The 121,896-nt window shown below is 46.0% G+C and overlaps 3 protein-coding genes and 1 long non-coding RNA gene across 5 annotated transcripts; 2 read left to right on the forward strand and 2 right to left on the reverse strand.

Annotated features, from left to right (window-relative positions):
• Positions 1 to 17,976: 17,976 nt before the first annotated feature.
• On the reverse strand, positions 17,977 to 108,387 carry PSMD1 (proteasome 26S subunit, non-ATPase 1). 2 transcript variants are annotated; one of them, XR_014564315.1, is made up of 25 exons: positions 107,900 to 108,387; positions 105,010 to 105,053; positions 103,777 to 103,850; positions 103,361 to 103,530; positions 101,391 to 101,596; positions 100,443 to 100,586; positions 98,561 to 98,787; positions 97,610 to 97,673; positions 95,211 to 95,339; positions 93,366 to 93,454; positions 92,048 to 92,126; positions 90,866 to 91,039; positions 89,760 to 89,871; positions 89,404 to 89,600; positions 88,207 to 88,302; positions 87,554 to 87,618; positions 49,849 to 49,963; positions 46,294 to 46,410; positions 34,271 to 34,373; positions 28,804 to 28,973; positions 24,893 to 24,985; positions 23,911 to 24,003; positions 21,164 to 21,310; positions 19,572 to 20,036; positions 17,977 to 19,308 (listed from the first exon to the last, which is right to left on the reverse strand). XR_014564315.1 is itself a non-coding variant. In XM_083739317.1 (25 exons), exons 1-24 carry the CDS (start codon positions 107,913 to 107,915, stop codon positions 19,890 to 19,892), a joined length of 2,871 nt encoding a protein of 956 aa, XP_083595443.1. In that variant the 5' UTR covers positions 107,916 to 108,387; the 3' UTR covers positions 17,977 to 18,200; positions 19,881 to 19,889. The 2 variants fall into 2 exon arrangements, 1 of the variants encoding a protein (XP_083595443.1); XM_083739317.1 differs by having other exon boundaries at positions 17,977 to 18,200; positions 19,881 to 20,036.
• HTR2B (5-hydroxytryptamine receptor 2B) lies at positions 54,498 to 68,844 on the forward strand. Its single transcript, XM_083739739.1, has 4 exons — positions 54,498 to 55,665; positions 56,388 to 57,023; positions 63,800 to 64,000; positions 67,081 to 68,844. Exons 2-4 carry the CDS (start codon positions 56,726 to 56,728, stop codon positions 67,968 to 67,970), a joined length of 1,389 nt encoding a protein of 462 aa, XP_083595865.1. The 5' UTR covers positions 54,498 to 55,665; positions 56,388 to 56,725; the 3' UTR covers positions 67,971 to 68,844.
• Positions 108,388 to 109,888: 1,501 nt separating the features above from the next.
• On the forward strand, positions 109,889 to 114,570 carry LOC310845144. Its single transcript, XR_014564510.1, has 3 exons — positions 109,889 to 111,804; positions 112,334 to 112,757; positions 112,831 to 114,570. It is a non-coding gene; the product is annotated as an uncharacterized lncRNA (long non-coding RNA).
• On the reverse strand, positions 113,649 to 120,643 carry LOC310845042 (uncharacterized protein C2orf72). Its single transcript, XM_083739934.1, has 3 exons — positions 119,989 to 120,643; positions 116,570 to 116,686; positions 113,649 to 115,029 (listed from the first exon to the last, which is right to left on the reverse strand). Exons 1-3 carry the CDS (start codon positions 120,608 to 120,610, stop codon positions 114,938 to 114,940), a joined length of 831 nt encoding a protein of 276 aa, XP_083596060.1. The 5' UTR covers positions 120,611 to 120,643; the 3' UTR covers positions 113,649 to 114,937.
• Between the last annotated feature and the right edge of the window lie 1,253 nt (positions 120,644 to 121,896).

Here is a 121,896-nt window from a genome sequence, read left to right on the forward strand (position 1 = left end):
GAGACCCTATCCGCCTGCGGACTGTCTCGCCAGAGTGGTGCATGCTCTGGTTATCTCCCGCTTGGACTACTGCAATGCACTCTACGTGGGGCTACCTTTGAAGGTGACTCGGAAACTACAACTAATCCAGAATGCGGCAGCTAGACTGGTGACTGGGAGCGGCCGCCGAGACCATATAACACAGGTCTTGGAAGACCTACATTGGCTCCCAGTATGTTTCCGAGCACAATTCAAAGTGTTGGTGTTGACCTTTAAAGCCCTAAACGGCCTCAGTCCAGTATACCTGAAGGAGCGTCTCCTCCCCCATCATTCTGCCCGGATGCTGAGGTCCAGCGCCGAGGGCCTTCTGGCGGTTCCCTCATTGCGAGAAGCAAAGCTACAGGGAACCAGGCAGAGGGCCTTCTCGGTAGTGGCGCCCACCCTGTGGAACGCCCTTCCAGCAGATGTCAAAGCAATAAACAACTACCTGACATTCAGAAGACATCTTAAGGCAGCCCTGTTCAGGGAAGTTTTTAACGTGTGATATTTTACTGTATTTTTGGTTTTTATGGAAGCCGCCCAGAGTGGCTGGGGAGGCCCAGCCAGATGGGCGGGGTATAAATAATAAATTATTATTATTATTATTATTATTAGACAGCATCTTAAAAAGTAGAGACATCACCTTGCCAACAAAGGTCCGTATAGTAAAAGCTATGGTTTTCCCAGTAGTGATGTAGGGAAGTGAGAGCTGGACCATAAAGAAGGCAGATCGCCGAATAATTGACGCTTTTGAATTCTGGTGCTGGAGGAGACTCTTGAGAGTCCCATGGACTGCAAGAAGATCAAACCTCTCCATTCTTAAGGAAATCAGCCCTGAGTGCTCACTGGAAGGACAGATCGTGAAGCTGAGGCTCCAGTACTTTGGCCACCTCATGAGAAGAGAAGACTCCCTGGAAAAGACCCTGATGTTGGGAAAGATGGAGGGCACAAGGAGAAGGGGACGACAGAGGACGAGATGGTGGGACAGTGTTCTCGAAGCTACCAGCATGAGTTTGACCAAATTGTGGGAGGCAGTGGAAGACAGAAGTGCCTGGCGTGCTCTGGTCCATGGGGTCACGAAGAGTCGGACACGACTAAACGACTAAACAACAACAACAACATAATCTATATCTATCTATCTATCTATCTATCTATCTATCTATCTATCTATCTATCTATCATCTATCTATCATCTATCTATCTATCATCTATCTATCTATCTATCTATCTATCTATCTAATCTAATCTAATCTATATCTATCTATATGATCTTAATTTTTTTATTTCACAGGGGTGAGCAAACTTTTTCAGCAGGGGGCCGGTCCACCATCCCTCAGACCATGTGGGGGGCTGGGCTATATTTTGGGGGGGAAATATGAACGAATTCCTATGCCCCACAAATAACCCAGAGATGCATTTTAAATAAAAACACACATTCTACTAATCTAAAAAAACACGCTGATTCCCGGACCGTCCGCAGGCCGGATTGAGAAGGCAATTGGACCAGATCCGGCCCCCGAGCCTTAGGTTGCCTACCCCTGCTCCAAGCTCACTAGGCTGTCCTTTAACCTGCGCTGGCCTTTGAATACTCTCGGGGTTATTTTCCTTTTTTCCTTCTTCATGGAGGATTAAGGGTATTGACGGCTGAAGCCACAGTGGCCGAGTCCTGCCTTCACCACTGTCACAGGCAATCATAGAATTGTAGAGTGAGTAGGGGCCCCGAGTCATCTAGTCCTTTTTTTAAAAAAAAAAATCATTTTTCATTTTCGTTCATTACATACATCTCAAATTCTTAACGTTTACTATATATTCCTCCCTCCCCTCCAAGGCTTCCCCCAACTTGCATTTCCGGTTTGTTTTTATTTTCACCCGCTTTGCTATCTCTCAGCAGAAAAAGTTATTAATAACATAACATCAAACCTTAAAAATAAAATTAAATGCATCATCTTATTTCACTGTCTTCCAAACATTTTCTGATGCTAATAATGTGGATGTTTATTTAAATCCTGCCATCAAGTCTGTTGCCTTTCTTTGTTTCTGCAAATATAATATGAATGGTTCCCAATCTTTTTCAAAGTCTCTGTTGTCTTTTTCTCTTAGTCTTTCTCTTAGTCTTAGACCGAGTCATCTAGTCCAACCCCCTGGCTATCATATCACCTCTCAGTCTCAGGCTAAGATACCCAGCTCCTTCAACCGTTCCTCATCAGGCTTGCTTCCCAGACCTTTGACCATTTTGGTTGCCCTCCTCTGCACACCTTCCAGCTTGTCAACATCCTCCTTAAATTGTGATGCCCAGAACAGGACACAGAACTCCAGGTGGGGTCTGAATAGAGCAGAATAGAGTGGCACTATTCCTTCCCTTGATCTGGACACTAGACTTCTGTTGATAAGCGGCCTCAGTCCTGTATACCTGAAAGAGCATCTCCATAATGAATAGAGCGTCTCTATAATGAATTAAAAAAGGTGTTCAGGTACACCTTTCCCAAGAAACCAGAGGCCTTCCTCCTGGGCATTGTGGACCAAAGGGTGATAAAGAAGGATAAAACATTTTTTATGTATGCATCTACAGCAGCAAGAATACTTATAGCAAAATATTGGAAGACACAAGATCTTCCCACGCTGTAAGAGTGGCAGACGCAGTTGATGGACTATATGGAACTGGCTGAAATGACTGGCAGAATCCGAGATTTGGGTGAAGAGACAACGGAAGAAGATTGGAAAAAATTTAAGGACTATTTGCAAAAACAATATAAGTTGTATGAATGTTAAGAATCTGCATGTTTTGGAATTTAGCTCCTGCAACTAGATTGGGAAAATAGGAAGACAAGTTATAATTAAGAAAAAGTCGAAATTTAAGGTTATTATATTTTTTATTTTAAGGCATAAACACTGGATAAAAGGTACTTTAAATTCAGAAGTAAAATATTTTGAAAGATATAAATAAGATACGAAACAAGGTAATAATTTGCTGATATGTTTTATTGTAAAGAACGCAGGGGGAGGGAGGTTTGGGGAAGTCCAGCTAACAATTTAAAAATGTATTTTAGAAGTTGGAGTATTATTCTTTTTTCTTCTTTTTTCTTCTGTAAACTGAAAATGCAATAAAAATGTTTTTTAAAAAAATGAAAGAGCGTCTCCACCCCCATCATTCAGCCCAGACACTGAGGTCCAGCACCGAGGGCCTTCTGGCAGTTCCCTCCCTACGAGAAGCGAGGTTACAGTGAACCAGGCAGAGGGCCTTCTCGGTGGTGGCTCCTGCCCTGTGGAATGCCCTCCCAGCAGATGTCAAGGCAATAAATAACTATTTTACTTTTAAAAGACAACTGAAGGCAGCCCTGTTTAGGGAAGTTTTTAATGTCTGATGCTTTATTGTTTTTAATATTCAGTTGGAAGCCGTTCAGAGTGGCTGGGGAAACCCAGCCAGATGGGTGGGGTATAAATAATTTATTATTATTATTATCATCATTATTACTACTATTATTATTATTATGCAATAAACCTCTGAATACCAGATGCTGTAAATCATAGGAGGTGAAAGTACTGTTGTGCTCAAATCCTGCTTTTGAGCTTTCCATAGGCACCAGGTCGCATACTATGGCAATAAGATGCTAGACTAGATATAATAATAATAATAATAATAATAATAATAATAATAATAATAATAATAATAATAATTTATTATTTATACCCCGCCCATCTGGCTGAGTTACCCAGCCACTCTGGGCAGCTCCCAATCAAGTGTTAAAAACAGTACAGCGTTAAATATTAAAAACTTCCCTGAACAGGGCTGCCTTCAGATGTCTTTTAAAGTTAGGATAGCTGCTTATTTCCTTCACATCTGAAGGGAGGGCGTTCCACAGGGCGGGTGCCACTACCGAGAAGGCCCTCTGTCTGGTTCCCTGTAACCTCACTTCTCACAATGAGGAACTGCCAGAAGGCCCTTGGAACTGGACCTCAGTGTCCAGGCTGAATGATAGGGGTGGAGACGCTCCTTCAGGTTATACAGTACTGAGGCCGTTTAGGGCTTTAAAGGTCAGCAACAACACTTTGAATTGTGCTCAGAAACGGACTGGGAGCCAATGCAGATGGGCTTCTGGTCTGATCCAGCAGCCAGGCCCTTCTTGCGCTCTCCTCTCTGCCGTACGCAGGCATCCACCCCACCCACAAGGGCATTTTTCTCAGCCCAGAATCCCTACCAAGCTGTGATCTCCCCAAGCCTCACTTTGCACAGGCACAAACTGGCTCTGCGTCAACATATTAATACCTTTTCCAGTAACTAAGGCTGCAGAGCCAGACCGTCAGTCATCGATGTCCCAGGGATAAAAGGGCAGCGTGTCTCGTCCAAAGGAATCATGCGTGTTTCTACAGCATTTTGTTTTCACCAGCTTGGCTGAAGGGGACGGAATAGGGTGGCGTAGCAGAAGAGGATGCTTCACTGCAAGGTCTCCTGGCAGGCACAAAAAATCTGCGTTCCACATGCAAAGCGGAGGACGTGGCTTTCTTCTGTCCGTTCCCCAACCGTTCCCAGTTAAATGGCACAATTGCGGGAGACTGTAAGGCTTGTGAAATAAGCTGTGGGAGCTTGACTTGCAATAGGCACGTCAATTAAACCTGCAATGATTCTGGCAAAGTCTACCTAAGAAGATCACCAACGGACCAAAAAGATGCTGGCCCAACTAATTCTTTTGAAGTCTCTGGACCAGTTTGATGGAGGTTGTGTTGCCAGGGCTTTTTTGCCTTCTGGGACTTGCCGGAACTCAGTTCCAGCACCTCTCAGGTGGGCACCCTTGCCATTCCAAGAGGACAAGGGGGGTGTTCATGGTGAGTCCCGGCACCTCTTTTTCTAGAAAAATTATTGTGGTTTAGTTGTTTAGTCGTGTCCAACTGTTCGTGAAATCATGGACCAGAGCACGCCAGGCACTCCTGTCTTCCGCTGCCTCCCGCAGTTTGGTCAAACTCATGCTGGTAGCTTCGAGAACATTGTCCCATCATCTTGTCCCCTTCTCCTTGTGCCCTCCATCTTTCCCAACATCATGGTCTTTTCCAGGGAGTCTTCTCTTCTCATGAGGAGGCCAAAGTCTTGGAGCCTCAGCTTCAGGATCTGTCCTTCCAGTGAGCACTCAGGGCTGATTTCCTTCAGAATGGAGAGGTTTGATATTCTTGCCAGGTTTTATTCTGAGTCAAGGGCAGCAGCGACATCCTCTATATTAAAAGCAGGTGAATTCTCTAAGTGTGGATTCTGGCATAGTCAAAACATAACCACCATCCAATTCAAGGGGGTGGTATCAGCAGGCTCAGGGGAGCCTCATGGGCCCTGGGGTTCATTGACGGAAGAAATTAAATAAACTCCGGGGTTTGCTAATGTTTAAAAAAACACTGAGGGGTGTGGAGAACGAAGCAGGAAAGAAACTTCCCATAAATGAAGCCCAAATGTACTCAGGATGCTGATTGAGAACCAGGGAGTGGAGTATGGTACAGTGGTACCTCGGGTCAGGAACTTAATTCGTTCCGGAGGTCCGTACTTAACCTGAAACTGTTCTTAACCTGATGCATCACTTTAGCTAATGGGGCCTCCTGCTGCCGCTGTGCTTCCGGAGCACGATTTCTGTTCTCATCCTGAAGCAAAGTTCTTAACCTGAGGTACTATTTCTGGGTTAGTGGAGTCTGTAACCTGAAGTGTATGTAACCTGAAGCGTATGTAACCTGAGGTACCACTGTATTGTATTTAATAGGGGAGTGACAGCAACGTTCTTTTTTTAATGCTATTGTGATTTTTGTGAGGTGCTTTGAGCTCCACACGTGTCGCTGGAAAAGCAGAATACAATATTAAATCAAAATCAGAGTGGCATGACTGGCTGACTAGAAATCTGTGCAAACACTACTACATGTGCCATACCTTCAAGTTTTCCATCTGATCCAATATCTACATACAAGGAACGTTAGAATCCTCAAAACAGCGACACGTGGAACACCATAAGATAAGCATACTGTACTGTGGTTATTGCCAATATGCCAATTTAGGAACTGAATGAACTTTATCTCCTGACAATCCATTGGACTTTAATTTCTCAGGATACATTCTGTTTGCATGATGTGTTGATCTACGGAATTACACATTGTGAGATATGGTGAATTGTGTTTGATATAGAAATTACACAGCCTGTTATGTTGTGTATGTTTTGACTAGAAATCCGGGCAGGAGCTATGCTGCAACCTTGTATTTCAATTGCAATAGCTTTCACCTTCATCCGGGTAACGAACGCATGCGCACTCAGGTGCCCGGTTGAGCTTCTTCATGCACGATGGCACAGTGTGCCTGGGCAGCTCTCCACAGTTGTTGCGATTGGGAGAGAGGGTGTGTGGCACCCCTCTCGGGTACCAAAATTCAGGGGACGAGCACAAACCACCATCCTCAAGCTGCAGCTGGTCTCTCTCTCTCTGCACAGCCCAGCAAATACCTGTCTTGGTAAAACCACAGAAATGTTACAGGACGGAATTCTTCCCTGCATGCCTCATCGCCGCCCAGCAGGATTCGCATCAACAAACGACTAAAGTAAACGCCGATCTCACTGTGCTCCTATTGTCTGCCCAAGCCCTCCTGGCCTCTTCGGTTTCCTTCAAGCGGCACATTATAGACCCCAGAGCTGTTCATTTTCGCCCGCTCAGTGCCAACACAAAGAGGAAATATGTAAACAGGCGTTAGCCTCGTGTGTGTACACACACACACAGAGCAGCAGCTGCAAGCGGGTGGGTAGGGAGCCAGGATGTGGAGTTCAGCTGACTGCTCTTGAAAAATAACTTGCCTCCCTTTCTTAAGGTAGATTGACATGCTCCCTTGGCAAACACGTGTTTCCAGACCGGCATTTGACAGGTAAAATCCTAGGAATATATAACTTAGGCCCTGGTTATCTGAATACTGCATCCTCCTATATGAACCTGCCTAGGTCTGAGATCTGCAGGAGAGACCCTTCTCTCAGTTCTGCCACCCTCACAAGCACCCTTGGTGGAGACGTAGGAGAGGTCCTTCTCGGTGGCTGGTCCTCCAAGATTTTGGGACCCCCTCACTTGAGACGCCAAACTGGCTCCCTCCTTGTCCTTCTGCCAGCGGGTGAAATCCTTATTCCAACAGGCCTTTTGAGATAGATAGATGATAGATAGATAGATAGATAGATAGATAGATGATAGATAGATAGATAGATAGATAGATAGATAGATAGATATAGATAGATAGATGATAGATAGATAGATGATAGATATAGATATAGATAGATAGATAGATATAGATAGATAGATAGATAGATAGATAGATAGATAGATGATAGATAGATAGATGATAGATATAGATGATAGATAGATAGATAGATAGATAGATAGATAGATAGATAGATGATAGATGATAGATATAGATGATAGATGATATAAAGAACAGAGCTTTTAACAGTGCAGTGCTATTTTTATTATCTGTATTTTAATAGAATTGTTTTTATACTGTTCTAATCCTATTGTTTAATTACTTTTAAAGTATTCTCTGTTAATCTGTTTTTAGCTTTTCTGCATTTTATCTGCGTTGTTTCAATTTGTTCTAGTTACAGGTAGGTAGCCGTGTTGGTCTGCCGTAGTTGAAACAAAACAAAACAAATCCTTCCAGTAGCAGCTTAGAGACCAACTAAGTTTGTTATTGGTATGAGTTATCTGAAGAAGTGTGCGTGCACACGAAAGCTCATATCAGTAACAAACTTAGTTGGTCTCTAAGGTGCTACTGGAAGGAATTTTTTTTATTTTGTTTCAATTTGTGTAAGCCTTGAGTCCCAGTCTGGGAAAAAGCCGGAATATAAATAACAACAACAACAACAACAACAACAACAACAACAACAACAACAACACAAATGTGATGGGGGTTGCAGGAGAGGAAGGGCGTTTTTGCATCATAGTCATTTAAGCTGCCTTTCGTTCCAACATTTCCTCGTAGGATCCAAGATCAGGAAGCACCTCCCGCCCAATACATTATCCATCAATTAACGAGACACAAAATTGCCTTTGATTTAGTTCCAGGCTGGAGAGCATCCTAGAGGAGTCCTTTCCTGGTCTGATGCTGCTTTCACTGCAGACGGAGCCCATTTCAATGCAAGCAAAATGCACACAGCCCTCGCATCCACTTAATGGAGAGGCATTCTGGGATCAGCCCAGAGCTTTCTTGGAGTAAAAACACTAGAAGAGGCTGTCTGTCTGATCAAACTAAAGGGCAGCAGACTTGTCCCCCCCCCCCATGTGTTTCCCAGGACTGTCATTCAGAGGCATGTGGCGTCTGATAGCGGAGCTTGGTTCACAGATTGCCAGTAGTCCCTGATAGCTGTGATCTGTCTACCCCCCCTTTCTATGGAGAAGCCCATAGTTTAATTATGTACTCTTGTGTAGAAAAGTTTCCTTTATTGATTCCTTTATTCCCAACTTTTCCTTCAAGGAGCCCGAGGTGGCGCTGTGATAAGAATTTTAAAGTCTTAGATATATAATAAGTGTACCAACCAAGCACCTACATAGATCAGCACAGGAAGACCGGCCTGAAACCAATTTTGATTCCCAAACTGACCAAATGTTTTCGCTGCAAGGTCAAAGGAAAATGGAAAGGCCTCCCCATTGTCTTTTCCTTCACAAATCCTGTCTTAAGGGTATGTCTGTCTGTGTTTGAATAGGGTGAGCCTGTGACCTGGCTCAGGAACTAAGTATTTATCATTACAAAAGACTAGCCAGGCTCCCCAGGGTATCCAATCAAGTAAGCATTAACAGGTAATCTGCCAGACAGGAGATAAATAACACACTCAGATTTCTGCTGTAGACCACCCTTTCTGTGATGTTTGATGTTTCTGGGGGGTGGTGGTCTTGGACTCCAGGGAGGGCAATTTAAAATGTCTATATAAGGGCGGTCACACCTTGGTTCTGGGTCCTCCTCTTTTCCTGCGTGTGAGGGAAGCACCCTGTTGCAACAGATCAATAAAGATCAGGCTTACGAGCTGCTTTGCTTCTCAATATTCTCTGGTTGGCCTCTGTTATTCTCTCCTACCGATAGGGAACCCACTTAAGGATTCTGTATGGGCTCTTGGATACCCCATAAGGAAAAAAGGGCAGATTTTATTTACAACAGCGTACGAGGCTCTGCCTCCTCTCCTCATTTAATCCCCACAAGAACCCTGTGAGGTAGGCTGGGCTGAGAGGGAGTGACTGGCTGGCTCCCAAGGTCACCCAGTGAGAACTTCATGGCAGAGTGGGGATTTGAACTCAGACCTCGCCCAAGTTCTAGTCTCTTTTTTAAAAAAAAATTTTTATTAATTTTCAATACATCACACTCATACACATTTTATCTGATTTTAACAAAATTCAAATTTTGGTCTTCCTTCGGCTTCTCTGGTAATCATCCATTTTTACCATTCAATACACATTTCTTTCATTATATTGCCATTTATCTTCCCTCATTTTTTCTATTTCCTTTAAACAATACCTCCTAGAGTTTTACACTGCTTCTTGAAACCCCACTAGCGTTGTTTGTACCTCACATATATTTTTCAGATATTCAACAAATTTTCCCCAATCTTCGATGAACTTTTGGTTTCGAGTATATCTTATTTTCCCAGTCAGTTTATCAAATTCCGAGTAGTCCGTTAATTTCATTCTCCATTCTTGGATTGTCGGTATTTCTTCTTGTTTCCATTTTTGGGCCATTAAAATTCTTGCTGCTGTAACTGCGTACTGGAAGAGTTTACAGTCTTTTCTTCTTATTTCTTTTCCTGTAATCCCTAAAAGAAAAGCTTCTGTTTTTTTAACAAAGGTGTATCTTAACATCTTTTTCAATTCATTATATATTGCCTCCCAGAAGCTCTTTACCTTTTTACACTCCCACCACATGTGGCAGAAGGAACCCTCCTTTTCTAGTTCTAGTCTCAACATGCTAAACACCAGCTCCCACCAGCTCCTGAATCTCTCACCCTTTAGCTTCGTTGAGACACACAGTCCCGGCTGTTAGTATTTTGAGAAAAAGAGAGAAACCCCATAAAGGCATTGCCATCCCCCCCTGTTCATTTTGTTCGCCCCGTTCTTCACCTCTCCCAGCTCTGCATCCTTTCTGAGGTGGGGCAACCAATTTGACCAACCATAAAGGCATCACCAATTGGGACGCAGGTGGCGCTGTGGGTTAAACCACAGAGCCTAGGACTTGCCCATCAGAAGGTCGGTGGTTTGAATCCCCACTCCCATTGTTCAGTCCCTGCTCCTACCCACCTAGCAGTTCGAAAGCACATCAAAGTGCAAGTAGATAAATAGGTACCGCTCCAGTGGGAAGGTAAACGGTGTTTCCGTGCGCTGCTCTAGTTCGCCAGAAGCGGCTTAGTCCTGCTGGCCACATGACCCGGAAGCTGTACGCCGCCTCCCTCAGCCAATAAAGTGAGATGAGCGCCACAACCCCAGAGTCGGCCACGACTGGACCTAATGGTCAGGGGTCCCTTTACCTTTACCTTAAAGGCATCACCACAGAGACTGTTTCCTTTCTCAACCCCTTCCGTCATGATCCCTGGCAGAGAATCCACCTTTTTCACAGCTGCTGGGCACTGGGTCAGCGTTTCCATTAACTGATCCACCACGACCCTAAAATCTCTTTTTCAGTCACCACCAATTCAGATCCCACCAGCATTTGTGTGAAGATCATTTTACATTCTCTCTTTTTTCCTCAGCCTCCCATTATATTTTGCTCACGGTGAACCACATTTACCATTCATCCAGTTTGGAAAGATCTTTGGCGGGGGGGGGGGTAGGTGGGGAGTTCAGAATCGCTTTTTTGTTTTTACCACAGAATTGTAGCGTTGGGACTGGGTTCTCAAGGATCAACTAGTACAAACCCCTGCAAGGCTTAAAACATCTGTCTTTAGATGACCCTTTCCCGACACACAAATATTAACGAGCTTTCATCTCTTTTACTGCCAACTGCCATTATTTTAAAATGTTTTTAATTGTTTTGCAGCAATTCTATTGATTTACTGCCATAAAACAGTACCTAAATTGTATCGAATTTCATTGATAAATATTTGGGTGTCATCCGGCCGTGTGTTTGCATACCTGGCCATGTAGCATGGAGTCTTCGAGTACCTTTGCATTTATTTACCCTGGGCTTTGGGTTCCAGCTTTCAAGTGGGGGGTTGGGTGGGCAAGCAAGCATCTTCACCCCAGGAAAACAGCCTTGGCGCTCTGCCCAGGCTTCCGAGAATCAGTGAGAAAGGAGGGAAGATCACAGCTCCTTCCTGCCATGGGATCTGCTGCTGCCATCCCTCCCTCGTTCCCACTGGCTCCTGCAGAAGACAAACATCAGGCGCACTAATTAGTCGCTGGCACACCAGCCAGAGGGGAGGTTTCTCTGCAAGCAGCCCCAGGAGACGACTCACATTTCCTCCACAATTAGCCCTAACCAGGAGGGCTGGCTTCATGTCACGACCAGCGCTATACACAGCAACCAGTCACCCAAGTCTGAGCAGGCTTTGCCAAGCAGGTGCCCTCCAGATATTCTGGACCACAACACCGATCAGCCCCCAGAAGGGACCAGTTTAGTGAGGGATGCCTTACAGTCCCTTACATTCTGCATCTCTCTCACCACCTCCCCATCCACCCATCCTTTTATTTGTACGCGGCCTTCCCAAAGTTAAAACCCAGCTCACTGCCTACCTGGGAGGCAAGGTGCCCAGAACTTCTAAATGCCACTTGCTGGAAACCGCAGGAGAGGAGAGCCGCTCCTGTGTTCGAATCCTGCTTGAGACATTTGGTCGGCCACTTGCGAGCACAGGATGCTTCATGGATCACTGGCTGGATCCAGGAGGCTCTTCTGATGTTATTAACTATACATACCACAAAGGCTGCTACCTGCTGCCTTGTGGGACATCTTTTGGGGGAAGGAAAGGCTAAGGAGTAAACCCTACACAAATCCGGAGTCAGGCTCAGTGACTATGCATTCACACCAAAAGAACTTCACTTCCTTTTGCGATTATTGGGTCAATATGCATGCACACCGAAAGAACACGAAACAAAGAGAAAGAAGCCCAAACAAAGGTTATTCGTCTTCTTTCTATGCATATTGACCCACAAACATGTTGTCCTTTTTCTTACTTCACTTCATTTTGCTAATTTTTGGGTGAATATGCATGCACACCCAAAAAACCCGAAACAAAGAGAAAGAAGCCCAATCAAAGGTTATTCATCTTCTTTCTATGCATATAGAACCAAAGACAACCTGTTTTACTTTGTTTGGGCTTCTTTCACTTCACTTTGCGTCTTTTGGGTTAATATGCATTCACACGGAAAGAACTTCACTTCCTTTTGCTAATTTTAGGGTGAATATACATGCACACCCAGAAAACCCGAAATGAAGAGAAAGAAGCCCAAGCAAAGGTTATTCGTCTTCTTTCTATGCATATTGACCCACAAACAACGCGCTGTGCTTTTTCTTACTTCACTTCGTTTTGCAAAGTGTCCCTAAGGCGGTTGGTCGCCTTGTGCGCCTCCTTCCGGCAGGCAAGGTGGTGCCAAACATCTCGCTCTGCTTTCCTTTGGACCACATCAGTGAGACTCATATTGGATTGAAGAAACCTTGACCAAGCCTTATGAGGGAATTGGACAGGCTTGGCCTGGAGCAGAGAAGATTGTGAGAGGCAACGTGATAGCCAGCTTCAGATTTCTGAAGGCCTGTCACATGGAAGAAGGAGCAACATCGTTCATATGTGGTGGGATTGTAAGGTAATTTTAAAAAAATGGGAAATGATATACAACAAATTGAAGAAAATGTTCCATTTAACATTTGTTAAAAAAACCTGAAGCATTTTTATTAGGGATTGTAGGGAAAGATCTGCCAAAAAAGCTGAAAAACATCTTCATGTATACGATAACGGCCGCAAAAGTTCTGGTAGCACAAGGATGGAAGACTGAAGAAACCCCAACTAAAGAATCATGGCAAGAAAAATTGATGGACTATGCAGAACTGGCAAAACTGACATACAAGCTACGGGACAAGGATAACTGTGACTTTAAGGATGAATGGGAACCCTTTACAAAGTATCTGAAGATGCAACAAAGCGAATTGGACTCCTTGGCAGGTTTTGAATAAACATTCACAAACTTTTTATTGATAATAATCAGCTAAATAGTTTGAGGATCTATACAACTGTGTAACATGCAGAAAACAGCATTCTTAGAGAAACCAAAGACTGGAACTGAGGGAAGTCGGGGGTGGTGTGGGGTTTTTTGGGGGGGAGGAAAAATGGGGGGGACACTAGGATGATATGTTTTTGGATAATATGTCTTGTTATAATTTTGAATTAATTAAAGAACACACACACCAAAAACAAAACAAAAACAATCTCGTTTTGTGCTACTCCAGAGGCTAGGATCCACAAATCTGCATTAAGAGCAGAATTAATGGCCAAGGAAATTGGCCAGGCTATAAATGGTTTTGAGGATTAGCCTTCTGGTTAGGGGTTCAAGTGGCCAGAGATCTGGAATCTGTAAGCACAGAAGGAGGACCAGTTTTGCAACCTTCGCTTTTTCTCAGCACTGGAGGGGGGGGAGTGCCTGCTTTTCCACCAGTATTTATGTAGGAAGATTCAGCGCTCCCTCCAAACAGGCGTTGGGTCTTGCCAAGAAGCCTGGTGCCCAAGAACAGTCAGGTTTGTTTTGCTGAAATGTAACTTCATCGACAATAAATCAAAAAGTTGGAAAAACATTTAGCAAAGGAAAACTGGGCGGCAGCAGTTTAGGGAGGCGGGAACGATTGCCAGTGCCCTAAAGCAACGAGCGGGCGGGTTGTCCGAGCAGCAAGATGGATGGCGAGGCCCTGTGCAGAATGGAAGAAAAAGTTTTTTGCTGTTCTGGCTAAAAGGTGGTCACAAAACGCCAGTGAGATGGTAAACCTGATTGGGCTGGGCCACTTCAGGTTGCAGGTGCTGTTTCACACAATTCAGTTCATCCCCATTTTTATTTTTAAAGATCCCTGCACATAGAAAAGTAGCTCAACAACATGAAGGCTAGATAGAAACCTTCTCCCTTATTTTTAATATTTTTTGAACAGAGGCCCACCTGACCTCGACCAGGTGTGTGCATTTAACGTAATTTTAATCTGCTTTAGTATTTTAACTTCTATTAGTTTTAAATTATTGCTGTAATTTTCTTGATTTACCTTTTTGTAAACTGCTGGTTTTTTTAACAAAAAAACAAGCAGTGTTTAAATTTTATGAAATGAAATAATTTATGTGAAGCTTCTTGATCCCGTCCAAGTGAGGCAGTGTTGTCTAGTGGTTAGAGGAAGGGTAGCCAACAAGGCACACTCTAAATTTGCTGTTAGCCTCCAGCTTCTAGGTTATTAAGAGCAGGACCTGGGAATCCAGAGTTCAAATTCTCCCTCAGGAGCAAAACTCACTGGATGTCCTGGGGCCAAGCCACCATTTCTCAGCCTAACCTACTTTCCTGGGGTGCTTGGAGCGAAGGGCAGGATACAAACCAAAAAGTGAGGAATTATTAAAGAGCCCCCAAGTTATTTCCCAGACCCTGGAATTAAACCAATTGTGGGTTTAAATTAACTCGTTTTTGTGCAAGAGAACCCTTTTTGGAAAGAAGAGCCTTCAAAATAAAAACTACTTAAGTATGAACCACAGACACTCCGATAACCAAACTTTTCATCCTGGTGCTGGATCAGGCACAATAATAGTGCAATTCTACATGTGTCTACACAGAAACGAGTCCCACTGAGCTCAATGGGGATTACTCTTGAGTAGGTACAGGACTGCTCCTTTCATCCGACTTTCATGTCAGTGAGTTATCTCAGACTGGCAAGCTCTCCTGTTCAGTGTTAATGGTTGCCAGAGTGAACTGTGAGCCAGGCTGAGACGAGTCCAAATCTCAACTCGGCCACAAAACATTCAAGGCAACTAAAGCTTCCTGCAAACGGGGCAGGGCAGATAATTTTGGTTTAGATTACATAGCAGTTAAGGATTATGAGAAAACCTCTTTGAGAAGTTGAGATGCTCCAATACGAACACCAGAGCGCAAAATATAGTCTGAAGCTCAACATCAAAAAAAACTAAGATCATGGCCACTGGTCCTATCACCTCCTGGCAAATAGAAGGGGAAGAAATGGAGGCAGTGAGAGATTTTACTTTCTTGGGCTCCATGATCACTGCAGATGGTGACAGCAGCCACAAAATTAAAAGACGCCTGCTTCTGGGAAGAAAAGCAATGACAAACCTAGACAGCATCTTAAAAAGCAGAGACATCACCTTGCCAACAAAGGTCCATATAGTTAAAGCTATGGTTTTCCCAGTAGTGATGTAGGGAAGTGAGAGCTGGACCATAAAGAAGGCCGATCACCGAAGAATTGACGCTTTTGAATTCTGGTGCTGGAGGAGACTCTTGAGAATCCCATGGACTGCAAGAAGATCAAACCTCTCCAATTTTAAGGAAATCAGCCCTGAGTGCTCACTGGAAGGACAGATCCTGAAGCTGAGGCTCCAAGACTTTGGCCACCTCATGAGAAGAGAAGACTCCCTGGAAAAGACCCTGATGTTGGGAAAGATGGAGGGCACAAGGAGAAGGGGACGACAAAGGATGAGATGGCTGGACAGTGTTCTCGAAGCGACCAGCATGAGTTTGACCAAACTGCGGGAGGCAGTGGAAGACAGGAGTGCCTGGCCTGCTCTGGTCCAGGGGGTCACAAAGAGTCGGACACGACTAAATGACTAAACAACAACAACAATACGAACACCAAGTATTAGTTTTCCAAGTAGAGCTCCTGCGCCTTGGAACAGCTGCACAACAGGCAAAAATCCAACAGGTGAAGCAATCTCTTGCCCCACTTCATGCAGGGAATGTGCTGGGTTTCTGTCTGTGTTTAAAGGCCCAGGGATCCCCCTGGAAATTCTCATTAATTTCCTCTCTCAGGGAGTGGCCTTCTTTACCTCCCTGCAGCATCGCTTGCAAAAGTTCACCACGGTCTCGCTGCTTCCCCAGAAAGCCTTCTCTAATCAACACCTCTCATGTCCCAATGACGCACACCCTCGAGAGAGGGGAAAGGGAGCAGGAAGGGGTTTCCCCCTTCAAATATTCATGCCATTTCCATTACACGTTGGAAGTAAGGATAATGCACTGAAAACCTCGTCCCTTTATCTGGAATCTCCTGGAAAACAAGACACGGAAAAGAAAACCCAGATCCATCTCTGCTGTCAACTTCAGACCATGACTCTGTTTTTTAGGCATCTCTAGGGTTGCTGTTGCTGGGACAACGGGACATTCCAGGAGACAACCGCCGTCTGAAGGTCGGACCCCAATTAGGAGGCAGGCGGGGAAGATGTGAAGAACTCTCTACAAAGCGGAATGACCACATCTGGGGCAAACCTATTCCAAGAAGATAAGAGGGGGAAAGAATGCAGTTTATCCTATTCTTCCACCACCCAGACACTCTACTGTTTTCACACAAGATTCTCTTAAAGTTGCCGAGATATCACTTTTATTAAAATGGCGGTTGCAAATAGCAGCTTTATAGCACTGCATGACCCAGTTGTGCCCTTCCTATGGCTTGGATTCTCCTTGTCTATTTTTTAATTAATTGCATTTATATGCGACCTTTTCCTTCAGGCAGCTCAAGGTGCTGGACAGGGTTCTTCTTGCCACTCTTCCTTTAATCCCCACAACCACCCTGTGAAGTAGGATGAGAAGCAGTGACTGGTCTCCATTGTCACCCAGAGAGCCAGTGTGGTGTAGTGGTTAAGAGCGGTGGACTCGTAATCTGGTGAACCGGGTTTGCTTCCCCGCTCCTCCACATGCAGCTGCTGGGTGACCTTGGGCCAGTCACACTTCTCTGAAGTCTCTCAGCCCCACTCACCTCACAGAGTGTTGGTTGTGGGGGAGGAAGGGAAAGGAGAATGTGAGCCGCTTTGAGACTCCTTCGGGTAGAGATAAAGCGGGATATCAAATCCAAACTCCTCTTCTTCTTCCTCCTCCTGGCTGAGTGGGGATTTCAACCACAGAGTACCAGGTCCCAGTGTGGTACTCTAACCATTATGACACACTGGCTCTTACTAGCCGGTCCGATATAAGGCCCTTTCCAATGCGAAAGGCCTCTGAGCAGCTGCCCAAGATGCAGATATTCCACCAAGGGCTTCTTGAAGACACACATATACCTGTTGGAATTCCTGCTCCATGATTGCAGTCATGGGATTTTTGTCAGTCACATGACGGTGTATGTTTTGACTCCACAGAGTGGGAAGTGACGGAGACAGGATGTTTGTGTTAATGTGTTCCGTGAAGTGAGACTATTGTCCTTTGTTCTTTCTCTTTGCTGTCTGATGCTAGAGAGGGAGCCATGTTGCAGTGCTCCGTGTGTGTTTATATGTAAATAAAGTAGATTAGCCAAAATGCTGAGTTGCTGAGGTTTGTCACGCAAGTTGCGAAGACTCTGTGGATCCCTAAGTGTGCCAGTGTCGGTTGGCATTGGTCGCTGTGATGTTTGGGCTGAAGAAAGCTTATGAAGCTCTCAAATGATTGACCAGGAGGGAGGGAACATGTCAGTCGGGCATGTGTCTCTGCCAGGGTCCTACTCGACTGTAGGCTGAACTCCTGACAATACCATGCGCTTGAGCATTTACCCCGAGACCTCAGGCTGCATGGGCTGCCTTTCCACAGCCCAGACCCAGCGGACATCGGGTATGAAAGTATGTTTGAGGGAGTGTGTCAGAACCCAACAAAGGATGTTGTAGCAGCCAAAGTTACCCAGGGCAGGACGGAGAGTCTGTATCAACACATGGACAAAATGTATTCTTCAAGGCCGAATGTTTTCCCGGTGTAAAAAACACTATGGGGGTACAAAGGCAGGTGAGGCTGTGAAACTCATCTCACATCTTCCCGAAGTTGCAGGTGGGGAATAACGAAGAACAAAGCCACCGCTTGGGTTTTTGAATTTATTTATTTTGAAAACTGGTTTCTCATGAAAGAGTACACTAAAGAGAGCATAGGTTTTTCCTTTTGTCACCCATAAAATGTGGACTGCCTGCTGCCGATCAGCACAGAAGCGACAGAGCATGCACTGAGCTGCAGGCTGCAGCAAGAGCCTCCGCCGGACCGTTTCCTCAATTTCAGACGTAATGCGCACCAAGCTTCCTTTAAGGGCCCTGGGAGGGGGAGAAAAAGAAAGGACAGCGGAGACAAAAAACAAAGGCAAGGAGTTAGTGGCAACCACAGCTCTACCACCACATGGTGCCTTCCTCCAATTCTGGGCCCGGATTCACTCAGCTGAAGAGCAAAACGGTGGTGGTCTCAGCTACCCTTCACGGCTATTCTCTGAAAAGTTTTACTGGGCGACCTATCCCAGCCTTCCCCCCAAGCTGGCACCCTCAAATGTTTTTGGACTGCAGTCCAGAACACCTGAGAGGTGCCAGAGGTTGAGGAAGGCCCAAGAAGCTGGCCACCTAAAGGAGCTTCCTGGAGCAAACATCTTCTAAGCAACCCATTCTGGTTCTTCAGATTAGCTTGCAACGCATGCAGATCATTTCAGCAGTTCAGGAAAAACAACAGCACTTCCAGAACATGGCTTGCTTTTTGGGAGGGGAAGCCGAACCGTCTGATTTCTTCAGCCACGATCTTGCCTGCAAGGTCATCCTTTGTAATTAAGGTGCTGTAACCAGCTGGAGATATGGCAAACGGGCTTCTATCTCCCCTGCTCCAAAGACTGCAGCTGATTAACAGCTGACTCTACAAGAAACCTGAAGGTGAGGCTTGGGTTTCAGCAGACCCAGTCAAAGCAGAAATCGAAGCTGACTCTCTGAGCCATCCAGCCTGGCAAGAGCCCTCAACATCAGTCCAGGACCTGCCACGCTGCAGAAGAGGCACAGCCCTGGCCAAGGCACAAGGCTGCCTGTGGGAATGAAACGGCACAGGGAACGATGGAGCCAAATGGTACAGGCAGAGCTGAGAATTCTGCACTTTGCCCAGGCCGGCCAGTTCTCAACAGCTACTGAATTATTTGCCAGTTTTGTGTGCAGTTCTCTGTGCAGAAACCAGTTCAATCTACAGTCATAGCTCGGGTTGCGAATGTGATCTGTGCAGGAGGCACGTTCGCAACCCGCAGCACCGCATCTGCGCACGCACATGGCAAAGTGCAATTTAGTGCTTCTGCGCATGCGCCAAAACCTGGACGTAACCAGTTCCGGTACTTCCGGGTTCGGTGCGGTCCATAACCCAAAAACCCACAACCCGCAGCGTTCGCAACCCGAGGTATGACTGTACAGTGGTACCTCTTGTTGCAAACGCAATCCGTTCCGGAGGCACGTTTGCAACCTGAAAAGAACGCAACCTGCATCTGCGTGTCTGCGCACACGTGGGTCGCGATTCGCCGCTTCTGTGCATGAAATCATTTTGCGCGTCAGCGCATGCACGAGCGGTGAAACCTGGAAGTAACCCGTTCTGGTACTTCTGGGTTGCCGTGGAACGCGGACGCAACCTGAAAATGCTTAACCTGAAGCAAATGTAACATGAGGTATGACTGTACTGGATTTTAGAAAGCTAGTGAATGTCGCACTGCTCCTGTTGTTTTGAGAGCAGGTTCCGGGTGGATAAGAGCAAAGCCTGACTTTCCGCAACACGGGACTAACCACGATGCTTGTTGCCACATAATGTTGAGGCCGGCCCTGTCATTGGGCGAATGACAGTAATGGAGCTTCCACATCCAAAGGCAGCATACCTCTGAATATTAGAATATGGCAAGCTCCATCGTCCCCTGCACATGTGATTTCCTCTTGGGCGCTGTCTTGGGTTAGGTTCGGCCCAGGCAGGGACGTCTCCCTCTTACATACCCCCATGTCTTAGTCATCAATGTATTCAAAAGGCTCCGGAGGCTCCGGTTCCTGCTCCTCCTCCTCAATCTTCGGCCCATGCGCAGCCACGGGCTCCACAAGCTCTTCTGTGTCCTCGCTGGTGTCTCTCAAGACAATGATGCCCCCAATGGAAAGCTGGAGAAAGAGGAGCACCAAGTGAGTTCAAGGTTCCCCGAGGCTGCTGGGCCAGCGAGTCAGGGTCATGCAGACGCTGCATCACAAGCCAGCCAATCCAGAGCAGGGGGAGGGGGCAAGAGCTGGCCCCACCCCCTTGTTTAATGACGGCTGCAGCTAAATTTAGCCACCTGACAATCACTGCCCCCGTTCTGGCACCCTGCCCAGCAAAGGGACATCTGCATGACACAGGAGGGGGCAAAGAAGTCCAGCCTCTCCAAGGTAATGCTGGCTGGAAACGGCCCACTGGCCCTCACCTAGCAGAGAGAAGAGAATCTACCAGGAAGGTCTCCTGCACAAGCCATCATGCAATGAAGAGGAGCCAGAGGTGGCCTAGGGCAGTGCTTCTCAATCTTTTTTTCCAATGCACTACACTTTCAGAATGAAACTATTTATTATCATTATCATTACCATTATCCTACCCATCTGGCTGTGTTTCCCCAGCCACTCTGGGTGGCTTACAGCATATATAAAAAAAATGTAAAACATCACACACTAAAAATTTCGATACAGGGCTGCCTTCAGGTGTCTCCTAAAAGTCAGAGAGTTGTTTCATTTCCTTGGCAGCTCATGCCACGCCATTTTTAAAAAAATTTGCCTGGCACCTAAAAGTGTATAATGAAGGCATCAGGCACACCTCCCTGGGGAGCACATTCCACAAACGAGGAGTCACTGCAGAAAAGGCCCTGTTCTCGTGTTGCCACCCTCTGGACCTCTTGTGGAGGAGTCACATGAAGAAGGGCCTCTCATGATGATCACAGGGTCTGGGGAGAGCAGGCATTGATAGCCCTCTCCTCCATGAATCTGACTATTCTTGTTTCAAAGCCTTCTAGTGAAGGGTCCTATAGTTAAATATGATTTAACCTGCTCAAAGCCAATGACATGGTGAGTGGGAGGAATCTGTCGCCTTCCCCCTCCCCCAGATGCTGCTGGACTACAAATCCCATCGTCCCCCTGCCCAGGAGCCATGCTGGGTGGGGCTGATGGGTCGTCAAGTCCAACAACACCCAGAAAGTGCCACCGGTCCCCCACCCCCCACTTTATGGTGTGAAGAGGGTCGTCAGAGGAGAGATATGCACTCGACTCACGGTCTTGAAAGGCTGGTATCGGCAGCTTTCCGGCATGGTGAGGACCTTGAGCTGGGCGGGCATCACCCGGGCTGGATTGTCAAGGAGCTGGAAGGACGGCTCAGGCTCTTTTTTCTTCTCCTTCTCATCCTTCTTCTCGGTTTCGTCCTGTTTGGGGACGGGAGGAAGGAGGCGTTAAAAACACACACAGCCAAATACATACGAGAGGACAGGACCTGGAGCCACAGCAGAACCTGCCCATCGTCCAGCCTTCGTACCAGCGCAGACGTGCCCCACGTCAATGAATAATAAAGCAAAACGAAGCCAAAATCCAGGCACGCCAGGCAGCCTTAATGGGTTGGCTGCAAATTTTAAAAAGAAGCAGAACTTTATCCTGTCCCATCCGGAGCTCAACGATGGGTGTTTTTCTGAGCCATAAAGCTGTCTCCAAAGATGGCAGCAGTGAGAAATCGGCCGGGATTGATAGCTCTCTGGAGGCTACTTCAGGTACACTTTGCTCCGCTCGTGGGCTGACGGAAGGAAGGCTTTCCTTCAGCCTTGTTAAAATGCCTCTGGGCCTGTGTCATGTTTTCCCCCCTTACAGGTACGGCCACATGTTTGGACAACACAGGAAGAGGGCTTTCAGTTCCCAGAGAGTTGGGAAGAAAAGTTGCCTGGACAATAGAAGACACCCCAGAGCCAAAAGGACAAGATGAAAGCGGCCGGAGCGGAAGACAGAGGAGAGTGGCAAGAGCCAGACAGCCTTCAGCTTCAGTTTCTTGACTCAGCTATGAACTCACCAGGTGGTCTTGGGGAAACCACTGCCCCCCTCACTCAGCAATGTGGGGGTACTAATAAAGAATGCCCTGTCCTTCAGATGGAAGGATAGCTGCGCATGAAAGCTCCTTCAAGTGGTCTATCAGGCTCCCTGGATGTTCAGGACTACAACTGGAGGGTGATGGCCGCACTTGCAGGGAATGATGGGAGTTGTAGTCCAAAACTACTAGGGAAGGCTGCAGTACATAAATGCCCAAACCAACTTCCCCAGTGCCTGCTTCCATTTTTTAGTTCTCCCCGCTGCTCCTACTGCCCCCTTGACTGCTGGGCCTTCTTCACCTCTGGACCCAGTTCAGGCCACCTCTGCCCCCAACCCCCCAAAGCTAAGGACACGCCAGGGTGGGAGGGAACACAGCTTGCTGCTCACCCCCCGCCCCTGGGCAGAAGAACAGGGAGGGGCAGCAAGGAGCAGTGGGGCCAGGGATTTCTGCTGAGGTGTGGGTCAGTCTCTCAACACTGGCCCTGCACCTACCAGAAAGAGAAATAGGGTGGGAGGAAGAAACATGGGAGCACCACCCCAAGGCAGCTTCTGAGCAAATGACTCGAGCAAGTGATCCAGGCCACATGCTACAAAGGAAGGTGGAGACCCCAAGAGGCTCCTGGGGTGGTGGCAACAGCAAGATTCTTCTCTGATCCCAAACATTAAAGGTAAAGGGACCCCTGACCATTAGGTCCAGTTGTGACAGACTCTGGGGTTGCGGCGCTCATCTCGCTTTATTGGCCGAAGGAGCTGGCGTACAGCTTCCGGGTCATGTGGCCAGCAGGACTAAGCCGCTTCAGGCAAACCAGAGCAGCGCACGGAAACGCCGTTTACCTTCCCGCCAGAGCGGTACCCATTTATCTACTTGCACTTTGACGTGCTTTCGAACTGCTAGGTGGGCAGGAGCAGGGACCGAGCAACGGGAGCTCACCCCGTCGCAGGGATTCGAACCGCCGACCTTCTGATCAGCAAGTCCTAGGCTCTGGTGGTTTAACCCACAGCACCACCCGCGTCCCCTATCCCAAACATTAGGAGCAATAAAAAGGGAGCCTCTTCTGGCAATATCTCAGCCTCTTTGGGAGAAATTAGTGCCTCAGGACAATTCAACCAGATACCCGGAGAACCCGAAAAATGGGAATATTTGATGTAGCTCAGCACTCAGTTTTGCATTTCCCCATGTCTGTTCTCCTATCCTGAAGAACTCACTCCAAGTTAGCTTGGCCAGAGTAGAAGCAAGGCTGCCCTCCTCAGAAGTAGCCTCTTCATCCACTTCCGAAACTGGTCAGCTTGGATAAGACTGCCTCTGTCCTGCTTGCTGCAATCACATCTCTGGTCCTCTTCAGCCTGCCTCCTGTTCCTTTGGGGCTTTCTCTGGGGCCCAACTGAAGGCCAGAGAGCGAGATGAGCAAATAAGGGCCAGGCAGAGGGAGCAGGGTCCCTCCCTGCCCCACGGCCCATAGCCAGGCCTCTGTCTCCCTCTCCATGCTTGACCAGCTCCAGACACCACAGTCTCTGCAAGCCAGAGAACTTCCTGAAGGTTCGGCAAAACATGGTGCTTTCTCCAAATAAACTTGTTCAGTTCAGGTACCACCGTAAGGTAACTGCAAACGCCACTTAACTACGGGATGAAACCACATTGACTGAATTCATTCAGGGTTTGCTGGATTTAGGGTATAGCTAAGATCTTACTAGTGCTTTGCAGCACAGGGATGTTAGACTACGGTCACTGCTCCTCTCTCTTCCAACTACAGTGCCAATTTAATGTTGCCTCCCTCTTGACTGACACTGAATGGAGTTGGTGGATCCTTACTGACGCCTAAGGAGCCCACAGACAGAGAAGAAGAGAGCTTGACCACTGGGAAGTGGCTCCAGAGGCCCTTGCTTCCTAGATCAATGCCCCAGAACAGCATTCCTGGACGATGATTCGGAGGATGGGAGAGTACAGACTCACCACTTCCATTTTCTCCTCTTCCTTCTTCTCCTTCTCCTTCTCTTTCTCCTTCTTCTTGGCCTTTGCCGTGATGGACAGCACAGCGGTAGAAACCTGAGCGTGAGAACAACAAAAGGCTTTCAGGAGAACAAGCCAATAATGGTGCTCTGAGGGTCAGGTGCAGATATGGCAGGGGGGCAGGAGGCCCCAAGTGGAGTGGGGGAAGTGTGTGTGTGTGTGTGTGTGTGTGTGTGTGAAGAGGGGTGGAAGAAGGGGGGTCAGCTGTATGGCCCACGAAGCCCCCAAGATTAGAGGGCCCCAAAGTTGGAGGCCCAGTTCACTCTTGCTTCTCAAAAGGTTTGTTTTCAGAGGGTGAGCAAGCAGGAGTTCCTAATCTCCTGAGGAGCCTTCCAATGCTTCTCTGAAAGAGTCCCTGGAGCAGGGAGAGCCTCATATTCTTTCTGAGCACACAGAGGCAGCATCCTTTGAGGGCTGCTTTTGGGGTTAATTCACACATTACATTTTGACAGATCCGTGTACACCCATTAATACTAATAGGGTACATCTGAAAATGGTGGGCCATTAGTGGAAGCTAGCGCAAGAGGGCTTTCCCCAAGAACACTGGGGGAGGAGAGGGAAGACCATCCCACTGGGCAAACAGAGATGCTCACACCGACTGACCAATCTCCTTAGCGCTACACTGAATTCCACCCATAATTTATGACCAATAAAAACATATGTTTGAAATGAGGGAGGGAAGCATCAGGGATTCAGGACTGCCCGCTGCTCCCTGCCAGGCCTACCGTTTCAGGGCAAACTTAGGTTTTCTACCACATTGTGTGAAATAGCGCAGGGGGGCAATTTTGGCTTTGATCTCAGGGGCAGAGAAGCCTTGAGACCCGGGAAGGGGTCCCAGCGCAGCAGCAGCAGCAGGGGCAACTGTTTGTTCTGTCTGCACACAAACCAAGCCACCCACATGGGCACAGGGAGGCCGTTCACCCACCTTTTCTTTTTCCTTCTCTTTCGGCACCTCCAGCGGGGCTGGGTAGGCAAACGTGGAGGGCTTGACGTTGGATCTGTACTGCACTTTTGGCATCTGCAGAAGGAAGAGAGAGAGAGAGCGTTTGGAGGGCAAAGTCAGACAGGCATGGCGGAAGGCCGGGGAGCAAAGCGGTAGCCTCGTGCGGTGCCCTCGTTGAGACACGCACACAAGCCAGGTGAAGCACAAATGCTGCCTCTGCCACTCGCCGGAAGCTTCTGAGCCATCGGGGACTGAAACATCATTATTGTATTACGAGGCAATTTAGTCCCGGTGAGGCAATTGTGCTCTCGCTGGCTCCCACACGGTACAGAGCACTGTTTGTGCTCTTTCTCTCCTGGCTTTTCACATTTCGGCCATGACTGGAAAAGGGATGTCGAAGGCAGGGCCGGGCAAACAGAAAGTGTGGGGTTTGGTGGCAGGTTCAGAATTCAGCATCCTGAGAATCTCGTATTCACACGTGCCCCAAGTTTCTAGCCCTTGTGAGGCTAGAGGAAGGATGCTGAGAAAGACGGAAGGAGCGTCTTGCAAAGGCTACAGTGAAATAAAAAGGTCAGGGAAGATGGGGGGAGTGGAAGGCATAGTCTTCTGAGGGATTTCAAATGCCATTTCCTTCCCTGCTGTGATGCCTGTCAAAATCCTACAAACTTCATTATGCAGATCCTGAATTAGGATCGAGCACAAGTACCTAAAGTAACACCGGCTTTGTTAAGTGTGGCCACTGGCCGCTGACTTCCAAGGCCAAATTATAATCGAGAGCAGATGAGCCTGTTTGTGGACTGTACCACATGGGGCCTTTGTGATTGGGTCCCCTCCGCCCTCAAAAGGGTCTTAACGCAACCATCTCTCACATAAGCTAGTCCCCTATCATGGAGAGTTCAATCTTGTACTTCACAGACTGAGACAAGACTGCAGAAAGCAGGTTTATCCGCTCATCTGTCTGTCTCTGAGAACCGATCTGCCGCCTGCGCCAATCGTTCAGCTCAAGGTGATCTTGCCGGATTTGCAGGGATAAAAGGGTAGCCTGAAGTATGCGAAATTCAGGCGGAGAGGTGGCATGTGCCCAGCCTGCAAAACACATTGCTGAATTCGGCTTGCTGTCGTTGCAGAATCCGAGTTACTTCTGAGACGGCATTTCCATCAGGTTTGATTTCCCCAGGACACAATTGCTCTGAATCATGGCCACGGACACAGATGCGGTTGCGCAGACCGAAGAACAAGCAGATAGAAGTCAGGAAGAGGCTTCTCGCCTTACTGGGCATTTTCACATGGCAATTCTCTCTGCACCTCCCTCTTCGGGAAAGCTTGGAAAGTGCATACCCCACAGCCTGGCCTGCCTGGGAATGTCTACAGTCCTCTACACCACAGATTCAATGGACTTAGTTGGGAGAGGGGGCCTTAGGTCTATGGTAGAGCACCTGACTTGCTTGCAGAAGATCATCAGTTCAATTCCTGGGACTACTAGTTAAAAATTCTGGGAAGCCTTCCATCAAATGCCTTGAAGGGATGCTGGCAGTCAAAAGTAGGCGATATTGGGTTTCACTCCCCAGCATCTCCAGATACAGGAAGCAAGGCTTGGGAATGGTCTCTCGTCCAGAGACTGCAGAAAGCTGCTGCCAGTCAGAGTAGACAATACTGGACTAGAAGGACCAATAGTCTAACTCAGTAAAAAATACAGCTCCATACGTTCACATGATAAAGTAATGCGATTGCTTTTCTGAGTCCTTCACCAACCTGGTGCCCTCCAGAGGTTTGGGACTAGAACTCTTATTAGCACCACCCTGCGTGGCAGAGTTTAAAACATCTGGAAGGCAAGAAGCTGGAGAAGGATGCAGAAAAGCAACCTGAAAGCCGTACTGTAAATATAATGTGTTCTCCTCCCATTGGCAGAAGCCCCCAGGTTCCAACCAGGCACTTCTTGCACATTCTGAAACTTATACGTGCAGCCTAGAAATGTCTTTTAAAAAATTACCGTATTTTCCGCTCTATAAGACGCACCAGACCACGAGACGCACCTCATTTTTGGAGGAGGAAAACAAGAACAAAAATATTCTGAATCTCAGAAGCCAGAACAGCAAGAGGGATCGCTGTGCAGTGAAAGCAGCGATCCCTCTTGCTGTTCTGGCTTCTGGGATAGCTGCGCAGCCTGCATTCGCTCCATAGGACGCACACACATTTCCCCTTACTTTTTAGGAGGGAAAAAGTGAGTCTTATAGAGCAAAAAATACGGTATTCTCAGGATGCTGAAGGGGATGGAGCTGCAAGTACAAGGACTGCCCAGAGCCCTGCTTCTGCCTGTTAAAAGGATCAAAGCAAAGGACCGCATTTTGAGGATGGCGTTAAGAGGGCTGTGCAAATCGGCGGCAGCAGAGTCCGAAATAAAATCATCTCTACTCTCCAAGCTGGCAAGTCATTTTTCCTAACCCACCCCTGAGATAAAAGTCTCCAGCAGTGTTCAGGAAGTGGCAAAGGAGGAATGAGGCAGCTTCAGTTTGCTGCATTTTCCCTGCCCCCCTTAACCAGAGGGAAGCCAACTTCAAAACCTGCCCTCCACCCTGAATCTTAAGCTACCTACCACGACCCTGGCGATTTACAACCACTTTCTTTAACGTTGCCAGGAAACGGCTCCCTTCTTCTCCTGCCTACTGGCTGATGCAGATTCTCATCATGCTTTCCATAGCTGGGGGCACAATATCCTCTCAAGAGGGGGAAGCTTGAAAGATTAACCTTTGAGAGCGCCGATGTGAAGCTGTGCTCACTGCTGGCTCCCCTTTTCGCCCACAGGAATCAAACGGCGCCCGAACTTAACGAAAGGGAATATAATTGCATCCCACAAATCTATTTGAAAGGGTGATGCTGAAGAGGAGAGAGATCGGCAGTTCGGGCTTAAGGAGAAGCCGGAAACTGAGAATCTGAAGGCGGTTCCCCTGAAACTGTTAGAGGACCAAACAATTGCCTTGGTTTGGGGGACAGACTTGCGATGAGGTCAGACCACTGATCCACCTGGCCTAGAATGGGCATCTCCAGGTAGCTGCTGCTCCCTAAAGTCCCAAGAGGGTATTTTCCAGCCCTGCCACCCAGGGTCCCTTTCACAGGAGACGCTGGGGATTGAACCAGGTACCTTCTGAAGGCAAAACATTGTCCATTATAAGGAAGCTGCTATGCAAGGAGTAGGATTATTGGTCCTTCCAGGCTGGTGTTTCCTGCTCTGATTAGCAGTTCCTCTCCAGGGTTTCAGGCAAGAGGGGGAAAGGCTTTTCAAATCACCCATTAATTAATTTCCTTTTTTATGGAGATGATAAAATATTAGATCCAAGACCTTTGGCTCTACAGGCCGGCATGTGTACTACCATGCTCAGCTTGGAAATCACAATGCTCAACAGCTGAAAGCAGAAACCCCAGGGGCAAGACAGGACCAAACCTATTTACACAACTAATAATAATAATAATAATAATAATAATAATAATAATAATAATTTATTTATATCCTGCCCATCTGGCTGGGTTTCCCCAGCCACTCTGGATCACCCCCAAGAATATTAAAAACACGATAAAACATCAAACCATTAAAAACTTCCCTAAACAGGGCTGCCTTTAGATGTCTTCTAAAAGTCAGATAGTTTTTATTTCCTTTCCACAGGGCAGGTGCCATTACTGAGAAGGCCCTCGAAGCTGGACCTCAGTGTCCAGGCAGAACAATGGGGGTGGAGATGCTCCTTCAGGAATACTGGGCCAAGGCCGTTTAGGGCTTTAAAGGTGAGCACCAAACTCTTCTTCACTGGGTTGGGCAGGTAAGAGGCAACTCTGGAGCACGCAGAATGCCACCAGGCCATTCTGACCGACGCAACGCCATTTCAGCCCCTGGAAGGACGTACCTTGAGGTCCTTGTTAAGGCCGATGACGCAGGTCGGGGTGAAGGCCAGCGACAAGAAGTGAGAGAGAGGAAACCAGAACCAGAACTGGGTGAAGACCAGAACGCCGACCACCGAAGGCATGTGTGTGTGTCCAGTCCTCGACTGCAGAGAAATAGTCACGTTGTGGCCGCCTGGGGAGGTAGCACAAAAGAAACACGGGAGGTGAGGGTTGCTTGGATTAACAAAGGGCCCAGAAGAGCCGCTGCAGTTCCATGAGGTTTGGGCTGGTCTCTTCTCCAAGAAGTGACTGTGATTAAATGGTATACCAAACATTGAAATAAAACAATGAGTAAAAGGAAATCAAACTGGGAGGAACAAGACAGTAGAAAGAGTTCACCCTCCTAAGGGAGGCTAAGGGAGCTGGGCATGTTTAGCCTGGAGAAGAGGAGGTTAAGGGGTGATATGATAGCCATGTTCCAATATATAAAAGGATGTCACATAGAGGAGGGAGAAAGGTTGTTTTCTGCTGCTCCAGAGAAGCGGACACGGAGCAATGGTTCCAAACTACAAGAAAGAAGATTCCACCTAAACATTAGGAAGAACTTCCTGACAGTAAGAGCTGTTTGACAGTGGAATTTGCTGCCAAGGAGTGTGGTGGAGTCTCCTTCTTTGGAGGTCTTTAAGCAGAGGCTTGACAACCATATGTCAGGAGTGCTCTGATGGTGTTTCCTGCTTGGCAGGGGGTTGGACTCGATGGCCCTTGGGGTCTCTTCCAACTCTATGATTCCATGATTCCTCACTTCCACCCATGTCAATTCAACTAGAGGTGGGTATAAACCAGGCTTCCCCAAACTGGTGCCCAGCAGATGTTTTGGGCTACAATTCTGTGTCCCTGCAAGGTTGCTGAAGGCTGACGCAGAGCTAACAAGCCAAGCGCTTTTTGTTCACCTACTTAGAACAATTCTTGCAAATCCTCATTCAGAGTGAGCGGTAGCCATCATTTGCCTGATGTGGCCGGTCATTCCTAGAAACACTGGGATAACTCAGGGGGCAGAGCATGGGGTGTTAATTTCCAGGTTTTAGTTTTTTTAAAAAAATAATTTTTATTAATTTTCACAACCAACAAAGAACAAAAAAAAGAAAACAACAACGCACACAAAAAGAGAAAAGAAATAGACATATACAAAACACAAAAAGCGTGACTTCCCCATACCTCCCTTACACTGCATCCTTGTTTTGCAATTTTTCAGCAACACTTTAGTCCTTTTTTCTATTTGTATCTCTCTCATATTTCTTAACATTATTATTTACAGCTGTAATTCTCTGTTTCTTACCCCCTGACATCTTAACAGTCCACAATCTTACAACAATTTTTAAGATATAATTTAAATTTTTTCCAATCCTCCTCCACTGTCTCTTTCCTCTGGTCACGGATTCTGCCGGTCATCTCTGCCAGTCCCATAAATTCAGTCACCTTCATCTGCCATTCTTCCAGAGTGGGTAGTTCTTGCGTCTTCCAATACTTTGCCAAAAGAATTCTTGCCACTGTAGTTGCATACATAAAAAATGTCCTATCCTTTTTTGGTACCAGTTGGCCAACCATACCCAGGAGAAAAGCCTCCGGCTTCTTTGAAAAGGTCCACTTAAGGACTTTCTTAAGTTCATTATAGATCATTTCCCAGTAGGCCTTAATCCTTGGGCAGGTCCACCAAAGGTGGTAAAAGGTTCCTTCAGACTCATTACATTTCCAGCATTTGTTATTGGGCAAATGATAGATCTTTGCAAGCTTGACTGGTGTCATGTACCACCTATAGATCATTTTCATTATATTCTCTTTTAAGGCACTACATGCCGTAAATTTTATACCAGTTAATTTCCAGGTTTTAGTCCCCTCAAAGGATTCCTGAATTGCAAGGGGTTGGACTAGATGACCCCCGTGGTCCCTTCCAACTCTACGATTCTATGATTCCTCTCTAGGAACCGACCACAGTGAGCACTTGGGAAGCAGCTAAGAAGGCAAAAGAAGCTCTGCAGGATCAAAGCATCTGTTGCTCTAGCTTAGTGACGGGCTTTGCAAGCAGTGGTCAGCCAGATGTTTCTTGGAACTTAAGAATAACATGTCTCCTTTATTATTTCCCCTCCAACACCAGGAATTCTGAGGTAACTCGCTCAGAATACAGAGATTTGACTCAGCTGTCATGAAGGTATGTGGCAGAATGTCTGGTATACTAGTCAGAGGTATAATCCAGCTATGTAGGCTTTGCTGATTTCATCTTTGTATTGTTGCTAATTAATTTATATACTGTACACCACTTCAGAGATTTTTTCCTAAGAGGTTTATATTTTTTTTCTAAATGAAAATAATAAATACAAATAAATGAGTATCTCTCTGCTCCATTCTCTCTCCTTCTCCCTTATTTCCACTTGCCTGGAAGCAAAATTACTTCTCCATCCTTCCCCCCCCCCCCCCGCATCCAGAAACCTCCGATCTTCCTGTGCCTAATAACTAAACTAGGAAGAAGGGGAAAGTCTGCAAGAGATTACACTCCCCCTCTCGACCAGAAGCAGCTTCAGATTCTACTTCCTTCTTCCTACGGGTTATAAATCTCAGCAGCAGAATTAATCCTGCCAGATAACCAAACCCTTTAATTTCATCCTTGCAAAGCAGAGATCAGAGAGCTCATCAGGTTGATACAACACAGAAGCTCCCAGCCAAAGCCAAACAGAAAGGTTAGGCCCACAGAGGGAGTGGGAAGGTGTTAATCAGATTTCCAGGGCTTCCAACCAGTTAGGCAGATGGGAGCTGGAGAAGGCCACCGGCATATTTATTGTTGCTGATGAGGCAGAGGGCAGTGGGCCTAATCTATTTAAGATGCAATCAAACTTCAAGCCCTTTTACATGGGGGGGGGGGGGGAGAGACTATGGAGGCCCTCCTCAGCCATCAGACCTGTAGCAGACCTGCCTGGGAGTGCAGTTCTAAGGCTGACAATGGTCCAGATTTGGCCAGAAAGTAAACACCAAAACCAGAGCAACCGGAAAGTTCTGAATTTGTTAGGTGTATTCTGCAGTACAGTTGAGTTCTACAGGATCACTCTGGATTGCTTAAGTTGGGAAGGGGCTCCCTGCTAATGAGTAGTGAGATCTCTCTCTCTCTCTCTCTCTCTCTCTCTCTCTCTCTCACACACACACACACACACACACACACACACACACACACACACAGTTGCTTCAGGCTGTGTTCACATGCCAAGCACACCCTGCTGAAACCCATCATGACTTTGGTTTAAACAACTTTGGAATTTTATTTTTCAACATTTAGCCTCTTGACTTCGCCTGCCTAAAATCTTGTCATTTCTGGAGGAGGTGACCTCAGTCCTCAAGCATTGCATTCACACTCTCACGGTTTCTGTTCTCTTTGCATGACACCCAAACTTTCTTTTGGCTCCCTGTCCGCAGGGCCTGTCCAGGAGCAGGAAAGTTATGCGATCTTGCTCTGCTGCTCTTCTCAGAAGCATCACCAGGGGTTGAAGGGACATGGGTTGAAACAGAAGCAATTTAGAAAACAGGATTGCTAGGAATTCTTCCAACTCAAGATCAATTTGTGCCGAGCTGGTAAAGAGTGATTTTTCTGTAGCCACATTCTGCCACTTTCAAAGCCAATTTTTCGGCATATTATTAAACTCGTGAAGAATGTGGGGTTGTACTACTTGTTCACATAACTCATACAGCACTCTGCTCAGAAGCAGGAAACTGGTTTATTTGCTGTCTTTCCTTTGCTCTGCACATTCATTTTCAAGTTTCAATTTTGAAAATGAAACAAAACTGCCACCCTGCACTTTCCTCCTCATGACTGGTTCATGCACTGGTAGCATCCCAACTTATCCTTTCTGGCTTGTCCACCTTTCTCACCTTCAATCAAGGCTTAACTGCCAAAATCGTGCTGGCTGGGACTGATGGGAATTGTAGTTCAAAACATTTGGAGTGCAGAAGGTTGGAGAAGGCTGAGTTGCAGCCAGAGAGATTTATAGATGCCTTTCTCCCAGAAAGATCTGGAGTTCTGGAGATCAAGTCACATGGAACTCTGTGGCCTGGGAATTCTCTATGGCAGCTGAGAAATAAGGTCCCCAAGCTCCGAGATGTTATCACTCCATCCCTCAGAGAACCACGTCTTCCCATCAGCAGGCAGCTGTAAATCTTCTGTGACAATGTAGGGACAACCTGAGATATGCATCCCTGAGAAGAAAGGTCAGCCCTGTTTGTGCAGACAACCAACAACCCGAGGCAGGTCCAATTTCAGGACGTGTCAGCCAAGTGATTCACGCAAGCAATAAAATCCAAAAGACAGAATCTCATTTGGCGCTTCGTGTTGCTGATGTGCTATTGGTGCTTTAACAACTCGGGGGACTAATGAGTTGTTTACAAATGCGATGAAGACATCCAAAGTTGGGTGGACAGCGACTGCAGATTGGGGGCAGGAGCTTAATGCAAGATAGAACCTGAGGAGCCTTAAGGACTGCTGCTGCCCCTTGCAGATGCATTTGACCGCTCAAAGCTGCCATGAATTCTGTGGGGCGGCCTCAGGCAAGCCAGTGTCTCTCAGCTTCTGCAAAATGAGGGTGAACATCATCCTGGGTGGCCACCAACCAGGGCAGATTTAAAAGGAGCTTGGACCAATCCATGCAAGGTAAGGCCATGCATGGCTACCAGCCCCAATGACTATGCCCTGGTCCCCCAGTCGGAAGGAGCATGCCTCTGAGCACCAGTTGCTGGGGAGTGCGCTGTTGAACTCAGGTCCTGCCTATGGGCTTCCCAGAGGGATCTAGTTGGTCACTGCGAGACCAGGAAGCTGCAATAGAGGCTCCTTTGGTGTGATCCAGAAGGGTATTATCTTGCTTTTCAACAGTGCCCCCCTTTGGGTCTGATCCAGCTACAGGGCTCAGCCTCTAACTTGCAGGGCTGCTGTAACAATTACTGAGCACATGAAGCACTGTGGACACTCTTCGCAAATTCTAATTATTAGGTATTAACAAATCTGCCAGCTTTTAGTCTCCATGCCAGGAGCATCCCTACGCGCATCAAAGGCCAGGATCCTTAAAAAAAACAACTGCCCTGTGAAACCTGGAAATGACACATGTCCGTAATGACCGCAGATGCTTCAAGACAACTATCCAAGGACACAATGCCTCGCTTTGCTTTGCTACAGCACACAAGATGGCCAATCTGTAAAGCCCTGCGCATACTGATAGGACTATACAAATAAACCCATTACCATAATTTCATAATCATTCAAAGTATTTAAAGGAAAACAAGGACGGCGGCAAGGTAGACATTCTGTGGGGGAAGTGGAGAGATCAGTATGGCTGGGAAAAACCTTACACTGGGCTTCGTGCAAGTCTGCATGTTCCAACTGATTTGTTCAGCAAATTGAACAATAAAATGAAAAGGAATTGACTGAACCCAACACCTCCTTGCAGCAGCAGAAATCACCTGCGTCCAATATGCCCTGAGCCAGGATTGCTCCAAACTTGGCCATCACATCGTCGTGTTTATCGTTGATGACTTTGGAATAGAGCTGCCTGAACTGGCTGACCTGCAAGAGAGAAGAGAGGAGCAAGGTTTAAAACACAAGTATAAAACAAAACAAAACAAAACTGCAGAAGGGAAACCCATCAAGGTGCGGGGGATTGCAAACACAATTCTGTGATCCTTTAAACAAATTGATTTATTCATTCACCGTTCCATTTATATCCCACCTTTTCTCCAAGTGGCATACATACTTTCCCCTCACTCCATTTCATCCTCACAACAAGCCTGCGAGGTAGGTGAGGCTCAAAGAGGCAGTGACTGGCACCCAAGGTCACCCAGTGGGCTTTCTTGGCTGAGTGGGGATCTGAACCCTGGTTTCCCAGGTCCTCATCTAGGTCTGACACTCCAAGAAGAGGAGTTTGGATTTGATATCCCGCTTTATCACTCCCCTTCAGGAGTCTCAAAGCGGCTAACATTCTCCTTTCCCTTCCTCCCCCACAACCAACACTCTGTGAGGTGAGTGGGGCTGAGAGACTTCAGAGAAGCGTGACTGGCCCAAGGTCACCCAGCAGCTGCATGTGGAGGAGCAGGGAATCGAACCCGGTCCCCCAGATTACGAGTCCACCGCACTTAACTACTACACCACTGCTGGCTCTCCAAGCACTAGATCGCACTTATCTAGGAAAACTATGTTAAAAAAAAACCCATGCCATTCTCCTTGCCCTTCAGTAGGAAACTGAATCCTGGGTTTAACCATCTGACCAAGTGCTAATTTGAATCGGATGGCATGAATCAGTAGCAGCAACAACAACAACAACAACAACAACAACAACAACAACAACAACAATAATAATAATAATAATAATAATAATAATGCTGTAATATCTTCCTGGGCAGCAGGGGCTGCCATTCCTCTCTTGCCTTCCATAAGAAGGAAAATCCCAGTGCTGGAGTCAACAAAGCCAGCCTGTACATTTCTGGACAAGGGCAGAAAGAATGTTCCAAAGACAGGATGCAATTCCTCCCCGTTACTCAATTTTCTCTAATAAATCAAACCAAATTATGGAAGCCGCTAATATGATTCCTTCCTAAGCCAATTCCTCCGCATGCTTAGAATTGCTTTAGAGTAATGAATGGAGCGTCGTTTCCGTAAAAGCCCACGACGAAAGAAAACAAGGAAACTGCTTTACGTGCATTCGGCATTTATTTCCCTGGATGGGTTTGAAGTCTCTTAACAAATTCGGGTTGGTGGGGGCAAACTGACTAAAAGACTAACGAGGATTTTAAGTGCTCCCCCTTCCCCCCATGGGCATTTACACAGGGCTTAGCTCCACAAGCTTCTCCGTCTCAGAGAACAAGGATAGGGACTAGAAAGAATTCAACCCCGAGTTTTCTGCAAAGAGGATACCCTCTTGGGCCTGTGTCACTCTGACCAATTGGGCTTTGGTGCCCTCTTAGTGATTCTGAGCTGCTGAGAGTGTTCCTGTTTTCTATTGTTTTCTGTTAAGTTTATAGTGCTTTCCAATCTCCTTTAGGAAGGAGTCGGATGCAGTCTGAAATAAATCAAGTACAAAAGAAACAGGGCACCTGTATCATGTCCCGGTGGCAGGGAGGTGGAATGGCTAGATGCAGAAACGCAGGCTAGCCATCTGCTCTCCTGGCCATTCTCTGGGGCTCAACTGCTCCCTCCCACTGTAACTTTGCCTACATAAATTGCCCATCAAGGTCCCATGACAAACATTGGTGTCTGATAGGTAGATATTGAACAACTATAGGCCTGAGGGTCCCACCCTTGGAGAAGCCTAGCACACACGCCAACGCCATTTTTAGATGGAATCTGCAACACTGATTGTCACTGGCAACAGCAGTGGTGCAGCAATAAAACTGATAGCACATTTGCCAAGCTAAGCAGGGTCCAGTATGGTTTCAAACTGGATGGGGGACGGCGTGTTGAGATTCCTGCATTGCAGGGGGTTGGACTAGATGACCCAAGGGGTCCCTTTCCAACTGTACAGTTCTATGATTCTATATGAATCACAAGTAAATTTATCTAAAGTTATCTCTCCCCATTCTGAAGGAAATCAGCCCTGAGTGCTCACTGCAAGGACAGATCCTGAAGCTGCGGCTCCAATACTTTGGCCACCTCATGAGAAGAGGAGACTCTCTGGAAAAGACCCTGATGTTGGGAAAGATGGAGGGCGCAAGGAGAAGGGGACGACAGAGGACGAGATGGTGGGACAGTGTTCTCGAAGCTCCCAGAATGAGTTTGACCAAACTGCGGGAGGCAGTGGAAGACAGGAGTGCCTGGCGTGCTCCGGTCCATGGGGTCATGAAGAGTCAGATACGACTAAACGACAACAACAACATCTCCCCCACCACCGTATCTTCTTCTTCTATCACTCGTAGCCGAGTAAGATTGTCTTCCATAAACACTGTTTTAACAATGAGTCCGTAAGTGACTGTGGACTCAAATTCTGGATCCACACGTCCTTCCTCAGTTGGGACATTGGTTTCTGGGTGAGAGTTGATCACGGTGTGGATTTGCCAAGTGTGCCTTCCTCTTAGCACGTTTCTCCCATGTTTCTTCCACCATATACCACACACACACGACAACTTTTTTGTGGTTTAAAAATTACAGAGTTCCATTCCTCCTGGGATAGCTCAGTCAGCAGAGCACAAGACTCTTGATCTCAAGAGTTGTGGGTTCGAGTTCCATATTGGGCAAAAGATTCCTGCATTGCAGGGGGTTGGACTAGATGACCGGTGGACTGGTCCCTTCCAACACTATGATTCTCTCTTCCATTCCTTCCTGGCGGCTCAGAATGGGAAAATGATTCATTTTCAAAAAGACACACATAATAAGACCATCACACCAGTGAAATTAAAGTTACCCTCCTGCACACATGCCAGCTTAATCCAGATGTTGAATGCCAGCCCAACAAGGGAAAGTTTTACAGCTCTTCCCAACAACTGATGTTCTCAGGGTGCCAAATTCTTCCCCTGGTACGAGATTCTGCTTATGAGGGAGGGAACACATAAAAGCCTAAAATATTCCAGCAGAGCAGGGGATGTTGTGCTTGAGCTTCTTTCAACACTTTTGCTTGGGGCGGGGGGTGTCAGCGGGGAGAGACAGAAACCAAAAGGCATTGCAGCACGTGGAAGACAGATTAAAACCAGGTTGCTTTTTGCCCAGGGTGCTGCCTCTTCATTCCTGTGGCTTCCAGAACATGTGGACTCATGTTGTTTATAAGACCTTGACAGTTGCTATAAACTCTGAAAATAAAAAAAAAAGATAAAGAAAAAAAGTTGCTCGCCACACGGGCCATGATCTAGAATCCACACCGTAATCAAATCTTCAGAGAAACAGATCACGGCCGGAGCTGGGAGACATTCCGCAGATCTGCTAATGTTCACACTGGCGTCTGTAGTCTGGCAGCAAAGGGCTCTGCATACGATGGGAGGGCTGGCTGGACCCCTGCGACACGGCACTTGGGTATGGAAGCTATTCAGCGCCACCAGCGATGCTCTAGGATGCAGTCCAGGGACTGGCAAGCCACATCTGACTGGGAGGTGATTGATGGCAATGCCAGAGTCGGTTCTGAGAGCTTAAGCATGCCTGTCATCTGAACACAGAAGAATCACACACCACAAAGGAACTCGTATCTCCCACCCCCCTTTTTGTTGCCCAAGTCCCCGATCTAAAGGGCCTTCCAGAACAGCCACTCACACAGAGATGCAGCAGGCAACCCCCTCTCAGGTGTTAGGCAATTCTGCTTGCTTTCCTGCACCCAACCACATTCACTGCACACATGTGTCAGATTTCTACCTCTGTACCTGCAAGGGGAGACTGACTGAAAAGTGGAATGGCTAGAGCTGTGATGAATCATACCTATACCCAGCAAGCGGCCTTTTCGGAGGCCTTGGGATTCATCATTGCAGCATTTATTCAATTTCTTGCTGCATGCAAACATCACCAAGGCACGCAACTGGGGAATTACTGACCTGAGTAAACTAGAGGCACGACTCATTTTTAACAATGAGGACCCAACTAAAAGTTTCACAGGACTACATTGATTCGTGCTTTTGCATTTCTGGGTGTATGTGCATTTTAAGTGAGAAATTCTTAGAGCATGATGTGGGCCTGATGCTGTCTAATGTCCCTGGACTACGACTTCCATCATCCCTGACCAATGGCCACACTGGCTGGGCATGATGGGAAGTGGAGTCTAACCATTATCCGGAGGCCCCCAGGTTCCCCACCACTATCCTAACCCTCTCCACAGAAAGAGGCTTTTCCTACATTAAAAATGGCCTGCCTGCTTTTGGTCTGGAAATCAAACCCAAAAAGAGGGAGGGAGGGGAATTTTTGCAAACTACCTTCGACTGCTATACATGTTGCAAGTTCTACAGAGAACTAAATACAAAAAGGTGTGTGGCAGAAACTCTGTCTCAAAGATGGTACCTTGCTGGCCTATTGACATGTAAAGCAGCCAGAGACTGCAAAAGAACCTTTGCTGTCGTCTCTGCATCCTTTGGCATATTTCAGACCCAGGCTATTGATACAATTGCTCCAGCAAACAGTTGCGCAGCACCTGAAGGAAACTCCATGTTAAACCCACAAATTTCAGGGGAGCACAAAAAGCCCACAGAATACTGGACGCAGAATGTACCTTCCCAAAAAAAACTCAGGCTTCGCATTTAACACCCCCCCCCCATCAGCATGTTTCAAGTCCTCATGGGACAGCAAAGATGTGCTTGGAAACTTATGGGGCAATGTCTGCTAAGACGCCGCACAAGCCAGAGGTGGCTTGGGCAAAACTCCTTCCCCTTTGACCAATAGAGCAAAACATATGCAAAATAGTAAAAACTGGATAAGAAATTCTGCCAAGTGAAATAATTTATATCTGTTGCAGAACTCCTGGTGCTGAATTTCAAGTGCAGAATTTCAACTCCCTGCCATGCCAAGCGCATAATGCACACGGCCCTGTTCATAAAGCCTACATTTGCTAGCTTGTGAATCCTACAGTATAACCCCGGATGGGGTGGGTGCCCAAAGAGAAAAATCTAAATGATTTAGTATCCCCTCTTCCTCTAATTAACAGCAGGGATTGCAGCCCACTGGCATGGTGACTTGCGGACTGAAGTTCTCAGCCCCCCTGAAAGGAATGGGGGGTGCACAAGAGCACTTCCCTTCACAGCAAGACTACCTCCAAATCCCTCCTTCCATATCCACGTCTATTCTAGACACCCTACCATTGTGGCTAACTGTCAGCTCTTTAGGTCTGCCAGGCCAGAAGACCAGAATCGAGAAGAATGTGCCGCATGGCAATATTTTTAGAGCAAGGTATGAAACCTGTCTGTGGGCTGCGTGCCCTCCACCCTCTCGACACAACTCCATGGCTCTCTGATGTTTTACGGCCTTAGAAAAAGGCCTGCTGGGGTACATTTGGGTGGCGTCCAGGGCACCGCTGGAACACAGGCAGCAATTCACTCCACTTCATTTGCGGCAGGCCATTCACCATCTCAGTGGCTGACGAAAGCCAGAACAGCTCAGCTCCTGCGTTTAAAAAAGGCTACCAACTGCGGCGTTAAAGCAAACCGTCAGGGCTGTCTTGTTCACAGCACTCCAGAGCAAATGCCACAATCTCTTCCTCTAGAGTTCACCGGTCAAAAGGAATTCCACTAGCCAGGCTTTACTGCTGAGGGGTCAAAATTAAACAGGCTGCTTGAGACCGCAACAGCAGCCCACCCATTGCCTTAGAGAAAGTAACCAAGCTACAGTGGTACCTCGGGTTACATTCGCTTCAGGTTACAGACTCCGCTAACCCAGAAATAGTGCTCCAGGTTAAGAACTTTGCTTCAGGATGAGAACAGAAATCGTGCTCCGGAGGCGCAGCGGCAGGAGGAGGCCCCATTAGCTAAAGTGGTGCTTCAGGTTAAGAACAGTTTCAGGTTAAGTACGGACCTCCGGAACAAATTAAGTACTTAACCTGAGGTACCACGGTAATTGCAAACTGTCCAATCCCAGACAACCCTTCAAAAATAAAAAATGTGTTCTATTCTGTGGCACCCCCTATAAGTACGCACTGACACATTAAAAGCAGGATCCTACTGAACACACATAAACCAGCGTTGCTTATGTCAAAATTCCAAGCCGGTTTTGTGCTGCAAACCCTGGTTTTATGCCACCGCAACACAGACATACTTGGGAGAGAGGGCCCAGCGAACACCTGAAGCCCAGTGTTGTCCTATCTCCGCCCAACGCCTGGTGAAGTTTTGTGCTGGCTTTGTGGTACAAACTCTGGGAGCCCTCATGTCTGAGGATATGTTCTGAAAGCACAGGAGGCTGCAAGCTTGTTGAAGCTAAGCAGGTCTAGTTCTGGTCAGTGCCTAGATGTGTGGACGGCCTGGGAACCCTTGGCTTCTGGGATGTAAGGAAGGTGAGACATAAATGCAGAAAATAAATACCCTCTAAGCACCTGGTTGACCTCTGCTGCTTTAGGTAAAGGTACCCCTGACAGTTAAGTCCAGTCGCGAACGACTCTGGGGTTGCAGCGCTCATCTCGCTCTACAGGCCAAGGGAGCCGGCATTTGTCCGCTTCCACAGACAGTTTTTCCAGGTCATGTGGCCAGCATGACTAAGCCACTTCTGGCGAAGCTAGAGCAGCGCATGGAAATGCCGTTTACCTTTCCGCCGGAACGATACCTATTTATCTACTTGCACTGCGTGCTTTTGAACTGCTAGGTTGGCAGGAGCTGGGACCGAACAACGGGAGCTCACCCTGTCGCAGGGCTTCGAACCGCCGACCTTCCGATCGCCAAGCCCAAGGCTCAGTGGTTTACACCACAGCGCCACCCGCGTCCCCCACTACTGCTTTAAGCTACTACAGTAAGCAGCTGCAAGAGAGAAACCAGGGCACTATTTCCCCCGACACCATCAGCCATTGTGGGGATTGGCTCCAGGCCAGGTTGAGATGCATGGAGGTCTTCCCAACTGCTGCCTGAAAATGTCTTTAAGAGCCCCTGCTCTTGCTGGACTGATACATGGTGGAGCGTCCATCAGCGCCACTTTTCAAAAGGAAGCTCATAAGAGGAAGCAAGAGGATGTGATCAATAGCTGCCCACTGAATTTGCCGCTCAGGTTATACTCGGCTAACTCGCAGCGGAGCCAGGGATGAAATACAGCCCCAGAAGGCTGCTCCCCAAACACGGCAGCTCAGTTTATAGCTCCAACTGTCAGGAAGGCTCATTCTCGACAGCTCATAGCGGCTCCTGGAAAAGAAGCACTTTTGCCATTCCATTGTGCAACTGACAGGCTTTATGGGCTATGTGATGTTGCTCAGAAGCAGCGGCTCCTGCATTTTCTGCATTCCGGCTGCCGAAGTCCGCGTCAATCCTCTTGGCGAGGAACGCTGTGCTACCTGCCACAGGAGCGCAGGGATTCCAGGGAATGTCTGAGGGTGCATCAGCCAGGCTTGCTTGCCTTCCGCGTTGCCCTGAGTGAACCGAGGGCAAGCCCCACAACACCAGCCAAGGCAACAGCAGCCACCAATACTGTGGCCCCTTACTGCAGGGAAGGTTAATAATCAACTTATAGCCTGCCCTTTTATTGAAAGTAATCAAAGTGGCACACAACAAAACCATGAAAGCACAGGATGGTAATCCAACTAGCATGTCCTATCAGTGTAAGGATTTCTGCTTGCACAATGGAAGTGCCCCCCCCCCCAATCCCTGCACGGCCCTTACATCTATTTAATTGAGCAAGCGACACACTCGTTGGATACCACAGAATATTGGATATATTACTGATATCATATGATCAGTAAAATGCAAAGAAATGCAACCAAAAACTTCAAAACAAAACAAAAACACAAGCCTGGCAGCTGCAAGAGTCGGTTATGTTCTACATTAAAATTAGCAAGAATATGACTTGGCTAGTTTCACTCACAAAGAACCCCCCCCCCCATTGAAGTAAAGGTGTGTTCTGTTTCTGGTAGGTGCCACATGAAGAGGGAGCTGTGTCAATTCCAACTGGGAGGGCAATGAAGGGTCATGTTCACTTGCTGCTGAGTCTCCTGAGATGGCGCTGAGAGCAAGGGCTTCTGACACTGATCTCAATTCCCAGGCAGCCCTACATAGGAGCAGGTAACTGGTCCTCTGAAGGCTAGAACCAGCACCATGGAAGGGGCTCCAAAGCAAAAATGAATCCAAAGGAATAGCAGTTGTGGGAAGCCACAGGCAGAGAGTGTGTGCTTGAGCTCAGCGTACTATAAAAGCTTTGTGTTATCTCTTACGTCTTGGGGTCTAGGTAGGTTTGCCCAGGTCCATTCACAGTGAGCTTCATGCATGTGCAGGGAGCCGGAGCCAGGTCTCCCCGATTCAGATCCAACACCCAATCCAACTTCTCAATTTACACAGCCAATTGCAAAATAATGTGACTTGTGTGGATAGATGCAGGTCTTTTAGTAATGCCATGCAGAGCGAAAGCAGCTTGGGTTTGAATCCCCCATGGCAGGCTGCATTTACTGCAGTGCCACAACCCTACCCCCCACAGCATTTAATCGGGGCCGGCCCACCCATGAGGCACAGCGTGGCAACTGCCTCAGGCGGCAGAATCCACTGGGCCAGCAGATCTTGCTGCCGATTTGCTTCCTCCCTTGTTCCCGATCATAGGTGTAGATCCTCTCTTACCCTTTCTTCCCTGGCGGGCAGGGGGGAGCCATTTTGGGGTCCGCCTCAAGTGCTGAAATGTCTTGGGCTGGCCCTGCATTTAATTCTGTTTTTCCACCACCCCAAGGGAAAATTCATCATTCCTATTTTATGGATGGGGTACTGGTGCCAAGAATGTCTGGATCTGCCAGGGCCTTGAAGTGAGTCCAGCTTCACAGGTCTTCCACGTCCAAGTCCAACATTATGCTCCACTGCACTAAGACTAACTCTCCACTCGATCTAGTTCATCTTTTGGAAATCAAAGATGCTAATTGCTCCCATGTCTTCCGAACTGTACAGATATCTGCTTCGGATCAACCAATACCCACCCTCTTTCCTTCTTCTGCAGCAAGCCGGTAAGACAATAGCATCTAGTAGGAGGGCTTATTATCCTGCAGTTGACTCTACTTGCTCTCTAGAGTAATCCATGAGCTCATCCAGATCAGGTTCCACTTTCCCCATCCATTCATAGACGATTAGGTAAAGCATTTACACCCTACTCCACGGCTGAAAAGGATCCCAAAGCGGCTTGCATAAAACCATTAGCAAACAAGGCAGGCCTTGCTCTTCTGAGCTGATCGTATTCAGTGAGCTTTCTTCACCTGATAAGAACTCTGCATTGCTTTACAAACCATGTGCCAGAAAGAGATAGTGCCTCATGAGTCTTCTCCTTTTGTTCAGAAATAGATAGGGATGATGCACACTGTATTTGGCTGTGGTGCCTGTTGGTATGGTGGACCAAGGATAATAATTTTGCCTGGTTCTTTGTACAGGTTGGCTTAAAAATTCAGATATATTTTCAACGAGGCTTCGCCCCTATTGCATCCAGTAAAACAAGCAGCAGGGCCAATCCTGTGGATAAGCTTAAGGAACAAACACCAATATTGTCTGTATGACATGTGCACTTTAAAAAAAATGCATACTGGTTTAGAGACTACACTGCACTTACAACTGCCTTGCTTTCAATCTTGACCACACGTGTTCAGTGTTTTATTGGTCAATGAAATCTGAAGATGCTTTCTATCTCTGCCTAGGATTTCAAAACAGCATTTTACTTAATCGAGAACATATGTTGCTCCAACTTCACAGGAACCAAGGAAAGCTGAAGCCTTAAAATGTTATACCTGGTTCAGCTTTCTGAGAATCTCTTGCTCCCCTCTTTTTTAAAAAATAATCAAGTTTTTAGTCCTTAAGGGTTTTGTGGCAGGCTTGACACAGTGTGGGCAATGTCCCAGGTGCCAGAAAAGATGCAGGATAAAACTGCCCATGTTCACAGTGCAGAGCTTCAGCTCCTTGCCACTCCCCCTGCCTGGGAAAAATCTGTGGTGGGTCAGAATAATGTAAAATAGGCAAAATCATGTAACTCGTCTTGATTTAAATAATTTATACAGTTTACTCATTTATTTTTAAAAAGTCTGGACTACAGACAGCCCTAGAATCATAGAATTGGAAGGGACCCGATGGATCATCTGGTCCAAGCCCCAGCAACGCAGGAATTCTGTCCACAGCTGCCCCTGGCTGGACTCAAACCACCAACCTTCTGGTTAACAGCCAGACGCACTACCCCTATGATCAAGGTAGCCTTCTTCCTCAGCCTTTCCTGAACCACAGAAGCTCTTCAGCTATTCCCCCTTATCTTAGCCCCAGTAATGATTACAAAGTACAGATCTCCAATGCCCAGCACCTTTCATGCCCATCTTCTGTAGACTGCAGGAACTCTAGACAGGCAGCTTCTCACTTCTGTGTCTTGCATATCACATAGCGCACCACCGGCACAATATGTGGGGAGCGAAGCAGCAGCAGGAAAGGGAGAGAGCTGTGCTCACGTTCAGTAGATGCCTCCCAAATTCCCAAGTCTAACATGCAAAGGAACAGGATGAGGCTTTTACATCGGATCTATTAACTAATGACATTACATGCATCAGAGAGTTGGAACAACCTAGTAGGATGCTTGCCAAGGCCTCTCGCTTAGCACTTTTGTACAAACAGGGAGGCTTTTACATGTGGATGTTCTCAGATGTCTTATGCTACAGGTGAGTTGTTTTAAACTGAATCTACCCCAACCTACACTGAGAAAGAATATTACTTTTTAAACTGCCGTTTCGAGAAGGCATTTTACTTTTTTACATTGCTGCAACAACTTAAATCCAGGACGCCTTTCCCAGAAAGCCAAACATGTCGTTTCCCAGGACAAGGTGCTATTTTTAAAGAAGAGAGTTACACTTCAAAAATTTGCACAACAATTTAGAATGGTGGCCTGTTCCAGGAAATCCAGTATGGCTAAGTTACAAAACCTTCGTACCAGACACAAGATATGCTCACACATGCTATTTATTAGTATGGACCATGGGCCCACGTACAGCCCTGCTATACAGAAGTGAAAGAAACCTCCAAATTCAGTAAAAAAATGCAGGGTAATATCCCAGAGAGCAGCGCTTCCAAGGACGTTTGAGAAAGCGACGTACTGAAAAATGAGTCACCAACACAATGCTCCGTCACAGCCTTTTCGGGCTGCGTGGTATGAACCAAAGCTTCATTTAGCCTGGGAAGGACTGTGGGCAGCCATCCCACGATCTAGACTGGGAGAGAAATGTGCTCCTGAGCCAAAATCAGAGGCCCAAGAGGCTGCCTGCTTGCCACTGGAGACTAGAAATGAACTTCAGCACATTCCTCTGCATGGACGACCCATTAAGAAGTAAACATTCCTTGGATATGCTGATTGTCCCCATCAAATCAACACATTTGCACCCAAGACCTCCAGAGCTCTGCTGTTTTCAATCCAGCTGATCATCTACCTGTGCTGGGCCTGTGGCTTTGGTCTCTGAAGAGCTTTTACTCTCCTGTTTAGCTTTTCCTTGCACTGAAGGCCAAGTCATAAACCAGGGAAAGGTGTAAAAAAAACATGCTACTGAATGCAAACCGAAAGACCAATAGTCCACTCAAACAGGTGGTAAAATGAAAACTGCTCCAAGTTTAAAACTGTGACATCAGCGGTTTGCCTGGGGGAAAAGGAGCATTTCTGTGAGGTTTCTGTCCCCTGGACAGCAAGAAAGGTAGCTCCTTGGAGATGGCACACTTTGATATAATGATACTCACGCCCAAGCATCTCTTGCAATTTTCTGAACTCAAATATCGTTACAAAAATGAAGTTTTGTTTCTTGAAGAATGCCACTCGCTAAAGCAACTGCTATTGCAGGGCTGCAGCAGCTTCTGTCTCCTTCAGCCAAGGGCTTTTCTCTCTTGCATACCTCCCTGGCTGAAGAACCATTACTCACCTTTGGGCAGAGGATCTCTGTCTGCTGGATCATGATAAGGGCAGACGCAATCAAAGCGCCTTGACGCACATAGTTCACAGGATCATTTGTCATTGGCTCGAGCAAATTAATTGCTTCCTATTCGGAGAAAAAAAGAAGAGCACACATAATATTAACTGTATTACTTTTTAAACACCAGGCTTTCATCAGGATTATCAGATTAGGATCTTCAAGAAGGCCACGGAATAGAGCTTTGCTTATTTTTATTGAGATTGATATATTTGCCCACCACACAGATAACAGGGCAAAGGGTGTGAAAACAGCGATTACTGTTTTCTAAAAAGCATTTCCTCAATTTAAGCTCAAAAACAGAAGGGAGATTTAACACTTTCCTGAAGGAAATATGTGTTTGTTAGAAGCTTAGGTGTGACAGGTAAGCAATTTATCTGATGCTATAAATGATGCCTATTTTAGGCAACGGGGAGTTTTGTTTTGTCTTGCCAGTACCAGCCTTGATGAGCTCCTTGAACATCAATGCACTTTAGTTGACTCATTGATGTGCCTCAGGGCCCACACTGAGAAAATCCTATTCCCCAATCACACTTTCACCTCTCTCAAAGGAGCAGTCTCTGAACTGGACCTCTAAAAACTTAAGAAACTGGGTTGTGGGAAAGCATGTGAGGAAAGGGAGGGAATATCTAAAATGTATGGAAATACTTTATAAGCCAAAACACATGGATGAGTTATGGGGGTATCAAAATTGTGTACCTCCATGTGACTAAAAGCTGAAATGTGGTATTATGTAATTCAAACGCATTTCAGATTGTTAGAAAAATTTGCACACTTCCCCACCCCCCACCCCCAAAACCACCTCACACCACACAGAAACTTGGAATTAGGTGCAAACCTAGTTGAAGGCCTGGAAAAGTATTTTTTCTACATCTGATGTTCAAAACCCAGAACATGATGACGTGCATCAGAGGGCAATACTCTTAGCACAGAATGGGCTGTAGGAACCTCAGCCTCTTACACACCTGAATCTGCATTATGGGGGGTTCCCAGTAGCAGCTGAGTAGGCATACATTCCATGCCAAATTTACTCGCTAACCCACTTTAGAGCTGGAAAATGGATCTGATGACCCACTTAGAATCAGAGAGGTGGAAGAGACCTCAAAGGGTGTGCAGTCCAATGCCCCCCACCCGCTAGGCTGACACAGGAAATCCAACTACTATAGCATCCTTGATAGAATCAGATTTAAAAATCACCTGAAGAAGCCATGTCTTAAATAAAAGGCAGGCTGATGAAGTACAGGTTTCGTGTACAAGGGGTTATTATTCTGAACTTTTTGTTTCTTTCACAGCACAAGCTTTCCAAAAACTTTGCTCTAATTATATGGCCTTTTACAAGGCCGAATTGTATTTTTGTGCATTTATTGGCCCAGGCCTAATCTGTAACCTTGCATGAGTTCATGCCTATTTATAGCGGATGCGTGAGGGAAGTGCCTCTTTGGCCTAACTAAAAGCTTAACTTCGTTTCCAATCTCCCTAGTTCTAAAATATTAACTTGGCCTTTAAAATAGGTTGATGCAGGCCCTGGAAGACACACTGATATAAACAGATGCTCAAGATCCTTTATTTTAGAAATAAACAATAAAAAAGTACAGAGCTGCAGCCAAGCAGGTTCTATTATCCTGCCCATACAAATTGAGAAATAAAACAGACTCAAGACTGCGAATACCAAACGGCTGACCATTTTTGTCCACTACAGGCAGATGCTCGCACTACAAAGAGGGGGTAAAACTGGGGCTTGCTCCACCCTTCCTGCAACATAGGTGCTTAGTCCACATCACTGTCTGGTGGAGAGAGCATGCCCTGGCGCAGGGAGGAGAGGAAGATCCAGATCTTTAAAAGGAAATGCCTCTTCAAGAGATGGGCCAAGGAGTCTGAACAAGGGGGCATAATGGATCTATGGGGTGGTGAAGCAAAGTGAAATACCAGGGGCACTTCCCAGTCAAGAAATGCACACGGCAGAGGGTGGGCTTGTTATTGTCAAAGAGCACTTACAGTTGCTCCTGCAGCTCTGGAGACCTATAAACACCAATCTAGCATCGAGGCAACTATTCCCAGGTCCATCAGCAACAGGGGACCATTCCATTCTCTCTCCACCAGTTTACCGTATTTTTTGCTCTATAAGACTCACTTTTTCCCTCCTAAAAAGTAAGGGGAAATGTGTGTGCGTCTTATGGAGTGAATGCAGGCTGCACAGCTATCCCAGAAGCCAGAACAGCAAGAGGGATTGCTGCTTTCGCTGCGCAGCGATCCCTCTTGCTGTTCTGGCTTCTGAAATTCGGAGTATTTTTTTTCTTGTTTTCCTCCTCCAAAAACTAGGTGCGTCTTGTGGTCTGGTGCATCTTATAGAGCAAAAAACACGGTATGTACCTTCCCCCAACGGGCTGCGTGCACATCACTTGAGACTACGCCTGCGTGAAAGGTGACTCTGCTCTTCCCTCTTCAGTTCTCTCCTGGTTCTGGGAGACAGTGGTGCAAACGAGGGTGAGGAGGCACCTGGCCCTTCACTTGCCTGGCCTGCCTCTTCCTCCGGCTCGGACGCTTCTCCTGCCTCTGATTCTTGCCTCCTGGCTGGTACAGGTCCCCACAGACCGCTGCCCCCCTCTCCCGAGTCAAGACTCCAGCCCCCCTTCGCCCGGTGCGCACATGTCAGCGTGCTGCCAGTCGTTGACAGTAAATCAATTCCAGAAAGTTAATCTGGGTATATCAGGCTTCTGTAGAGCATGTGAGAGTGTGGCAAGGCGGAGGAGATCCTCAGAAGATGAAGTAAAACAGGAATACGAAAGGGCAAAAAGCACAGAGCAGAATCCGTGAGCTGAATGTAGCCGATGCTCTGTTATACGGAAGTCAGCAAACAGGAAGGGGTAGCTTACACAGAGAAAGGAAAAGCCAGTAATTGATCATGGTGGAAAGGCACAGAGAGATGAAGAGCTGGTCTGCAGGAGGCCTAAGAGGAAAAGCAGTGGCCCATGAAGGCCCTCGGTTCAAGTCCATTTGAGATTATTGGCCTGGGAACAGCTGCCTAGACACTCAACTGGTGTCTGTCAGTATCCAGAGTTGTGGAAGTGACTGTAAATGTTACCTTTGACAATAAAGAGTTCACTATCTGCTGTGTGCATTCCTTTGGCTGGGAAATGCCCCTGACAAGTGCTTAGGAAAACTGCAGAGAACATGCACCTTTTTAGGAACCATTCCCTTTTATCTCCTAGAAAGGAATAACTGGTCAGATGGTGTCTGTATCACCTAAAAACAAAGATAGGATGTATTCTTCTTCAAAAATTGTATATTAAATTGACTTTAAATCAGATGGTAGATCCATTTTTCTATTCTGAAGTCTTATGCTGCAATCCTAACACAAGGAATCACAGTTACGTGCAGCACACTGTATGATGCACTCATTGGGCAGTGTGGAGTTTCTGGGGTTCCTTCCAACATGAATTCTTCAGGTATAGGTAGCAGCCTCGATGGAAGAGGAAGGACAGCAAGCCTGGGCTCTGTTGACCTTACCTTGTTCCCGGTGCCAGCACAGCAGATTCCTAGTGCCATGGCTGCTCCGTAGCGGACATGGGGGTTGTAGCTTTCTGACAACAAGGAAACTACACTTGGACACTGTTCAGGAGTCCTGAAGGAGAGGGGGGGGAAAGAGAAAAGCAAAGAGAGCAATTACATTTCACTGAAGTGTAAAGAGTACCACACCGTTTTTAAAAAAATATTTAACCATTTTTTCAATACAAACAACAAACGCAAAAGACACATACAAGAAAAACCATAATAACACTAATAACAATTTGACATTTCAGATTTGAATACTCTGATATACCTATCACTACACCTTTTAAACAATATTTTCCCACCTCTCTCTCCCCCCCCTACTTCCCACCACTATCCGCCTTATCGCTTAAATATTCCTTCCAGATTTCTTCGTATTTATCCATTCTTAATTTGCGTCGACATGCAATTCGTTCATATGTAGCTAATCTGTCCATATTATCAGTCCATCACACCTTTAGCCAGTGAGGTGCAGTGGTTAAGAGCGGTAGACTGGTAATCTGGGGAACCGGGTTCGCGTCTCCGCTCCTCCACATGCAGCTGCTGGGTGACCTTGGGCCAGTCACACTTCTCTGAAGTCGCTCAGCCCCACTCACCTCACAGATTGTTGTTGGGGGGGAGGAAGGGAAAGGAGAATGTTAGCCGCTTTGGGTAGTGATAAAGCGGGATATCAATTCCAAACTCTTCTTCTCTTCTTTAGAGCTGCAAAGTCTTGCAACCAAAGGGAAAGGAAGTAGCACTTACTTCTGCTAAACATAGCTTGGATTCTGCTGCTGCCTGCAAGAGGCAACTTTGACTAGTAATGTAAATAAAAAGGTGATGGGAACGGAGGTTCAGGGTGAAGGCAAGCTGTACCAGGCAATTCTTTCTAAAGCTAGAACAGGCCTGAGGACGATAAACTGCCTCGCACATAAAGCTATTTGTCACTTTGTTCTCAAACAACAGCTCAAAGCTGGCATCAAACGAGCTGCTCTGAAGATAGGGAGTGACAAGGCTTTGAATAAATGAACCTAAACATTCACAGTAAAGGTTTTTAGGGCCCTGACACAAACTACATTTGCCTTTCGATTACTTCAGCAATTATTCAACCAAGTTCAACACACATAAAGAGATCAGAATTTATTATTATAAATGTTTGCAGACCACTTGTCATTAGAAACGTATTTCCGTGGTTTACAGCGGTAAAAAGAATGTAATGTACAAAAACAAAATGCACACAGTACGGCATACACAGCAGCCCAAAAACTGAAAATTGTAGCAGCTGAAGTCATGAGCCATCAAACGCCAAAGCAAACAAGGTTTTCAGCAAGTGCCTAAACTGCAGCAGAGTCCATGCTTTATACAGTATCTGGGAGTCGGCTATTTCAGTGTATGAGCAGCAGCACCCTAGAATCAGTACAGTGGTACCTCGGGTTACATATGCTTCAGGTTACTTACGCTTCAGGTTAAAGACTCTGCTAACCCAGAAATAGTGCTTCAGGTTAAGAGCTTTGCTTCAGGGTGAGAACAGAAATTGTGCTCCGGCGGCGCGGCAGCAGCAGGAGGCCCCATTAGCTAAAGTGGTGCTTCAGGTAAAGAACAGTTTCAGGTTAAGTACGGACCTCCAGAACGAATTAAGTACTTAATCCGAGGTACCTGCTTGCATTAAAACACACACACACTTTTCAACAGCCAGGTCCTTTAATGAATGGGAGCATAGCCGTCAACTTTTCCCTTTTCTTCCGAGGAATCCTATTCGGAATAAGGGAATTTCCCTTAAGAAAAGGGGAAACATTGACAGCTATGAATGGGAGTCTTCAAGTAAAACCTCTTACAGGAGGGTGGATGGAAATGGAATGTAAAGTTTGGCATTATGAAAACAAACAAAAGGTGAACAATGAAGGCTACAGCGATGAAGAAACATTAAAATCAGGAACTCTGTAAACAGCCACCTGCTTTGCAAAGTATAACATCCCCTCAACCACACTTTCCCAGTACTGTACACTAGTCATGAAATCAGCCATGCTAAGGTGTCAAAAGGGTTCTCAAAGGTCTTCTAGTTCAAACCCATGCTGATGAAGAAGAGGTGGTGACTTGACCTCTTTCTGAGGCAGCCTGATCCCATCAATTTCATCTACAATGGTGCCTCGCAAGACGAAAAGAATCCGTTCCGCGAGTCTCTTCGTCTTGCGAAGCAAGCCCATTAGCAGCTTAGAGGATTAGCGCTATTAGCGGCTTAGCAGATCAGCTGTTAAGCGGCTTAGCAGCTTAGCGGATCAGCTGATAAGCGGCTTAGCGGCTTGGGACAAGGGGGGGGGGAGGAAAAAAACCCCGCAGGAACTCGCAAGACATTTTCGTCTTGCGAAGAAAGCCCATAGGAAGCACCTCCAAAACGGAAAACCCTTTCATCTAGCGGGTTTTCCGTCTTGCGAGGCATTCGTCTTGCGGGGCACCACTGTACACTCATTTCCTTGAAATTTGAGCCACTGGTCTGGGCCCTACCTTCCTTTTGGAGCAAATTATTGATCCATCATTTAAATCCAAACCTGAAGATTGCCATTCTATTATTTCACAGAATCATGGAATCCCAGAGCTGGCAGGGATCTTGAGGGTCATCTAGTCCGACCCCCTGTGATGCAGGAATATGCAGCTGTCCCATATGGGAACTGAACCTGCAACCATGGCATTATCAGCACCAGGCTCTAAACAACAGAAGCAGTCTCTTCTCCAAGCCAAACACTTTCCATTCTTTCCTTACAAGGATTTGAGTCTCCAGGGACCTCACCATTTTTGTCACTCTTCTTTATCAACAAGGGTGCCCATTCCTCTTAAACCATAATTGCTCAGAAGCGGGAAACAGCAATTCGAGTCCTGCCCTTTATAAATGAACGTCCTTCCCCACACTCTGAGCTAGCCAAAACCCTGCTTCATCGTGAAACCGTTTGCACATGATGCTTTGTCTTTTTCCTGAGAATTATACTTTAATTCAAAGGAACACTTGTTCTTGGAAAGTCAAGTGAGCATCCCCGTTCCAGAATGGAGTGATATTTCAAACACGTCCTGTGGGACTTCTCAAATCAAATCCTATCACTTGCTACTCAGTTCCCCAGAACCCAGAGTCTTACAGCATTCGGCTAAGGCAGCCTTTCTCAACCTGTGGGTCCCCAGATGTTGTTGAACTACAACTCCCATCACCCCTAGCTAGCAAGGCCAGAGCTCAGGGATGATGGGAGTTGTAGTCCAACAACATCTGGGGACCCACGGGTTGAGAACCGCTGAGCTAAGGCATTTTTTATGGCATAAGCTTCTATGGACTCATTTGCCTTCTGAAAATATTGAAGGCACAAAGCTTTTCCTCTGTGAAAGAGTTAACACTTCGACAGGGGGCAGCAACAACACATCCGCACGCATCACAGTGGCAAAGAGCCGACCCCAACATGTAAGAGGCAACCGCAGACTTTCAAGCACGGTGCAAACATTTAATTTTCACGCCAGCCAGAAATCTAGCCCCCTGCACACGCTAAAAATAGCTATTCTTCAGACGCACAGGACCGATAATGGAAATTTCCAAAACAAATGTACTTATTGAAAGCCACCTGCAGAATACCAAACTCCTCACAGGAGCAGGGATGAATTTCCTGTTGCCACAATTAGAAATGGAGGGATGCAAACCTATTTTGCAGTAGCCTCACGGCGTCTTAATGGCAGCTGTCTCAACAGCAGCACAACCTGGATCTTTACAAAGATGTCAGATAAAAAGGACAGCTTTAGCCCATAACACTCCAAATGTACAAAAGTAGTGCTATCTGTCAAGGACGGCATTATCGTTAAGTGTATCTGCTTCCAAGTCAGCTATTCTACATTCAGTGTAAGAGACCACCCGTTCCTCGGGGACCCTTTCTACCTTCCTTTTTGTTGTATGCTGATGAACTCCTGTGCACCTGACAATTCCTGGCTTTCAGAGAAATAACCGGCAGCAGGTGATGGGGAAGACTCTTGCTCTGCACGGGACCCTGGAGAGTCCCTGTCAGTCTGAGGAGTCGTATCTGAACTAGATGGGCAGATGGCCTGGCTGGGAACGAGGTTCCTTTAAATGCTTCTGATGAGCAACCTGTCTGTGCCCCAGAGGATTCTGGAAGTATGTTCCAGGTGTAACTCAGACAAAAGTGGTTGTCCTAAACAAGAAATCGCCACACGCTACCATTTTCTAGGCCAAGCAACAGGCCCTATGCAAAACATACCCAAACTGGTTACCTTCATAAGCTTTGTACTATAACCCCCACCAGCCCTAGACATCTGGAGGGCACCAGGCTGCAAGAAGGCTGTTCTCTGTGATTTAGAAATGTCAGTTTGCTGGTTGTTGTCCAGGATGCACTAGACTGAAGTAATGGGTAGCTCTTAGGAGACAAAATGGCACCCCAAGAATGTAATCCCATTTGGAAGGCAGCTAAGTTAATAAAGAACCACCACATTTTGTTGCAGTGAGTTCCTTAAATTAAGCATTATGTGATGGATCCTACTATTGCTTTAATCCATTACAATGTACTAGGTTTCTCCTCCCCCATGTATTTCCATATGCACCGTGCCATATACCCACCACTTGTAGAGTAGCTACCCCAAACCAAAGTTTTTGTGACTCACAAAATCACAGCAATAATTTGAGAATCTACTTGGTACTCCGTTCTCTAGAACAAAAAATGCCGCAACAATTGCACATGCACACCAAACTAAATCCTAGTTGGTTGAGCCAGACTGCTTGACATATTAGCCACAACTTTATCTTTAATACACAACATCTGTTGGGAAATAAAGTTTTACACCTTCATAAACACTGATTAGTTCACCTACTTCCAAGTAATGCTCGTAAGATTCATTTGCAAGCAATAGTACGCAGGAAAGCCATAAACTCACCCAAGATTTTAGGCACCTCCCGGCCTCAGTTCCCTATTCGTAAAATTGAAGCCCAACTGACAGGGCTGCTGGGAAGATTATTAAAGCACGGCCTGTGATCGACTTGTGCACTTGAAGCACTATGTAGATTACAGATAAACTGTCGTACAGTGTTGTTTCCCCTGTATTTATGGAAGACTTAAAAAGCTCCTACTACCAGGGAGCACCTTTTGACTGCCGTAAGAAAGGGAACAGTATATTTTTACATGCTCAAGTGAAAAGGACCGACATTGATTGGATCAGCCCATTCAGAGTTGGGGATGAGAGTTGTGCGCTTCAGGTTTGGGAAGCTGGATGGCGGGGGTGGGAGGAAAAATAACCTTGCATGGCTCTTCTCCAGATGCAAAAGAAAAGAGGGAGGGGAAGAGAATATCTGCTCATTTGTTGCTTTGCGTTTTAAGCACTTGGAGCTGGGTGCACTGGAATGAGTCAATCAACAGATGATACCAGCAGAGCATAGACGTTCAGAGGAAGCTGCACAGAAGGCGAGAGGCAGAGAGGAAGGGCTGGTCAGCGCTCAAGGGACATCTTAAGTATGTAAAAATTACCAAAAGAAAACGGCAGCATGACAGAGGAGGGAGGGAGCCATTGACTCGAGCCATTCTCCTCCTCCTCTGGGCTTGACAAGAGAAAGAAATCAACGGCGTAATCGCAAAGTGAACCCGACTGCGGTGGGAAATTCAATCGCAAGTGTGCGTGGCTGGCTTGGAAGAAAGAAATGCAATTAGAGGGAGACATTCTAAGCATCCAGTGTGCGGCAAATAAGGAACACACGTCCTCCGAAGAAACGGATCCAGCTCAAGGACTAGGGAAATTCCGCTAAAATCCAGGGAGTGGATAAATAAGGTAAGGCGTCAGTCGTTTTAAAACTGTTAAAAGGCAAGAATGGTAACGTGCCCTTTGTATATCGAGAAACGCCATTGAAAAAAACTGAATGCAAATACAGAAATCCAAGGGGGCCACTTTCATTTGCTTGTTTATTAGAGAGAAGGAATTGTTAAAGGTTCCTCTCAAAAGGGATTTAGAAGTCAAGTCTGTCTGGTCAAATAGTTCACAAACTGTAACTCTGGTAAGATTATTATTTGCTATCTTCCAATTGAACAAGTAACCCCCCTATAGTTCTAGTCTGCAATCACCTGCAATAAGTACCATTAACTCAATGCGAGTTTCCTCTGAGTAAAAATGAATAGGATTGCACTATTAGCTAAAAAAATAAATAAATCCTAAATTGATTTTATCTGCCCTTCCACCTGATGAACAAGCAGGCAAGTACATATTAAGGAAGCCTGCACCAGTTTACAAGCTGTAGTTCTCTCAAGAAATGGAATTTACGGAGAGAAAGAACTGGGAATTATTCTCATAGCTCAACTACTGAGAAGGGGAGCAAAGCTGTACCCAAACAGGATAAATAGTTATCTCCGGAGCTGTTTTACCCCCAATTGCGAGTTTTTTGCAACATCACAACCTTTAAAACTCAAAACTCGGATGGTACACCTCTAAGTTCAGTGTAACAATTCTAGCCCATCAACAAAAATTAAAACATGACATGTGTATGTTCTATTATGTAGGGCGAGCTCTTCAGCACAGGAGGAGAGGCACTGTGGAAGGACACAAGGATCTAATTCATTACCCAACTCTTCAACATTCATTTTTGAAGCTTTTCGCTTTAGGGAACAGTCTGACCATTGGGACCTATAATAAAGAGATGGATCCAAGCCAGCATACTCATTTTTAAATACTCTTTGCGTGCATCCAAGGAAGGACCACGATATAAAATTGCACAAAAGAGAGAAGACCCTCAGGTGGTAGCAGATGAGTATTTTATGATGCTGGTCTTTCATCAGGACCGCACTGGGCCGGAGAGGAAGACCAAGCTCCTAGAATTTACAGTATGTCCCAGTAACACATGCTCTCCGAACAAATCCTACCGGGTGCTGAAATGGCCTTGCCTGTGAACATGTCTGGGTCCGGCAATGGATCTGCACAGCCAATCACAGCGGAGGGGACCATGTTGCGCTGGGCAGCTCTGCTCATTCTGATGGTCATCATCCCCACCATTGGGGGGAATATTCTCGTCATACTGGCCGTATCCTTGGAGAAAAAGTTGCAATATGCCACCAACTACTTCCTCATGTCTCTGGCAGTGGCCGATTTGCTGGTTGGTTTGTTTGTGATGCCCATAGCCCTTCTTACCATCATGTTTGGTAAGTACTGGACTCTGATCCTCTGAAGTTATGTTCTCTCTCTCTATATATATGTATGTATTTTAAAGCACTAACCAAATTAAGAGATTTCTGGTGCCTTAAGCCCCTTTGCAAAATGCAGCAAACTACTCTACCTCTTTCATTCTTCCAGACCAATGCTCAGGGAAAATCAGAACTACTGAACTATCAATCTGAAATCGCTCTTTTGCCAAGTGGGCAGCTATGTTATAACACACAGCAGTGATAGTTTCATAGCTTAAATGAAAATATACACAGTTCCCATAAAATCAGAACAAGATTTTTTTTTAAAAAAATTTACGTGAACTAGAAACATTCACCATGATCGCCACCAATGGGCATCGTTCCATCCATTTCAAGAAAGCCCCTTTTCTGCCTCTGTAGACACAATGATTCATAACACAGACCATATGTGTGATATAAGATACTGACATCATTTAATCTCCAGCTTCAGTGAAATAAAAGTTCATTTGAGTGCAATCAGTTTGCCTTTTTTATTTTTAGAACTAGTTAAGACAGACTCTAAGTCAGTATTCTAGTGATTTATGTGAAATTCACTTAAACAGTTCAATGGGGATTTTTCAGTAACGTCTTCCTTACCCTCAGATTCTGCTAGATTTTCAAAAATATTTTTTTCTGCGTCTCCTAAAAACAAAACATGGATCTACAAATGAAAGTCAGGGCAATGTTCAGTGGCATGGTTCAAAGCCGGTTGAGATGAGGTTGTGAAACCATGATCATATTTTGATGGCAGTTTGTCTGAATTCTCTGATATGTCATAGCCAAGGGGTGAAGTGGAAGGCGTTCACCTCCTTGCCACGAGGTGGGATGTGGTCTGATTTCAACCCCTGGTCTTGGTGAATCAGCTCCCATGCAAGGTGTCTTCTTGTACATACTCTTGTGGTAGATAGGACTACTCAGTCACCAGCACAGCAGTTAATCTCCTTAGTCCCAGTCCTCCTTTCACCACCCATGAGATCACAAACAGAATTTGAAATTCTATTAGCAGCTTGGAATAATTGACAAGAGTCCATCTAACATAGGGAACTGGTCAGAATTATCTAATGTACAATTACAAGTGTGCATTGGTATGGTACCCCACTCGTCCAGTGGAAATGCCCCTACATTCAATAGTCCTAACTATACCCATGTACTACTGATTCGTAGCAAGAGTCAACAGGAAGACTAGAATGCAATGCTACATCAGTAAACAGTGCCAGGGGACAGGATACAGAAAGCTCAAATTGCGGAAAGCATGTATTGTCTCATTAGTTCAATTTTCTCTCCACATACGCACAAAAAGGCCCTATGACAATTTGGCCTCTATGAATTATTATGCAGCAAAGAAAAGCGATAAAATCTACTGAGTGGATACAAAACCCATGAAATTATAGTTCAAAGGAAATGAACCAAGTGACATATTATGGCCGCAGTTTTCAAGCTGGAAATAAAAAATAAAGACAAAAATATGCTTGGAAGGAAAAGCACGAATGTCCCTCCAGCTACAAGGAAGATAAAACCAAGATGGGTTAGTTGATTCTTGCCCCATGTCCTTGTCTGGGGAGATCAACTGAATTTATAAACGTAGTGTTCAAATAACACTTTATAGGGTTCAAAGCCCTTCACATATAATACCTTGTCATGATCCTTACAAATGACAAAGGCAGCCCAGTATTATTATCCCCTTATCAGTGGGGTGGGGTGGGGAGTTTCTGGGTGAAGTCGGTTAATGGCAGAAGGCAAGAATTAAATTGGGAACTTTTCTGTAACAGTCTCTTAAACTACTATACAACCCAAGGGAGTAATTGTGAGAGTGCAAATCATGAGGAGGAACCTTTGAAGAAACAACGCAAATAAATCCTACATTAAATAGGAAGCTACTGCCATATTTTCTACTGCTACCCAGCATATTTAAATTACACTGGCTAAGATCATAGCAAATACATCACTCAAACTAAATATGCACAGAGGCAAGACTAACTCAGACAAGCAAGTCTTGGCCCTGGAGTCATTATAAATCAAGGTTTCCCAGACTTGGGTCTCCAGCTGTTTTTGTACTACAATTCCCATCATCCCTCGCTATCAGGACCAGTGGTCAGGAATGATGGGAACTTCCAGCTCCATCGCCTTCAAGACTGCTTTCTTCTAATCCAGATACAAGAGTGATAACATTTTGTTTTGTAGTGGTGATCCCTGAGAAGATGTGAGCATTCTGAGAGGTCCACTATGATCAGGTCTCTTGAGTTACAGAGATCTTCAAGGCTTGCAGGATTTGCCATACTGCTGTGAAGCTGATCAACATTAAGTGTAAGCACCAAGAGTTAGAAGAAGTAAAAGAGCAGGTGATTAGCGACCAGCAAAAAACTGCAAAAGGATTACAAACTCTCTCCTCTCTCCGTGTATCTGAAGAAGTGTGCATGCACACGAAAGCTCATACCAAGAACTGACTTAGTTGGTCTTTAAGGTGCTACTGGAAGGAATTTTTTTTGTTTTCTCTCCTCTGAAGTTTGCTCAGGGCCAAACGACACAAGATGCCATTCATTTAAGCTTCCTAACAATTTTGCTTTTCTGCTCTCGTCTTCTTTTATTATTGAAATTTAATCTTCCATTAATCCTGAGTGAAAACTACTAAAACCAAAGTTTAAAAAAATGCAAGGAATCTTAATTTAGAAGCCAACAAAAAGGCAGCTCATGTTGCAGGGTGCTTAAAAGGGAGGGAAGCTAGGAATCGTAATTAAATAGGTGTGGCGACATTATTTGCAGGCACTCTGAAAACACAGCTGACCCTAAGCGGAATTCACATCCATAAGATGTCTACTTAGCCGCAAGAGTTGTGTATTTCTGCTTCCTCAGCAACTGCTAGAAGAGAAAATTCACACCAGAAGCAAAAAAAAAAAGGCCCTGGGCTGGGTGGACTGAAGCAAGAACACAGCTGAGTCTCCTAGAAGGCTAGTAATCCCTTAAAAATCCATTAGCCAGATAACTGTTTAAATAGTGTCAGCTGTGGCCAAGTCGGCCAATAAGGCCCACCCCTCCCTGCTTTTAAGACTTCTGTGCTTCCACAACTGTGCAGAATCTCAACACATCACACAAACACAATTCCTTTCATTTCTGACAGCTGATACGGAAGATCTAAGAGAGGGGATGTGTGTGCCTCTTGACTCTATTCACTCTCTAGGCCAGTGGGCTTTAAGTTGCATTCAAGGAAACTTTGGGGTTCTTTATAAACTTATCAAGAGTTCCTAAACGAGACTAGTAAATGGTAGGCAGGTGTCTTTGAAAGACAGTCTACCATCATTTCAATGAAGACTGACGGTCTTCTATCTGATTGGAAAATTTAGGCAAAGCGATTTGTAACGCACATGATCAACAAAGAGTAGGAGGATTTGCAGGCTGACATCTATAGCACCAAGGAGTTTGGCTTGCCTGGGCCAGAGAATAAGACATTCCCCTACTTAGCAGACGTCACTGGGGCCGTATAATCACTTAGCATTGATATAGTGCTTTAAAATGTTCAAAACCCATCATGTAAACTGTTGCAACCATCCCGTAAGGTAGACCAGTGTTTGCATATGACAAGGCGAGGTGCTGAAAGTAAGAGAATGCAGTTTGTCAAAGGCTGCCTACCGAATTCATGGCCAAGGTGAAATTTGCACCAGGGACTTCCCAGTTCACAGCTCAGATGCTACACCGCTACCACTGCCTCCTGTAACTCCTCCTCTTCATTATTCTCATTTTACGGAGAGGAAAGAGTTAATATTATACACGGCCAAGAAGATCACTCAACAGCCACAATGTGATCTGGGCTGAAGACAGTCCAATGCCTTATTCACTGGGCCACCCAACACTGAAACACCCACACTCAAATTGTAGCCAGCACTCTCAATATCAAAACTGAGCACAAAAGGAAGAAAAAGCAGAAGTTTAGCGGGAGAAAAATCCACATTCTCCGATGTAAGAAGGCGAGAGAGGCTATTTTGCTCCAGCGCGAAAATTCTCTCCCTGCAGGAATGAGCAGAAAGGAGGTAACGTCTAAGCAGCACTGCACAAAGGAGAGAAAACATTGAAATCATTCACTGGAAATCTAGTGAGCCAGGAGCCATCATCCTCTTCACATGTAAAGCGAACACCTGCACACAAAAAGGCCATACATTACTTGGTCTCAACAACATTAGTTCAAGGCGCAGGAAAACGCTTGCCTTGCTAGATAGAATCTCGGGATTAAAAGCACACAAATTTAATTGGTTACTTGAAGCTTTTATTTCTTCTGGCACGACTGTTCTCTGGGAACGAGAGGTTTTTTTAAAAAAGCTAATAAAAACTCAAAGGAAATCTTTAAAAAGGTTTGCTCAACATTTCACGGTCTATTCAACAAGGCATCCGCTTTCTACTTCATTTTAAATGTTATCAATTCTCTTTTTAAACAAAACAAAAAAAAAAAGCGCTCCAGGGTTTTTCCCTCTGCTATTACTATTAATACTCCACAAACCACAGAGCGGACTTATTTAAAAATAAGCCCTTGCTTTTCCGACTGCAGAGGGCTGGCTGCTGCAGGAAGAACCAGCTGCCACGTGGTTTGGGCTCCACAGCATCCCACCATATTCCAATAAAGAAACAGCCATTTAACACAGGTGCAGAGCCACTCACACAATGCACTCCACAATGCTCGGGACTGTATGGTTTCTGTGTAGGAATTGGTTGGCTTGTGTAGGGAAGCTATAGACACACCGGAAGCCTCCCTCAAGGTAAACCAGGCTACCTGGGGAAAGGAGGAGGTGGGACAGTAGTTGTTGCTTATGGCAGTGTTTCCCAACCTTGTGCCTCCAGATGTTTTTGGCCTACAACTCCCATCATCCCTAGCTAGCAAGACCAGTGGTCAGGGATGATGGGAGTTGTAGGCCAAAAACATCTGGAGGCACAAGGTTGGGAAACACTGGCTTATGGATCCAAAATGAAAAGGCAGCCGGGAAGGTGGGGAGAATTGCATTCAGATCTGGTTTTGCTGTATTCTGCTTAACAAAGCCATAGGTAGCTTAACTAGGTTTGACCCAAGTAGTTGGTTCATTATCCTCGTCAACCTTAGTATCTGAAGGAGCGTCTCCACCCCCATCGTTCTGCCCAGACACTGAGGTCCAGCTCCGAGGGCCTTCTGGCAGTTCCCTCACTGCAAGAAGCCAAGTTACAGGGAACCAGGCAGAGGGCCTTCTCGGTGGTGGTGTCTTCCCTGTGGAATGCCCTCCCACCAGATGTCAAAGAGAACAACAACTACTAAACTTTTAGAAGACATCTGAAGGCAGATCTGTTTAGGGAAGCTTTTAATGTTTGATGTATTACTGTATTTTAATATTTGTTTGGAAGCCGCCCAGAGTGGCTGGGGAAGCCCAGCTAGATGGGCAGGGTATAAATAATAAATTATTATTATTATTATTAGTAGTAGTAGTAGTAGTAGTAATGCTGAGAATCCTGGCAACTTGTGTTGGCCCCACAGATTAGGAAAAGAGGGCACACACAATCAGCAAGGTCCAAAATCTCAAGATTATGCCCAGAGTAAAAAAAAACCACTTTATTTTTACCTTTGAACAGTTATGCCCCCCAAAATGTATCCGTTTTTATTGCAATTGATCCAAGACAAGTCATTACACGATCCCCAAAAAGGCCACAGCTAATTCACAGCAAGGGCCTCTACAAAGAAATCTGGCTTAGAAACCAAACCTTGCACCGTTAAGTAAGGAACAGGAGCTGGCTACTACAGGAATAGTGATGCTGATGAATTTGAACATGACAAAATGAAAGGGGGACAATTTATTATTAGCAGGTGCACAGGGCTGAAGAATCCCTATTTAGAAATCGGGATTCTGAATAATGAAAAGGAAAACCACTCGTTGCAACAAGATGCGGTATTTTCACCTGATCGCCGCCACCACAGTGAAGAAAAAAGTACCTAATTGCAAAGCAGCATATGTACCAGAATTGTTGTGCCCCAAAACCAGAACACTACACCTCTAACGCTTAAGAGATCACCAGTTGCTGCTGCCCTTTTTTGCTTAATAAACCCACAATCCACTGATTTTTAGGCCACTTCCTCAAAGGCATTGAAGACAGGGCAATTGCCCTGTTCAAGAAGCCTTGATTAATCAATAGATTAAATGTGCTTACATTTGCAACTGAGAAAGGGTTCTACAGAATAGCTCCTACCCCACATCTACCGATGCAAACACTCATCTTAAAAGCAGCTCCTCCAGTGCAGTTTTAAAAATTACTTGTACTAAAAATAACTTTTTTAAAAACTCCTGCCTGATTAACTGGAGGGGGTTATACAGTGGTGCCTCGCTAGACGAAAAGAATTCGTTCCGCGATTCTCTTTGTCTAGCGGTTTTTTCGTCTTGCGAAGCAAGCCCATTGACAGCTTGGCGGATTAGCGCTACAGCTGTCAAGCGGCTCCCAGCGATCAGCTGTTAAGCGGCTTATCAGCGGAACAGCTGATAAGCGGCTTAAGAAAAGGGCGGAAAAAGCGGAAAAAACCCGCCGGGGGACGCAAGATTTTTTCGTCTTGTGAAGCAACCCCATAGGGAAATTCGTCTTGCAAAGCGCCTCCAAAATGGAAAACCCTTTCGTCTAGCGGGTTTTTCGTCTTGCGAGGCGTTCGTCTTGCGGGGCACCACTGTAGTGTCGCGAATTCGTTTACTAAATGTTGCACCCTCTTCCACAGGGTGCACACCCTCAAAGAACAATCCTAACCCTTTCCTACTCTTTTTCAGAGATTGCATGGCCTCTTCCGCGGGAGCTGTGCCCTGTCTGGCTGTTTCTGGACGTCCTCTTTTCCACAGCCTCCATCATGCATCTGTGCGCCATCTCACTGGACCGCTACATTGCCATAAAAAAGCCAATCCAAGCGAGTCAGTACAACTCACGGGCCACAACACTCATCAAAATCACAGTGGTCTGGCTGATCTCAATAGGTATGTGGCAAGCATCAAAGGGAGGGTGTGCTTTTCATTTGCTAACAGCTGGTGTGAATGCATGGGTTCCAGAGAAGTGGCGCTGCGTGAATGGTGAGCAGCCTCCGATTAGGACATCAGCTAGCCTTGGTTCTCTTCCTCGAATGAAATCTCTAAAACTGAAGTGCAGCTGGGATCGAAAGCAAAACAGGCATAATCATAGAGTTGGAAGAGAACCTGAGGATCATCTAATCTGACCCCCTGTGATGCAGGAATATGCAGCAATCCCTTATGGGGATTGAACCTGCAGCCATGGCATTATCAGCACCATGCTCTAACCGAAGGTGGCATTCCCAGTGCCTGGCCAGAAACTCAAACTCCTATAAGTTAGGGATCAAAATACACAATACCTTACTGTCCAACAGAGCAAAGCATGGAAATAATAATAATAATAATAATAATAATAATAATAATAATAATGTATACTGCCTTGATCTGAAGATCACAGGGCAATTCGCGACATAAAAATAAGAACACAAAGTACATACAAAAAGGACCCAAACCAATAATACCTCCCCTCCAACAAACATATTACCATTATTAGTTTGTTGGGAAATTGCTTAACACATTTCAGTTGCAAAAGTTGGATTAAAGGTAAAGGTAAAGGGACCCCTGACCATTAGGTCCAGTCGTGGCCGACTCTGGGGTTGTGGCGCTCATCTCGCATTATTGGCCGATGGAGCCGGTGTACAGCTTCCGGATCATGTGGCCAGCATGACTAAGCCGCTTCTGGCGAACCAGAGCAGCACATGGAAACGCCGTTTACCTTCCCGACGGAGCAGTACCTGTTTATCTGCTTGCACTTTGATGTGCTTTCGAACTGCTAGGTTGGCAGGAGCAGGGACCGAGCAACGGGAGCTCACCTCGTTGTGGGGATTCGAACCGCCGACCTTCTGATTGGCAAGTCCTAGGTTCTGTGGTTTAACCCACAGCGCCACCCGCGTCCCACAAAAGTTGGATTGCTACAACAGAAATCACAATGCCCCTGGCTCAGAGAAGCTTGAATTCAGTCACTACCACTAGCCCCAGTGAGGAGCAGTTCCTTGTGGGTGTGAATCCGACACCACCTCCAATTCTTTTGGATCTAAAAGAGAAGTGAACTAGCTGGGTCAAATCCCCGACAGACACACTAAACAAAAAAAGATAAGGACAGAGGAACAGGAGGGTGGGGTGCAATTGGGAACTTAACTGTTCAGAGGTAAAGGAAGAGAGGAAACTATGACTGTGTTGTCAAAAGTATGGAAAGCAGAAAATAATAAATGAGGTGCAAATGAATAGTTTATATTATGCTTCTCCGTGTATTCTGAACTCTCTGAAGGCACACTGCCCGTTGTTAATTTCTCGTTGGTTTGTACACAAAATGTCATCTCCAGATGTAAGACAAATGATGAGCAGGGGGGAAGTGAATCAATGACTCCAAACTACTGGCGAGCAATGGCTCCAAAGCACAGGAAGCAGACATCATAGATTAACCGTAAAACAAGTGATGCAAAATATGCCCAAAAGAGTGTCAAGAATAAGAATGATTTTAAAATCAGTTATGTTGCAAACAACTGAGAGGTGAAAAAAGACACCACCCACTTAATCAATGACTACACCCGTGGGGTTTTTTTTAAAAAGCACCACTTCCTACATTAGTAAATTTAAGAGCTTTCCGCAATCAAAGGAAACAATAGGCAACTTTTGAAGTAAAAAAAAAAGGAAATGGCTAACGAGGCAAAACTATTTGATCGTGGCCTTTTAATGCCAGGTTTTAGCAGCATCAATCATATGCAGCTCTTATCCCATGTCTTATTACTCATTAAATGTACTCAGACTCTGAACTGCATCTTCTCAATAATTTCAGGGGAGCTTAAAAACTGATTAGCAGATGTCTAGCTATGGGCTCTCCAAGTTCAGAGGCAATAGGCTTCGTTGGGCTTCTTCAAGGCAACCAAGATGTTGGACTGGATGGGCCCCACTGTCTATTGCTTTGGTTTGTTCTTGTTTTTATTATGTATTTTGTGTTTTCATCTTGCGTTTTTATGCTGTGAACCACCCTGAGGTCCTCAGCTGAAGGGTGGCATATAAATTAAATAAACAATCCAGCAGGACTCTTTTCATTGCAATGCCTCTGCACTGCTATGAAGCAAGAGAACAAAAGGGACTTAAGGATGTTTGTCATTTCTACAGCGCATAAGACATGAAGCGATAGCCTAAGGTACAGCAAATCCCTCAACTTTATAAAGCCGTGGCGGCAGCACTAAAAAGTGAAAGCTTCATCGCTGACCCGATTACTTGAGTGCTGCAGGGCCGAAGGCACCAAGTTTTGCTTGGTAGCTAAGTCAGCTCTTAAGAAACCACAAATATGTTCAACAGCAGCAGTTGTTAGGAGGCAGGAAGATTCGCTAGGCCAGAGAACTCAAAGCACCCTGTGCTTGCAACTTGCAGAAGGTCAGGGAAGGAGAATGGAAAAATTAAAACCAATTGCCAGCATTTCCCATCCTTCCCGCCATCTTGAGACAATTGCTCTCAGCTGCATGAAGCTCCCCAGCCATGCTCTCCTCCCTCCTGTGGAAAGGAGGCTTGTGGGAAGTGGGTCACCAATGCAAATGCAACGCGCGCTTTATGTCAAACACAAAGTAATCCAAGAAAAATTTGTTCTATTTGTTGCCCAAGAAAGGAGATGGGGCACAAAACAGTCAGTGTTGCTCCAGACATGGGCTAGAAGGAGTCAAGAGGCAGAATTAATCTCATGGGAGTCACCTCCCTCGACCTGATGCTTTCCTATTTTGACGTACTATCTAGCTACTTGATCTGTTGTGCTTTGGAGACATTTCCAGTTCAACTGCTTTGAGGGCTTCTCAATCAAGAGGCATATAAATGTTATTAAATAAAGAGGTTCTCTCTAACGGTGGGCTTGCAAAGCTCCTGTAATTTCATTTGCATGACTTGCTCCAATGTTCGGAAGCCAGTCTCAGAACATGCTCCTTATTATGTACTGTGGCGCTTTCAGTTCCATGTCCAGGTTGAAACTTACTAGGTTTCTGCTTCCCCTACAGGCATTGCGATCCCGATCCCGATCCGCGGCATAGAAGAAGGTGTCGAAAACTTCCCAAACTTCACCTGCGTGCTGACACCAGAACGTTTTGGAGACTTCATGCTCTATGGTTCGGTGGCTGCCTTCTTCGTCCCGCTGGCCATCATGGTGGTCACTTATTTCCTGACCATCAGAGTTTTACGCAAGAAAGCCTACTTGATCAACAAACTGCCCCAGCGCTTTACCTGGAGCACGGTCTCCACGGTATTCCAGCGGGATATGACGCCCGGATCATCACCGGAAAAAGTGGCCATGTTGGACAACTCCAAGAAGGACAGGCCTTTGGCTAACGGGAATGAAGAACTGCTAATGCGCAGGATGTCTACCGTCGGGAAGAAGTCGGAACAGACTATTACCAATGAACAGCGGGCCTCCAAGGTCTTGGGTATTGTATTCTTCCTCTTTTTGTTGATGTGGTGCCCGTTCTTCATAACCAACATCACTTCCGTTCTGTGCACGTCCTGCAGCAAGGAGTTTATCCAAACACTTATGGAGATATTTGTCTGGATAGGGTATGTGTCGTCAGGCGTGAACCCACTGGTCTATACCCTCTTCAACAGGACATTCAGGGAGGCATTTGGCAGATATATCACTTGCAATTACACGACCTCAACGCCTGGATCCGCCATTCGGAAGTGCTCCAGCAGGCTCTCGTTCAGAAATTCCGTGGCAGAGAACTCCAAACTTTTCATGATGCACCACGGAATGCGGAATGGGATTAATCCAGTCATGTACCAAAGCCATCGGCTTCGCACCTCGCCCATCCAGTCTCCGTCAGCCATACTGCTGGATACACTGCTACTCACAGAGAATGAAGTTGGTAAAACAGAAGAACAAGTCAGCTATGTATAGCTGAAGAGAAAAGACAGGCCATACCTTAAACTCACTGATAAATGCCCAGTATGTATATGTGGTTCCCCTGTTATTTATACAAGTCCAAATTATAGTTTTATCAACTATCAACTGCTCTCCTCTAAGAGTAGAGGCTTCTCTCACTCAAAGGGCCACCTTCATTTATTCTTATTTATCAGCAATTTATCCTGCTACAAAAAAAAAAAAAAAAAAAGGATTTGAGCACGGTGGTTTACAAAACAGAGGTGTTCAAATAAATACAATTATGGTAACTATCATGTCTCAGACATCGGATTCCCCATTCCGTCTCTTCAAAAGGTACATTATTGCTAGGAGGTCTCTATATAAGCATTATATAGGACCATCCTATAGAGCGACATTTTACCTTAAGAGGAAGAGGCCTGCACTTTCAAACTCAAGTATGTACAAGTTTGCAGAATTACCAAGGCTTCCATGAAAGGGTGATTAAGCTTGGAAAGGAAGTGCGCATCTCAAGACCATTTAGGAATCCTCCCCACCCAACTGAATACAGCTGTTTACATGTGGGCTAGTTGGAAAGGAGATGATCATAACCACCTCAGCTAGTATTGTCCCACTCCCCCACAAAAACAATCCTGTCCAATAAAGCTCAATGGTGCAATTTGAATAACATCAATGCATGGAACTGCCTTCCAGTCGAGGTCAGAGAGGAGCCCTCCCTACTGAAAACTTTTTTTTTAATCCCACCGGCATTTCCATTGGAGTTTGATTTTATAGTTTTAACCATTTTTTTGTATTGTATCTTTGCAAACTGCTTGGAGACTATTGTAGTTAACTGGTATATAAATTGTTTAAATAATAATAATTATTAATATTAATAAATTAAGAAACCACACATATTTGTTTAATTTTCATAATTCATTCTGCCTCCTTGTTCCCAATGACTCATTTCCAGCTAATAGCACTAAGAAATTTCACGCTGATCCCACGACTTCCACAATCAGTTATCGCGTGACAGTAACACCTTGATCAGTCTAAAGAAAAGGCCCAAATTGATTGTTTTGTTTCAAACAGCACCCAGTCGAAAAAGTCACATCAAAGGGCCTTACATAAAGAGTCCAGTAGAAAAGGGTTCTGCTTTGCACTTCAGGGGTTGGACCAGATAACTCTTGGGTCCCTCCCAACTCTACAATTCTATGAAATAATAGTGACCAACGGAGGCCAATAGTGAAATTCAAGGGCTGGGATTGAAAGAGCTGCTCAGACTCACACAAGAGGTTAGTATTTCTTTGACACCTATAGTACAACCTGCTTTTGAAACTTTCCTCAATTTCAAAAGCAGTTTGTCGTGCAGTCACTTTTTTGGAGGCTAAATGGAAGCTAAATGAGGAAAAACAAATCTAAATTCCCTCTCTCACACCCACCCACACTTTGGCTCACTGAATTGAGCTTTTGTGGTTCTTCGGATCCTGCCTGTTGACTTACTGCAACAGCAGCAAAAAGAGTCAAAAAGCATTGTGACTCAGTCACTAGTTGTGGAAAATTATTATAGCATCAGTGTTCTGTGAGTTTTAAAAGGACAAGTCAAGCGTAGTTGTAAAACTTCAAGTCCTTCCCCAAAAACCACTCCATGGCCGGTGGGCTGCTGCAGCCTCTTCTCAAACTAGGGCGGGTCTTCCTGATGAATTGAGGTGCAGGCCAAGCTATGGGGAGAGTTTGTTCCTGGAGGGCTGTGCTTCCCCATGCTCTCAACGTGTGAGCTATGTGTGGAATGCTGCAAAATAAGGCAGCCTAACATATTTAAACCCCTATTTTATTTCTCGTATAAATGTTTACTTCTCGGCATGGCCTTAAAACAAACAAAACCGGGATCTAGTAGGTGCTCAGTCATGTTCCCTGGCTCCTGATATCTTCGGTGCAGGACTCCCTTGGTTGGTGAGTCTGTATCAATGGCTCTCAAACTTCTTTCTCCCACGGTTCACTTCGATACTGCTGAGGAACTCAGCAGACTATGTAGGAAACTATTTGTTCTACATTTTAGAACACCCCCCCCTTCCGTTTATGGATTAAACATCATGGATATGGGTGGTTACCAGCATCACTGTCAAAACCAGGGGACTTACTTGGAAAATCACAGTCTCACCCTCCATTGTGATGAGAGAATCAATACTGTGTCAGTTCAAGTACAGATACTCAAGACCTTCCACAAACCATCTGCATGGAGCCACAGGACCACCATGGTCCACAAACCAGAGTTTGAAAACCTCTGTGTTTTACATGAAAAAAGCCACAAAAAAGCATTCACACAGACAAATGACACACAGAGATGATTAAGAAATGTCCTGCTTACTAATCTGAAAAGTGTTATAAGGTAAAGGTAAAGGTACCCCTGCCCGTACGGGCCAGTCTTGACAGACTCTGGGGTTGTGTGCCCATCTCACTTAAGAGGCCAGGGGCCAGCGCTGTCCGGAGACACTTCCGGGTCACGTGGCCAGCGTGACAAAGCTGCATCTGGTGAGCCAGCGCAGCACACGGAAACGCCATTTACCTTCCCGCCAGTAAGCGGTCCCTATTTATCTACTTGCACCTGGGGGTGCTTTCGAACTGCTAGGTTGGCAGGCGCTGGGACTGAGCAACGGGAGCGCACCCCGCCGCGGGGATTCGAACCACCAACCTTTTGATTGGCAAGTCCTAGGCGCTGAGGCTTTAACCCACAGCGCCACCCGCGTCCCGAAAAGTGTTATACCCCACCCTTAAGAAGCACTTAGTAATGTTCATCCCTTCTTAAACTCCACCTTCAGTGAGTTGTTAAAAAGGGAGGCTGTCGACAGTTTGCCGTCTAGATTCTGAAACTTAGGTCTGGGCCTCCAGGAGAGATTTGTGGGTTCTAGAACTCGGGGAGTGAACATCTATCAGTTGTGGGGAGTCCCCCCCGCCCCTGACTTCGGCTCTGGGCACAGACCCTGCAAAAGAAGCCGTTTCATTCATGTCCTTCAGAAGAAATGTCTGCCACTCAGCTGAGCACAAGCAGTGCAGGAAAAAGGGAAGCGTCAATGCTGAAGTTATATTTAATACCCAACTACCCCAGCCCACAGACGGCCATACACAGCTGCAGGAAGTGCCGCAGGAATCGAACTCTTACCCTAAAATAGGGTTTGCAAGGTCCTGTCCCAATGAATTCAGTGAGAAATTGGCATTTGAGAAATATTGGTTCAGGCTCTGTATGAGCCACATAAGGGGCTGATTACTCTCTTAAGGTGGGTCATACTACTGGTGCATGCAGCCCAGCAATCCCCTCTGACTAGCAATGGTCCTCCAAGATATCAGACTGGGGTCTCTCTCAACCCTGCCACTACCTGACCCGTCTAAGTGTAGATACCAGGGCTTGATCCAGGGATCCTCTGCTTGCACAGCGCATACACACACGTACACACACACACAAAACCACTGAGCTATGGGACTTGACTGGATTACAAATCTTTCTGCCATCTTGAAGGGTTCTCAAAGTTGGAAAAAAAGTTGAATAACCTGATTGGCAGACATGCAAACTTCAGAACAAATAAAAGTGGTTTCTATTTACACCATGTTGTAAATATGATTGCAACTGCAGACTTGTCAACCCTGTCTCGGTTGCTGTTTCCTGTACAGAATGACAAAAGTGTCCATTAGGGAGAATAATGATGGCCCCAGAGCATTAAAAAATTGGTTCGAAATTAGTGTGACATCCATCAGAACACTTAGCCTTTAAATGCCTTCATTATTTATGGAAGAGAACTGTAATAGCTTGAACACAATGCCTTTTAGACAAGGTTGGTTAAAACTCCACAAGAGGTTACATCATCCATATGTTAAGGGCGGGCAGCAGAGAGGTTGGAAGTATCAAAGAAAACTATTTATCCAGTAGCAGAACTGGCTGGTCCAGGCAAAGGGGAAAGAGAAAAGAAGCTTTGAATGGTGCTCATGTCTCCAGAGAAACTGACTTTACTGAATAAATGCCTAACCAGGGAACAGGGGGCTGAAATGGAGAGAGAACACTTGTGAAGTCATTCATGCTTTTATGAGATTTTATTTTCAAATTTTCATGAGCCAAAAATGAATTCTGAATCCCAACTATCGGCACACCCACGGTAACAACAGATCCATCTATTTACAGTGGTACCTCAGGTTACATACGCTTCAGGTTACAGACTCTGCTAACCCAGAAATAGTGCTTCAGGTTAAGAACTTTGCTTCAGGATGAGATCAGAAATCGTGCTCTGGTGGCGCGGCAGCGGCAGGAGGCCCCATTAGCTAAAGTGGTGCTTCAGGTTAAGAACAGTTTCAGGTTAAGGACGGACCTCCGGAACGAATTAAGTACTTAACCCGAGGTACCACTGTATTTATCTATCTACAGTATGATCACTTGTCTGAACGAATGGTTCTTAACCATTACTGGAAGGATGAGAATCAGCATGTTGATATCAGGAGTTTGGTAATCAAGTCATATAATCTGTCTTGTGAAGTTAAAATATTCCATTCACTATTAAAAGCAAACACACGTTTAAAAATAAAATACCAAACTACCCCTGGCATCACCCATTTCGTCTGATTTCCAGAAGTGCTTTTGCAATTCTCATCGCCTGGCTGCTAAAGTTACTGACCTAAACCAAGAGGGAATTTACAAAGGTTAACACTGTAATCATTCATGAGTGTTAGCACTAACCCATTTTTGGTCTCTGATAAATACCATAGAGAAAAGGACAATAAAAAGCACAAAAAGACACAGGTTTTAAAAGAAACCAAAATTCAGCAATGGAAAGTAAGAGGCAATCAATCTGGAGGGAATGATGCACTCATTTTAATCAATTCTGCACTTGCCTTTTTGACACAGGAGTTTCCTTTCTCCTACTGAAAGGGAGAGAGACAGGAAGCCCATGCGCCTGCCTCCCTCTTGCGCTTTATACCAGACCTCTGGCTTTTGCACTTCTTTTCCTCATCCGCACCCAAAGAGGTGTGGACCGTGACATCATGCAAAAATCACGATGGCCTGCTTGAGTGTGTTAAGAGGCAAGGAGGAGGTGGTGTCTTCTCCTTCCCGCTGCACAACACAGAATTGCCTTGCATCAAGCCAGGACCAACCGCTTGCATTGCAAAAGTAACTCACCCTAAGATGAAAACTGTATGTTATATCGCAAGGGTAGCTAAATTCTTTTTGTGTGTGCGCGCGCCATATTCACCCTCCAACAGCAATATATTCGTAGTGCATGTGGCCAACCTACTTTTTCTTAAACAAAAATATTCCCAAATGTAGAAGAAAATTGTCCAGTAGCACCTTACAGACCAACTAAGCTTGTCCTGGGTACAGTGGTGCCTCGCAAGACGAAAATAATCCGTTCCGCGAGTCTCTTCGTCTAGCGTTTTTTTCATCTTGCGAAGCAATCCTATTAGCGGCTTAGCGCTATTAGCGGCTATTAAAGGCTTAGTGGATTAGCGCTATTAGTGGTTTAGCGGCTATTAATGGCTTAGCGGCTAAAAGGCTATTAGTGGCTTAGCGGCTTAGAAAAAGGGGGGGAAGCGAAAAAAATCGCAAGACTCGCAAGACGTTTTTGTCTTGCGAAGCAAGCCCATAGGGAAATTCGTCTTGCGAAGCACATCGAAAAACGGAAAACCCTTTCATCTAGCGGGTTTTTCGTCTTGCAAGGCATTCGTCTTGCGGGGCACCACTGTATAAGCTTTCATGTATCTGAAGAAGTGTACATGCACATAAAAGCTTATACCAAGAACAAACTTAGCAGTCTCTAAGGTGCTACTGGACTTTTTTTTAAAAAAAATATATTTCGACTGCGTCAGACCAACACGGCTACCTACCTGAATCTAAAAATATTTCCAGTCTCTGCAGGAGTAGACACAGAAGAATCAGGAGGCTGTTGTCTCATACTTGATACCCATGTTGGATTGCCAACACCTGAGGTCCAATGTCTCCAGGTGATGCCCACTGCTGCATGTTACAGCAAGCATCAAGCCTACCCTAAAAGCACCCCCCCAAGCCACCCCAAGAGCTAAGCAAGGAGTTATCAGAGTTGCTCCTACTACTCAACTTTTCTCCAAGACACCCCCTTCTCCAACAATTCACCACCAGGTTCTCAACTGCTCACACAACTCAACCCCTCTGCCTGCTAAAAGCAACACACTTTTTAGCATTTAGAACACTCAGTTTCATTAACTGTGCACATCTTGTAAATGGGTTCCTTCAAATTTACACCAAGAGCCATTTTATTCTACAAGAAGCACTTTGTGATGGAATAAATTATTCCAGAACACTTATTTCAGAGGGACTGCAATCAGAGCTAGTATGAAGTTCCTCAAACACATATATGCGAAGGGAAACTTGCATTGAGCAAAATACCATAAACTCCCCAAGTGTCCAACTCCCACAAAAGTATGTTAATTAAGTTTTCAACTCAATTACGTTTTATGACTCAAGTAGCTCACTGTTTTCCAGCTTCGCTATGGAATCTCAGTTGCCAAACACATTCTGAAATGCTCCACAGGAGAGAAAAAAATTAAACTAGTAAGAGCCTGCTTTGTCCCAATACAATGCAGGCAGATCTATTTTTACTTTGGGAGGCAATCAAAATAAGGTGCTGCTGCACTACACACTTAAATTCTATTGGTTAAAATTCTGCATCTTATTTTAACTTTAAGAAAGCATCATAAACTTTAAAAGCACAACTGCCATAAGGGGGGGCTGCGTTAGTCGGAATTAAAAAAATCTGAATTAGTAGACCAGCAATTTTAAGACTGAGAAGATGCTATGGGAAAAGCCTGCGCACCCTCCTTCACTGGGGGCTAGAATGGCCTGCCAGAAAGAGAACTGGGCCAGTGGAACATTTACAGCCCAGCTTCCTCAGTCTACAAAGAAGGTTCGGCCCTGGAAAATCCACAGTACAAACCCCAGAGTTATCAAGCAGAGTCCTTTAAGCAGTACGTACTTGGCTGCAATTTACAAATGAGCTAAGCCACATTAATCAGCTTCCAGACTCATTTATTTAGAAGATCTATATCTTATTTTCCAGTATGTGTGCAATGTGGCTTGCAAGAATAAACAATTAAACTAGAGAATCAACAGCTTTAATCATAAAAGAAAACACCGGCCACTTAAGACAAATCAATGTTAGGGGGGGGGGAATCAAACGCCCCCAATGAAAATGGTTTTGTACTCCTGGAAACAGGCAAAATGATTCTTCAGTTTAAGTGAGATTGTTCCATAGTCTTCAGTGTCATGTGCAAAAATCTGCTCCAGTTCCAGTACTCCAGCTACACACATCCTGTATTCTGGAATTTCATATCCATCTTCACAATAAATCTTGCAAAGGCTTGGGCTTTCCAGGCCACACTATCATTTGTTCATGGATATACGGTATATCAGAAAAAAAATATCTAGGCAGTAATCATAGTGACACTATAATTTTGTTAACTAGATCCTGAAAATGTGATTTCCCTTTCCTGGAAGATCATCAGTGTTTAATCCTTATGTAAATACTCGCTGTTTAGCAGGGACTTCCGAAGAGCCAGGGAAAAAGGCTTCATCCACTGAGGTGGTTGATATAATGTCACCTTGACAGAAATTTCCCCCCTTGGTAGCAAGCAGGAGGAGTCCGTTCTGAAGCTGATGTTCACTAGCCATCTCACAGACATATCTCGGAAACACTATCTCTGCCAAACCATATAAAACAAACAGCTTTTCCGTGATTCCTAAGGTTCTGTGCCATATTCCACAAAGACTGTTCTAGGTGCGACAGAACTTTTTGCTGCGTTTGCTGCTATGGGCGAAGGAATGTATTATGGGAGGTGCTATCATAGACAAGATTCAATGTCAACAGATGCCCAAGAAGATTCCAGGTTATCATCTATACAGAATTGGAGAAGCAACCAGAATGTTACTTAAGTACTTGTTTTTATGTTCCAGAGGTAAAGGAAAAGGGACCCCTGACCATTAGGTCCAGACGCGGACGACTCTGGGGTTGCGGCGCTCATCTCGCTTTACTGGCCGAGGGAGCCGGCGTACAGCTTCCCGGTCATGTGGCCAGCATGACTAAGCCGCTTCTGGCGAACCAGAGCAGCACATGGAAACGCCATTTACCTTCCTGCCGGAGCGGTACCTATTTATCTACTTGCACTTTGATGTGCTTTCGAACTGCTAGGTTGGCAGGAGCAGGGACTGAGCAACGGGAGCTCACCCCGTCGGGGATTCGATCCGCCGACCTTCTGATCGGCAAGCCCTAGGCTCTGTGGTTTAACCCACAACGCCACCCACATCCCTGTTCCAGAAGTAATGATGTGTAATTCTCTCTTTTAATGTTTGCCTCGTTTTAGCCTTGGATATCCAAGACTCTTGCCGCCTTCAGTCTGGAGGTAAGCTGGAAGCTTACACAGAATGTCCAATTCGTAACCAATATGTTGCTCAGGCCCAAAGAGAGGCAGCAGCTGCCTATAGCACCAAGTGGAACCCAACTAATAACCCTGATCCCTGCCAAGTTGACAGCTGTAATAGCACATCATGGCCATCTTCTGTGGTTGCAGCAGAGAGCCAGCCAGCCACTCCCTCATCTGGCCAGCTGTCAAGAGAGGTGGAGAGGGTGGGGGTTTGGGGGGGGTAGCTACACACAAAAAGACTGGCTTTGTTCCTGAACAATCTAGAAGTCATAAAAATATGAGAACGCTAACATGTGTTCATTCATGAAAAACAAATATACACAAACCTATTGAATCTGGAAATTAATATTGTTAAGATTAATGTTTTCCCTAATGTAGACTATAGCTTGCTTAGGAAAGTAAGAGTACCTTGTAAGCCTTATTTGTGCCCATGCCCAGAAAGAATGCAGTATTTTATGAACCTCCCTTGACACTGGGAACTAAGTTGTCCCCTGCTATTCTTCCATATTTGTGCGTTTAATTCTTGAAAGCAGGCATTTTACTGATTGATTGATTGATTTATCTATCTATTTCAGTTGCTACGATTGCCTTCCAGCAAATAAGAATTAGGTAACGTAATCTCAAAACAACTGATTTAATTCTGTTACGCTGTATTTTACCTGGCTGGTAGTTACACCACTAATCTGTGTGTCTAAAAGAATTTAGGGCCCACTTTTGAAACCGAGTTACAAAGGAAACAAATATGTGCTTGCACGTTTTTTCACCATATTCTTCTGCATGTGGCCCCAAAAGGCTGCTGAAAGTCAGAGTCAGCAGCTGTGGTCTTGGATGACAGAATATTCTTATCTGGTACAAAGCAGCTTCTGACATTACGGTACTTTGGATCCAAAATGACTGAATGAGGAGTTCTATTTGCACCATTTCCTGGCTGTCCTTTCCCTCCAAAAGTCAACCCTGAAGGTCAGGGGATACCCTCCCAAATTGTGAGTGATACAGCACAACTATATGGGAATATTGGGTTGTACCCCCCCCCCCACAGGCAGAAATTCCTTCTGCTCACCAAGGGCACTATTTAAACCCAAGGCAATGACACTTTAAATACAATTTGCTTCAATTACAGTGCACTGTGCACTCACATCTTAATATCTACAGCTATGGATGCATTTTCTCATTTCTTAATAAAGGCTGAGATTCTTCAATTACCAAACAGACGCCTACAGAATATACCAAAACACTTTGGGGGCGAAGGACCTGCACTTTCCAATTTTTGCTTTGTATTCACATTGCAAAATAATTTTTCTCTTCTGAATAATAATAAAAAAGGCCCACTGAAATGTTTGCCAAACGTTAGAAGAAGGACGACCAAGCTGAGCTTCCTGAAGCAGAAATGCTAAACTGAAGACAGCAACTGAAAGAGACCTTTTGCTTTGAAACCTGACAACAAAGACTCCGGAAAGATAAAGACTCTTTCGGGCACAGTCTTTCCTTCCCCTGCAAGTGACGTTTTAAAATTCAAAACACCAAGAAATCACAAGTCACTTAAATGGTGTTTTTCAAACAACTGAGATAAATATTGTATAAACTGCGCCAACGGGGTAGAAGAGAATTGCATAAATGTCGGCAGCCGAGCAAGATTTGTAGTCCACAGCTGTGAGCAGGAAAGGTGACAGAAGGGAAAAGAAGCAGAGAGCCGCTAAAAAATAAACACGGGACTCAAAATGCTCCCCACACACCACATTGGCTCTTCCACTCTGACTCTCCCAGTTCCCAGAACTTATGCAGCTAGATGTATTCAGACTTAAAAAACCTTATTTTCCTCTGCAACCAGGGATGAAGGCTCAATTCTCCATGTATCACTCATATCATCTAGGACCGGGGTGTCGTAACTTGGACTGGTCCACAGACATGATATGACATGGCAGAAGTACTATTTTGGGGGGACAGGGAGCAGACAGGAGTTCTGTGTCCAGGGCAGCTGACTACCAGCTCCATCTGGTACGCAGGCTGAGACCCTCCCTGCCTGCTGTCTGTCTTGCCAGAGCAGTGCATGCTCTGGTTATCTCCCACTTGGGCTACTGCCATGCATTCTACGTGGGGCTACCTTTGAAGGTGACTCAAAAACTGCAATTAATCCAGAATGCAACAGCTAGACTGGTGACTGGGAGTGGTCGCTGAGACCATATAACACCGGTCCTGAAAGACCTACATTGGCTCCCAGGACGTTTCCGAGCACAATTCAAAGTGCTGCTGCTGACCTATAAAGCCCTAAATGGCCTTGGCCCTGTATTCCTGAAGGAGCGTCTCCACCTCCATCGTTCTACCCGGACACTGAGGTCCAGCGCTGAGGGCCTTCTGGTGGTTCCCTCGCTGCGAGAAGTGAGGTTCCAGGGAACCAGGCAGAGGGCCTTCTCAGTAGTGGCACCTGCCCTGTGGAATTCTTCCCATCAGATGTCAAGGAAATAAGCAACTATCTTACTTTTAGAAGACATCTGAAGGCAACCCTGTTTAGGGATGTTTTATCATGTTTTTAATATTCTGTTGGGAGCCGCCCAGAGTGGCAGGGGAAACCAAGCCAGATGGGCAGGGTATAAATATATTGTTGTTTTGTTTTGTGGTGGTGTACGGAAAGCTTTAGTGTGTCTCCCTACAAAGATCTGTTGCATCATTTGTTGACAAGTCCTGAAAGGCTTCTCCGCCTGAAAGAAGTTTTACCTGAAAGCAGAGGAAACTGAGCTGGAGGCGACTTACCAGCCAGATCCAACTCTGTGCTAAGAGCCTATATCATGAAGGATAAAGTGGAGTAAACAGCTTTAAAAACTACTGTAACCAAAAGCCCAGTCTGCAACACCTGACTTTTCTAATAATAATAATAATAATTTATACCCCGCCCATCTGGCCGAGTTTCCCCAGCCACTCTGGGCGGCTCCCAATCAGTGTTAAAAACAGTACAGCATTACATATTAAAAACTTCCCTGAACAGGGCTGCCTTAAGATGTCTTCTGAATGTCAGGTAATTATTTATCTCTTTGACATCTGATGGGAGGGCGTTCCACAGGGCGGGCGCCACTACCGAGAAGGCCCTCTGTCTGGTTCCCTGTAGACTCACTTCTCGCAATGAGGGAACCACCAGAAGGTCCTCGGAGCTGGACCTCAGTGTCCGGCCTGAACAATGTGGGTGGAGACGCTCCTTCAGGTATACAGGACCGAGGCCGTTTAGGGCTTTAAAGGTCAGCACCAACACCTTGAATCGTGCTCGGAAACATACTGGGAGCGTACTTCTAGTGTCCTGTGCCTTCAAAGGATGCCTCCAATTTGAACTTATTTCATTTTAAGATGTCTCTTGCATGCACCAGTTTTCCCCCTAGACAAAATCGCAATGCCTGCCAAAGTACTGTTTAGACAACACAAGCTTATTTACCCTTTTCTAAAAAGAGTGCTAAAAAGAATTCCTACAATTCACATGGCCCTGTTACATTTCATCTTTTAACTCTTTTCCAGCTTGTCCCACATTCAAAAGGGCTTATTAACCTGTATCCATAAAAATAAAGTTAACATCGGAGACAAAAGAGAACAGTTATCATCTTCTCATGCTTTGCTGGCCAGTTTTCAGAGGCATCTAACTTGCCATCAGAACAGATGTGGTCCATGGTCTGATTCTGTAGTGATGGTTTTACTGAGTACAGGTGAGCAAGCCAGGATGGAGCAACACACCTGAGAGACAGCTCAGCACATTAATTAGCAAAGAATGTCCACGGTGCGCCAAAAGCCCCCTGCTTCAACTCTCATTATTGTTGTTGTTTAGTCGTGTCCGACTCTTCGTGACCCCATGGATCAGAGCACGCCAGGCACTTCTGTCCTCCACTGCCTCCCGCAGTTTGATCGAACTCATGCTGGTAGCTTCAAGAACACCATCCAACCATCTCATCCTCTGTCGTCCCCTTCTCCTTGTGCCCTCCATCTTTTCCAACATCAGAGTCTTTTCCAGGGAGTCTTCTCTTCTCATGAGGTGGCCAAAGTCTTGCAGCCTCAGCTTCAGGATCTGTCCTTCCAGGGAGCACTCAGGGCTGATTTCCTTCAGAATGGATCGGTTTGATCTTCTTGCAGTCCATGGAATACTCAAGAGTCTCCTCCAGCACCAGAATTCCAAAGCATCCATTCTTTGGCGATCAGCCTTCTTTATGGTCCAGCTCTCACTTCCATACATCACTACTGGGAAAACCATAGCTTTTACTATATGGACCTTTGTTACTCTCATTATTACTATTCATTAAATTCATATTCCGCCCTTCATCTGAAGATCTCAGGGAGGTTCACAAGATAAAAATACAGGATAAAAGCATGAATAGTTAAAAGTAAAACAAAACAATAATGCCCCCCTCCTACAAACACATTTAAAAGGCTGTGGAATATTAATCAGCCCAAGGTCTGGTTGAAGAGGAAAGTTTTCGCCTGGTGCCTAAAGATGTATAATGAAGGCGCCAGACGAACTTTCCTGGGGAGAGCACTGCACAAACAGGGAGCCACTGCAGAAAAGGCTTGTTCTTGTGTTGCCACCCTCCAGACCTCTCATGATGATCATAGCATCTGGTCAGTTTATCTGGGGAGAGACAGTCCTTAAGGTATTGCAGTCCTGAGCCCAAATTTACCAGTTCCCCATTTTAGATACAATCATACCTCGGGTTGAAGTAGTTTCGGGATGAGTATTTTCGGGTTGCACTCTACGGTGACCCAGAAGTAACGGAGCGGTTTTGCCGCTCGCGCAGATGGTCAAAATGACATCACGCGCATGCACAGAAGCAGCGACTCATGACCCATGCACACGGGTTGTGTTCGCTTCAGGATGCAAACGGGGCTCCGGAACGAATCCCGTTTGCATCCAGAGGTACCACTGTACAAGATATATGGATCACAGCCGAGTGGAAAAGCACATGGCCTGCCTACAGAATGTCCTGGATACAAGGTCTGTCATCTCCAGTTAAACAGGATCACAGAGCAGATGATGGGAAAGCGACGTCTGCTTGAGGGCCACTGCCTGTCGCCATAAGGAACTCTGAGCTAGATGGATAAATACAACCTTATCCAAGGCAGCTCCCTTTGTTCCCAGCTAATACTACCTACCTCACAGGGCATCTTGCAGGGAACATTAAGATAAAAGGTAAAGGGACCCCTGACCATTAAGTCCAGTCGTGACCAACTCTGGGGTTGCAGCGCTCATCTCGCTTTATTAGCCAAGGGACCAAGCAACGGGAGCTCACCCCGTCACGGGGATTCGAACAGTCAACCTTCTCATCGGCAAGTCCTAGGCTCTGTGGTTTAACCCACAGCACCACCCACATCCCTTAACATTAAGATAACGAGCGATAAATGAGCAAAGTGCTTGAAATATTTGGAAAATGCTATATAAATGTCAAGCATTATCACCTTCTCCTGCAGCAAGTTTTAGAATGCAAAACAGCACAGATATGTTAGCAAGGACATCAGCATGAGAATAAAGTTAGCCCATGCTTATTCTTGAATTAAAAAGTTAGAACTCATTGCAACAGCAGACCCGGTGCAACTTCAATAGGCTGCTGGGGGAAACCCCCAACCCAAAACTCTTGCCCTTTAAAAAAAAAAAAAAAGATTAAAACCAGTACTGGCACCAAGACCTTGAGATCAGTTTTCTAAGAATTGCTATGTTTACAGAGTTCTGTGGACAATCCAACTTTTCTGACCAACACCCACAGTGAAATTGCAACAGTTTATTTTAAAGGAAATGTGTTGAGGAATTCACACAACAAAGCTTAGAAAAGTCAACAAATAGATGGAGCGCAACAGTCAGAGGAGAGGGCATTGGCACAGGGTATTCCATTCCTCTTGTGGGTTTCATTAAAACTTTTATTTACTCTAACGTTACTTGCCATACTTGTCATCTCCTCTGAAGTCAGAGCTCAGAATCTGAACGGGAGACCTGCAGGGCAGACAGACAGACATTCTCAAGCAGCTTAGCCGTCAACAGAATGCAGGAGTGTTTGTTTGCAGAGATTTGCCGGCAGCCCCTCCACCTACCCACCCAAAGGAAGATATCAAGATTTCATCACCTGATGAGAACATGTGTGTGCAAATGCTGGCTTTTAAACCAGTATATTGATTGCCTATGGGGAGAGAGAAATGTAAGCTCCCAGCTTATCGCCACGGCTTTGAATCATTTCCAGGGAAGATTTTCTCCACATGGAAGCATTGAACAAAGGCCGCACTTAAGATGGAGCATACTTCAACCGCCTGGGAGAAACGGGATGCCTCATCAGTGAGAAAAGTCTCGGCCTGTGAAAGCATTTCCAGAGCAGGGGCCCAGATGTGAAAAATACAAAGCAATAGTCTCCTTGTCTCTCCGCAATGGCAGAAATGCATTGCACTTGCCAATAAGTAACAACAGCCCAGCTCCTTATGACTGGTATAAGGCAGCATCGGTGGGGCACAGAGACACAGATAGCTCTGCAATGCAGCATGTATTATTACTATTAATAATAATACTAATAAAATTATTTATTTTACTATTATTTTAATTATCAATAATAAGCAAATATATGTATCACCCTTCACCCAAGGACCACAGGGTGATTTACAGCATAAAAACACCAAAGTACATAGCATAAAAAGAAACAAAATAGCAACAGCCCACCCACCCAGCTTAAAATTGTTTAATAAGCCAAAGGCATGGGAGAAGAGGAATGTTTTCACCTGGTGCCTAAAGTTATGTAATGGCTTGCATATATACAACGAAATAAACAACTATCCGACTTTTAGAACTCTCCCCATTTTTCTTCCCAATTTACATATTTTATTTTATTTTGGTTTTGCTGTTATTTATTGTATTTATTAGCAACCCTTCATCAACGAAGATCCCAGGGCGGCATCATGTAGTAACTGAAAGGACACCATGGTCATACAGTACAAAACACAATTTATTAAAATAACTCAATTAGAATCACGTTGAAACTTTGCTATAAATTGCTATTATTTAGGAGGTTGTGCACAAGCAAATGCAGTGGGGACACGTTATCGACAAACTGTCCCTGCTTTGCCCCTCACTTTTCTACCTCCACACAGATCTCTCAGCCTGGGCCACAAATCTGCAATATAGGGCCAATACCACCAGCCCGCATCGCAAGGGTGTTGAAGATTGAGTTAAAATTAGGAATGCTTGATGAATTCAGTCTTTGCAAATGCCAATAAAAAAATGACCTGATCGCAGATCAGAAATAGCTATTGCCCGATTTTGCACTTTCCTGAATTTTGCAATTGTATTTTTTGCTCTATAAGTCTCACTTTTTCCCTTCTAAAAAGGGGAAATTGTGTGTGTGTGTGTGTGTGCGCGCGCGCGCGTCTTATGGAGTGAATACAGGCTGCGCAGCTGTCCCAGAAGCCAGAACAGCAAGAGGGATTGCTGCTTTCACTGCGCAGCGATCCCTCTTGCTGTTTTGGCTTCTGAGATTCAGAATATTTTTTTTCTTGTTTTCCTCCTCCAAAAACTAGGTGCGTCTTGTGGTCTGGTGCGTCTTATAGAGCGAAAAATATGGTGCATTAAGCTAGGTTTGCTGTTGTTGTTAAATGTATACAGTATATACTCAGATAAAAGTAGGAACGGAACGAAATTATGTAAAAATGATACAGATCAGAATAACACAGACTGGGCCATCTCTAGCTAATTCAGACGACACATTCTGGATAGCAGTGTTTCTCAGCACCACTGAAAGATTTAGTGGATGAATGGCACTCATCAGCTCCAGCACTCATGCCATGTCCAGAGAAGGCACAACCGAATGGATAAACTCAGAAAAAAGATAACAGTACCATTTGGCAGGAAGCTCTCAATTCCAGATTATGTTTTATACTTGGCTGGGGGGCGGGGGGAAGCTGCAGTAAGATCAGAGAGCTAAAACCCTTTTATTAGAACCAGTTTGGAGCAGGGGAGGGAAATCACTGAAAAGTATGGAAGGAGTGTGTGGAATTTGCCTTCTGCATAAGCACACACACAGAGGTCAACTGAAGAGTACCAGTTCCCTTCAGGCAAAGGCTGTTCCACACTTGGCTTGTGGGGGGGGGGGGGGCCACACATTTAGCACAACGGCTCCACAGAGACACCTGCTGCCCATGCAGGGGAAGGGGAGGAGTGGCACGCAAAATTATACGTGGCACTTTCTGGAAAAGGGGTGGGCAAGACACATTTATGGCTGCAGGATGACACACAGCTACAAATGATGGCCCTGTCTCTTAGAACTGACCAGATGACAGATTTATTTAGGACTGCACTTATCTTGGCCCTCCTCTTCCTTTCCAAGGGAAATCCAGAAGGGGTTATCAATAAAACATACAAAGGAAAATATGAAGCCATACTGTTAAACCTCAATATTTCAAAAGAAGAACAGGGATCTGGTGGGCTTCTTCAGAGAGATCGTTCCTCAACTGGGGTGCTACTACCAAGGCAGCCCTACTGCAGACACCAAAAAACTTTAGATCTTAGGTAAGTGGAATGGGGAGCAGGACTTCTCCCATTAAAGCGGGGTTTGGTGGAGTACAAGTTGCAGAAAAACTATAAGGAATGTGAGCTCCCCTTTTCAGCAGGAACTGGGACCGAGTCTCCAAAGCTGTGTGAGCTGCAAGCCCATGAAGGAATAAGGTAAAAACATCAGCCTTTAGGGTTGTCAGGTAGTATAAAGTCTAGGGGGCAGCTACTTGCAGCCTCTGCTTGCTGAACTTACTTTTAAACGTTCTGCACAGATTCTGGATTCAATGCAAACGGAAGACAGAATTGGCTGTTGGTGTTCGCAGTGCAGATGAACATTACCCAGGACCCTGTCTAAGCAGCTGTTCTCAAACTTTTTTCTCTGGGCCACACTCTCAGAATAAAAATTTGCTCATGCCACACCAGTTTTTTTTTAAATTGATTTATACCTTAGAGCTCAACTATTTCATAATATGATCAAGAGACATCCAGAAAATATAAAACATAAGAACAGGAAGCATTACCAAAATATAATATTGATTGTCCTTGAATCTTCCTGCTGTACTTGCAATCGTCTCCTGCTACGTCAGTGTGACATGCCGTACTCTTTGAGAACCACTGGCCTAACTTGAAAGAGCTGTGGATTGGACTCTGAAAATTCCTACTGTCCAGTTTTATAACCTACCATTAGTACAAAAGAAGGGTGGGGGAGTTAAAATTTGTGAACTAATGAAAGCATTAAAATCGAATTCCATCTTCTGAACCCAAGAATCAATCAATTTATGCTAGGCCAGTATTTTCTACTCCGACTGGGAGCTGCTTCCCAGAGTTTCAGACAGAGGGCCTTTCCTGTCATTTGAGACATGGCCCTTTTTTCAATCCCAGGGGCTGAACCTCGGGTCTTTATTTTATTTATTAAAGTATTTATATGCTACCATCTCATGAAATATTAGGGTGGTGCACAGCAATGCGTATATAATAAAACTTAAGATCTTCCGCATGCAAATATATGTACTCTGCAACTAAACTAAGTTTCCTTCTTGATCCTACAAAGAATTGTTTAAACACTGTTAGCCACCCCAGGTTAGTGGGAGTTATATAAATTGAAATTAAATAAAATGTACATTGCAGTTTAATTCAAGAATATTTGGAAACACTTCTCTCTCTTAAAACACTGAGTCATTGTACAAGAGTTACTTAGTAAGCCGACATCCACATTCTCAAGAATGACTGCAATTTATTTTTCTTAAACGTTAACTAACATTCCTGGCTTGAATATTATCCATCCTTGATCTGATACTTCCCAGACACTTCATTGATATTATGTCCTCTTAACAGGACTTCACGCACTTAATTCCACTTTTGGCAACTCCTAGTGGAAAGTTTCAACAAAAGTTATACTGAAAGTGCAGAGACAAGTCTCATATGCCTCTCAGAAAAGCACCTCCATCCAACCCGCTCCAGCGCCACTAAACAAAGGCTGGACTTAATATATTCATTCGTCTCTTCCGAGAGCTTCACACTTATCCATATGCCTTCTTTATTGGTCTGAAGGCAATCTGCTCTGGAAGCCCCAAGATATTTAATAAATTTCATTTGTTTATTCATTTAAAAGATTTTTAAAACTCATCTCTCACAACACACTGGCCTCACAAGGTGACCTACGAGGCTCAAGCATGGGAAAATACGACTACAAGACACACACGGACAGTTGCACAATTCAGACAAACGCAGACTTGAATAAATTTGCCGTCAGAATTTTTGTTTAATAAAACCCAGCAGGGATGAGGGCATACATGTCTCCCTGGGAAGCGGATTCCAAAGGTGTGGGACAACCACAGAGGACCTGCCAGCCTAAAAGCGTTCAGTGGCAAGGGCACTTATCTCAATGCTCAGACAGGATCAGGCAAGCGTAGGTGGTCCCAACCCATTTAGGACTTTAAAGACCCAAGTTGGCACCTTGAATTGGGCTCAGAAATGAACATGCAGCCAAATGAAAGTGACACAGTGTACATGAAATGAGCTGAACAGCAGCTCTCACAAGCAACTGTGTTCTGTACCAGTTGGTGTTCCTGAACAGCCTTTAAGGGTGAACCTATGGAGAGCACACTGAAATAATCAAACCTGGACATAACCATGGCATGCACCACTGTGCCAGACTCTTCCTTCTCTAGTTAGGGTCCCAGCTGTCAAACTGGCCCTCCTAGTAATGTCATCTGTGCCTCCACAGGCAGCCAGGAACCCAGGAGTGCTCCCAGACTGCGTACCTGGCCTTTCAGGAGAAGAGTGATCCCATCCAGACAGATCTAAACCTCCTTCCAGATCAGCAGGCCTTCCAAATGGAGTACAGTACTTCTGTTTTATCCAGATTACGTTTCAGCTTGTTAGCTCTCAACTAGCAACTACCTTGGTTTTTTTTGAGGAGCAGCACTTTCTGCCAGACGCATCCAGCAAACAAAGCCACCATCCACACCCTACGTTCTATGGCAGCTTCAAAGCCTCAGCCCATTAACGAGATTCCCAGGTTCACAGCTGTACCTTTATCTCTCATTCTAACACAGCATTAAGCATTCCACAAGTTGCTATTCTGCAAGCGCTCAGCTGAGACCAAGTTAGTGCGCAGAAAGTGGAGTAGAAGGGAATTCCTAGAACTTCAGATAAATCTTACTGCAGACCGCAGAACGGATGGAAACAGAAACTGTACCTGAACAAAATGAAACCCAGTGATTCAACAGCTGCACGTCTCACATCATCATTGACATCACTCACCTAATAAAAAAGGAAAAAAAACAGCAAAAAGTCAGGGCAAAATACCTAAAGTGCACAGAAATATCTAGAAGGTACTAATGCATTTTTTTTCAGAGATGTGCAGATGGATTTAAAATGGACCACAGCCATCAAATGACTGGTATCATTAGACCATGACACTCTTCTGCTGGAATAGGTAAAAGATAAAAAGTAAAGGACCCCTGGACAGTTACGTCCAGTCAAAGGTGACTATGGGGTTGCAGCGCTCATCTTGCTTTCAGGACAAGGGAGTTGGCATTTGTCTAGACAGCTTTCTGGGTCACGTAGCCAGCATGACTAAACTGCTCTGGCGCAACGGAACACCATGATGGAAGCCAGAGCGTATGGAAATGCCGTTTACCTTCCCACCACAGCTGTACCTATTTATCTACTTGCACTGGCATGCTTTCGAACTGCTAGGTTGGCAGGAGCTGGGACAGAGCAACGGGAGCTCACCCTGTCACGAGGATTCGAACCGCTGACCTTCTGATCGGCAAGCCCAAGAGGCTCAGTTATTCTCAAAGTAGACCCATTCAAAGTACAATATGCTCCAGAGCCAGCTATACTTACAGCAACATGCAACAGACGTCTGATTGCCTTGTTGTTTCCTGAGCCACAGTAAGCCATTGCAACAGTATACATCCCTGAACGGCGGAGGATCGGATCCTGGAAGAGGTAGAGCACTTTAACATTTAAACTGTTACATACCGGGGGGTGGGGTGGGAGGGTGGAATCAAAGGAGAAAGACTCTGAATTCCTGAGCTAGATGAACCACCGGAGTGACAGCTTCCTATGAGCTCACTTTCCGACTCTATTTTTAAAAAGTTGTGGTGTGATCCATTACTGAGTTGGAAAGTGGCTTCTTTTAAAAATACCAGCACCGATTTTCCATTAAAACTGCTACCTAGGACTTGCAGGAAAAACCTAAAATCCCGCTGAAATATGATGCATGACCTGCAAATCTTAAATTTATCAAAAGCTGACCAAACTACTACTAGAAACCAATCAGCTGAAGACTCCAGTCAGTATTCAGATTCTTGAGCAAACCAGCCTCCCCAGCCATTGAAGTCTTTTTATTTGCTTTTGGGTTCTGAGCATCTAGAACACACTTACGCTAAATAAATACTCAAGAACAATAGTATGAAAAGCTTATGGCCTTTATGCCAATCAAAGCTAAAAACTGTATATTGTCTGTATTGCTCTGTGCGATGCTGCTTTAGATCACAGGCAGGCAGAAGACAGATGTCTGAGTAATTTAAAGTAGATCAGCAAGGATTTCTGACTCAGGTTTCTAGTAAAATCAAAGTAGACTTCACAAATCTCACGTTTGCCCACCCCAGCTTAGAAGGCTGAAGAACACTACGTGCTTTACGTCTCAATCAACAGCCAAAAGATCTTCCAAAATTAATCCATTCCATATTTAGCAGCTTTTTTCGTTTAATTGTTCATAGAGTGGGCCAGAAAGCTTGCTGGTGGCTAATTAAGTCAGTAGATAAATTTTGGCAAGACACTATACTTCAACCTTAATCAAGCATCCTATAATAACATGGGGCTTTGAAGAACCTCTGCTATAAAAAAATGGCATTTACTCTAGTTCATTATGTATTAATTTTTACCCGATTCCTGTCTTGGGAGGCAGGTTGTGGGTTAGAAGGTGGACTATTTTACACAGACACTCTAAAGTGCTAAAAGGCAAGTATTATTAAGATACCCTGAAGAAAAAGGCTGAAGCGGAATGGGTAGTTTTGCAGGAAGAGCTACACTCACCTTATCTCTGCAGAGGCTCTCGATGAGGGCATCTGCCTCCTCCATCCTGCCATACATCACCAAGGCAATGCCAACTGCCAGACCCCGCAAGATCTTCTCATGCTGGGTTTCTTGGGCATATCCCACCATGTCCTCAATCGCCTGCGCATTTTTAGACCCAAGCATCACCAGCCCAAGAGCCAGCCCAGCTGCTTCACCTTTAAGGGGGGAAAGGAAGAAACTAAAGACAGGAGCACAACAGGACTTCACCACTGCTTCTGCCTGCCGTCCTGAGTAGAGTACACAGGATGATGGGTTGCCCTGCGGTGGAAGGAGTAGGTTTAAGACACACACTTGTGTCCACGGCAGTTGCTTACCTGTCACAGCATCATCTTGGTACAAGTTAGTTTTGAGAAGGTCGTAGACATCCTGGCGGGCAGTTCCCATGGCAGCCAAACCAAGTCCCAGGCTGCCCCCATGTCGGACAATCTGCAAGAAAAGTAAGAGAGATTTTTCTTTTCTCTCTGTGACTCTACTTAAAACTTCTCAGGAGGGCTACGAAGATCAGAACACAGTCCTCACTCTTGGAGTGAGACAGAGAACCCATGAACTCATTCCACATTCAACTCTTGGTAGTCATTTTTCTAGTCATTCTGCATTGCAGGGGGTTGGACTCAATGAAGAAGAAGAAGAAGAAGAAGAAGAAGAAGAAGAAGAAGAAGAAGAAGAGTTTGGATTTGATATCCCGCCTTTCACTCCCTTTAAGGAGTCTCAAAGCGGCTCACATTCTCCTTTCCCTTCCTCCCCCACAACAAACACTCTGTGAGGTGAGTGGGGCTGAGAGACTTCACAGAAGTGTGACTGGCCCAAGGTCACCCAGCAGCTGCAGGTGGAGGAGCAGGGAAGCGAACCCGGTTCCCCAGATTACAAACCTACCACTCTCAACCACTACACCACACTGGCTGTGGTGTCCCTTCCAACTCTACAATTCTATGCAAAAATTACATTTCCATTACAGTGGATGCTCAGGTTGTGAACGTGGTCGGTGCAGGATGCACGTTCGCAAGCCACAGCGTTCGCAACCCGCGTCTGTGTGGGTTGCGATTCGGTGCTTCTGCGCATGTGCGACTATCGAAACCCGGAAGTAACCCATTCCGGTACTTCCAGGTTTCGGTGGTCCGCAACCCCAAAAAATGCAGCCTGAAGCGGCTGTACCCCGAGGTATGACTTCATCTTCCTTCCTTCACTGTGATGTAATTTTCAGCATTTGAAAAACAACAACACATTATTGATTCTTCATGTGAGCCAACCACATTTTACCTTGCACCTTTTTTATTTATGGCCTTTATATCCTACACTTCAATAAAACTTCTGGGGCAGCTAACGTAATCGTCAGCTAAGTGTTGAGAAGTCCAGCGACCCACATGCTATCCCTAAGGCACTCAATCACCTGTGCAGGTGACTCACAGGAGACAATACTTACATCATTGCTGGCATTCTTCAGCTGGTTCAGCAAATAGTCTATGATATCACCACCATGATTGGCATGGATGAGTCCCAGGGCGTAAAGCCCACCACCTTCCTGATAGGCAGACCCTGGGGACGTGTCTTTCGGCAGATACGTTGCCATTAACTGAAGAGCTTCTTTCTCATGACCCTGTAAATTCACAAGGAATAAAGAGAGAACTATGAAGAGCTTTGATGTGTCAGCCCAAGGAGGGGGGTTCATCTTCTGCAGCCATTTTCTCCCAATGGGAACTAAGCTGAACTAATTTAGTATGGATTTGATACTATGAACTTAGCAGGCACATGCATCTTGCATGTACCCTGTGATGGACAAGCAGTTTGCATCCCTTTTTGAATGCACATTGAAGTGAAGGCACAAGGCTGGGGGTTGATCATCAGGTGAGCTGCGCACAGGTGAGCTGCATGCAAGCTGCTGGCTAGCCCTGTGGAGCCTCCTTTTATTGAGACAAATATGCAAACCAGGCAGATACATCTTGGCCTGTGACCTTTACACATCTTCGGTCCCGAGATCGTGGGGTGGTACAAAGTTATTTTGGCACCTGTTTCCACCTGTCATTTTCCCCTTGCACAGTATATGACGAAGGAGACAAAAGGTCTCGGACAAAGGTTACAGACAGGACACTGCAGAGTACTGAGACCGCAAAAGGTCAGACAGAGGGAACGATGTTCAGACAGCTGTGGCTTGTCGGTGAGGGGGAGTATGCTACGCACCCCAGGGTCACGCGTGCAGGCAGACTGTGACACTCCGAGGGGAGTGTGCTCCCTCCGGACCCCACTGCTCACTCCGCGATATCCCTACGCACATGTAGTGTACACACACACACACACACACACACTGTAAGGAACATGCACTGAGTCTATTTTGTGTCCACAGTAAAATATAGGCCAGTAAGAGAAGACTGCACTTGTAAATACTGTAGCTCAATGAAAGCGAAATTTAAAATTCTTATGTCTAAGAGTTTAATGTTACTGATAGTTGTGTAACATAAACCGGCAACAGGAGAACACATGCCACCTCCGTCTAAAAGCTGGGTCAGAACCTGCAATGTAAACAGAGGGCCTCAATATATCCTGAAGATGACAAGCCCACCAACACCCCAGATGTTATCAAAAACACTGTGATACATTTTAGTATTACCTTATGTATGACACCGAGGCTGGCTGTAGCAGTAAACTTTGCCCAGTTGGTAGCCCTGGCAAGCCACTCCAAATTATCTCTGCAGAGAGAAATATTGGGAATTGGTCTTAGTCTCAGAAGTGTTCAAACTTCCACATCACAGGAATAGAGTGTTTAGAAGTTGACTGCTTGTTTGACTTTGTCTGCTCTGGTCTAGTTTGACTCAAAGCTAGCAATATTGCAGCCAGAAATCTTTGTACAGTGGTACCTCGGGTTACATACGCTTCAGGTTACAGACTCCGCTAACCCAGAAATAGTACCTCGGGTTAAGAACTTTGCTTCAGGATGAGAACAGAAATTGTGCTCCGGTGGCATGGCGGCAGCAGGAGGCCCCATTAGCTAAAGTGGTGCTTCAGGTTAAGAACAGTTTCAGGTTAAGAACGGACCTCTGGAACGAATTAAGTACTTAACCCAAGGTACCACTGTATTCCAGGACCAAAACTTTCATCATAAAGGAAACAAAATTGCTGGACACGAAGTAAATTGCACAGTCCGGACTATTATTCCAAGGTGCTCATTTTCAACCATTTGGTCAATCTGCACAAGACAGGAGCACTGTATTTCTTTCTATTGTTTTCCTGCCCTGAACAAAGCATCAGAGTTACACTGCTTTTAAAACAAACATGTGAGGTTGGCACAGCTCTAAGAGGGAGCTCTGGCTAGGGCAAAGGGTCCTTCCTAGCTCAACAAGGATCCATCTCTGACTCTCCAGTGGTTAAATCAATGCACACTGGAAGAGATCATTATATGAGAGAATGACAATAAGCAGAGCACCATACCAATGTTCTCAGTCCTAAATATTGGGGCCCTTTGATAGCGTTATTTGAACATTCTCAAACCTAGAAATCCGAATGAATGAATAAATAAATAAATAAATAAATCCAAGACTTTCAGAAATGGCACCTTATCTTGCATTTGTGAAATTGCACACAAACGTCCCTGAACAAAACCTAAACAGTGGGACAATAGAAGTAGTTACAAAATTCTTGCTGATGGCTCAGTGCACCAATATATGAACCCAAGAAATGGCCTTAGGTCAAGTGAGACCACTCTTCCAAGCTGCTGGAAAAGCCTGATCGATTCTTGACTTGCCACAGGCCTCTAAAAAACCCGTCTGTCCCAGGCCTTCCAGCCAAGATCCTCCACATGCAAAAGCACTCTCTCAACAGTATCAAATGCCATTTGTAGAAAAGGATGGCGAAAGACTGCTCTCCTCCAACCGTAGCAGATTAATTTATGCCCCCAAGAGGTGATATGGTGCTCCGCTGAAGGCTTTTACCTAAGGAACTGGTCACTGGTTGTTCCACAATGCATAAAGGAGTTTGCTATGACTGTTGCTGTGTGACAGACAGAGTTCCGTACGGCGTCCTGGAGAGGCAAAACAGAAAGGTCACACCAAGCAAAGAGGAACATGAGCATACTGTATAGAGAAACCTCATGCGTAGCCGTGTGCTCAGGTCCTAGCATGGTAACTTTCCTTTTGCCTTTTCTGTTTCTGACTGTTCAGATCACAAAATCCATGTTGTAAAGCAAATATGATCTGTATTTCTTACAGTATGCTGCCAGAAATTTGTTGACTTGTCTGAAAACTTCTGAACTAAGCTTTTTTTAGGAAAAAAAAATACAACACAAATCTCACGAGGAAAGGCTGAAGGATATACATGCAGAGACAGATTAAAGGATAATAAGCGCGGTCTGATGGGTATAAAACAGTACCCACCCCCCTCTACTGATGGACAATAGGCCACTGCCTAAAACTTCAGGGAGGCTGATTCAAGGCTGAATATTATCTGCTAATGTCCATTGTTAAAAAATGCTGTATTTGGTTCCTTTATTAACTGTCACATATTAGCCCAGCAGGAATAGTATAATTGGAGAGAATTTGTGTAAGAACTTAAAGATGTTATCCAACGAAGTACTGTATTTACGTTCGCAGAAGGACTTCAGGCTGCACAGTGGAACTAGACATTCTGCTCCACATGCCCCCCACCCAAAAAAATTAAAATCTGTTATGGGTTTCCTCCAACCTTTTAGAGCAGAGTTGGGGAGGGTCTAAGAGGAGTGCGTAGGGACAGGGGAGGAAACAGAGACCCTTGTACTAAGGGAGCGACTTCACTGGAGTCCTCAGTTCCCCCACTAGAACCCCTTTTCTCTTGGATCAAGAACCCTCCTTGCTGCTATTGCATCTTAGCTTCTTAGCTTCTCTGCTGGGACAGCTCATTTGGGGTAGAACTTTTTAAAGAAATCTCCTTTTGCATATTACAATTAACTCTTTTGTGTTTTTCTCTATGTACTATACTCTCATACCACATTTTGCTAATATGCAAATATTCTTTGAAATTTTGAAGTAAATTAGTTTTTAATAATAATAAAAAAATATTTATATTCCACCCTCTCCGGGCTCAGATAAAATCACAATCAATTAATTGAAATACATTCTAAAATCAGTTCATTCAAATATCAATTCTGAATCAAATTAATGGCAACCATTGGGCTACAGTTCTATGAGGATTACAGAAGGAGAGAGGGGGTCAAGGCTGTGCCTTGGCCAAAGGCCTTGTGGAACAGCTCCATCTTGCAGGCCCTGCGGAAAGATGTCAAGTCCCGCAGGGCCCTAGTCTCTTGTGACAGAGCGATTCCACCAGATCGGAGCCACAGCCGAAAAAGCCCTGGCTGTGGTTGAGGCCAGCCTAACCTCTCTGTGGCCTGGGACCTCCAAGATGTTTTTATTTGAAGACCGTAAGGTCCTCTGTGGGACATACCAGGAGAGGCGGCAAAAGGCCTTTTGCTCAAGTCTTTATTAATTTAAATATTCTCAGTATCATTCTGCTCAGAGTCCACAGCGCAGAACACAGAGGCACACTTCCTTCATGGGTTTTATTCCTTTACCTTTTACTCAGAGTACACCTGTTGGAATTAACAGACCTAACTTTGCCACGTTCATAATTTCATTGGGTCTACTCTAAGTAACACTGAGCTAGACAACACTCCTTATAGTGTATTAAATAGCTAGCTGGTAAAGTAATGCTATCGAAATGTCAAGATGCATTATTCAGCCTCGAATCCAAAATTATCTCCCAGTGCTTGAAGAAGCAAGCTCACACAAATCATATATAGGCCTTACCTTTGTGTTTTTTAGAATCATGAGGTCTGTGTTGTTGTTTCGTATTAAGAACTGCAGATGTAACTCAATGGCCATTTCACCACTTAATATTTTAATCATTTTGGGGATCTGATCTTTCGACTCTGGGTTCTTCGTATATGCACACGCAGAAAAAGACAAAAAAGATTACTTTTCAAAATCCCAACAAGTATCTCAAAACACCAGTACCACCTTAACAGCCATGGTCACTTTGGCAAGTTTACATTTACCAAGTACAGCTAGATTTATTTTGCCATCTCCATCAATATTCATGAGATACAGGTGTGGCCAGGCAGTTCAGTACCTTCAATGTTTCATCCTCTATATTCATTTATTGTAAAAAAATTAATAAATGTATATTTAAGTACAGTGGTACCTCTGGTTGCGAACGGGATCCGTTTTGGAGCCCCGTTCGCAACCTGAAAGAAACGCAACCTGTGTCTGCGCACGTGCACCATTTGCCGCTTCTGCGCATGCATGTGATGTCATTTTTGCACATCTGTGCATGCGTGAGCAGCGAAACCCGGAAGTAACCCTTTCCGGTACTTCCGCGTTGCTGTGGGACGCAACCTGAAAAAATATAACCTGAAGCAAATGTAACAAGAGGTATGACTGTATATTTCTGTAGGAAACATTCCACTGATGAGACTCATAAACTACAGCCATAACTAGGAGTGGGAAGACTTTGGGCTTGTCAGATCTACAGCACTTTGTTTTTCACTAGAACCCCAAGACAGAGCTAGGTGCAAAACAGATACAGGTAGAATTAAGAGAATAGGGTATCTCTTTTGTGTGTTCTCAGGCGAAGAGTTTGCTTTCACTAACAAGACTGAACTAAGCTCACAGTACTTCCATTCAGAATTCCATTCCTGTTAGCTTTTCTCATTTCACCAGCCAAATTTAGGTAGGAACAGTAGTTTTGTTATTTCCATTGCTAAACAACCAGGAACAAGAAAACCTTCACCACCTACTGCAAATCCTGCAGGGGTCTACTAATAGATCCCAATCTACTTTCTGACCAACCCTACCTTAAGCTAATCCCTCTCAATTCTGCCTTTTCAAAGTGCATTCCAGCATTAAGTTGAGGAATACGTCTGGGATAATTTCCGCATGCGTTCACCTTGGCAGCGCTTATTTTTCACAAAGGAAACAATTCGAGACACACTTCTTCCCAAAGGCTCAGTCAAACAGCATGGAATCTCTACCAATGCATGGGATCTCTACTTCACTCAAGACTAGCCTTTTTTTCTTTTTAAACATTTGTATCTGCTTGAAGGTCATTTACCGTATTTTTCGCTCTATAAGACGCACCAGACCACAAGACGCACCTAGTTTTTGGAAGAGGAAAACAAGAAAAAAAATATTCTGAATCTCAGAAGCCAGAACAGCAAGAGGGATCACTGCGCAGTGAAAGCAGCGATCCCTCTTGCTGTTCTGGCTTCTGTGATAGCTGCGCAGCCTGCATTCGCTCCATAAGACGCACACACATTTCCCCTTACTTTTTAGGAGGGAAAAAGTGAGTCTTATAGAGCAAAAAATACGGTAATTTCCTTGCAACATCCACACAAGCAACACAGAGAAAACCTCCACAATTTGGAGGCAATTTGCACTATGCCCAGAAAATGGCCTGGGAGCACCACGGCTGTAGGAATTACTGAAGAGCCCCATATAAGACTGACTCTTGTAAGAGGAAGGCGACATAAAAAGCCCTACATTTAGGGTAATTTCTTTTCCTTTCTTACCCTACTGTATTTGGTGCTTTCTCCTCCAAGCGTCACAAGCAGCTGCAAAGTGCGACTTTTTCAACTTAAATATTTACAACTGCAATCAATGACCAAATAAGGCATTATTTTGTTTCCTACTTTCAAGGGCAAACCTTTATAACCCACACTAATGCACCGAACAGTAAAACAGCAATAAATCTTTACGTGGGCTTCACAGGGCAGCTCTGATCTTTTATTGTTGGAAAAACACGCTGCATTAAGCAAGCATTCCATCCCCGAAAGATATGGAATTAGTAACTCTCTCATCCCTAGAAGTCACTGTTATCTGAGGGTGATCTGTTGTATAGGTTCTGAAAGTAGTAAAATCACAGCAGCCAAAGTCAAGTTGATCTAGGACTATAACCCTGTGATTGTGTGCTTCGGGGAAGAGAATATACAACGTGCTCCACAGCCTTTCAAGGCTGTAGTGAGACAACTGTGCAATTCCTCTGCTTGCTTGATAGTTGGTTCTCTGTTTTATAGCAAGATATGCAAGGATGTTGTGTTTTTAATAATATTGTGCATTACCCTGAAGCTCACAGGATAAAATGCAGTCAAGAAATCTTATGAAATAAACAAACTGTGCATCAAGGATGCTTTACACACAGCAACACTTACGGTTTGGACAGCCTTCACTGCAGCAACAGGACTATTTGTCTTTTCTTCTGTCTCCATGGTATCACTATAAGAAAATAGAGAGAAAAACAGTCTAACTTGCATTGTAACCTATGCCAAAACTATTGAGAAGGGCACAGGCATCAATAAGGGAATGAACATTTAGTTTCACAGTCCTAATGCTTCTACAAGTCTCCACACCTCTTAAAACAAGAGAGAAAAGGCAACTCATGTTCACAACTGAGACCAGTCAATACGGAATCAAATGCTGAAGCTTTTTCTGCACTTGACCACTGAAGATTGCAGTTGTGGGAATACCTATTTGAATCCCCACCCCCAATAGCAGGAGTATGCCTTTCCCTTTATGTACAACTTTGCAAGGCTGAATCCGTCTCCCTTCTGTGCTCTTTGTTCTATAGGGAGCCTTAAAAAAAAGAGGTATATATAAACACCGACAAATGGGGAAAACTGACCTGCGAGCGCTCTGGAAGTTTATTTCTAAGAGACACATGAACCACAGTCATAACTGGGGGTGGGGAGACTTTGGGCTTGTCAGATCTACAATACTTTGCTTTTCAACAGAACTGTAGGAGGAATCTATGGCTATCTGGGGGACGGACGGGACTCAGTATCTTAAACCAAACTACAAGTTCCAAGGTTATTGCTGGAGAGGCGGCACAATTTTGTTGTGTAGATACAATGACTGAAGTGTGTGCGGTATTTACATACACTCAAGGGAGAAGTTGCACAGGGCACAACTGCTTGGTCCTCTTCTCTTTAGTTCAAGAAGCAGATTCCCTGACATCTAACCAAAACCCACCCCGTGATCCCAAGGCTAGCTCTGCCATACACCACATTGGAGGGCAATTCATCTTGCAGCTCAGCACCTGACAGTATTTGTGTCTTCAAGCCACATGCCATCCGTTTGGATGCTTCTCACACAAGCTCCCTTACCCTTCCTTCTCTGACCCTGGGACAGTCCCTGTGTTGGTTGACCCAGGCACAGAATGAATAGGGGTGCCAACAGTGCGGAGGTTCTGGATAACGGAAGAGAGGAACTGCTGGCTGGCACTTTCATACAAGTCAAAGCAGATCTGGTAAGCCATGAGAAGGTTGTCCTCCTTGACCAGCTTCTCCAAGATGTCGCTCACGGCCTGCGGGTCATCCAAGAAAATGAGGCACTGCAGGAGAGAGAAAAGTCAGAGGATGACTCAGCATAGAAGTACAGTGGTGCCCCACAAGACGAATGCCTCGCAAGACGGAAAATCCGCTAGACGAAAGGGTTTTCCGTTTTGGAGGTGCTTCGCAAAACGAATTTCCTATGGGCTTGCTTCGCAAGACGAAAATGTCTTGCGAGTTCCCACGGGTTTTTTTTCCTCCCCCCCCCCTTTTCTAAGCCGCTTATCAGCTGATCCGCTAAGCCACTTATCAGCTGATCCGCTAAGCCGCTTATCAACTGATCCGCTTATCAGCTGATCCACTAAGCCGCTAATAGCGCTAATCTGCTAAGCCGCTAATGGGCTTGCTTCGCAAGACGAAAAAACCGCAAGACTCGCAGAACGGATTCTTTTCGTCTTGCGAGGCACCACTGTAGGAGTTTCATAAGGCCAATGACTTCTTACCCATTCATTATGTAAAATTTACTAGAAACATGTATCTGAACCCCATTCCCAATGAGCTCATGTTAATGTTTGGAGTGGGGGGTGTTCCCCATTTATACGCTTTTATGGGCATTATTATAGTGGTTCCTGCATGCCATTGAAACCACTATAATATACCAAACAAGTCCCTGAAATAATTCTTCCTCCCTTCCTCTTTCCCCCTTTGTACCCCTTCACAATAACTCTGAGGTAGGCTACACAGAGATAATAGTTTTGTTCCACCCTCTCAGCTTTGTGGTTGAGCAAAAATGTAGAGTCCAAGGGTTGAAGATGTTCCTAGCGTGCAACGGAACTTCCCTGAGATTCTCTTCTTCCACATCTTCCCTGAACTCTCCCAAATCTGCTCTGACAGTTCCCCCATTCCTCCAGTTTCGTGGCAGAAGCAGAAGCCATTCCACTCATGCTGTGACTTCACTAATTCCACCCCAACCCTTTTCACTATCCCTCTCCGGCTTCTTTCAAGCACTCACACGGGAGCCAGTGTGGTGTAGTGGTGAAGAGCGGTAGTCTCGTAATCTGGGGAACCGGGTTCGAGCCTCCGCTCCTCCACATGCAACTGCTGGGAAATCCTTGGGCCAGTCACACTTCTCTGAAGTCTCTCAACAGTGTGGGTGCTTCAGCTGAGCCAAGCTACATCAGTTGTTGTGAGTTTCCCCTGAACCACAGGCCAAGGGGGCAGATCCACATGGAAGAATTTAAGCAAGAAGAAGAAGAAGAAGAAGAGTTTGGATTTGATATCCCGCCTTTCACTCCCCTTCAGGAGTCTCAAAGCGGCTAACATTCTCCTTTCCCTTCCTCCCCCACAACAAACACTCTGTGAGGTGAGTGGGGCTGAGAGACTTCACAGAAGTGTGACTGGCCCAAGGTCACCCAGCAGCTGCATGTGGAGGAGCGGAGATGCGAACCCGGTTCCCCAGATTAGGAGACTACCGCTCTTAACCACTACACCACACTTAAGCAAGGAGGTCCCAGCATGTATCCCAGTTAATTTGAGTTAGCAACCACATTTTTTTATGGATGATGTGCCTCTTACATTCCCCCCCCCTTCCTCCAAAGGGTGAAGTACACATGCCATCATCTGGCAGATACTATTACTCAGATACCCTCCTCTTCCCCTGCTCCCAAGGCAAACTAGCACGTGGTCTGTAGCCATATGTACACACATAGCACATTACCTGGCACACATTGATGAAGTCAGGTTTTTCTAGGTTCATGTAGATTTTAACCAGAACTCTCAGGACCTGGTTGCGGAATTGCTTATTCTGCATCAAAGACATGCAGAGTTTTAAGCTGTACGCCAGCATTCCAGGAACATCATTCTGCCATGAAAGAAAATATTGCTGTAAAATTATTTTTCACAATTGTAACTTATTTTTTGGAGGGTCGTGAGGTAGAGAGAGACAACAAATAATGCAAATGTGACAAAAACTAATCTGGCTAATCAACCCCAGCAAGTCTCACCAAACTGGCTTCAGTAATACTGAATGCAAAACATGAACACAATCCAAATTACTGGAAAGTGTACCTCATTCTATATCTCACTGCTGAAATTCCTACATACAGACAGGCAACATTTTGAGAACTGCCACAGCATAGTGCCCAAGACCATAAGCCAAGAAGTCTCATTTCAGCTAAAAGGCTGCTAGGTGACCTTAGATAATCCACTCCTAACTTCTAATTGGCACAATACATTTGCCACTTTTGCCGTGGCAAGTGTTACCCCAAACCTTGGTTAGGAACTCTTGCACCATCCAGTGCTAAAGGAAGCCTCAGTCTGTTCTCTAGGAGTCAAAGGGGAAAGCTGGAGATGACCACCTCAGCAATGGGTGGCCTTTTCAGTCCCGGGTGCAAGAGCATCCTGGGACATCCAGCACCAAGCCTGGAACTGCAGAGGGGGCAGTTATGATGGGCTTCAGAGGGCCTTGAAGCTAGGCAAGGGGTGCAGAGGGTTGTCCCTTGTGTGGAACTACAGAGCAAATACGAGGCAGGGGATGAACAGCCCAGGCCTCTGTATGTCTGCTGAGGAGCAAGTCCCACCGAAAGCTATTCTCAGGTAAGCATGCACAGGACTTCTGTTTCAGGGTGTGCCGGTGTCAAACATAATGTTCTGTTCTTTCACCCACCGATTCCAAAATGGTTTTCTCAAAGATATCCAGCCTGCGCGTCTCCAAAGCAATCCCAATGGCTTGCTTGTATTTGTGATCATCTAAACAGCGCTGGAACATCTTGTTGACAATCCCTTCCAGGCGCGGATCCACTGCCTTCTTTGCTCCCTCGGCCAGGTCGGCATTTTCCACACATTGTTTGGTGTAATGGTCAATGCACTTTGCTGGGAAAAGAAACACACATGCTCCGTGTTAAGCTTCTCCAACTGGCCCAATATATCCTCTGTCAATATATCCTCAGGATGAATAATAATAATAAGGATAATAAGAATAAGGATGAAGTACTAACATCTGTCAAGTTACAGCTGCAAATCAAAGCAAATAAACTTTCATCACAAAATCATTTATTAACTCAACAGCAGTGTAGGACTAAGACATTTATTGTCCTCTGATTTGAAGAAAAAAAAAACCCCCAATAATCCTGTGCTAAGCATTCATGGTTTCATCCCATGCAAGATTCTGCATGTGCTTCTTTGTACTGGGTCCAAATGTTGTATTCTGTGCAATCTCAGCTTTAATTATTAAAAACAAAGTTTCTCATCTTGCAAGATTATTTGTAGGATAAAGTCCCACTTCTCTTTCCTACATAGCTACCTTTGAACATCTCATGTTCTTCAGAACAATCCTCTGCTATACGCAGACATTCCTTCCACTCTTCATGCAAAGAGTCCATTACTGACAATACAGTGGTGCCTCGCAAGACAAAATTAATCCGTTCCACGAGTCTCTTCGTCTAGCGGTTTTTTCGTCTTGCGAAGCACCCCTATTAGCGGCTTAGTGGCTTAGCGCTATTAGTGGCTTAGAAAAGGTGGGGGGAGGGAAAAAACTCGCAAGACATTTTCGTCTTGCGAAGCAAGCCCATAGGGAAATTCGTCTTGCGAAGCACCTCAAAAGACGGAAAACTCTTTCGTCTAGCGAGTTTTTCGTCTTGCGAGGCGTTCGTCTTGCGGGACACCACTGTATGCTGCCCCTTGCACCTACTGACATAAAATCTAAAACTGGATTCCAAGTAAAAACTGCAAGTTTGTTTCACCACATTAAGCAAATTTAAATAAAGCAAACACTTCTCTTTCAAATCCTGGAAACCGGAACTTTGCCAAATCTGTATACTCCATTTAAAAAGGTAAAGGTAAAGGTACGGGCCAGTCTTGCCAGACTCTAGGGTTGCGTGCCCATCTCACTCTAGAGGCCGGGAGACAGCGCTGTCTGAAGACACTTCCGGGTCACGTGGCCAGCGTGACGAAGCCGCTTCTGGCGAGCCAGCGCAGCACACGGAACGCCGTTTACCTTCCTGCTGGAGTGGTACCTATTTATCTACTTGCACTCTGACGTGCTTTCGAACTGCTAGGTGGGCAGGAGCAGGGACCGAGCAATGGGAGCTCATCCCGTCACGGGGATTCAAACCGCTGACCTTCTGATTGGCAAGCCCTAGGCTCTGTGGATTAACCCACAGCACAACCCACATCCCTTTTAAGTACCCTCTTAAGTAAAAGGTAAAGGTAAAGGTACCCCTGCCTGTACGGGCCAGTCTTGCCAGACTCTAGGGTTGTGCGCTCATCTCACTCTATAGGCCGGGAGCCAGCGCTGTCCGCAGACACTTCCGGGTCACGTGGCCAGCGTGACAAGCTGCATCTGGTGAGCCAGCACAGCACACGGAACGCCGTTTACCTTCCCGCTGGTAAGCGGTCCCTATTTATCTACTTGCACTTAAGAGTACTTTCGAACTGCTAGGTTGGCAGGCGCTGGGACCGAACGACGGGAGCGCATCCCGCCGCGGGGATTTGAACCGCTGACCATGCGATCGGCAAGTCCTAGGCGTTGAGGTTTTACCCACAGCGCCACCTGCGTCCCATTTAGCACTCCATTTAGCACTTTGCTAAGCCAAGGTAGTCAACCAGAACGTTTTCCGATTCAGATCCCAGACTTACCAATGATCGTCTCCACATATTCTGAATTGTCATTGACATTGAAGAGGTTGCCTGCTCCCAGGGCATAGTTCAGTGATTCTTCAAAGGCTCCCAGGTGATAAAACACCTTTGAAGCCACCAGAGCAGCAAATTCACGACTCCGGAAGCCAACATCTTCATACAGGATTTCACTATAGCAAAAGCAAGGGAGAAACCATCAGCTGTCATGAATGACTCCTTTAAACAAAAACCAAATTTCACATATCAACTAACGTCCTGTGGATTATGGATATGCAATTCCTAAACCAAGAAATTGAGCTTATGGAATGTAGAATCTATTTTTCCCCCCTATTAACTAAGAGGTAAGACAGGTGCATTTCATCCTTGTGCTCTGAACAGAAAAACCACCCTAATGCCAGAAATTATTTTTTTCTTACATTTTGTCCACTGACTCAGAGATCTCTGCCCAGAAGTCATTGACAACAGCATTCAGTTTCTGAAGAGCAAATTCCTGCGAAAACCGAGAATTAAATTATTAGAGCTCTGCCCCCAGAATCCCACAAGTGCAGAGTTGTGTTACATAGATATGTCTTAAAAGTATAGCCATCTCTACCATGTAGTTTCCCAAAATAACTCTTACATTTACCAGCTTACTCTGTAATATCTGTCTAGAAGGATGCAGAAAATAACTTCTGTGCACAGTGTTAAGTTGGCCCCACTAAAGGAATGCAGGCAGGTGGCAGAAAATTATTTGACTACTTCCAGGCCACATTTGCATGTCTTCGTCTGACTTAAAAGGCAGAGTGCCAAGCTACCTTCTCCTCAGTGTGGCTGAGTAAGTAGAGAGTATAAAGCTATGACTACTTTCCTTTTACTTAGACCAGCTTGCTCACCATGGACCGGGGTCAGCCCTGCTTTCTTCTCAGACTAGGGTTTTACTTAAAGCTTAAAAATACCCAATGCAAGCCAAACATCACTGGAATCCACCAACACCTGTTTCTTCTTGAGTGAGGGTTGTCTTTCCTGACATCATTATGTTTTGGCTAACCATGTTATAAGCTATATGCTGTAAGAATGGCTGAACTGTCAACTAAATCATTGCAATGTTTAATAGAATGGCAGTGTGCTGCATATAATCTAAATTAACAGTGCTGCTTGGAACCTGACAATGAGGATACTAATGGCTGACTTTAAAAACACAGAATTTTAAGAACTATGTCAACCTTAATGACCAGCTATGCATCAATTATATGCCAAGTTTCAACTACAGTCGTACCTTGGAAGTCGAATGGAATCCATTCCGGAAGTCCATTCAACTTCCAAAACGTCCGAAAACCAAATTGCAGCTTCTGATTGGCTGCAGGAAGCTCCTACAGCCAATCATAAGCCGCGGAAGCCCTGTTGGACATTCGCAAAGCGAACACTCACTTCCGGGTTTGCGGTGTTCAGGAGCCAAAACGTCTGAGTACCAAGACGTTTGGGATCCAAGGTATGACTGTATGTGCTTCTCCCATTCTCTGTTTTACCATCTCCAAAATGGAACGGATGCAAAAATGGCTCTTACCTAACACTTTCTCAATTGCTTTTCCTGAAAAACAGGATAAAAGGATAATCCTTGACCCAGATAGCTGTATGAACAAGTGTGTAAAAACAAAACCTTACACACTTACCTTAAGTTCTGGCTCTTCCTCATCAAGCAGTGAAATAATTCCAGCTACGAAAGAAAGGTTATGTTAGTCATCACAGAAATCAATGCAGAACTGTCACAGCAGATTCTACATCATACAACCAATTTTGGTAAACACAATTAGCTTCACCTTTTAATAATTAAGGGCATTTGTGTCTTAAAAACTACTCCTGCTTAAAGCACACTGGACTTAAGACTGCCACGCTATGCACATTTAAATAAGAGTAAGCCACACGGAACCTAGTTTTAGGGTGTCAAAGAGGACATTTCAATGGCACTGGCGTAAGAGACAACCTGGCAGGGGGGGCTGTATTTCCACTTCTATTTATTGCCATCTAACCACGTGTCTTGCAACAATAATTTCCCAATGTGGAAAGTAAGCAAGAGCCTTGAGGCTGCTATGTGGGGCTGCTTCTCATGGGCAACATGAATGACTAAAGACATTTCAACTATTGGTAAAGTGTTGTAAATAGCTCCTCCCTGTGGCAAGAAAGAATTGCAACCAAGCAAAACAGCTGTACAAAACTTGCATGTTTTGCGTTTTCCTTCCTACACAAGCAGCTACCATCGGGGTATATGATCAGGAGGGCTACTAAGTTCTATGGGTGAAGTCTGAAAACCTGTTTGGTAGTCCTTCAGTGTATGGCTCCAAATAAATACTGTAAAATCAGTAACAAGAGAGGGAAGCAAATAAGGTTAAATGCAAACCCCTCTTCCTCCCCCCCCCAAAAAAAGCCTTACTGCATATTCCACAATGCACATTAAAAATATAGTCCCAAATAAGCCGGGTTCTGACCACTTAACAACAGAGAAAAATTGGATAGTAGGATATGAAAATGCATGGCAGAAGCAGAAATTGATGGCTACCTCTCCCCATCCACTGTTCTCTGTGATTCATCATCTATAGAGATTTTCTTAAAAAACAAACAAAAATCCCCTTTAGCAATTAATTACCCCTTTCCCCCAATCCCTAGAGACAATTAAAAAAATAAGGGTAAGATTCAAAACAAGAGGGCCAGTCCTCTACATTCCACTACCCATCTCTAGGGGCTGTTTTTGAACACAAACAGTGCCTGGCTACAAACAGACACTACTCCAGTCATGGCTAACATTTAGCAAGTGTGAGAGAAGCCGCCTCATGTCTCCTTCTGTACTTCTTTTTCAGAAATGTCTCTTTCCCCACATCCCTCTCCATATAAAACCATTCCTTAGAACTTTTCACAGTTGAAAACAGAGGCATTTTGACCTGTTTTATGTGCACATGCACAGTCAAGACACAACGGTCGTGCATTCACCTACCCACACTCACCTCTGGAAATTTAAAGTGTGGAAATTAAGCACCCTCACCCCTCTCGCTTCTCCCATTTACTACCGTTATATGCATTACCTTTCCTTTAAGAAGTTCAAACTTGTGCACACAGTCCTGACCTCACCCATTTTATCCTCACAACCACCCTACAAGGTAGACTGAGCTGAGTGAGAGCAACCAAGCATCACCCAATGCACTTCTTGGTAAACCATTTTAAACACAGGTCTCCCGCAGTCTAGCCTGACACGCCAACCACTGCCTCACATTGCTTCCTTCCCAACAGCTGTTTTGCCCAGAGGCACCCACCGGAGCCTTAATTACACATATTACCACCTAGTGTGTAGAACTCAAAGACGTTTTAACTTCCAGGGTCCTGAAGTACCCGAATAAGACTACCATGTGTGTCAACATGCCCGATTTCTGTTGTTGCTTAAAAATATACATTCTGTAAGGCACCCAACATTCACCCCCAATAAAAGAACAGGGGCAGTGACTCTGGCACAACAGATATACGATATCTTTATTGTCACTGTTCCATGCAGAACAATGAAATTGAAAATCTACATAAAACATTCAAAACTCCCTAAAAACTCTGAAACCCCATTTTAAAATACAATATACCATAGAGACTGCTTATGCTGTGTTTAGAACCAGAATTGCATTTGCGTAGAAACTGTTTCTCAGGTGGGGCTAGTCCTGGTCTTTATAACTCTATACCTTCTTCCAGAAGGCAGAAGCTGAAAGAGATCATTTCCGCGGTGTGCACTATCCTGCGCTATCTCTGCACCTGGAAGCGTAGATTTGATCCAAGGTGGGAAGAGCGCACCCGATTATTACCTCCGCAGTCTTTACAACCCTGGACAGCATTGTTTTCTCCCTGGCCTTGCAGCTCCCAAACCACCACACACAGACCATAAGTTGTCCACATAGGAAGAGCCCTGCTGCAGGATCAGGCCCATGGCCCATTCAGTCCTGCTCTCACAGCGGCAGACCAGATGCCCAATGCGGGAAACCCGCAAGCAGAGCCTGAGCGAACGAGCAACTCTCCTCTCCTTCGCTTTCCACCCTTTCCGCTTTGGTCTGCGGAGGCAGAGTATAGCCACCCGACCCATTAGCCACAGACAGCTCTCTCTCCTCCCCCGTGAATCGTTGGCCGCCGCCTCCTTCCTGTGGCGGTGAGTTCCGCCGGTCGACTACGCGCAGGAACTTCCCTCCGCCCTGAAGCTCCCGACGCTCAGCTTCACGAGAAGCCCGCAAGCGACAAGTCATGACAGGAAGGGGGCGAGGCAGAGGGGGACAGGCCGCTCCGAAGGGGGACTCCCGCGTGGCAGGGGTCAGGCTAGATGACCTCTGGGGGTCCCTCCCGAGCCTGCGGCTCTAGGGTTCTGAGGGCAGCGGGCAAGAGGAAGAGGAGCGGGACGAGGAGCCGGGCAGTGGAACCTCAGGCTGGGCCGGGGCTCCCGGGAAGCGGCTTCGGGCCCTGCCTGACTCAGCTGAAAAGAAGCGGCCGGGGCGGGGGGGGGTTCTTGTTTCCTCCCGGCGCCGCGCATGCGCGCTCCCTCACCGGCCGAGGTGATCATGGCGTCGCGTGTCCGCCGCCGGCGTCTCCGCTGAGGGAACCGGGAAACGGCGGGTGAAAAGGGTGAGGGGGAAGACCTTCCGAGACCGGCGCTGCCTGCCCTGCTAGCCCGTGACCAAGCTCCTTCGCCGCTTCCGTCGCGTCCTCGAGCCGCCCCGGAAGTGACGTGATAACAGCGAGCCCGCGGGGCTCTTGCCGCGCCCCACCGGGCTTCGAAGGCCCCGCTCTCCTCGGCAACCCGCGGACGGGGCTGCCCGCGCGGAATGCCTGCTTCGGAAAGAAAAGGCGGCGGCGAGGCCTGGGGAACCGGGGGGGGGGGGAATCTTCCCGAGGGCAATGGGGAAGGAGGGAAAAGGCGACCGCGGGAATCGGAGCGCTGTGGCAGGTCAGGCAGCGGCAGAGACACCCAAGCGCCTCCCCGAGGACCCCTCGTTCCTTATACAGTACCTGCCTGTTCTGCTGCTCAGAACTGAAAGTCAGAGGGTCGTGGCCACCTGACCCGGTCAGGGCCTTTGGGTGCCCCCTCGCCTGCCCCTGCCAGGCAGGGAACCAAGAACATGGCTGGTGGGGCGGCCGCCCTAGGGCAACACCCAGGGGGCTGCAATGTGTTGCAGGGCTTTGTCAGTGGTGGCCCCTCAAGGATGGAACTCGCTTTCTCGGCAGACGTGCATTGCAAAATCATACAAAAATTAAAGGTAAAGAGTCAGGAGTGTGGACAAATAAATCCCTCCTTACTCTGGACCAGTTGCCTTTGGCGATATATTTTTGTATGGCTTTGTAATAATAATAATAATAATTTTTATTTATACCCCGCCTTCCCCAGCCAAGGCTGGGCTCAGGCTGGCTAACAATCAATAATAAAAACAAGTTGAATGAATACATTAAAAACCAAGATTAAAATGCATTAAAATATTGAAACAATAAAATATTAAAATGCAACCTCATCGCAGCAGGAGAAGGAAAAGAAAAAAGAGAGGGAGGGAGGGAATCAAATTGGCTCCAAGCCAAAGGCCAGGCGGAACAACTCTGTCTTACAGGCCCTGCGGAAAGAAATCAGATCCTGCAGGGCCCTGGTCTCATGAGGCAGAGCGTTCCACCAGGCCGGAGCCAGAGCTGAAAAGGCCCTGGCTCTGGTTGAGGCTAATCTAACTTCCTTATGGCCCGGGACTATTAGGGTGTTGCTATTTATGGACCTTGAGGCTCTCTGTGGGGCATACCAGGAGAGATGGTCCCGTAGGTACGAGGGTCCTAGGCCGTGAAGGGCTTTAAAGGTCAAAAGCAGCACCTTAAATCTGACCCTGTACTCCACCAGGAGCCAGTGCAGCTTGAAAAGCACTGGGTGAATATGCTCCCATGGCAGAGACCCCGTGAGGAGCCTCGCTGCAGCATTCTGCACCCGCTGGAGTTTCTGGGACAGCTTCAAGGGCAGCCCCACGTAGAGCGAATTACAGTAGTCAAGCCTGGAGGTGACCGTCGCATGGATCACTGTGGTAGTGTGCCTAGCTTGTATCACTAGCTTGTATATTGTTTGTCGATGTGCATGGCATGGCGTTCATTTATTTGTATCTCAGTGTTTCCCAAACTTTATAGTGTATCATTTATAGTGTAGCTCAGTGTTTCCCAAACTTGGGTCTCCAGCTGTTTTTGGATTACAGTTCCCATCATCCCCGACAACTGGTGCCACTAGCTAGGGATGATGGGAGTTGTAGTCCAAAAACAGCTGGAGACCCAAGTTTGGGGAACACTGGTGTATCTTTTCCTCCAAGGAGCTCGAGATGGTAAACGCCACCTCCCCATTTTATCCTTGCAGCTCGATTAGGATTTGGGGTTTTTTTTGGGGGGGGGGGAGATGTGCATATAACCTTTATTTTGTAAACTGCCTTGTTATACAAAACATGATCAAGATATGCTTTAATAAAATGAATCAATATCAATGAAATAATGAGCTTCCAGGAGACAGGATTTAAGATATATATATAAAAATACATATTACATCAATTATTCCTGCATATAAAACCCACACTCCAAGTTAAATGTTACATAATACTCTGGCTGCAATGACAAACTAAAACAAAACAGAGAAACCTAGTGCCATCATCACATTATTAAAAGGGGGGGAGGGAGTGGGAGGCAGAACAGTCATACAGCCAACCTGAAGCACTCTGATACTTTAAACAAGCTTGACTTGCCTAAAAAAAATCTGGGAGTTGTAGTTTGTTAAACATGCTGAGAGTTGCTAGGAGGCCCCTATTTCCTTCACAGAGTTTCAGAGTAGTTTAACAATCTATCCCTCTTCCCAGAAAACAGAATTTTAACTTGTGAAGGCAGATCTCCTCAGAATTCTCAGCACCCTTAACAAACAACAGCTCCCAGGAATCTTTGGGAGAAGCTACAGAAGTGGTATCATAGTGCTTTAAATGTATGGTCTGAATGTAGCCTTAGGAGTCCCTGCCTTTCTTCCCACATTCTTCTGTCTTATCGTGCAATTCATGCTTTCCCACTCACTGTTCAAAACCCTTTAAAGAACACGGTGTTCCTTGCCTACCATGAATAAGTAGCATATCAGAATTAAATACTTCTAGCACTCAAATCAATTTAGATTTGGAACATGCCAATTTATTCTGCCATTAACCCGTGTGTGCCAAACCCACTGGGCGAGACACACAAAGTGGAATTCCTCAGCAGGGTCAAGCAGCACAACTGACAGAAGTAAGTGTGTGCGTGCGCACACGCGCACCAGGACTTTGTCGATGAGCTCACTCCTGATTTGCAGGGCGCTTGAGTCAGCTTCTCCATATGGATCAATAGCTACAAGAATCCGTAGTGATTGTGAATTTTATTCAACGGATTAATGGTTGGAACAACTTAATTCATGGTTAGTGCAACTAAAACATTAGTTGTTTTCATCTGCTTTATAATACATTTAAGTTTTGGGGTTTGACAAAAATAAAAATGGCACGACTCTTTTCATACAGGCAGATTAAGCCTTTGGAATGGACACTTGAGTTTGATGGCAGTTCAGTTACATTATGAAGCATAGCAGCAGCCCTTTCGAACGAGCTAGTTGTGTGGTTGCCATATTTTTTTGTTGGCAGGGCTCCTGTGCCTTTGACACCTGCAAGGACAGGCAGAAAGAAAGCCAGACTGGTTTTCCCGCACTACAGAAAGCAAGGAGAAGTTTTACCTGGTTGGTTTCTGTGTGTGCACACGCTTCGTACAACTAGTAAGACAAACAGGAATCCTGTTAGTGGGGAGGTAGCAAGTAGAAGCACTCTCTGCTGGGCATGGCAGCCTTGTTCTATATCTGTTTGCATGGCACTTGGAGGTAGGAAGAGTCCTGCCAAATTCAGCCATGATGCCCAAATCCTTACACATACAGGCACACTCAGCATCTGGACCTATTGAGCTGTGCAGGAACAATAAAAAAAACACCCTTCTACAAGAGGGGCGACTGTTCGAATTCAATTCCTCAGGTATGCATTGGAGAGCTTTCTGGACTGGGGTCCTCCTTAATCCACCTTCACCCTTCCACATTCCCTCATTTCAACTTGCACTGTCTTACTTGCGCTACTTACCCTCCTCTTGAGGTAGGCAAATGTTATCCTATTTCAGCACCTTAAAGACAACTGAGGTACAGAGGAAACCAAAGGGACAGACCTGCAATTCAGGGCCAGAAGAGGCTGTCTCAAAATCCTGACTCCCCCCTTTCCTGAGCCATGCTGCTGTTCACTGGAGGACTGGGAGATATTCCAGCCTGGGGACTTCCAGATATTTTGAACTACGACCCCCATCAACCACAGCCAACGTGAAGGTAAGTATTCAGGAATATTTGTAGCCCGCTGTTCACCCTGCGGGTCCGAGGGTCGACAGATAATACAGGGGTCGGAAAAGTTTTTGTGGCTTGCAGAATTTGAGACCAGGGAGAAGAGTCGGTGGAGGAAGATTGGAAGAAATTTAAAGACTATCTACAGAAACATTGTAAAATTAATGAATGTTAGAAGGATGTTGGAATGAAGTTATGTGGTTTTAGTAGAAATGCTATAAAGGTTTAGGAAAAATCAGGCTGTTAATTGGTGAAAGGAGGGAAAGTATAGTTACACTAATATCAAGATAGATTACAGGACAAAAATTGGGAAAGATGGAAAGGATTTGCTGAATTAGTTAACCGAACTAGAATACAAAAAACGGAGCTGTGAGGAGGTCAAGGAAACAAGTAAATGAAAGATAAGTTATGGGAAGATTTGCTGTGTTTTTTAATTGTTTGTATTTTTCTATTTTTTTTCTTTTTCTCTCTCTATTTACTTATTGTGATGTGTTGATTTGCTTTTGTTTAATATGGTTTTTTTTTATTTATGCTTTATGCTTTTTGTAACCCTTAAAACTTTAATAAATATTTTTTTTTTAAAAAAAAAGGAAAAGTTTTTGTGGCTTGGGCCGGTTCATGGTCCCACAGGCGCCGCAGTGAGCCGGAGTGTGCACGCACGCATGCACAAACGCTATTTCCGGTGCTCCTTCTGGCACAGCTTCCTGCAGCCAATGGGAAGCCGGCTAGTGTCACAGAAAGCAGTCCCCGCTCTGCTCCATGCTGGTTTAGCGTGGCACATGGGAGCCGACCCAGCGGGCAGCGGGGGTCCATGGGCCGGTTAAACAACCCCATGGCCTTAGGTTGCTGACCCCTGACATAATACATTGAAACCAAAAATTAACAATTTAAAATGGACAGCCTAAGAACAGCAAACAAAAAAAGCAGTTGTAGTCCAAAAAATCTGGAAGGCTGCAGATTGGAGCTGGCTATCCCAAGGCATGCTTTGCAAATAAAAAGACCCAATAGCTATGGACAGCAGCCCATCAGCGTCTCCTAGTCGTCAATGCCTCCATGGAACTTGTAAGGCAGAGGGCACAATGGCCGACTGGAGTTTGGCCTGGCCAACAAGTGCCAGCAACCCTATCGCCAATTTTGTGGTGTTTCTCTCCCTCTCAGAAGTCTCTAATGGAGGTCAGAGAAAGAACTCTGTTCTGCTGTCACCATCGGTTTAAAAATGGTTAACATGGGTGATGTTGGCTGCAAAGGAATTTCCGAGGCTTTACTTTTCTGCAGAGTTTTCCCCCTCCCCGTTTTGTGAAGTTCATTAGCAGCAATGAATAGATGCCAGCTGAAAATACATTTAGCATTAGGCAAGCTTGGCAGTTTCAAAGCTTTTAGCTATGTTTACGAAATACAAGGAGACCAAACACGCTAAATTGGGTCACTCTCTAGTCTAGGGCATCGGGGAAAACGTTCCAATACAAACTGAAAATGTGCCAATGCATTAAGCCTAAGTTGCACAAGAAAGCTTCCCCTGAAAGTTTTGTCAGTTCTAGATTTTCCAGGAAGTCCCCCTTACAGGTTAATTAACATAAATTGATATAATCTCCAGCCCCATCAGTTTTATAGAGAACCCCGAGAGACAAACTAGCAACAAAGGCAAAACAGAAAGAGTAACATTAGTCAAAGTTGATATTTAGGCTGCAATGCACGTTTACTGCAGAGCAGGGCCCACTGAACTCTTTTGCACTGTAAAACTTGCAGAACCCATCAGGTTAAAAGAATCAATGAACTGAGTTCTAATACTGAGGAACACACATTTGCTGTGTTCTTTACTGAAAGGTACACATCTCATATGATGGGATGCAGCTGTTTGGAATTTTAGTGTGTCTTGCTGCTGTTGCAAGACTATTCACAAGATTATTAAAAAAATAAACCACCCACATGTCTATAATACAAACAGTTCACAGTGAATAGAGTATTTTGAAATGTTAGGCCAGGAGAAGAACTGCCTTCTGGAATAATGGTCTATCCAGGATGCCAAGCAAAGCACGTCAAGCAGATTCGTTGGCAAAAATAATTGATTATTTCCTCTCTCCTTCTGTGCTGTGCTTTCAGCTCTGCCCCCCCCCCCCCATGTCGGAAAAGGCGCCCGTTACAGGGAGGCTGCAGCCACAAGACAGTCAGTGCTTGCAGTGCAAAAGAAAGTCCAGCAAAGCTTTCTAATGGAACTGTTTTGTGCAGAAGAGGGCGAGAATTTTCTTCCAGTAGAAACAAGTTTCTCGGGCATTTCATGGGTGATAGGTTTTAGGGGCTCCATCACATTCTTGTGAACACTGGGGGGTTTTTTGCCTAAGCTCTACTACTGTTTCCTGCCCCTGCAGGCCAGTCCCTAGAACACCATGGTTTGGGAGAATTGTAGGGCAAGAGAACAGGAGGAGAGACCCCAAAAGGAACACTTATAGGAATGCTCTCCCAGGATGAGAGTAGATGCAAAATATATACGCTGGGCTCCGTTTACTGCAAATGTACTTTGGACTCTAACCGTACTAGATCCAGAATACAATACAACTGTTATCACAACCACAGAAAAGAGGCAAGCAACAGCTGCCCAGATTTCTACATACTCCAATTTGAATCTGGGCAGATCCTCTTTGCGATGGCAAGCACAGTTCAAGCTGGAAAACAGGGAGAGGTTTTTGGCTTTTTTTAAAAAAAAAAAAGCAGCACCAGAGTCGTTCCTCTTTTTCCTCCCAAGCACAATAAATTCTCAGCCCATAAATACTTCCTCACCATACATTTCACATTTGAAGGTAGTTATTTCCTAAAGAAGGCAATTAAAACAATTACCCCCAAAATGAGAAGCCACTGTCAGTAATAGCAATATGCTCACTGACTAGAAGACAATGCCCGCCACTTTGTGTGAAAATGACACAGCCTTTTGATTGGGAACCTCAAGGATTTGATGTAGTTCCTATGTAATTCTTGAGGCTGAAGAGGTCACCCATCTTCACTTGGCTGAAATTAAGCAGAACTGCTTCTGGGCTTCTGCTGTGAAGTTTCTTGGGATCAAACAAAGGCAAAGTAGCTCCTTTAAAAGAGCCAACAGATGCTCCCCCCCCCCAAAAAAAATGGGCCCTTGATGCTTTTCCTACAAGGCAAATAAAGGGCAGCTCCTTCAGTCCGATATAGCAGCAAAGAGAAGGTTCCTTCCGGACTTAAGTGGCCGCAACTCCACAGGCCTCTTCACAGTTCCCGTTGGGCTCCATGTTGGTCAAAGATACACCTTCTTCTGGGTCTTGCAAGGCATCTACGTTGAGGGGGAAAGGAAAACCGATTTAGAGCGTCTCAGTTACAAAGGGAAGACCATCATGGGTTCCAGTCAAAACGAAGCCAAGGAACTGAAAGGGAGAGTATTGTAACGTGACGCAGAAAATATTGTAGGCTGTTTGCCAAATGTAGTCAAAACAAAAAAAAAATTCCTTCCAGTAGCACCTTAAAGACCAACTAAGTTAGTTCTTGGTATGAGCTTTCGTGTGCATGCACACTTCTTCAGATAGTGAAGAAGTGCATGCACACGGAAGCTCATACCAAGAACTAACTTAGTTGGTCTTTAAGGTGCTACTGGAAGGAATTTTTTTTGTTTTGACTATGGCAGACCAACACGGCTACCTATCTGTGTCAAATGTAGGTTGCAGTTATCTGCACTCTTGACCTTGAAGGGTAATTGAACGCAGAAAGTAGCAAGATGCAGAATTGCACGGTTTCATCAGCGGAATGTCCTCCCTCCGTGCAGCCCCTAAATATGTCTGGCAAGAAGAGCCGTCTCTCCCATAGGGCTTAGTGGTGCGTTGCGCCAGGGCGCCGGGCTCTCAGGAACACCCAGCGATTAGGGGAGCTGCGTGGCTTTGCCGGCAGCCTCCCCTTTCGCTGCACGCCCGCCAGCTGCACCCCGCCAACCATATGGCTGGTGGGCATGCAGCTTACTTCCCAAACCTCCGCAGGAGGAGAGCGATTCCTGCAGAGGTTATTGTCCTCCTCCTGCTTCCTGGCTGCCTTCTTGGGCGCCCCGACACCGGAGGGCATGTCCGCCAGCATGTTTTCCTGCTTCATCACTGTCACCACACCAGGGATCGGGGCAGTGGGGGAGACAGAGGACATTTTCTACCACCCCCTCCCTTGTTTTGGAGTTGCCGGGGGGGCGCCGGAGGGATCTTTGCACCACAGAGCCGGATATGCTTAAGACGGCCCTGCTGGCAAACTCTCTCCTCCCCCAAAAAACTCTCTATACACATTCCTGTTTGCAGATATCCTTCTTAAACCTCAGCACACAATCCCAGATACCATGGGGGCTAGGAACTTTAGTAAAGGTAAAGGGACCCCTGACCATTAGGTCCAGTCGTGGCCGATTCTGGGGTTGTGGCGCTCATCTCGCTTTATTGGCCGAGGGAGCCGGCGTACAGCTTCCGGGTCATGTGGTCAGCAGGACTAAGCCGCTTCTGGCGAACCAGAGCAGCACACGGAAACGCCATTTACCTTCCCGCCGGAGCGGTACCTATTTATCTACTTGCACTTTGACGTGCTTTCGAACTGCCAGGTTGGCAGGAGCAGGGACCGAGCAACGGGAGCTCACCCTGTTGCGGGGATTTGAACCGCCGACCTTCTGATCGGCAAGTCCTAGGCTCTGTGGTTTAACCCACAGCGCCACAGTCTTTCAAACCAAAATCAGGAATCTAATTCTGGACTCCACATGGGATGACACCCGTGTAACAAAAGTTGCGGCGGATCAGCCGGCGGATCCCAAGAGCTGCCTCCCCTACTGCGCCACACAGCCCTCAAGTAGACCTGACCTTCGCTGGAGCTGCTGGGTGCTGCGTCCGAACGCCCTTCCTTCCGCCGACTCCTCCGAGCCCAAGGGATGCACTGCAGGAAGGCAGGGATCCTCTGCTTCTTGGCTTCCGCCCCGTCTTTGGAATGAAGAAGAGAGTAAGAGGTCAGGCCAGATGTACAAAGCTCAAACCTCCCAGCAGATGGGATAATCTGGCTCAGGCAGATCTGCTTTGCCAAATCTGGAGTAACACTCCAGAACCCCCAGGGGCAGTTAAGGTGTCCTGTAGTGCAAGAAGAGTCCTGGTGGATGAAAAGAGTGGCTCATCCTGCTCTCAGAGCGGCCAGTCAGATCTCCCTGGGGAGGGTGAAAGCAGAAACTGAGTGCTTTGCTTTAAAGCCCTAAACGGCCTCAGTCCTGTATCCCTGAAGGAGCGTCTCCACCCCCATCGTTCTGTCCGGACACTAAGATCCAACGCTGAGGGCCTTCTAGCAGTTCCCTCCCTGCGAGAAGTGAGGTTACAGGGAACCAGGCAGAGGGCCTTCTCAGTGGTGGCGCCTGCCCTGTGGAACACCCTCCCACCAGATGTCAAGAAAATAAGCAACTACCGTATTTTTCGCCCTATAGGACGCACCGTCCCATAAGGCGCACCTAGGTTTTTTTGGGGGAAATAAAGGGGGGGAAATTATTATTTTTTTCCAGGGGCGGGGCTGGGGCGGGGGAGGCCCGAGCTTCCCCCGACCCCAGCCCCCAAACAGGCAGCTCTCTGCAAGCTGTGGGAGCCTAGCGCTGGCTCCCGCTGCTTGCTGAGAAGTCCGCGAAGCCTGGACACACTTAGCTCAGCACACGCAGGCTTCGGCATGCAGGCAACTCTCCGTAAGCAGCGGGAGCGCTCCCTCTGCTTGCGGAGAGGTCCACGAAGCCTGGAGAGCGAGAGGGGTCGGTGCGCATTCGCCCCATAGGCCAACATCCTCCTTAAATGCTGTAACTTTTCCCCATAGGGGAGCTGCCCCAGCCTCTTGGATCATTTTGGGTGCCCTCTTCTGGTGCCCAAAGCAAACCTGCCCAGAGAAGAGGCTGCCAGCTGTATCTCTGTGTACAATCCCCGGAAGAGGATACCTTTCCTCTTTGCAGCCGAGGCGGCCTCGAATGACCCCAGGGTCACCTTTAAGAGGCTGGGAGATTACCAGCCTCCGTCCTGGAGGATTACAGTAGTTTGGCAGCCAAGGCTGTGGCTGGAGGGGCCGGAAGGCAGTTAGCGGAGCAAGGGAACGGCAAACCTGCCCTGAGAAGCGGAAGCTTGAGGCCAAGTCCTTCTTCACGCAACACATACCGTATTTTTCGCTCTATAACACGCACCCGACCATAACACGCACGTAGTTTTAGAGGAAAACAAGAAAAAAAATATTCTAAACGAAACAGTGGATGTATTATTTTTGTGGTTCATGCTGTGGCCACAAACATGTGATCTGACAGTGAGTTTGGAGTAGCCCAATGCAAAAATCCTGAGGATCCATGTGGATCCGTGCTTTGTAACCACGTTTTAAGTGGGGAGGGAAGGAAAAGCACTCAAGGGACAAGGAGCACTCGTGGGGTGTGTGGAGAAGGATGCTGCTAATAATGCAGGAGAGGGGTTTAAGGGGAGAAGGAGCATGCATGGGGTGGGTGGAGAAGGATGTTGCTAATAATGAAGAAGAGGGGGAGAAGGCTCCTCTCCTCTCCCACTTTGCTCCTTTAAAGCAAGCAGGCTCTGTGTCCCTCTCTCCTCCTCACTCAGTGGCTCTTCTCCTGCTTTGCTATTTCAAAGCGAGCCACGGAGGAGGGAAGGAAGGGGAACCATGGATCCTCTGCTCACGACTGCAGCAGATCCCCCCCGCCACCCGTAGGCATTCACTCCATAACACGCACAGACATTTCCCCTTACTTTCTAGGAGGAAAAAAGTGAGTGTTATGGTGCAAAAAAATACAGTAATTAATCTATGGAACTCCCTGCCACATGAGGCAGTCATGGCCAAAACCAAGATGGCTTTAAAAGATTAGACAAATTCAGCGAGGAGAAGTCTATTGATGGCTGTGCTCTGCAATCAAGAGGCAGCAAAGCTTCTGAATCCCAGTTGCTAGACATCTCACGAAAGGAGAGAGCTCCTGTGTTCGAATCCTGCTTGCTAGTTTCCCACAGGCTGGCCTGGCTGGCCACTGCGAGAGCAGAATGCTGGACTTTATGGGCCATAGGGATATTCCTGCTAGATTAAGCCAATGCTCTTATGTTAGACCTCACAGGGTTGTTGTGAGGAATGAATGGGGGGGGCAAAACCACGGGGGCCACTGTCAGGGCCGGATTTAGGTTAGATGAGGCCCTAAGCTACTGGAGGTAATGGGGCCCTTTATACCTCCAGCTGTCCTTTGTCAACAACGAATTGTCACTGCTTTTTGTGTTTAATATATGCTATATGGTCATCGATGGACCTAATAGATATCTCAAGCTATTTGCACATAACAAAATATGAATTTTATCAAAGTAATTGTTTTGGTAGACAGAGGGGAGCTGTCTCCCAGCTCCATCTGGTACGCAGGATGAGACCCTCCCTGCCCGCAGACTGTTTCGCCAGAGTGGTGCATGCTCTGGTTATCGCCCACTTGGACTAGTGCCATGCGCTCTACGTGGGGCTACCCGGAAGGTGACCCGGAAACTACAACTAATCCAGAATGCGGCAGCTAGACTGGGGACTGGGAGTGGCCGCCGAGACCATATAACACCGGTCCTGAGAGACCTACATTGGCTCCCAGTACATTTCTGAGCACAATTCAAAGTGTTGGTGTTGACCTTAAACAGCCTCGGTCCTGTATACTTGAAGGAGCGTCTCCACCCCCATCGTTCAGCCGGACACTGAGGTCCAGCACCGAGGGCCTTGTGGCGGTTCCCTCCCTGCGAGAAGCCAAGTTACAGGGAACCAGGCAGAGGGCCTTCTCACTGGTGGCACCCGCCCTGTGGAATGCCCTCCCAGATGTCAAGGCAATAAACAACTATTTTACTTTTAAATGACAACTCTGTTTAGGGAAGTTTTTAATGTCTGACACTGTATTGTTTTTAATATTCAGTTGGAAGCCAATAATAATGATGATAATCATCATCATTATTATTTTGGAAATGTACGTCCAGTTATTTTCCCCTTTAGTTTTGTGGGGTCCCCCAAGAGAGTGGGGACCTAAGCTATAGCTTGTTTAAAAAGGTAAAGGGACCCCTGACCATTAGGTCCAGTTATTTTCCCCTTTAGTTTTGGGGGTCCCCCAAGAGAGAGGGGCCCTAAGCTATAGCTTGTTAGCTTATGCGTAAATCCGGCACGTCCATCGCGGAGCTACCTGGGCAAAAGAGAGCTGGATATAAATGCAAAAAACAAATGAATCGGGGCGATGCCTGCCTGCCTGCCCCGCTGCGCTCACCTGCTCGGAGCTTCAGGGCGGCTCTCAGCGCCCGGCAGGCGGCGACGCGGGCTTCGGCGGCGCCCTGTCCGGCTCCGGGGCTGTAGGATGCGGCTTGCAGGGTGTCGTGCTCCGCCGGGCGCCTCCTCCGGAAGACCTGGCGGAGCAAGGCGTCGAGCTGCAGCCGGGCGCCCTCGGCCTCGCCGCCGCCCAGCACCACCACGCCCACCACCCCGGGGCGCGCCGCCGAGGGCAGCCGGCTGCGCACGTCGCGGAGGATCTCGCGCAGGCGGAGCCGCTCCCGGCGCGCGCGCAACGGCGGCAGAGGCGCAAGCGACGCCTGGCGGAAGAGCACGAAGAGCAGCGCGCACGAGCAGCGCGCCGCCGCCGATCCTCTGCCGCCCAGGCGCACGCGGACCTTGCGCGCCCCTCCGGCGGCGGGAGGATCGGGCTGCGCCTCCGGCTCCTTGCGCGGCTCCGGCTCCGGCTCGGCGAAGAGGTCCCGGGCGAAGGTCTCCAGCAGCGCCCGCGGCGCAGGCTCGCCCTCGCGCGCCTCGCCCACCAGCAGCAGCCGCGCGCGCCCGCCCGCGCGATCCACCAGCGCCTGGAACTCGCGCAGATGCGGCGCCGGCGGAGGATCCATGGAGAGAGAGGCCGGCCGAGGAGCAGGCGCCGCCCGCCCGGCCGGGAAGGAGGGTCGCCTGGAGTCGCCGCAGGAACCGCCTCTCGGAGGAGGAGAAAGAGGAGGCTGCCACCTTTTTTTGCTTGCTGAGGACTTTATTGATGTTAACTGATGAATTGAAAAAAAATATATAGTCCGAAGGGAGGTGTGAGGAGGTCGAGGAAAGAAGGGAATGAAGGATAGAATATGGAAAAGGAGAGATGTTTCTTAAATTGTATTTGTTTGGCTTTATTTATGTGTTCAGTTTAATGAGTTTAGGTTGGGTTTTATATTATTTTTATATTGTACTGTATTGTCTTGTTTTTCTTCTCTTTTTTTTCTTTCTTCTTTTTCTTTCTTATCCTTTTTTGTTACTTTTAAAAGTAATAATTTTTTTTTTTATGAAAAAAATATATAGTCCGGCCCCCCACAAGGTCTGAGGGACAGTGGACCGGCCCCCTGCTGAAAAAGTTTGCTGAGCCCTGAATTCTATTGTTTCCACTTTCAGTTCATAGTCTTTTTCAGAGTTTACGGTTGGGGAGAGACAGTTTTGTCAGAGACATTCCAGTTGGGGGAAGGGAGGGGGGAGGGATGGCGATACAGTGGTACCTCTGGATGCGAACAGGATCCGTTCCGGAGCCCTGTTCGCATCCAGAAGCGAATGCAACCCACGTCTGCGTGTGCGCGGGTCGCGATTTGCCGCTTCTGCACGTGCGCGGGTCACGATTCGCCACTTCTGCGCATGACGTCATTTTGAGCATCTGCGCATGCGCGAGCGGTGAAACCCAGAAAAAATGCGCTCCATTACTTCCAGATCGCAGCGCAACCCGAAAATACTTATCCAGAAGCTACTTCAACCCCAGGTATGACTGTACAGTGGTGCCCCGCAAGACGAATGCCTCGCAAGACGGAAGACTTGCTAGATGAAAGAGTTTTCCTTTTGGAGGTGCTTCGCAAAACGAATTTCCAATGGGCTTGCTTCGCAAGACGAAAATGTCTTGCGAGTTCCTGCGGGTTTTTTCCCCTCCCCCCCTTTTTCTAAGCCGCTAAGCCGCTTATCTGCTAATAGCGCTAATCCGCTAAGACGTCAATAGGCTTGCTTCACAAGACGAAAAAACCGCTAGACAAAGAGAATCGTGGAACGGATTCTTTTCGTCTTGCGAGGCACCACTGTACTGTTTCTTCCCCCTTCTATTGCCTATTCTTAGTGTAAGGGGATGGGTTCTGTCAGCATCCCATTGGTATGTCCTGTGTGTGTGTATTTATTT

The sequence above is a fragment of the Podarcis gaigeae genome, assembly GCF_964106915.1.
Source record: "Podarcis gaigeae genome assembly, chromosome: 5".
Lineage (NCBI taxonomy): Eukaryota > Metazoa > Chordata > Lepidosauria > Squamata > Lacertidae > Podarcis > Podarcis gaigeae.

Excerpts from the sequence above, each read along its gene's own strand:
- HTR2B (XM_083739739.1), top strand. The coding sequence starts at position 56,726 with ATGCTCTCCGAACAAATCCTACCGGGTGCTGAAATGGCCTTGCCTGTG. Across the intron at positions 57,024-63,799 it reads CCTTCTTACCATCATGTTTG|AGATTGCATGGCCTCTTCCG; the intron begins GTAAGTACTGGA and ends ACTCTTTTTCAG. Across the intron at positions 64,001-67,080 it reads GGTCTGGCTGATCTCAATAG|GCATTGCGATCCCGATCCCG; the intron begins GTATGTGGCAAG and ends CTTCCCCTACAG.
- PSMD1 (XM_083739317.1), bottom strand. Across the intron at positions 88,303-89,403 it reads AGAGCCTCTGCAGAGATAAG|GATCCGATCCTCCGCCGTTC; the intron begins GTGAGTGTAGCT and ends TACCTCTTCCAG. Across the intron at positions 46,411-49,848 it reads GTGCTGGCACCGGGAACAAG|GAAGCAATTAATTTGCTCGA; the intron begins GTAAGGTCAACA and ends TTCTCCGAATAG.
- LOC310845042 (XM_083739934.1), bottom strand. The coding sequence starts at position 120,610 with ATGGATCCTCCGCCGGCGCCGCATCTGCGCGAGTTCCAGGCGCTGGTG. Across the intron at positions 116,687-119,988 it reads CGCCCTGAAGCTCCGAGCAG|ACGGGGCGGAAGCCAAGAAG; the intron begins GTGAGCGCAGCG and ends TTCATTCCAAAG. Across the intron at positions 115,030-116,569 it reads ACCCAGCAGCTCCAGCGAAG|ATGCCTTGCAAGACCCAGAA; the intron begins GTCAGGTCTACT and ends CCCTCAACGTAG.